This window comes from Oculina patagonica, chromosome 2, assembly GCF_052425735.1.
Source record: "Oculina patagonica isolate OP01 chromosome 2, crgOcupat, whole genome shotgun sequence".
In the NCBI taxonomy this organism is placed as follows: domain Eukaryota; kingdom Metazoa; phylum Cnidaria; class Anthozoa; order Scleractinia; family Oculinidae; genus Oculina; species Oculina patagonica.
In genome coordinates, this window is record NC_135759.1 from 18,532,847 (window position 1) to 18,663,945 (window position 131,099).

A 131,099-nucleotide genomic window follows, 5' to 3' on the forward strand; every position below is an offset into this window, starting at 1 on the left:
TTTCGGGAAAAAAAGTTGAGGTTGCCCATAAAACGTTTTAATCACAAAAAAATTCTTAACGGCAACCGTTAAAAAAATATTCCCGCCAAAAACTTTTGCACCGCCTCGCACAAATACAATTTTGATTTTTGGAAACTGAGTTTTGTTTTTTTTGCCGCGAAATAACTTTTTGCCAAATTACCGTCCATTTTTAATTTTAACCGATCTTACCGATAGTTTTTGTGCAGGTTGATGCAAAAGTTTCTTAAAACTAACAGATAAAATGACAAGCCAGCCACAACACCGTGACTCGGATTTTTAGATCAGATAGGTCGCGAAATTAATTTGATTCCGCATGTTTTAGTTTTTGAAGGTCACGAAGTGATAGCTGTTTTGTTTTCATTTTTTGCATCCAAATTAAATTTGATCAACAACGGTTTGCAGCTTGCCATCTCATCTCTTAGTCTCTGTTAGCCAACAATATACACGATACTACAACTTTTGATCAGTTTAACCGGAACAAGAGAACCCATTTCAATCAAAATTTAATCATTGCCCCCGCTTTATTTTCCCAGTTTTAGTGGTTTACAAACCAGTGTGGAAACAAGTAGTTTTTTCCAACACAATCTTTGGCTGTGTTCTCTTGTCCCTGCATAAAGCGATCAGAAGTTAGGCAGACCACAAAATCAATATCTGGTTCCATAAAGATGTACAATCCCAAAACAACGCGAGATTCCCTAAATCGGTTCAGTATATTTTCGCACTTGTTAAGGATCAACGGACCACAAGTCGAGAGAAAAACTGGATAATCTACCGTGACATTTTCATCTCCATTGCGAAGATTCGAAACAATTTTGTTGACCGATTATTACAAACTACTTTTTATGACTGGAAAAAATAAAATTATCTGGCATTTTTGGACCTCGAGAGGTAAAAATTTAAACGTTGGAGATAATCGAGAGAAGATAATATGGGATGTATTGGCAATTGGAGCCTTTTGCAAAAGCGAATTTCGCGAGAAAATTATGAAAAAGAATGATTTAAAATACCATTTCCTATGGCAAAACGGCCATCTTGTTTACAAGTTTGTAACTGGACATTTATGATAATGACGTTCTCAGTCTTTTTAAATCTTGAAAAACAATCACTTGATATTAATTGTTTAGTGTAAAGATGTTGCAATCGTTTAAAGAAATTGACGCGAAAAGGATACTTTTGGAGACATAGCCAAACAAAATTTCTGAAAAAGAACGGAAGACGCCACTTTTTAAAAGAAAAATTTACATCGCTGGGTTATGACAATACTGGCGGAATCGAATTTTCAAAACTTTAAGCATTTAAGAATATGTAGCAGTTTGAGCGTCAAAAAGAAAAAAAAATAATGTAGTTTTGAGCATTTACAGAAACGTGTTCTATATTTTGTGGTCTGTGATCCTTAACTGTCAAATATCAATTCTCCTTACTTATTTCATACATTGCTTTCAATGTAAGTTGTGAGAATTTGGTGTGAAAACAAGAAAATCTCTCAATCGATGATTTGTTGGTCATTCTCTGCTAGCTCTACTTGACCCTATTGTTTTTTGTTTTCGTTTTGCAACACACCATATGAACCAGATATTGATTCTTGAAAGACGACCATTCAATACCATGAAAGCAAAACTGCTCAAAGGTTTCTTCATTCAACGAAGTATAATGATGCAAACTTTCTCGTATGGAATTGAAATTTGAACAAGCCAAACGATTAGAAAGGGAAAGAGGAAATCCCCAACAGAATGGGTCCTCAACCAATCATTGAAATTTTGAAGGTGCTTTTTAAAGCATATTGTGTTTCATGGAGAGCCCTTCAAGCAGTCATGGTGATGGTACAAAGATTAAAGTTGCGGCTGGTGGTTTAATAACCGAAAGACTATCGTTTAGGTGACACTTTCTTTTGGAATTAAAAAAACTTGTTTTGTGTAATATGCCCAGTAGCCTGATTCTTATTTTTAAGTGCCTGTAGTACAAAAACGTCTAAGTGTGACCTTGATTAAAAGCGAAGAATAAGTTACTAGGTGATTTTCGAGTATAAAAAAATTGTAACTGCCTATTGTGGCTTTTTTACATCTCTGAAATAACTTACTAAAACTCGCAAACTTTTCGAGGGCATTGGAAAGTCTTCGAAGTCTTTAGAAATCTTCGGCTCATCTTCGGACAACCTTCGGGTTTTCTCCGGAAATCTAATTATCTTCGGCCATCCTCGGAATTCCACGGATGACCGTCGTTAGTCATTAGCAATAGTCGTGTTTTCTCACACTTTAGGAATCTTCTTTGTAATTTGCACTTGTGTTGCACTTTTCCAGAAGCTTATTGCATGAAAACAGCACTACCTTTTAGCAAAAAAAAACTGAGTAATTTTTCAATACAATTGGTTTTTAAAGCATAATCTGTTTAACAAAAATATGTCTTACATTGTTCTTTTATGTATTGCGACCTTTAATCTTTCCCTTTTTATTGTCCTGGCATTTTTGTTTTGGTAAACAATTAATGTTTCAGTCGACCTGAAGGTAGTCAAATTCGTTACAAAATATTTTTGTTTCTTGCAACATAGTTTTATATTATAAAGACAATTTGAATCGTTGTCGAATAATTTTTCTCGTTATCGTACAACAGGCCTTGTTTTATTGTTTCAAAACCATCGACAAACAGACCAGATCAATTACTTCTTCTTTCTTCTATCCCGTGTTGCCAATTACAGTGCCACCTTAAAAGCCCTACTTTAATAAACCACCGACACATACTTTTAAAACAATATAAGAGCGGTTTACCAGAGGCCTTCGAGAATGATTTCCAGTAACTTTGGTACTGTCTTTTGACCCTATTTTTGACGGTTTAATAATGTCCAATCAGAGGAAATGTTTTGTACGGTTGGCCAATTAGTTGAAACGCACGATTTCTTTCTTCAATTTGTTGGACAATAACCTTGATTGATTTGCGTTCACGAAAGCCATTTTGGAAAACCGCTGTAAAATTGTATTTTGTTGAAATCTTATCGACAAAAATGGTGGTAAGAAGATCTCAATATCTCAGATTAAAACTCTAGTTTTTTTTTACAACCGTTAGCTAGTAAAAACTATCTCATCCAAAAGCAATTAATGCAACGACTTGAACGTAGAAAAAAAAACTTTCGAACAAATCGTTACGACTTTGACTTCACCGTAAATTTTACCACCATTTTTATCGGAAATTTTAAAATTAAAAATTCTTATCTCGTTGTCGTCTCCAATATTGAACAATCCACTGAATCTATAAATTCCATCCTCTTCTTTACATCTTCTTTGCTGTAAGACCATTTCATCTCCTTCAATTGAACAAAACAAAGAGAAACGTTAGGTAATTATCAAGATAAGTGTATTTCCAAGGTACGCTATTACTAAGGGCAAGCAACCAAACTAAACTTTAGCGACCAAACTTTAGACGAACCGGCTGCACGTGGTAACGGTTTGAAACTTTCTATCAGCCAGCAAAACAAGAAGACCAACAAATTTAACACAAATTGGGGAAAAATATCTTACAAACTTGCGCAAAACTATTTCTTAAAATTTAATCGACATGTTTCATCTCAGTGTTCGTAAAACCACGATTATCCGATAAAGCAACGGAGCGGTGCTCATCCCAAGCAAACTACGAACAAATAAACGTAGAAACTTTCTCCATGCGGTGAAGGAGCAAAGGGCTAAAAAAAAACTCACACTCACCATTAATTTCAAGGTTCCAACATTTCTTTTTCGTCCTGTTCGAACTGAAGAACTTGAGAAGAACCTTTATCACTGGGAGTAGATGAACCCGTATCTTCACACATTCACAAACAGTTTGGTATGGCGCACTTTCAACAAGTTGTCATGAATATGGATTACAAACTGGACCAATCACTAACAAAAACGCCGCCGCATATTTTAGTGCCTTGTAGTTATTATGCAGAACTGTTTTATCGCTTCCAAAATGTTATATGAACTCCTTAAAAACCTCTACAGTTTCTCAAACTTTGTTATCTTTCCTGTTCAGTTGATCCATGCGACCGTAATTTTCGGCCAGTGTTTTAACTATCTAGTGTTCTAATTGAATGACTTTTTTTTTAATTTCCCCAAACAAAGACCTCAGTGATGGTCTACCTACTCATCAAACCTTATGCCTAAAGTTTAAAGATACAGACACTTGTTTTCAAAAAATGGAAAGTGACTCTTTACCCTTACAGTTTGATGTTGGGATGATTTTATATGATTTTTAAACCATTGTAAAACAAACCCGCTGTTAAAGCGACCATCATCAATTTGAATTGAGTATTGTACTTAAGAAAGATTCTCAATAAAACGACTTGCCTGATGTCAGTGTGTTGTGTTTTCTTTTTCGCGTGTGTTTCAGAAGAGTTCCGCCATGGGTCCTCCCCCCCCCCCTCAACTCTGTCCGTGGATTCCCTGTCGGTTTCCCCATGCATTTGTTCGTTCGTTACACCAAGTGTTACCTTTGCGTACCCTCGTTCATTTCGTAGAAGGTCCCCCTTGCGCAGTTGCCCTCCCCAAAGCGTTTCGCTATACGCAACGTCGTGCTTTCCCCCGTGGGTTCCCAGTGTTTTTCCTTCTTACATTACCGTAAATTCCACTACGGGTTCCCCCATTGCTCGTTCCTTACACCTTGCGCTTCCTGTGCTTTCCGCCGTGCGTTTCGCAGCGCGTTCCGTTATACACAACGCCGTGCATTTTCCCATAGGTTCCTGGTCGGTACCCTTCTACCACCCCCCGTGCATTCGTTGTGGCTTTTCCTTGCGTTTCCTTGTCCGTGACAGCGTACGCTCCCAATGTCGCATTCTATGTGCGTTTCCTTGCGTTTTTGATGCATTTCGCCATGATTTTCACCGTGCGTTACCCCTTGGTTACTAGAAGGCTCCCTTCAACGTTGGTTCTCCCATCATTTGCATGTCCGTTACACCATGCTTTCCCTGTGCGTTCATTCGTGCATTCCTGGAGCTTTCTTCCATTACTTCCCTGTGCGTTCCGTTACGTTCAGTCCGTCGTTTTGCCATACCTTTTCCGTGCGTTTCACCATGGTTTCCCAATGTTTCCCCCTCCCCTTCTAAGCGTTTTCTCGTCCGTTGCACCCTTCGTTCCCTGTACTTTGCCTTATTCATTTCCTTGCTCGTTTTCCTATGCATTCCCCCCGCAGTTAAAAACCCCCCGTCATTCCCCTTACGTTTCCCGTGGGTTCCGCCTGATGCGTTTCCCCTTGCGTCAGGTTCCGCTGTACGCAATGCTTTATATTCTCACACGAGCCATCCTTCTCAACCCCACAGTTATCCGTGCATTCATGTGGGTTTCCCCGTGCCTTTGTTCGTCCGTTCCACTGTATGTTTACTGTGCGCCCCTTCGTATATTTTCTCGTCCGTTCCCGTGTATTCGCCTTGCATTGCCCGTGCGTTCGGCCATGGAGAACCCCGTACGTTTCGCCGTAAGTCTCTGATGGGTCAATTTCGTTCCCAGAGCCCTGACGCAGACCAGAAGGATCGCGGCCTCTGGGGACGAGATTGCTGATGGGTCCCTTCAACCTTCACCGTGCCGTGCCGTCGCGCATTTCCATTCACGTTACCCCATGTGTTCGCAGTAAAAAAGGCCGTTTTTCCTCACGGCGTTTAATATCTCATTTTGTCATGGATAAACTTTAAATTTTAAGCGGGCGTTGACCTTAAAGGGACATGGTCAGCATTCTTACCGCGCGACCTGGACAACACGTTGAAAAAAGTCCATGATGGACTTTTTCAAAACGAACCCAGAAATCTGCTGCAATCCTCTCAGTGTTTCACTAAATAAGAAAATTTAGAGAAAAAAATACACCGAGAAGGTGAAGCAGATTTCTAAGGCTCACGCGTATTTTGATTTCGGGTTGAGGTGGACTTTTTTCAAAACATGAACGCTGACCATGTCCCTTTAATCCTTCAAGTCCTTGACAAGAAGCATAGGGCAAGGTGGCTTGATCCAATCTTTCGGTGGCAATACTTCTAAGTTTGGATAGACAAAGTTTCAGTTGATGCATAGACTACTAGATATATGGTTGAAGTGGGTTCTATCGAGATCGGCATTACCATAACAACACAGCGACGCAAGTGTTATTTTTGCAAAAGCTAGAAGTTTTTTTTTTTAAACCGTTTACGGTAAAGCATGCGTTTCCGACAAACCACAAACTTGCCTCTACTGCTGCCTCGTACCCAGACGCCTCTCTCTTTTTTTGGGGGACATGGGCGCGCAAGGGAGGCGCCCGGGGGGGGGGGTGCTTCTACTGGCCGTAACTCTGCTTCGAATGTGGCGAGTCTTTCATTTTCTGCGCCTACTGCGTTTTAGCCAGTTTGTTTTCTTCAAAATTGGAGAGAAGAGGCTCGCCCCACTCCCAGCACGACTTAAAACATATTCGCGCCCAGTGTCCACAGAAAAGAGTAGAACTCAATTTATCTTTTGAATTGTCATTTTAATTATTAACCGTAGAAATTCTCTTTGTCTAATACGTATTTCGGTCCTTGTCATAGTTGCATTGTTGACTCTTTCTGAACTTGTTTTGCAAGTGCCAGTCATCAATAAGGAAACGCAATTTAACTTTAAGTAGCCCTTCAGCCTACAATCAGCTTGAAAAAAGTTGATACAGACATACTATCGCACCGCTTTGAAAAAAAAAAAAGATATTTCAGTATTTCGGGTAGTTACTTTTCCAAGTGTCTCATGCATCTTTTGCGGTGGATTGTAGATATTCGTCAGTAAAAATGGACCATATTATTCAAATACATTAAACTTCTACTGCAACTGTATCTGATTACTATTATCCAATAAAAACATAGTGGGAATACAATCGACTATGCCAAAGTCACACTGGTTTATCACGACCAGGATAAGTAATTTAACTTGACAATCATCCTGCTCAGGTTATAGCTTGTCCAGCTGAGAACCTTAAAGCACAAATGCGTTTCCAGGTGTAAACTTAAATGTTTGTCCTCTTGTTGATTGTGCAATAGTTTCGTCGGAAGCAGCTCAGGAAACTCTTCTTGTGAAACAAGACAACGCGCGGAAAGGACTAAGGAATTGTCACCAGGCCTCCCTTCACCATTCTTGCGAGTCACTGTTTTTTGTTCTTCGAGCTCTTAAGTCACCGGAGATAAATCACCATGAAATCTGAACCCACTTTTGATGTCACGATCTCAGCATAACCTAACCAAATATTGTTGTTTGTTTGGTAAGCAACGTGTAAAGACATTGGAATAGCTGGGCAGCAGTGGAGAGGACGACTATCATTAAATTCATCCTATTCGACACAAATCAGCTGGTGTTATCTTGCGGAACTGCCCAGAAGGTACCTGTTAAAGAAAAGAAAAAGAAAATTCACTACAATGTTAGCACAGCAGGGTTCAACCGTTATTGCAAGAGATAAATATAACGCGCGAGTTTTTGGCGTTTGGCGTGCACGTGGAAGAAGTACGCGAGAGAGAGGGAATTTACGCCGACCGGTTAGCTCAGTTGGTAGAGCGCTGTACTGTTTTGCGGGAGATCTCGGGTTCGACTCCCAGACCAGACCAACACTCACGGTCTTAAAATAACTGAGGAGAACGTGCTGCCTTTGTAATGACATCTGCAAACGTTTCTGGTCTTCTCGGATATTAAAGGACGATAAACCGTATGCCCCGTATCCTGCATCTTCAGTGTTATGACCAGCAGGGACATGTTTTCTATTCACATGTATCTCTGGGTTGGTTGGTGGGTTGAGATCATACACATGGACGGATAGCGGTTGCCCAAGGCGCCTGATATGCTGATATCCGGTCTCATCCCATAATTCTAACTGTGAAGCGCATTGAGCTTTGTTAATGCGCTACTATATAAGAACCTACATCATTCATTCATTCATTTCCTCGCGTGCCCCCCCCCCCCCCCCCTTGCAACTACACGACCATGTGAAAGGATGACTTCATTACCTAAAAGGCATGTTATATTATCTTGAAGTTATGAATAAGTTATTTTAAAGCACCGAGGGGAACATTCAAGCGCAAGTAAACCGGTGTCTTACCATTCGTTTCTGCATTTGACGGCTTCTTTTCGGACTAATCTTTTCTTATCATCAACTGAGTCAGCTAACGCTCTACATACTTTGGTTTTGTACGGGTACACCTATCAGAAAAGATAAGAAAATAGTCAGAGACAGTTGAGAAGGGGGCATGTCAAGTAAACGAGCGACAAATGTTTTAGTAAATTGGAAATAAAAATCAAGATAAGTTTACCGCGTGGTGAGGTAAAGTTGTCATAACTCCTAGACACTTCAGAGCTTCTGTTCTAATTTTCTGAAAACAAAAGTAAAAAACATATATATTTATACAGCGCAGACATCCACACCAATCATCAAATACAGTATCACGCCAGAGAAATTCTCTTGCACATTTCATACGGTCCAGCGACTTCTTTTAAGAGTTTGAAGGGCCACAAAATTCTATTTACACACTGAACCAACACGATTTTCCTGCGACGTTTTACATAGTCCAGCCCTTGAACTCTCTTCCGTGCGCCCTTTATAGCGGTTGAACCCAGGCGCGAGAAGAGAGAGTCCAGGGACTAGACTATGTTAAACTTAGTAGGAAAATTGTGTTCCGCCTGGGTTCAACCCCTATAAAGGACGCGCGGAAGAGATAGTTCAGGGAATGGACTAAGTTAGACAACGTAGTTAGTAGTGCAGCTTCCGGGGGTTTAAACTCACGAGATCCCGCTTAAAGTACCAATGGTTTCCTGTAATTGGTAGACCTAATATTCTAGAGTTCTATTCTAGAAAATCGAAACATTGTGATTGGGTATCTTGCAATCTACGCATGTTTTGGAACCTTGACGAATCCTGCTAAAAGTGGCTGACAACACTGTATCTGGTGGTGTTAAACAGCCTCTTAAACTTCCTTTCACAGTACTGCTTGCTTTCATGAAGGAAAATAGAAGAGACGAATGACTTTTTTAACGTTACCGTAAATGATCTAATAAACGCCCGGGGCGTCTATTAAATTTTAGGGGTTTTACAGGGGGCGTTGAATAGATATGAGGCGTTTATTTCACTCAAGCTGAAACAACGTCAACAAAAAAATAAGACACGAAGTATGCTCGCGGAGTAAGACAGAAAACAGAGTTTGTGACTAGGAGTCTAATCTGTTCTGCGCTAATGCAAAGCCTGTAGATGCCGTTCATAGTTCGATATCGATGTTTTCATCGACTTCGGGGCAAACCATGTTGGTATCGTTGGCCTCTTAGATGTTCGAATCAAGCAAGAAACTAAATAAATTGCTTGATCTTACTCTATGGAGCGTTGCCTTGGTTTTTGAGGCGATCCATAATTTGGAGGGGGCGTCTATTAGACACGGGGCGTTTATAAGAGGGGGCGTCTAATACAAACGTTACACTTGCGGGGGAGCGTTTATTAGATACGAGGCGTTTATTTGAGAGTGGGCGTTCATTAGATCATTTACGGTACACTAAAGGCATTCGTGAATTACCATTGACAGCTGAAACTTTGACAATCCCAGGAGCATGGGAACTAATGAGGTCACGTGACGTGTAATTATCTCTGGAGCATCCAGCACAAGTGAGTACAGGGTCTGTAGTGTGGACAGCTTTAAACTCTGTTCCTCACATGATAACGACTGAACCAATAGCGGCATCAACTAAGGTAGAAAACAATAACGGAAAACTGAGTTATTATGTAAGTGGTGCAATCTTTGTGAATAACAGTAAACGAAATGTGACTTGGAAAACCAATTATTCTTAACTAAGCTAGTGTTACGGCCGGGGCACTGTGCCGTTGTGTTCTTGGACAAGACACTTTACTCTCACAGTGCCTCTCTTTACCCAGGTGTATAAATGGTACCTGCAAATTTACTGCTGGGGGGTAACCCTGCGATGGACTAGCATCCCATCCAGGGAGGAGTAGAAATACTCCTAGAAATACTTCTAGTCGCTTAATGCTACGGAAACCGGGATAAGCACCAGCCTGATGGGCTACTAGGCTCGAACGCAGACTTTACCTTTACTTTAAGCAAGTGTTATTACTTACATTAGGCACTTCAGAGAGCAGAACTTGTTTAGGTATCCACTGTAGTAGATGAGACAGTGCACACAAGTAATGGTGTTTAAACTCTACAAAAAGAAGCCAACACAGGAAAAAGGTTGAATGAATGATGCTGAGTGATCGGAACTACAATATTTAGAGCTGGCCGCTATTTCTTTCTCCTCTTTAAGTCATCCCTTCTCCCAACCCAAACCTCCTGCCCAGCTCCACTCGACCTAACCTGATCCATCCCACTCTACTGCACCGTTTTTGTTTTTAAAATACACATGTTTTCTTTATCAACGAGTGAAAAACTAGCAATACCTGTTAGGTAGATAAAGGAATCAGAGACAAAAATGGGGGATTCTTTTATCAGCCCAATCACATGACATCTTCAAAAGTCAAATGAAGACGTTTACTTTGAAAATCTCAAAAGCTCACCTGGTTCTGCTGAATGAAATCCTTGTATCAGCTTAGGAGCAGTTTCCATGAAAAGACGCTGACGGTACATCATCTGCCAAGAACAAAAACAGGTATTACAAATATAACAATCTATTGTAACCTTACTCTTTAAGGGGTTACGTCACGGGGATTTCGCGAATTTTTGGTCTAACCTGTTCTGAAATTAGTGGTAGGCAACTTATAAACCCATGAAAAACATTATCTTTGAACATCTAAAGGAAGTTAAAATATTGATTTGCAGATAGAAATCAAACCACGGCTATAAATATCGAGTTTTGGAAGACGCACGGAAAGTTGTAACAGAACTTGTAACAGATGTTGTAATCCATTTCCATCCTAGCCACCCGCAGTCAAAGAAGCTTGTCGCCAGTTTCAGTATTCTAATATAGCAAAAGTCAATAAAAATGGACCATCATTTTTGGATTTCCTACGACACAAATATATATTTCGGCGGTTCAAAAATCTGTTAAAATCCGCGACAAAGCTCGTTTAAAGTGTTAGTTTTTTTTTTCTGGGGGGGGGGGGGGGGGGGGGGGGAGGGGGGGGGGGGGGGGGGGACCGTCACTAAATCACTTGTAGAATCGAAATAAAACAATCCTCCAGCGTCAGAAAAGAGATATTTATCAAATACACTGCAAACTCTAAATTAAAACAAGGTAAACTCATGTACTTGTGACCTCGAAATCATCCAAACATCGTTTTAACACAGAGAGAACTTAAATAGAATAGATTTTGAGAATCAATGCCTACCCTGTAATTAACATGCATTTTGACACTCATTACTTCTTCGTAGTCCGCCATGATGATGTAAAAACCATCTGCTGCTACACGGCCAACATTTCTATCAACCAACAAACTTAAAACCTACAGGAAACAATACAAATATGGCAGTTTTCAACTAAGTGTCGTAAAACCAAAAGCGAAGTAATCACTCTAGCCAATTACAAAGAACACAGAAAATCCAATGAACCAATCAAAATTTAAAGCAATACATGCAGCCGGCACGAAGAACGGGAAAACGTGCGCGAGCGAGACACGATTGGTTTTGGTTAATTCTTATTGGCTGAGAAAGTGGCGCGAGATTTTTAATCCAATCACGAAGCGTAGCAATGCAAAACCAAGGCAAACGCAAATTAATCTCGACACTCAAGTGAAAACCACTCTATTAAGGCTACGTTTACACGGGACCGGACCGGAACCGTTCCAAACCGGACTGGACCGGATCAGCTTCTGTTTACATGGAACCGTTTGGATCCGATCTAGGTGTTTACATAGGACCGTTCTGGAACTGGTCCGGAACGGATCCAATACTAGACCTGCAAAACAACAGGTCAAGTTTTGGATCCGTTCCGGACCGGTTCCAGAACGGTCCTGTATAAACAGAAGGCCTATCTGATCCGATTTTCGGAGTGGATCTGTTTGGAACCGGTCCCGTGTAAACATAGCCTAAGGCACGTTTTCATGAATACTTGTTGACACTGTTACCATAAATGCTTGCATAATGTAACAGGGGAGAGAGTCAAGTGCTTACTGGATGGCTGCTTCAGTTATAAATATCTCAGAGCCCATCCCGTCCTAGCCATTTTAGCCACACCTGACCCTGAAATATTTGAAACTGAAATAATTGAACTACTCAGTCATATCATTGGTAAACAGCGACCCAAATTTCCATTGCATAAGGAACTATTTTTATTAGCAGTTTATGTTTTTTTGCTGTATTCTCCAACAAGTAAAGGTGTTATTCTTGGGTTCAACAAGATGCTAACATCGAAGTGACTATGTGAAACTTTAGATTGCAGGGAAACAAGCAACGCAGAGTAAAACCCAGTACTTCTTGTTGCCGGATCTCTTTTTGTCGAAATGCTCGTACCAGACGTCAATGTAACGTGTAGGAAAACTTAATTAAATAGGCCAATATTTCAACTAGTAGAACTAGTCTTCTTCAGGGCCAGCGCTATTATGGAAGAAATAACAGTACGTCGGCCAAGAACAAGAACAGGAACCCGTGTCAGGAACCGTTATTTCTTCCAGAATAGCAATGGCCCTGAAGAAGGCTACAATCCTAGACAAAAATCTTGGACACTTAACCAACTCGACAAATAATTGACATTGTACTGACCTCCCCCGTCCCACCCCCAATTCAATGTTGGTTCTATCCATCATACCGTGAGACAATATCTCAACATTGTTTTTGGGGGAAGGGGGCTCAGAAAATTAAACAATAACTTCTTAACGAAAAAAAATTTGTCACTGAGCACTATTCCTGTAAGCGTTCTAAGGACTTTTGTTTAGGATTGTAGTAACTAGTCAAAATATTGGCCTATTAAAAGTGTCCTTGGCCGCAATCGAAGTGACACTATAATGCAAAAAGTCCGTCTTTCAGACAGTAAAACAGTGCAAACGTGATGGAATCGCTTCTTCTTGCTACACATTTGCACTAAGACGACTACCTCTACTCGTTTGTACTAAGCGATCAAGTGACGCAGCACTTCCAAGTAACTATGGAATTTGCTATAAGGGCATTTACAATGGAAAGTATAACCTACCTTCTCGATAAATTGAGGTGCTAGTGCATGAGACCGAACCACTACAGCTTTAGTCAACTGCAAGGCAACAAGTGAACGTATCATTGTAAGGCATAATCTCATAAGTTATTGCTTTCTAGTGTCAGGTTATTACGAAAACAACTTACAACAACAACAACAACAACAACAACAACAACAACAACAACAACAGCAATGACCATAACAACAACCAGTAGGAAACTAGTAGTTTATTAGCCAAACAATTACACAGTTATTTTTTCCTGGGTTTAAACCACACACACGGTAGTACTAAGTCCTGCATCTATACTGACTTGCAAAATAAATCATATCATACCCAAAGCCAAGTTATAGCAGCCCTTTTCAGCGAGCCCTCTTTGTCACTGACTTGCCATATTCTGTTCATCAACTCATTCAACAGTGATGTTAGCTGATCACCTGCAGGACAAATAAAGAATCATATCATCGTATTGTGTCTAACCTGTCATAAAAAACTGGACAAAATGTTTTCACACACAATCTTAGTACTCTTACTAATTTTGATGTTGTAATGTGGTGCAACTTAGTCTCCTTTACAGCATGTTTGATGACCCAAACAACGGCAACAAATACGATTATAAGACTCACCTTCAGGCAGCTTATTTATTATCCCAGCCAGACACTGGGCCCCACTCTCTGCACTTCTGTCATGGTCACAGTGGCACGCTAAACACTGGAGCCTGGGGATTAGATCTGCATGCCGTGGGATGACAACCTTATAACATACACAAAGTCGTTAAGTCTTAGAATCAGTACAGAAGGAAAGGTGTGTGCAGGTCGAGTAAGGGCTTCATATGGGGTTTTATAGCACAAAGCAGCATCACAAAATTACAGAGTAATCTAAAGCACAGTTAAAAGAAGAAAATGGTTAACTAAAGATGCCTGGCAAACATCAAAGTAGTAAACAAAGATGCCAAGATTTAGGTTGGAAAGTCCATGACTGTGCACATCTTTTGTTTTCCGTTCATACACTATGCTTGAGTTAAGTAAATGTAAATGCTTTAATTGGTTAGTTGCATGAACACATGTAACCACCTATTGTATTTTGTCGGGCTTTGTGCACTGTCAACCCCCAAAATAGCAAACAAAAACCTATAACAAAGAACTTTGCCGGGCTTCATAACCATTTCCCTCTATAAACTATGTTTAATGGTACCGGTAATTTTACCTCTCGTCTTGCAGAGCATAAGGTGGATGTTAAAAGTGATACAAGCTGAGTTTGTTGCCATGGTGATGTGCACTGCAAAAAAAGGTAAAAAGGAATGTTGCATGTCACAGTTCAGCTGATTGCAAGACTACACAAGTAAGCACTTACATCAAGTGGTGAAAATGTTTTATCAACAGTTGTTTCCAGGTAAGGAGATTTTTCATCTAAGTACAATCCAGCAAAATCTTGCAGAAGATTATGTGCTGATCTGTAATTAAAAAAAGAAGAATACAAGACAGTATTTACATTAATGACAATATCAAATGTAACTGGGGCGAACAGAACTCAGTGTACTGGACAGCCTGGTCTTTAGGTTCTTAAGCAGGCTCAAAACACTTTTCAGTACTTTCCAGCTTTTAAACTTTGATGGGTCAGTGCTAAAAACATTTATCAGTTACTGCTACAAAAATGGTATCAAAGAAATGCCCAATCATTGATAAATAAATTGTGGTTATTTTTTTGATGCAACTTACGGTATAACCTGTTAAAAACACCTTTTATTTTAGCTTTAAGTGCTTGTAACTCAAAAGGTGTCCTTCATTTTTTATTATTGAATCATGACCAGCATGTTAAGATACCACTTTCTGCAAAGTTAAAAAAACTTCTCCAAAGCAGTTTCAGAGCCACCTTAAATTTTCGAAAATTTATGAGGGCAAGATTTCCTTCAATCTGAACATAATTTACACCATTGCAAACTAACATATTATTGAGCAACAGGTCATTTGAAAGGAAGTCACTTAGAACAGATTCTTGTGTTAGCTGTGTTCCACTAGACACAACATTGTCACCTTAAGGTTAACACTTTAATATTTACAAACTTACTCGATATCTAAATTACTTGTTACTGTCCTGAGGATGGCAGCAATTTTGTCCAAAATATCCTTGGACTTGAATCCAGCAATTCTTTCACTTGAGCCTACAAGCAAGACAGCAGAATGCGAAAACAGAAAACATTATTGTAAAAGGTAAACTGTAAATTATGTGATGTTTCAGAAAATATCTATACCCCTTTTATAGAAGGTGTCTTGGCTTGAACCCCTCCACACACCTGCCCGTCCTTTTTCTCAACCAGTGCCGTGCCGTGCCGTGCCGTGCCGTGCCGTGCCGTGCCGTGCCGTGCCGTGCCGTGCCGTGCCGTGCCGTGCCGTGCCATGCTGTGCCATGCCGTGCTGTGCTTAAAAAGCATTGGCTTTTGAACCTCCCTACCCTCTCACCCTCTCCCCAACTTCTCCTCCAAAATTCCATTGACCTTCCTTGGGTTGGGTATGGGTATTACCCTGAACAACTTGGATTTTCCATCAAGAACACATACCTTTCAGGGCAACTTTCAGTGCAATCCTCATAACACCTGGAATAAGAGATTGTTTAAAGTATGCAGATGATGTAATTCCTTTTTTAATTGATCCTGTTAAGAAAAACAACCACAAAAAGATTGTAAGAACAAAGGAACTACTAACAGTAATCACAAATGAAAAAAAATCCTGATAAGTATTGCATGTGCATGTTTTCAGCACCTTACCAAACCAAATTAAGACAATGTAGGATTGATACAAACCATTTATAAAACTTAGATCATTCTCTACCTAAATCAAAATAGTTGATATGGTTCAGAAATATGTCAATATGTCAGAAATACATGCAGTTGATATGGCTCTTTAAACTTGGCCTGCCCCATTTTAAATGAGAATCCAAAGGAGGGCTATCATTAAGCAAGAGAGCAGCAAGACTTTGGAACACTCTTCCTAATATCTTAAAGAATTTAAGCCAAATTTTACATTGTTTAAAAATGGGCCTAATTGATTTTAAGGCATAGATCTTGTCTTGAGGACATTCATCATTTTAATTACAGTTTTTCAATTTTTAATTCCTATTTTTCCTTTCTTTAGAATTTTTTAATTGTACATTATGAAAATTTAAATTTAATTTTTAAATATTTGTATACCGGTATTAATTGGTTGTAATTTGTAATTCAAGGGCCGCTAGTTTATCAGTTTTTACTGTTTGCTGTTACCCTCTTTTATTAAAGTTGACTGATTGATTGATTGAATAATTGCATAAAATTAATAATTTATGAAACATGATTGGTTGTTAAACAATCATGTAATGAGCTTGTAGAGAAACCTTACATAACACAACCTATCCAGTACTATATTCATTAAGGTTCTATTGGCTATAGCAAGTTGATGAAAAGACTCATGTCGTACTGGTGTAATCTTGTCCAACATACCTTCTACAATATTCAGAATACATTGAAACACTCTGCTAATTTGGGACTGTGAATCGTCACAAGAAGTCTCTGCTAAAAGAGAAAATCATTGTCAACAAAGATATAACTTACAACAAAATCCAACAGAAAAGTCCAACATTACTGTTCCACTAAAAACACAAAACTGTAGTGTACTTTTGAGAAATGTTAAATAATCACTTGTATGAACAGTTCCCATTTTCTATCACCAAACCATAAAAATACTTTACAAGAACTGAGCTGTAAAGTAAGTCTTGGATAAAGTTTTTCAATTAAGACAAGGCCTTGTTCCCAAATTTCATTGTTTTACCCTTTCACTCTATTAAAGGAACATGCACTATACTGTGCCATAGCATGCAAAAGGACCAAGTGCCTCCCCCCCCCCTCCCAAAAAAAAAAAAAAAATATTGGATAACACAAAATAAAATGCTTTCAGAAGGCTGGAAATGCTATTCTAGAGACCCCAGATTTGAAAATCTCCTGGTGGAAGCATGCCGCCGGACCCCTAAAAGCTTGCGCCTCTGGCACTGTACTTGTTATACATGTGCACTGCTATAGAAAAAGAAGTTCTGCATTTTGACTGGCTGTAAACTCTCTTTAATCTCACAGTGCTTCTCTCCAACAGTGTATAAATGAATACTGGGGAATTGTTCAGGCAACCTGACAAATTTGCTGGGTTGTAACCTCTGCTGTACTAGCATCCCATCCCGGGGTGGTTTGCATTACAGTCAACTCTCTCTTAATGGACACCACTACAACACAGACACCTATCCAACACCTGATGTTTGTCCCGTCCCTGCTTTTTCAGTCATTTTACTGTAACTAAACTCCCTATAAGACCCGTGGACACTCTCTAAGACGGACAGTTGGAGCTGGTCTCAACAGTGTCCGTCTTAGAAAGAGTTGGCTGTACTACACTTCTCTTACCCTCACTCAAGTGCTGCACATGTTCAACAAGTTGTGGGATTACTTCATGGATGACTGACTCCTGAGTGCACACAGCAATAAGAGCATTAAGGACACACTGATGACTGGTGGGGGTGGTCTGGGGTGGATTGCTTTCTGTGTCCATTGCTGATCCATCTTCTGTCAAAGGAATAATGTAACTTTCATTCAGTTTAGTGCATTATTCTACTTTTAAAAATTAAATATTTGCTTCCCTCTTAAAGAAAAGTTGTTTTGGTTGCAAATAAATTGTAGGTAAACATAAAATTCCATGAATTCATTACTCTATTATCTAATGACAAAAAATCGAAAGTCTTACGTATTTTTTGTTGTGTCTCTAACGAGGGCAGCACAGTTGATATAATGACATCAGGGTATTTCCTGGACAGCTGGGATAAAGCAGAAGAGCTGATCTGGCTAAAAACCATATAGTTTAATCAGTAAAGTATTTATTATTTAATGTGTCAAAAACATACACATAAGCATGGAAAAGCTGAAGAGGCACTCTTTTTCTAACTAGGATTCTTAACACCCAGACATACATAGGAACTAAGGATAAAGGTTTCTCATCTACTCATTCGCATTTTTGCTTTGGTTACTTTACACAGCATGTTTTTAAACATTAAAAGCAACAAAAAGAAGTGATAAGGAAAAAGCTAACAATACCTTAGAGAAGCTTCTCTACTGCCAAGTACAATAGAAGTGACATGCTCAACTAGTAACTTCACCTAATAAGACAAAAACATAAACCCTTATTTTGAAGCTAGAGTAATAAAATTAGTGGTTGTTATACATATCTTTTAATGTAAGCCCACAGAAGTTTATTTTACGTATTTTATTCTCAACACAATACTCAATACCGGTAAGTTATAAAAAACCCAATAAAGTTTTAAAGTTACCACACTGCACTGCACTTCACTGCACTGCACTGTACTCTAAAAAGCCTTAAGCCTATAGCCTTTTATCTTTCTTAATTAGGCCTGAAATCTGGTTGTCTTGGGTTTTTACCATAAGTAACACAAATTAAAATAGTTGGATGCCAATTGTAGACATTCTTCAATAGTTAAAATTTATTGAAAGCATAGACTTGCCTCCTTTTCAGTCAACATTCCTGATAAGTCAACAAGGACCATTAAACATTCCACTGTTGCACCACACAAAGAAGAGTTGGAATCCGACAAGAAAGAAAATAATGTCGTACAAAGCGTCTCCTTGTACTTCAGTACTGGGCTGTCTAGAGAAAAATAAGCAATAAACCTTCATGAATACATTCCTTTGCATTAAGGGTTTGTTAACTGATGAATAAGAATTAAAATTGCCCAGTTATTGATAATCAAGTTTAAATTATTAAGTTCTATTTACTGACTATCTTATATTAATTTTTCGGTTAATCAGTTATTATGGCACATCCATACAATATTTCCTCTTTTCCATTGGTTTCAATTATTCTTATCACCCCTTTGCTTGTAAATGTACTTATACTCAGTCTATGTTGTGGTTTAAATTTATCTTTTGTTTATTATTTTTTTCAAACCAGTTTGTTATGTATTTCCTTTTGTTTCATTTATGCTAATGCATACAAAACAATGAAAAAAAAATAATTAAACTGGTTTAAAAACATTTAATAATGAAATCTAAGTTTAAACAACAAGATATACAGAGAAACTAAATTACAGATTTTAATCTTTTACAAGTACAATAGGCCAGCTTTGGAGAAAGGTGTTTTCATTCCATCACAACATGATATTATAATAATTGGTATCTCATACTTACCAGCACTCTGTCTGTGAAAGGTTTTGGCAGCCTTAAGAAGGTTCACAATTGTGCCAATAAAGATCTTTTTATTGGAAATCTGAAATAACAACAGAATATTTTAAAAAATTATCATTGCATGCTTCATGTATCAGCAATAAAGTTGAACTTTTGGTGATGACACCTCTTCTTTGTAAATGCACATTCAACCTTTTTAAGCTGGCACTTACAGTCTTACCCACATGCAAACATCACATTTTTAAGAAAGTTTCACTGCAGAAGAAAACACAGTTAATTGAGCATGACATACAGTGCTCTAAAACTGAAGTTACTGTTATTTAACTATGTTGCAAAATTTAATGTTGTCAAGTGGTTTCTGGCACTCAATGTCTGGCTGTCTGGCTTTTGTCTCAAGTCTTGCATAAAATTGTTTAGGCTGGTCACAGCATGGCATCCCTTATCAATAGCCATGTCTAGCCAGAAACAAAACATAATATTTCAAAGTAAAAGCTCTTCCTGGGCATCTCTGGTATGCTTTACTTAGTTAGCCATTGCTCTAAAAGCATTATGGACCAATTACTTGATTGGCCCCTTCTCCAAGGGAAATAAACTTGCATTCATGAAGCTTTTGACATTGTTTTGGCCCGTATCCAGCACTGGCTGTTTATGTGGTGTCAGTGTGCCATGCTGGGGAGGCAAGTGAGGCCTAAAAGGTTCAGATAATCTAGTTGACCTGCCAATACTCTTGTTTTTTGCAAGCATGACAGTGCTGAGTCTTACAATTGTGCAAGGCAGCGAGGCATGAGAGGCATGCAAGACAAGGCAGCAAATCATGCAAGGCAAGGCAGCAAGGCATGTGAGGCAGAAATCCCTACTCCAAATAAAAAGGCTAACCGCAAGCTACCAAAGCCAACATGAGGCTAACCATAGTGCTTTTTAGGCTATTAACCAGAATGGATCACATGCCTCAGTGCCTCACACTTTGTGATGACCCACAGTGCAGGGGAGACAAACAGGGCTTCAAAAGGTCACACAGTCTTAATGACCTGCCAATACTCTTGTTCTGCCTGTTAGTGACTGTGTAGTGGGGGCAACAAGTGAGGCATGCATTGAAGGTCATGCAAATTAAAGTTGTTTGCCATATACCAACCCCTGATATGTCAGTATAATATGTCCCCATAACTACAACAAACTACCTCTGTCTTTTTTTGTCTGTCCATGTGTGTGCCACAATAACTACTGTGCAGTTCCAGAAAATATCCATACCCACCAGTTGGAAGGTCATTCAAAAATCCGAGAGGATGGGGGGGTCTCAAAGGCAAATTTTTTAAAGGAAAGTATGGGGCTTGACTGGAATTTCCAGGGGAGTGGGGGTATGGATATTTTCTTGAACAACACGTTAAATAAGGGGACACGGCAACAAATCGAGGTGACACAGAACAGGGACCTAAAAACTCCCATCAGCAGACACCTCTCTTTAAAAGCACTAGCCTAAGCCTTGAGGCTTGGTATCACTTGGTACATGATTAAAAATGAAATACCTGGGGTTCATCTGATTATACCGTTTTGATAGCAGGATTTTCAAGGTCTCAAATTACACACTCAGTTATTTTAGATTAGGCCCAAAAATGTTTTATGCTTCAGCAGGCCTTGGGTTCAATTCACTTTACGAGAGGAACACAACAATCCTATTATTTATGCTTACCTCAATGTCTTGTGTGAATTGTTTCAGCAGCAGTGGAAAGATGGAGTCGATAACTCTCTGGCAAGAAGGTTCTGAGGAAGTGTGCACAACATAAAATAAATATCATATTTTATTGAAAATAAGAACATGCTTACCAACATGACCAGAAAAAAAAAAACAATTAAGTTATAAAAGCAAAAGTTTATTTGATGCTAGCCTAATTAGTAATAAGGTCTCATTAGTAAATAAACCTCTTCAGGCAGCTGGTTTATTAGAGGAAAATGTCAGAGGCTGAAAGATTGTCCAAAAAATGAAACTTTGAGAACAATCTTTCAGCCTATTATCTTCTAATATACCAGTTGTTTTTGTTAATATTTTAAAATTTATTTTAAACTTGTATCTTTATTCTGAAAAGCCCTTTTTTATGGGGTATATTTTCTGATACCCATCATCCGATTTTGACACATGTGATGTGTTTTGTCCAATGAGAGTGTACGGAATTTAAATAGTGGCTTGTAATGCAAAGTATACCTGCTGCTAAAGCTGCTGCCTGTAGAATTCTACCACAAGGCTTCATGAGCTTAACATCAGTACCAGTCACATGACAACAATCTACAAGGGTCAAAATAAATTATGACACAAATAAATTTAGTTTTCTTCAAGGGTCTCTGCTACATTGATACCATAGATTTCCACAGAGTTCAAGTAATAAGGATCTCTTATTTTGAATTTCATTAGTACAGTCGACTCCTGATAACTTGAACCCTCGTTAACTCGAACCTCGCGCTAACTCGAACCAAAATCGATTTCCCCTGGATTTCCGTTATACATTTACTGTAATTTTACCCTCGGTAACTCGAACCCTCGATAACTCGAAAATCTCCTGCTAACTCGAACCAACTTTCGTTTCCCTTCAGGTCATTTTCTATATAATTTTACCCTCGATAACTCGAACCATGTCTGTCAATACATATGACAAGTCAAGTAGTCCAAAACGTTGAAATTATTTTGAAAAGAAAGATGTACACAAGTTAGAACGCCCCTCAAAACGCGAACTGTGCCATGCCATTGTCGTGCTACAGACGTTCAGTTCGTTTGTGGAGGCCCGCGTGTGGAGGTTGATACCGATTCTTCCAAATCCCACCTTAGAAAACTTTATAAGATTATCGCCAGGGCGAATTAACTGACTATTTCTCGAAAAGTAAATTGCATGAACTCTGTAGCAGTAGCCTATAGCGCATTAGCGTTGTTCTCTTTGAAACCTGCAAAGTTCGCAGCTATTAAAATTTACTTTGTTTTATGTTACAGTTCTGTTGTGACGTATACCTGAGAGTGATTTAGAAATATGTTGTTCCTTTCTCTTTCGGCTTATCTATACTCTAATTAAATTTGTTTATTTAAAATGTACAATGGTCCACACTGTTCTATGAATAGAAAATCAGTAAACACCCTTTTTTCCTTATTTCCGGTAATTTGTTTTCAACTCCCGATAATTCGAACTCCCGATAACTCGAACCATTTTCAATTTCCCTTGAAGGTTCGAGTTATCGGGAGTCAACTGTACTTATACATGCACTGTTACTCGTAGCTGCACGAGACTTTCAGGGAGATTATCTATGTAAGTTCAAGCCGTGCTAATAAATGTAACTGTAAAAGACATGACATCACATGTTTAACAGCAAGTAAAAACTTGCAGAATTTTATCGTGTCTCATGTGGCAGAAGTCGTAACACATCAATGTTCTACCATGCTGTCTATTTACATGCAAGCATGGTTTACTTTATCAAAATATTAATAAAATGCTCAAGGAATTGTGCACTATGATCGGTAAGTTTAAGTTCACTATAGCATGATGAAGATATTGTCTACATGATCAGGTGCATGCATTATCAAGTGATAATAATTATTGAGGCATATGTGAGAATCACTCTCGTGTTTGTAAATTCCTGCACGCTTCAATTACTCAACAATACACTTGGGTGAGTTTAAACTCTTCCCTTAGTATATCTCCACTAACCTACCTCTTTGAATGATTTCTAGAAACTCTTCATATTTCTCCTTGGTAGTTTCCTTCAAAGGGAACATTAGAAGAGAACATTAGAATTTCTTTAGTCAGATTATTAGGCATCCATCAGACAAAGTCTGTGAATTAACACACTGTAGGCTGGACGCTGTGTTTGCTGTTACTAAACAATCTGATTTGAAACTTGCAGTTGCGGCTGCAGTTCTGACAGATGAACTGTTTAGAACTCATGTAGGGTTTTTGAGAGCTCACAAATGGCCTTCCTCTTCACTGTTTTCACCTCTGCTGTCAGAGCGATGTGCTGTCCTCCAACTAGGAGTGCTTAAGCAACCCTCCAAGTTAAGACCATTTTAGTTGCCATGGTGATTCTGGAGCTGCCGATTAAATTGGAACCAAAGTCGCCAGCCTGGCAACTAAAATTGAAAGGAAGGATTGAAAGCGTGAGCTTAATTTAACGACAAATTTTTTTCACTAGTGAGCAGTCGGTGGCCAAATGGCCACTAAGGAAAAAAATAAACTTGGAGGGTTGTTAAGTAACACATCTATGCTCTCCAGATCTTTTGATCTCTCTCTGTTTACCACTAGCTTTTTTTATTTATTTATTATTAACTACCACTCTCAAAAGCCCACGATGGGAAAGAAATTGCTGCAGCTACATGATCAGGCTCAATAATTCAACTCATTAGTCTTTTTGGAAGATGTTTTACAATCAACAAGGCTGACGTACCTCCACAGACCCACAAAGGTTTCTTACAATGCTTGTCACTGCTGTAAGACTAGCTTCCTGCAATGTCATTTAATAGATAATTATCAGTTAAACATAAAACTTAGTTTGTGAACTTTTCTAAGCTCTTGTAACTTGCAAGTCTGCATGTTGTAAAAAAAATTGAATGAATAAATGAATGAACAAATGGACGGACAGATGGACGGGTGAATGAATGAAGAAAAGTCTGCACATTGTTTGTGCTGTATACCAAGACCTTGATCCACTCATAAGGAAAAATTTGATCTTGGGTCCAAATAAGAGTCATTTTATTTTAATGAGGTTTTATGCATTACATGGTGCATCAATACATTATCTTAACTCACCTCTAACACAGAATTTACTGAATGGAAAATCTGAAAGGGAAAATAAATCAAAATTGAAAAAAGTGCAATCAAATGTTTAAACAAAACAAAAAGGTCGAGACATACTAGCTTAAATATGGTGAAATATGGCAGGGTCAACTTTTACATGCAAAGCAGTTAAAGTACCATTTTGTATGGTTTTCTGTATGCCCGACTTTGTTTTTATTATAATAGAATAAAAGAACTAAAATTATAATATTAATTAGTAGATTTCAAATGGGAATTCTTAAACTTACCGCAGTTTTAATAGCTGTCCAAAGTTGCTCCAAATGTTCAAGTAAATATTTGCTATCATACACTTCCAAGCAGGTTGACTGTTAAAACAACAGATTGTATTAATAAATAATACATGATTGTTCCTTATAAAAATCAATTATACTACAATTGTCATGTAACGGATGACTCACTAGGGTCAAAAGAGAATCAATTTTGGCATCAATTATATCAGATGTCAGCTTTTCCATCAAAAGAGGAAGACAGAACTGTGGAATAAAAACAAATGATTAATTAAAAATGTTTACTTAACAATTATGTGATGAAGTATTACCATACTGGGATATACAAACAAATAAGTGCAATATCCCAAGACCTAACGGCATGTCTTAATTTGTGAAAATGCAATAAATTAATGGAAAGTGCACTGGTGTAACAGCTCTTGCAAACTTGTAATTCTACTGGTTCTCTAGTGTAGCCAGTTGCAACTGTTTTTGCTATAGACCCAATGCAAATAAGGTTGCCATTAAGTTTCGGCTTCCAGAAGAATTATTTGACTTCAAAATTAAATTCTTTGACTTAAAGATCAAGTCAAAGTAAATCAGTGTATAAGTTTTAAGGCTATAGTTTTATCTGATGGGAAGTTACGGGGACATCAATGTGGCAAAAAAAAAAAAAACATGAAAACAAGGCTATAGGCAGGCCAGCGTGGCTTTTTCCATACAAGCTTCTCAAATTTGAATGACTAACAAATCTGCAGACTTTAAATCAAAAACACTGAAATTTCTCAGTTAGTGTTACCATCAGCGTTTTAAGAAACTTGACCGAACAAAACAAATGAATGACAACCATCTTTGCATAAGTTCTATAGTAATTGATTTTTGGTATAAAAGATGGTATCTCCTAGTTGATGTTTTTCTTTCTTTTCATCACCTCCCTGCTTCACAATGTATCAATCATGCAAGGAGAAAATGAATTTGAATCACTCTTGGGACTTAAAGGTTGATGAAATCATTCTGGAACTAAATGTTTTTAATAAATGTCTTCAAAAGCTCTGTTTTGCATTTTTCAAAACAATCTTAAATAACATTGGCAGCAATGAGCTAGCCTGCGAGCAGGCTCTCATTGGGGCACGCGCGAATATACCTTGGGGCACACGCGAGTGGCGAGCGTAGCGATAAGGCGGGGAGTGGCGCCAATAAAGTGAGCCTGCTTTGATCTCTGTATATTTTTCATTTCTGCTTTGCCTGAGCAAAGTGAAATACCATTGGCCGAAAGGCGAGAAAGGTGAGAAAACTGTCAATCTGTTTTGTTTGATGAGGTGCGATCAGATCCCCATGGAGTCGTTCAGTTTGCCGCTTTTTACTTGTAAACCAACATATTAGCACAGTTAAGCGAGGATAACACCGGCGAAAACTTTCTGCTTTGACGCTTGAAAGGAATTTTCTGTTGCGATCACACGAGCCGACTCTCCATATTGGACTTTTAACGAACACGCACACAGTCGGCAGAAATCTCTAACCGAAGGAAGAAGAGGTTTTTTTTTCAACGCTTGCTTTATTTCTTCGGTGTAGCATTCACAACCGACATTGTGGAAAGTTTGCATTGGAAATTTTCCCGATAAATCTAAAACTATCAGGCTTATTCGCTGTCAACGTTCCTGTCAAACTTCTATTCCCGTGAAACTTAATTGACTTATCAGTGTTCCTGCGGTTTCCGGGGTGGAAGTGAAAAATTAGCTTGCTTTGCTTGCTGTCGCGGCTTCGCCGCTCTCGTGTAGCTCTCGTGCGTGCCCCAAGGTGAGCCTGACGCCGCTCGCTGTCGCGGCTTCGCCGCTCTCGTGTAGCTCTCGTGCGTGCCCCAAGGTGAGCCTGCTCGCAGGCTAGCAATGAGCTGATTATCAGTCTGAGAATGTTCCACTTCAACTCACAGGAGCAAACTGGCTTGTGGCAGCAAGACACTTCCGCAAACTTGACACCAAATCATCTTTCTTGATTCCATACGGGTCATCTGGAGGCTGAAGGAAAAGCATATTTGCTAAATTGAACCTTATTTTCTGATGACTTGTGCCTTGGAATAAAATCGTTAGCAAATACAAAATAATGTAATCATGATAGTGGGGGGGGGGAGGGGTCAGGGGGTTCAGCCTCTTGCCTCTGTATCTTTTACTCCCACTTCCCGCCCCTTTCTTTAGTGGTTCCCATGTCTTTGTCCCATATCTATTTCAAAAAATAACGAATTGCTGCAACACTTTACTTGTTTTCTCCCGGTTCCTGCCACCTTAGGAATCCCACTTCTTACCCTCTCTTTTCCCACCACCCGTCCCTTTTCTCCCAGGCTCCCGTCCCCCTGTCCCCCTCCACATGATAAGTAACAACATGCTAACTGTTAGTCACAAAACACTCAAATCACTAGTAAACTTTTTACACAATCCCTTTTGAATCAAAGAAAGTAATATTAACCCTTTGACTCCTGGACATTTTCCAAAAAACGCATTTTTTAATAGATGTTTTTGACCTTTTAAGGTCTATTAAAAGCTAAAATAGCTCCAAATCACTCAAAACGGCCCTTGAAACACAAAATTCATCCTTGTTTCTCACCAGAATCACGTTTAACAACTTTTTAGCTTGTGCATGCGCACAAATCAAAATTTTTACATAGTTTTTGGACGATAAACCATCCTACCACTTTAGGCTTTTCGTTTTTTGTTTGTTTGTTTTTTTTTTTTCGCTTTTTTTCTTCCTTTCTTTTTGCTGCAGTGTTTGGCCTTCTAGCAGGCTTCTTTTCAATAGAAGAATTTCCGCGAAAGCGCAAACGAGGCAAGAACTACTTACCATGGACAAGCAAAGGGTGGAAAGAGGCAATTTTCCTCTGAGTTTTTCACTAAAATTTTGAAGCGTTATGGTGCATAATTATTTCAAGTTCCATTAATCTTATCGCGCTGGTTTAGGTATCGTTGGAAAGGTCTTCTTCTGTTCAACAATTTGAGCATAGATCGATGTCGCCTTTCTGGGTGAAAGGTGATGACGTCACAAGCGGAACAAATGCTTGGATCCTTTGCGGCCGGTTTAGGCCGGTTCAGGAGTCAATGGGTTAATATTCTCATAATTTACAGTGGCATGGCCGTTAACAATCAACAAAAGATCAAGATCTTATAGCCAGCTCAAAAAACACTTACTGGAGTGAAGTCGATGGGAAAGTAGCAAGATGTCACATCAAACAGATCTTCAACAAACAAATCTGAAAATGATAAAAAAATGCTATACTTAATATAACAGACAGGCCAAGGAATGTTAAACAGTTAACTAAACAGCCAGACACCTTTTAAGTATGGTAAACCTTGCCTGTCGTCAAAATATCTGGGATCTGTCTGGGATGTGGGGATCAGAGTGTAAGAATGTAAGAATTAAAGTTTCATTGATAAGTTACTGGGTACTTTCACTATTTCTAATATCCATTCCTAATGTACTCGTACACTTAAGTCTGAAGTCTTACCTATTGAAAAGTTTCCAATGATGACTCTGACCAGCTCAAAGATCAACAGCAAATTCTGTGGGTCCTACAAAAATTAACATATTAATTAATCAAACATCATATTTTGCAAGAACATTTTGGAGTTTAATCTGTTAAATGCAGCTCATATTTTAGTCTGTCAGTAGTGCATTGACAAACTATCAGGTGACAGATTTCTGATAGTCCACTGACAGTTAGAAACAGTTAGTGGTAACCAACAAACTATTTTATATAAGCCAGGAACACATGACAAGTTATCTGTGAGACCTATAGTTGTCTAATGAACGCAGTTAACAGCCCAGGGAGGGGGGGGGGGTACTCGGGATGTTAAGTGACGGGGATGATCGAAGGATTTTTTTGGGTTTGAAATTTTCGATTCTGGGTTTTTTGGGGGGTAGGAAAATTTGGCAAGTATTTTTTTGATTTAAGTAGGGATGTTTTTGGGTATTTAAAACAATCTGAACATTCGTGGTAGTGCTTTGGCTGCGTTTTTCTGTGAATAAAGTACAAACAAACGTGTTTTTTGAGGGGTTAATTTTTGATCTAGGGATTTTTTTTGGGTTATGTTGGACGCCCTCGGGATTTCTTTGGGTCTTGAATTTTTTTTCCCCTTTCGATCATCCCCGTCATTTGAAATCCCGAGTACCCCCCTGGGGTTAACTGCTAGTATCATGGTGTTCTGGGGTAAAGTACATGCTTAAGGCAACTGCTTTGTTGTGTTTACATGCAAGAACAGAGAAAATTTTCTGACCTTTTCTCCATCCACAGCTTGAATGAAACCAAAAACAAAATCATTTCTGATCGTCTTCATAGCTGCAAAAAGTAACAACTATAGAAATCAGTCAAACATGCCAATATAACAACCAGATTTGTCCACTGTCCAGATCTATAAAGCCGTTCAAGTTGCAACAATTTTTTCAACACAGTACTGCAGCTTTGAAAACTCTGTTGAAGTTCTATCTGCATGTACATGCTTTAATGGCTGTGAACTGTTAATGGTTGGACTTCATAATGATACTGTTTACTTAGCATAATATCAAAGAGGGAGGTTATTTTGTTCAATAGAGGGGAGTGGGAGTGTTCAATAAAGTTTACCAGTATATTCTTTTTTTTTTCTAATTTCATCGCTGAATCAACCAGTGAATGTAAAATTACCCACTCACCTTTTAGATATTTATTTAGAAGAACAGCAAACAAATTGTATGTGGTCAGTCGCCCTTCCTTCAGCAATGACTGGTGATTAAAACATGTAAAAAAAAAAAAAAATAGTTAGAACTTTATAGCATAACAACCCCAGCCAGGTAACAAACCAGGATAGCTGGATCCAGAGTCCATGGCTACTAAACCTTTATGATGTAACACAGCTATTACTCCATGACAACGGCTGGGTGCAATCGTGTACTTGACCTAAAATACTTATTCTAAACATCTCTAGTTTAATCTCTTTATTATTAACAGTGGAATCCCAATAACTTGAACCTCCAAAGGAAACAAAAATTGTTTTGAGAAATTGGGGAGTCCCAGGAATCAGGGGGTAAATTTTCAGTATTTGACTGAAGGAAAGGAAACAACTTGATTCGAGTTATCAGAGGACCCGAGAAATCAAGGGTTACAGGGGGCCCTGCCAGGGTAAATTTCGACAAGCAACATGGCCCAAAAAGTAGTGACAGCACATTAAATAAAACTGCGACAAACGACCACCCTTATGGAAAAATTTCGACAAGGACAAGCAATTTTCCTTCAACTTACAGCGACATGAAGAGCGATAAAACAGCGACACGGAACATTTTTAAATTAAGACAAGCGACACGAGACCCCCCTGGCAGGGCCTCTTACAGAAATCAAGATTCCATATGTTTTTTTGACTATCACCACAACATGACAATCAGTAAGAAACACAAGGTTAAAAATGTATCAATTATTTATGACTGGGTCTTTGTAAACATCACCTGGACATGAACTTCTTTAAATACAGTCTGAATAAGCTTCACACAGTCTGCGTCTGAGACATTTTGATTGCTCACCTGCAAAATGCACAAACATAATTATATGTAAGAACCTCACACAAAACATCATTCCGAAAATGAAATATATCAGGCCCGGTGCAACCATCCTAATCTAGTATAGTGCTCAGATAAAAAAAAAATACATACCAGAGCAAGAATACCAAACAGTGCATGAGGAATAATGGTATAATGATCCTTGAGCCTATCACACAGAAATTCACAAAACAAAGTCACTGAAAAAAAGAAAAAAAAAGAATATTGACTAAAGAATCATTAGCATCTATAACCAGTATAGGAGGGTGGGGTATGAAAGTTTGATCAAGATCATGATATATATATACATGTGTCAAAGCAAAAGCCGTATACAGAGTAACAGTAGTCAAACTTGATCAACTAACTTTAACAGTCAAGAACCTTTTGGGTGTTAATTGTAAAAAATGCCTTGTCCAATATGAAAAGATTCCCGAATTTGTTGTACATGCACTGAGCAACTACTCAGGACTCTCTGGAAAACGCTGTCCCATCCTGTTTATCGTATTCATCATGTATAGGTTGGCTTCATTTCCAGCTGTTTTGGGAGTCTAGTTCTTATCCTCCTGGGCAAGGAATATGGCTCACAAAATGTCAAAACTCTGGTTGATGGATCTATGGGAGTGGCTTGGGAAGACTGGTCCTTTGTCATTTTGAATGCAGATTGTAGTTGTTTTATGGTTTGGGGTGGTTGTCCTTGATAAACCACTAGTGTAATGAGGCATTATTTTATTATAATTTTAATCTTATGGAGGGGGTGGGAGCACATCCCTGCATGCACAGTATAAAACATGTAGTATGTACGCTACTTTTTCGTATAGATCAGAAAGGTATGTATTATATTTGTTCCAACAGTCCCATATTCTCCTTGTAGTACTATTCTTTCTAAAACACAGTGCTTAGTTACACAATATTGATGTATGTCTGAATTTCAGTATCTCCAGCCTTAAATACAATATATCACATTCAAGGAAAACAGTTGGCCCTGTTACATTCAGACATTCTTAATGCTTAATGGAATACGAAGCTCCCTTTCTTTCCTTCAACCCCCCCCCCCCCCCCTGCTCCCCATCTCCCCCACCCTTCTCTTTGGGAGCTTCTATCGTCTTTCTATTCGCCCGTGTATTAATATTGTAAGGAAATACCGAATTAAGATGTGGATCAATACTGGGACTAAACAGATTTAAGCTGAAAATAAATATGAAAAACTACTTTACAGAACAACCTTCCTTTTCCTGAAATGGAAAACCAGCAAGACGATGCAAGACATCGGACAACAAGTGGACCCCGTGGCATCTCTTATCTACATCAGTGCTTGTTAGCTGTGGACTATAAAAAAATAATAATAATTCTATTGCATTGGTGGGTTGTCTGCCTATGATTTGTGCAAAATGACGGCATTGTGATCAAATGTTTACGAAAACATACCAAATTCCTTCGTCTTATTAAAACAGGCAAGATAAATCTATCTATCTTATGGAAAAAATCGCTACAACTTTGCTTGAGAAATTAAACTGAGATTACATAACCGCAATTAAATCAACAGTCACATAAACAATGATCAAATATTCTCACCCAAGGTCTCCCACAAAGGTAACAAGATCAAGGCTTCCTGAGCGTACATCTGCAAGAAATATTGTTACACCCATTAAACAATTGCATTGCAGGAATAGAAGCTCGAAAATTTCAAACCTTTGACGATCCGAGAAAGATGCTGTTCAATGTTTTCTTCCAACATTTCATTCACCGTGCCGTCCGCCATTTTGGAAATATCGCCATGTGACAAAAATGCGAGGCGACTGGGCCGATACTGTATTGCAGGCACGCAATGCATACAAAAACAAGAACGAGAAAGACTTTTTCAGAGACAAAAGAACTCGATATTCCCCCCCCCCCCCCCCCCGTTAATCGATTTTTTTTTTGAAAATTCTGACGAAAAAAAGAGTCCAGAATAAGTCCTATAGCAGGGGCTTCTAGTAAAATCAGTTATATTTTTCTTTACAAAGAAATCTTCGGAGAAATACCGTAAACAAGTGTGTTTGATAATTGGAAAGATTCTTGCGTTTGAGACAAGGGGGATTGTTTCGAGGAGGGCACATTTTTGAAATTCTACGATACGTTTAATGGCGAAAAAATGGGTTAAAATGATTTTGAGGTTACTTTATACACCAGGTTGTAACGCACCACGATAACGAAAAATCTCAATTTTCTTGAACAGGGTTTGTATGCAACAACAATAACTCCCAGAAATCAACTCCTAGAAGCTCCTAGAAATTCCCAATTACAAATGGTATTTCATATAGAAAAAAAAAACAATAAAGCAAGTAGCAAAATAAATTGATTTACAGTTGCTGTAACTGTCGATTTGTTTCAGAGTGTAAAAGCTTCATGAATAAAGTAACCTTATTCTTTACAAATGAAAGCATCTACATTACTTAAAAGAAATACAAATTAAAGAATCGAAATCAGAATAATTTTCTAATATCATCCATTGGAGAATTTCTAATCATATTCAATTTAGTTGAAAGTGTTCTGCGGTTTCAAATTAATTTGAGCTGCAGTATTAACAGATTCTCAAACTACGTTTACACATGGGGATATTTTTTCCGGACTCGTGACAAATTCGGTAGGTTTTGTTACCGGATTCGTTTTGTCGTTTACACACAGGTGGGCGAATCCAAAATAAAAACGTCCCGCTTTGGTCGCGCCTCCGGAATGCACATTGTATTCGAATACTTTTGAATCCGCAATGTTTTTGTTGCGTAAACAGGTCGTGTATCCAGATATTTATCCGCACGTGATACCGACTTTTCTCCATCTTTTTGTCAATACAAATCTACGAAATCTTTCCTAATACCCTCGTACTTGTTTTGAACGCTTTCCAACTCCATTCCTTAGTCCTTTTTTCAACTAAACGAACGCACCACGTCATCCTTGTCTTTCTGTGACATTTTGATCCGTTCTGGACCTCGTTTTGTGCGACATTTTCCCCCGATTTTTGATGTGTGTAAACGGCTGAGAGTCCGAATACCCTTTTAATGTAAACGTCTACGAATCCGAATACCCTAAATTCGATGAGTCCGGAAACATTTATGAATCCCAAAAATTTATACCCTAGTGTAAGCGTAGTCTCCGATGCTCAGGGAGTTTAGGTGTAGAATGCCTTCCAGTTTCAATTCTTCCGTAAGTTATGGTTACCTTCCCTAAGTTTGTTACTGCCCGAATAGGGAAGCCTGCGTTGCAGACAAACTTTAAAACCCCGGAGGGTTTAGTTCGTCTGCAACGCAGGCTAGAATAGGGTAAGGTTTCAACGCCCTCGGGACGGGTGGGGCCCGACAAAGGGGGAGGGGGAATAAATAAAACGAAATTACTATATTAGAAAGCAAGCCAAATCAGCTCTTACTGTTTTCCATGCAGTCCTCTATCCAGGTCGAATTGGAACTTGGAAATGTTGGTTTTACAGGAGGGAGGAAAACCGGAAAAAACCCTCGGAACAAGGACGAGAACCAACAACAACATATGACGGCCGGGTCCGGTAATCGGACCCAGGCCTCATTGATGGGAGGCGAGCGCTTTCACCACTGCGCCATCCATGAGGGAGGGGAGAGGGGGTGGTTCCATTGAATAAAACGACTCGTATTGTAAAAGGTCTTCTTTTTATTTCGTTTTTTCCTGGTCGTCCGACATTGAGACGCATATATCCCTACATTTACACTTGACGATTTCCCACAGATGTTCACATTACTACATTAACTAAACTGTTACACTACAGATAAGCACGGCCAGCCAGAGAGCTTCACATGGAACAAATGTACAAAGCTTTGTAACAAGGTACACGGGTTACGGACACGATACAGTTCAGCTTAGCAATGAACAACCTTTGTATGTTGAAAAAGTTCAATTTCATTTGCGGCGTTGAATTCTACAAAAAGCTATAAATCAAGCGATGTTGCTTGTTCGTGACATGAAAAAAAATATAGTTTTTTTTAAGAGAGGATGAAGGTGGAATACCAACCCAAAAAATCGGAAAACAATAAATACAAAATATACTTTCTTAAACTGTACAAAGTATACATGTATGCTTATTAGCTTCACTATGCTCTAAGCACTACTCGGCTACTTTTTCAACACAAAAGGGTTCAATGCCAAACAAGAGATCGCTTTTTATAGCTCAGATACTTTTTTTTCGTTTTCACCTGAAGCGACGCGAGAGAGTTTTTATTTTAAAACACTTCTGCATTTTTTCTCCCATTAAATTTTTCCTCTGCAGTAGAGAGGGCACGTCTATCGTCAACTCTGTTGACGGTTTAAGTTTTTTTTTTGTTTCTCTTTTATACAGTCCTGTGGTGTCACTACTGTGTTGGGTATCCTGCAGCCTGCTGCATGACGTAAGAAGTTGCATTGGCAGGGGCGGGCGCCCCTTGGTGATGTCCTATCATGCCCATCATCTGTTGTGTCTGCGCGGGAGGCTGCTGACCAGCTGAGGATGCTGGCGCCATTTGAGCTGAAGGAGAACAAAGGACTAAAGTGACTGGAGGGAAAACGATTGAACGTTATTAAAAGACCCTTAACGGTCGTGTTGGTTCTACATGTAAGACGAGCTTGAAAATGATGTCTGCTGGCTTCGAGCCCATTTACGTTAAGCCCCTAAGCCCCAGTTAGGGGAGGTACGGTAGATGCGTTTGTTGAGCTGTCATTGGTTCAAAACGCTCGCGTAACCTGGTCTGACCAATAAAAACAAGCACGTTGTTTTCTCAGCCAATCAGGTGCAAAACCAAAACCAACCGTAAAATGGTTTCCTGTCTTTTCCCACGCTTGCCAACGGCTGCAAGGTTAAATGCGACCTCTGATTGGTTCATTGTGTATGATTGACGCGATTTGATTACTTTAATTAGGTTTCACTAGTCTGAGGAGTCGTCTTGGTAGGCTAACTTTTAGACTGAGCGGGAACACACCATTCAGCGGTTAACATATCAAGGAACAAGAATTACAGCAAACCTTTCCTTCGCTCATATACCAAAGAAAAATTCAGACACTTCAGGCTAATGCTTGGGCCAAACGTCGATCATCTCATCAGTCAAACTAAATTCTCCTTTAGGTCAATCCCAAGTAGCTCGACTGATGAAAAGGTCTACGCTTGTCCCGAACACCACCTTCTGTTATTCCCGTCTGCTTTAGACAGAAATAACGTGTCGAGACTCGGCGTGTAGGTGCCTAAAGGGTTTTCAAATAACATAATCTAACCAAATAGTAGCAGGAGTCCTGTCCGAAAGTTCAGACAACAGTGTCGTCATTAACTTGCCGCGTTGCAACCAGTCTGCAGGTCTATATGCTTAAATTGACTACAGGGAAAGGCTTGTTACCCTTTCTCCCGTCAAAACACGATAGCAGCTGCAGACACCATTTTCTGAATGCTCATCTTTTCACAAATGACAATATCTCACCAGGGTATCCCATATGTGCAGGAACAACTTGCATCGGCTGGTTTCTGTCAAAGAAGGCGAGAAGTCATTAAGTTTTCGTCACTAAATAAGAACTGCAAAACATTGAAAAGCTAGAGTTAAGGATGATTTCAAACGACATTAGTGTTTTTTGCTTGACATAACTTACCCCGAATCTTTCAAATAGGTATTTTGAAGTGAAATATTTTTTGTATCTTATATTTTGAAATATTGCAAATATTTTTTCAATATTATGTGTTACCAGTTAGCTCAGATCTAACACAACAATAAAGCTATTATGATTCACTGGATCGCAAAGTATTCACTGGTCAGGTGTTTCTTTTGCCATTGGAGGCTGACAGGTTACACTCGGGGTGGAGGTGATGGGGGAATTGGGGGGAAGGGGTGAAATTTTGTCCGATACTGGAGACTTTACCGACAATTGAAAGGTTTATACATAGTTTCCTAAAAAGCCTATAAATAAAAACAGTTTCTTGTAAACTCGATGGTTTATTTCCCATAAATTGTATTGCTCGTTATGTATAAAACGCCACAACCCCCTCCTGTTTTCCTCCCATGACCCCGTTCTGCCACACCCACCAACCCACGTATGTCACAAAAGGCTGCCCCAACCAGCTTTACACTTACCCAAAGGCCTGCTGTGGATAGTAGACATACTGCGCTGCCGCTGCTGTTGGGTACTGAACATACCCTGCCTGAGCTTGGGCCTGCTGCTGCATAGGCTGCTGACCATAGAACTGTTGGTAATACTGCTGATAGTACTGAAATGCAAAAACAACAACCCAGGATCAATAAATAGGACAAAAAGTGAGGAAGGATCTTGCAACTTGGCAAAATGAAGGTAGGGTAAATGCTCATATCAGAAGAGTTCAAAGGCTAATCAGTGCAGGCACTGCCCAAATCTCTTTTCTATACCAAGAAGCAACTAAGGATATTGCTTCTCCCTTAATGTAGCAGCTCTCGTAACTTTGTAATTCTACTGGTCCTCTAGTGTAGCAGTTGCTATTGTTATTTGGGGCTAGGGCACTGTTCATGTTGTTTGTTCTATTGTTCTCTCAAAGGGTAGCGAGGCATTCGTGTGAGACCTTGTGAGAGCTGGTACCCAACCATCACGTGTTACCCCATCATTGTCAGGTTGCCACAAAAATCTTCAACCCCTGAGAGTTACAACAAGAACCCCTGTCTGTACCCTCATGAAGGCCTCTTGTCAGTCACAGAAAACTCCGTCAGGGATTCCCATATAAAAGGGACAGGAATGCTTGTCGTCTTGCTTAGGGGGTAAATTAAGGATTCTGGTCTCACTTAGGTGTTCAGGACAGAACGCCAGAAATTTTTAGCTGTAAAGGTCTCGTTTAGGGTAAGTGAAGAAATAAAAAGTACATTGTTATACTGTGTTGGTGGTCAAGACTGGCCAGGCATGGAATCAAAAAAAGATTGAGCCATGCCCAGATTGGTCTCCTAAAGAGGATTAAATTCAAATTTTCCAACGACTAACTCGGTCCTTTTTATTTGGGAGTTTCCCCTCCCCAAACCCCAGGCAGACAACACAAATGGTGGTGGAGACTAAATATGATTCAAATACCTGCTGCCACTGCTGCTGATGTGCATTGTTTATTTCTGCATTTTCCTTCCCCCAAGAACACTGAAAATAAAAAACGATTTAAAGTAGAAGTCAGTAATAGATCCCATTAAAAGCATTAAGTAAGCAATTATAAAATTGACTAACACTAAGTAATCATTCCCCTTGATTTTTGGTTATTTTCTCCTTTGGATATTCATCAAATACTTCACCAGCTACTTCTGTATTTATATTTTTTTATATTTTCTGCAACTTTATGTTTATGCAGTCTGTGGCGGGAATAGGCCATTTCTGAGTTGCCCTTTGCCTCTGTTTTAAAACAAGTCTACATGCGAAACCATTCAAATGAAAATGAGTTTGATTTGCATAAAAATGGACTTGTTGGTGAAACTCATTTTCATATGAATAGTTTTGCACGTAGACTCGTTTTGAAACAGAGGCAAAGGGTAACTCGGAAATGGCCTATTGGAACACTTGACACGCCATACGCCTGCACTCTACAGATGATATGCAGGGCTCGAAAAAATCTTGAATTTTAATTTAGACAAGCAGCTATCAAATTTTACTTGCCTAGGTTTACATTTTTATGATTTAGTCGCCAGATCACTTGCCTGGACCCTTGCCAATTGAGCAAGCAAGCATGAAAAGTTACTTGTCAGGAAGGAAAATCTACTTGACCCAGACAACTGGAAGGGACTTTTCTCTGGATATGTATTCATAATTATATGTCAACTGTCAGAATAGAGGGTAGGCAGTACATATAATGTTTAATTATATAAATTATTCCTGAAGATCACATACTTACTTTCAATACATTATCTCCTAATACTGTTCTCTGTGATTGGTAAATTGCTTCTAAAGCTTGATCGTGTGTATAAAATCTATGAAAAGAATTCAGAATGAAGGAGGATTAATATTTGCTAATCTGAACCATAAGCTGATGTTGGTGTTGCAGAATCAACATCAACATAAATGGCACACTGATCATTTGCAAATTCAACTTACTTGATAAATCCATAAAACTTCTCTGGGAAAATTTTGATGTCATAGATCTGTCCAAACTGTGAAAAGTTCTGACGAAGTGTGTCATCTGGCAAAGAAGGAAAAATATAAAGGGTCAATAAATGATTAGAAATAGCAAAAAATACACTTTTACCTTACTGCTTTTTACTCTGTAGTTAATTGTTAATGTCTGCCAATTTGCTCCACTTTCAGAGCTGGAGCTGAATCTGCCCTTCTACTGGGGTGTGTATGTGTGGGGGGAGGGGGGGGGGAGGGGTACTCCGATATGAAAGGATGAGGATGCTTGTCATCCTGCTTAGGGCTGTAAATTATGGATTTTAACCCACTTAGGGTGTTCCAGACAGAATTACAATATTAACAGTTGAGGTCTTTGCATGTGAAGAAACAAAGTTACACAGTCATACTGTGTTTCCAGTCTGAACCGATCTGGCATGAAAAATGGTGTCTTCTAGGGGCCAAAAAAACCCTTGAGGCTTGCCCTATTTGATCTCCTTTTGGGTTTTAATTCAAGTTTACTGACAAGCAAACCCATCCCTTTCATGTGGGAGTCCCCTTCCCTCCCCCGGGAGCCCAGCCCACTAGACTACTAGTCTGAGGCTGGACAGTTAAACAGAATTTGAATGCAGATGTAATAGGGTTAAGTAGAATGGTGACTAGGTTACAGTACTGCCCAGTTGAAAGAAAACAGGGAGAGAAGAAACCAAAACAAGAAAGACCCATCTAAAAGAAAATAAAGCTAAGGACCAAAACTGCTGTTTGCAATAGCAAGGTGTCCATGAAATGGGATTTGAGATACTCTACTGTCTGAGACTATCTGAGCTACAGATGAACTGGTCTACAATTAATGAATAATTATAAACATTTTATGTATGTTTTATGTGTGTTTGGTACTCCTAACTTTATGAGGCTCAAAATTAATAATGATTATACTTACCAGTGCAGCCAGGTGGAAGATTCCCAACATAAACAGTAGAGTTATATGGAGATGCTTGTCTTTGTATTTCATCCATTGACAGTTGCTTCGTATCTTCAAATGAACAAATTACGGTAGAATTTCACATTAGAGTTTAAAAGTTTGAGTTAGAATTTCACATTAGAATTAAACTTTCAGAGACAGACTTATTTGTAATTACATCATAAAGAATCCTTACTTTGAGAATTACAGTCAAAACACCTCAAGCGTTCCTGTCAAGGGTGGATTAATGATTTAATTATTGCAAATTTGATTTCATTCTTTGCTTCAATATTCCATTCTTGAATGGAATGTTTCAATGTTCAAACGGCGACTCAATTTAAAACTCAAATGTTGATTGGATTGTTGTCTGGCTTCACGCCACAGGCACGTGGGAATTCGGCTTGAACTTGCATAAAACTAGTCAACCGTCAAATGTCACACACATTGTTTTCTCATCATTTTGTTTTTCACATTCTTTTATTTCAACCCTATGATAATACCAAAGGAGAGGCGAGACATTTTGGTGCACTGAAAAGGCACAAAAATACTACTGGCAGAAGAAAAAGTGGGGAAAATGACAAAAATGTTGTTGACCCATTTTATGCAAATTGGGGAACTTTTTCAAATTCTCACGTGTCTGTCGCATGAATGAAATCAACATTCGAGTTTTGAATCGAGTCGCCGTTTGAAAATTGAAATATTCAATTCAAGAATGGAATATTGAAGCAAAGAATGAAATCAAATTTTCAATAATGGATCATTAATCCACCCTTGACAGGAACGCTTGAGGTGTTTTGACTAAAAGAACACAATTTCATATAGTGTAAACATAAAATTAATATATAGTGTTACCCTTAGCTACAAAATAAAGCTTAACCACTATCAATTCAACTTCAACCTATAGCTCATAATAGTAACTTAAGCTTGAGATCTGGTGACTAATGCAAGGCTAGTGACCCACATTTTGTTACTGAGGGGTAGTTACCTTCAGAGTCAATTTTGGATTGGCCATTTTCAAAAACCAACCAGCCAGCGACAAGCTACAGATGTAGTATCAACTGACAATTACTTCTTTTCATGGGGCTGAAAACAGCTACCACTCAATGTGTCAAGCACACTCATACTAAACACACCTCTGATACTTCTAGGTTTCAACCATCTACTTAATACTGAAAGAACTTTAACAAAAAATTCCGTGGTGAGACCATGTTTCCTACTTGTTATTTAAATGAAAGTAAAGCAACAACAATTTGTCTTCCTTATCTCAAAATTTTTCTTGCAACTTCTGCAGTAACAAAATTGTGAGACAAGTTGCACAAGGCACTAAAAAGGGTACTATGCTGCCTTGCTGGGGAAACAATGTTCAAAACTTACTCTGTGAGGGAGCTGCTTTCCGAGCAGCCCAATTAGTTCGTATGTTCCTTCCTTTCAACTGTTGTCCTAGATAAAATTCACACAGATAAGATATAGGCAGATCCAAACGCTCCACAATATTATTATGGGATAGGTATCCTTTTAGAAGAAAATCTCCATTAATCAGTACGAATTCCATCAATAAGACATGCAAGCTTCAAATGGGGACATGTAATATGAACAGATGCAAAGTAGACAAATTATATATGAAAAAAGCCAGCACTTGGGGGACATAAGCTGACTGCCCAGTGCTACAATACTCCTGCATTCCTCTCAAAGAGCAGGGCTGAACAAAATAATTACCTTTCATCTCTCTCATGGCTCTTTCTGCATCCTACAAATTAGAAAAATTTGCATATAACAACAGATTAATTTTATTATTTATTGCTAATAAATGTGTTACCAGTGTTTGGACTGCATGGCTGCGTGATGCAGCTCGTACGTCCAACCCACAAGATTGACCCTTGCTCTCCAGTAGCTCAGTGGTTAGAGCATCCGTTCTAGAACACGGAGGGTCGTGGGTTCAAATCCCATCTGGTGCTCAGAATTTTTTCTGAGTTTCCTTATGGTTGATTTGTTGTACAATTATTTCTTATTTGCTATTTGTAAAGAAAGACAGGAAAAAATGAGCATAACATGAATGAAGAACCCAATCATCTTAGAAGAGATTTCAGATCAAAATTGTCCTACGAAGGGTTCACTTAGGCATATGCGTAAAAACAAGTACTGGTAAAAGTGGAACTAATTAGGTCCCAATATATTACATACCTCCTTTTTGAGAAATGACACAAAACCATATCCTTTAGACTTTCCAGAAGTATTATCTTTCACCACGCGACAATCCCTACAGAAAAGGTAATGAAGCAGTCTTGAAATTAACTTAACAATTAATAAAAAATTTCTATGAAAATGAATAAAGGAAAATGAGAAAATATAAACTTTAAGATCGAAAACATTTATGTTTTAATACTAAATCAGTACCGCTGATCAAGTCATGACTTATATGAGCAAAAATGACCTTATCTTTGACCTTAATCTCTCTCTTGTAACATCCTTACAACCTCAATAAACACACCCCTTACGTTCAGAGTATACATGAAAAATCATGAATAAAAAAAATTAACTTTTAAAGGTTTTTATAGCAGTTGTCTTAAAATCTATACTTCTAGTGTAACTATATGTATGAAGTAATAAACACTCTTTTCATTATTCTGAACTCTACTAATTTAGAAGATAAAAAGAAGAAAAACAAGCAAGGAAATGGCATACATCGCCTGGGCGGGATGCAATTAGTGCACAATCATCTGTATTCAAGCAAATAAGGAAGGAAGTGTTACAACACATACTGTATTAAGCATGGATAAAAATATCAAACATATCAACTCTGCACTAGCTTGCATAACAGCATAGAAATGACAAATACTTAACAGTGATTAAAAGTTTAATGCATTGCATAAAGGTGATGCATGAGAACAGTAAATCAAGAAAAGCTTGCTAAAAATGTTACCGTGAATAATAAAATAATTTCACAGTTTCAAAAAAAGAGCTATGTGGTGTAATGTGTATGTAATGCCTTGGTCCTGTGTATTTGAGCATAAAAAATAGCTCCTTTTAATACAAAATACTCTTCAATTTCTTTAAAAATAATCCAAGTTAACTGTCAATGGAAATGATAAATTTGTAATAAAAGCAAGTAACTTACCATGCAATCTTCTTTGGTAATTAACACAAACATTGACATTAATTGTATTCTAATAATCTAAATTGCGAAAACCATTAAAAGCGAAGGGAAAGATGTGACAACTTTCCAAATGTTTGTTTGTTTCTGCACTGAACAAGCAATTATTTTAAATCAGTTTTGCTTTACCGTTCTCTTTACTTTCTAGAAACACCCAAGAACTAGTACTTTTGGCAACAAAGTTGTGCCTAGATATTTAGATTTTTGTTACTAATGTCATAAAAGAAATTTAATTGTTAAGTTTGGAAAAATTATCTTAAACCAAAAAACACACAAAACTAGTTTATGGTCACAAACAGATTAACAAAGTTGAAAAGACAAGAAAGTAACCTAACTGTAACCACTCCCATTCTCAGCTTTGCATTGGCAATCACTGCAAACCAAAGACTTTGTCATTTCTGGGCAAGCTAGTATGTAACATAATTGAAGAGTTCAGTGTCTATAGAAGTTTGGTAGCCTGGTGGGCAAGTGAAATCAATGTCAGAAGTCTTGTGAGATATTTAGTGAAAGCAGGGGCAAAATGATAGGGGACTATTTAAACAGTCTTGTAGATGGAATATACAATGTAAAAACCAAGTATGGTAATAAAAAATCAAGCGTACTACATACTACATGAAGTGCTTTAGTTTTTGGCTTAAAACTCAGGAACTGATTTTCACATGACTGGGACTTTGAATGAACATGCAAATAGATTTGGAGTAAAATATTTTCTCATCCAGCCCTCCAACCAAGTAAATCAGCCACTCCTATATATTTACACTGAACTCTTCAATTAATTACATGCAGTAAGCTTAGTTTACTTAGTAAAAAAGTAAAAACCACTCTCTGTGGCAAACAGGGGCAAAAATGCACCCAATATGTTACAGTACATATAAAAAACTTTGCCCTGACTCTACACAACTAGTTAATTCACTTTAATTATGGACAGAATTTAAATGCTTCCTTTTGAAGATGTCAAAAAGTCAAATAACTACACAGTGTTTTGGTACTGTTAAAGGTGAGTAACAATAAGAATGCTCCCTTTTGGTTTCTATCAACTTGGATAATATGGCTTGGGATGGTTGGATAATAAAATTATTGACTCATTGTTCTGTCCTTTATCAACTGTCAGCTAGTAGAAACCTTGAGCTTGCAGTCTTACAGTTAATTACTCAGCCATCATTAATTTTAAAGAATTCTCAGAAGAACAAAGGGTAAAAATGTATATGGTCACATTAAATAAAGGTGAATGCTTCAATGGGATGCCAAGGATGTTGAAGATTAAAATTGATTTGGTAGCATGTAGGTTACGAAACAACAGTAATTGAAAGGTTACAGTAAAATAAACAGTAAAAAAGGAATAAAAAATGGTAATACTTACGTTACTTGTCCAAAAGCAGCAAAAGCTTTATAAAGACCATCATTGTTAATTTCTGAATCAAGGTCACCCACAAATATGTGGTAATGATCTGTAATAATAACATAAAACCAAAATACATTGATTAGTAATTCTAATTCCCAAACTGAAACAAGTAAATTTAACATATGGGCAATCTTTATATCAGACACACAGGTTAACAACTTGTAGCATTGCCTGTTTGCCCAATAACTTGTTTAAGTATCCATTTTCAGAAATCCCAACCCAAAAACCTCACAATCCGGTAGATTGTCAATTCTGCATTAAGGTACCTAATGGTGTAATAAAATAGAGCTCCACCAATTCATCCACAAAACACACAAAAATCTAAAAATTTCCCCGAAAATCAGCCAAAAGAAGCATGAAAACACATACTTCAGGCACTGTCCTTCATATCCAAGAGATTTGATGACCCCCCTATGGGAGACTGGTAGAGTTTAATTTGCATAGTAAATACATTTTATACACCTGGGTGGAGAGGGTACCAGGTCAGTGACTTGTGTCGTACAGTATTTTTGCTTCACATAAGCACAAGTAATCAGGACAAATGCCAAACTCTAGATCTATAAAAAGTCCACGAACAGCCGGTAGTTTAAAACCAGTTGGCTAACATGCTTCCCAGAGCTGATACTAGACGGTAATTCACTGTTTCACAACAAGGCCTCACTTGCCACTGTTGTGAGACTAGCTGATGGAATCGTGTTTGCGTCTTGAGTTAAACAAAAAAAGAATACTGTTAACGGGCTGCCAAATTGGTTTTTACTTTATTACTTTAACAAGACAACTCTCTCCCACACCCCCTCCCCTGAAAAACAAAATTGACTGACACAAAAGCTGAGATTTCACTTCAAACAAAACTGTGTAATGAATATGACAAAATAAACAAATAAATAGTCATTTATGACTGGTTATATAGTTCACCAGTCAGACAGAATGAATATTAGAGGCAATAGGACAGAGGGTCACTTTAAATAATACATGTTAAGCTTTCTTTCAATCACTGAGGTTTTAATCAACTAGCCAAAGGTGGTAAGACGCCAATTAATTTTTACACTGTCTTGCTTATTTGATAATTTACTGTCTTGAGTGCAGACTTGCCCAAAGACAGTTGAGTGTGTTTGACAATTACAATGAACTTGCTTTTCAAATGACAAATTCTAATAAGTTTAAGTAGCCAGAATACCATCTAAAGCGCTGAGTAGATTTTTAAATTTAATCTTTTTGTTTTTCTTTAACAATTATTCTGTCAAAAAATCTAAGTTAAGAAAACCAAAACAATTCTTAAGGTTCACCACAAATTTCCTGTTCAAACAAAGGCTATGATAAAACACAATGGTTAGCTGTTAAATCAAAATAACTATGATAATTGCTAATGGAGGTGAGAGTGAAAAGCCTGAAATTTATAATACACTTAACAAAATGATGTTTTATCAAAGAGCTTACAAGCAGTCACACAACTTTGCACTATCTGTCAAAGTTGATAGGTTTTGAAACTGAAAATTGCTTAAATTAGACTAAAGATTGAATTCATATTGTTGCCTGAAATCATCTGTCAAACAGAATGACAATAACATGAAACATTTGGCTGGAGAATAAGAAGCAAACATTTGAGACAGTGGCATGAAAAATCTACAAAGAAAAGCACTAATTATCAACAGTGCAAACTATTATACAGATTTGCAAAACCATAGATATTTCTCACAGAAAATATCCAAGGGAACTTTGAGTGAATGCAATTAATATTAATGAGGTCACCAATAAATTACTTCAAACCAATAATTCTGGCTTGCAATCCTTCAATCAACCATGAATTCAAGCCTCTTAATATTATAGTAAGCAAGACCAGTTCTATTGAGAAATCTGCCAAATCACTTTTGCACATTTTAAACCAACAATTGGGCTTTGAGTAGCAGAGGAATGGAAGCCAAACAATACTTTAAAATACAGTGAATTCATGTGTGTGTGTGTGCGTGAGATAATAATAGCAAAGGAAGGGAGTTCTCTGTTGTGAATCAATAAAAATAAACTGCTTAGTTCTAACTGAGAGTCTGAGCAGACAAATCTGCAGTTAAAGAATTGAATAAAAAGAAAATTGTGTAGACTTACTACTTGTATCCTTCCTCATGCCTCCTGTGTTATTCGTCGCCCAGTTCACCTTGATATTCTGGGCAGGACATGCAAGAGAAGAAGAAAGAAACAATGAACATCATCCATTATTAATCACTAATTGATCTTCTTATTATAGCAAGTTACTGCCAGCTGCTGGTGTTCACTCCATTAGGCAGGTGGCCTGGAGTGAAGTTAGCACAAGAGTTCTAAAAGAATCTCTGACCACAACACAGTTACGACGGCTTTAATCGTGCCAGCGTGTTTGACTTTGAGGCAATTTGTGATAGACACAATTCTCACACTTAAAATCAATTTCTGTAAAATTGAAAACCAATTTCAAGGACCAAAACACTGGTGATTCCTCTACTTCTGTGACTGTTTTTATTTGAAGGAAATGAAGTATTTATCAATTCTGCTCCTTAGACATGACAGATCTGCCATTTGGAGAAAACCCATTGGACAAGAATGAAAATAATTTTATTCAGACCTGTCAAGTTTTAAACCACTGAATATAAACATGTCTACGAAATTACAGCCCCATGTGTCTTCTCAATTACATCCTCTGCGACCCACAAAACAATCACACTGTTCAACCTTCACCTGTCTACTACAAGTATGCAAACAATATACTGTAAACTGTGCTCCCAAAAAATCCTCACACTGTCAGTAAAAGACATAGATGAATCAATAACTCAATGGATCTTAACATGTTTGAATAAAAACAAACTGATCTTTAAATGCACTTGGGTGTAGATATGTTCATTATTTTAAAATACTTCATTACTTTCAACTGGGAAACAACAATGCCTGGCTAAATTTTGATATACATTTGGGTGGAGTTTCTCCAATATAATTATTCACCAAAGTTCACAAAAGATAAAAAAATAATTTAAAACCGTATAATTATCTTTGGTCTAAAATTAATGGTCATCATATCAATTTACTGGGAGCTGAACAGATATTTTTTTGCCATACTGACTTTAATATATACATGGTTTCCCTCTTAGTTAAGAAAGCTTCCAAACAATACCAGCAGGTGAAGTGAAACCTCTCTAGGTGACCAAATCCCTAAGCAAACAACATGTGAAGCCCTGGATATTTCTCACCCCACAGAAACATCACTATCAGTGGTAGAAAAAATACTGATTCAACAAATTATGCATCAATTGTCAACCCACTACTGATGCATCTACCAATATACCCCTAACAAGCAACCCTGGCAGCCTGATGACCTCCCTTGGCTTAAGATTTTGGGTGGTCACTTCTTAGTGGGTTTCAACAACATGTGGCTATTCCAGAAGGGAAAAAATTATTTCACAGGAACATGGTATAGGCATTGTCAGTGCATTGCTATGGCAAAAGTAATAGAAGTATCACAAATAATTTGGAGATCTTGTTTAGAAATCTAGTACCATTGGTTAAAAGGCTTGTAAACTTGATAACTCCCAAGTAATACATGTACCAGCGCATGAAGCAAAACCCCCCTGAGAGACCAAATCTGGTAAGCAAACTACACATACCCCTGGTAGATCCCTAGAATTTTTCCATTACAGTTAAGTGTGTACATCACACTATCTTTAGTTAACAGATATAAAGAATCAAAATTGACCAGTTTGACCATCATTGATACATATTCCAACAAATCCCTGCTTAACAAGCACAAAGGGTCTGATAACCCCCTTGATTTAAGAGTTCGGGTGGTCTTAAACTGCATGTGGCTACATGCATCTCTTAAAGTGAGAAAAATACCTTTTTGTGGTAAAATACAGATTATGTAATACTGTTAAAGAATGATCAACTAATAAAAATAAAAGACACCTATCTATAGGTGAACATCTTGTTTGCAAAGCTTGTGTACTTAAGTAAGTCAAATGATGTTTTATTGTCACACCCATATTACCACAACTAGACTATTTAATGGGAGTTACTTTGTACATTTTCAGCATCATTCACAAGACAGGGTCTAATTTTCTACTAACACACAAAAATGAATATTTATCAACACGCTGATTTTTGACAGTTAGCTGTCATTGAATTATCTCAATGCCATTTATTACTGTCAGTGTTCAAAATTTCACTCTCTTTCTTCATCCATAATGAATGTCAGTGCCTTGTTTTGACTTGAAAGTTAATAAGCCAACCAAATATGACAGCATGTAGGCTATCACACAATAATCTGCAGATTATTCTAGAAAAAAAGAAGGTCAAGGCCATTGTAAACCAGTCAATGTTATGGAAAAACAAAGAATTCGAAACCAACAATGAATAAACTAAAGGAATGAAAGAAAGAGCAGTTTTACATTTTTTTTGTTCCTTTTGTATGGTGACAAAGATAATCATTAATTTTATTAAATAGCTTGAACTGCAAACCTTAAAATCTTTTTCAACGAGCACAAGTATACAACTTAGTACTTTTGTCAAAGTGCACAGTGTGAAATAATTAACCTGTCAATGAAACCCTAACTTGTCAAAAGCAATAATTAAAGTGTTTCAAGGCACATTAGTTTTGTTAGCTGCAGCATTTCACTTTTAAATTGAGTTTATAAATAACTGTATATAATTGGTGGTGAGGAACATGTAAGTCTATAGAACTAAGGGAAATTTTAAATCCACAGTCAGTCTTTAAGTTGCTGAGGATACAATTCATATGCACTACATACTATTTTTAAGAAAGGATAAACCAGGATTCTTTTTTTGGGTGACCTAACCCCTGAATCCCAAGTTCAAACACCTTATAAACTCCTCAATGACTGCCATACATTTCTTTAAATGGTTGTTCTGAGATGTTGATGGGCTAAAGTAGACTGAATATATTGTGGTTCAATTTTACCCTTGGACTTGGTGCAATCTGGTATTTTCCTTTATTTTATAATTATTCATAATCATAAGTATTACCATTTCACCAGGACAAAGGAAAATACCAAATTGTACCAGGGGAAAAATTGAACTACAATCTGTACATACATTCTCTCGACACATCTGCTTTAAAATACAAATTATGTGATCGTACTCTGGACAAATCGAATTATTATCTCTTAGGCTATTCAGTTCTACACAAAGCACTAATAAAATTATGTTATTAAGGAGAATATCCTTTTTATTACCAATCACTGATTGGATAGAAAAAATGTTATTGAGAGTTCTCTTTGCTCCAATGAAAGGCTAACACTAGAAATGGTAGCTTTTCAAATCTGCTATTTGCAGCTTATTTATTGAATAATAATTATCACACATTTTATCCAAAAATGGTTAAAAAAAGTGTTTGGTTGGAAAACCTTGACCAAATCAAGTTTCAATCGAGTTTGATGTTCATCAAAAAAGTTTCATGATCAACCAAATCAATCGAAATTTTGTTCCCAGTAAATTAAGAGAAACAAACCAACCAATTCAACCTGAAATTGTGATCCCAGACATCGACGTTATTATGAAAATTTAACGAGTGGACATCCTTAGCTTGGTCAGGCATTTAGACATTGCCCAACTGTTCAAGTGACAAATAAATGTAGTTGGAATAGCATCTGCTTGGACACTTAGTCTAGGTCAGCTGTTCCATATGAAGACTATTAGAAAAAGTTTAGTCAGAGGGACAATGCTTTTTTGTGAGGGAAAAAACTCTTTCATCACTGACACATTTACACTTAGGAAATAATTACATAAAGTGAATGATCTAACGTGCAATAAAGTGCCAACAGACTCACGTGTGTGGGCATATTTTTGGGGCAGGGAATGTACCGCCAAGACCCACTTGATGAGGGACCTCAGTATATGGGGCCATGCCAAGGGGAGCCACATGCACGTCCTGCAAGGTGGGCATAGTCCTGGGTCAAGTGACTCTGTCCAGCGGAGTACTCTGCTTGACAGGGTCACTTGACCCAGGACATTACAGGCCTCAATTTCCTGTCCTTAGTTTATCATGTCTAAAGTATTTTACACTAAATTGATTGAACAAACAGTTACCTGTCAATTAACACAAAATGGGAAGGATGGAGGGCTTGTACTAAAACCCGAAACAAAAAAGAGGCAAAACACCAGACCAAAACGAACACAATGGAGTCAGGAGACCAAAGAAAGCACTCTGGTTAGCCTGAATGATGCTCAGGTTAGCCTGTTTACGGTTACCTCTCAATAATGGCAATGGGTTTTGCTTGTTTTGATGGTTTTGTTTGTTTCATTTCCCCGTTTCAGGTTTAAGTACAACAACAACTTGCAGCAGGGCCTTCTAAAAGTAAGGTCCCAACCAACCCAAACAATTGAAAATGGTCAATTATAACAGAAAACAGCTATCGGCATGTAAAGAAAGTCCTTTCTGATAGCCTGGGGCCAGAGGTTTTTCCTGTCGGGAAAATGTGTTCTATCCTTCTCTTGTGCGACAGGCATGTAAAGTTTTCAGACTTTTTGTTGGAAGATGAAGAAGGCTATCAAGAAAGGTCATTTCAACCATTTCAGCTGACAAATGATGGAAAAAGCAGTGGTTGCTGAACCTTAGAGTTTTGCAATGAGTTACCATAGTCTCTCGGTTATAAGACGCACTCCAAACTTGGCAACTTTGACCTGTTAAGTTTCTAAACTGAAAATTTCCAAAACACACGGTTATAAGACGCTCCATGTGTTGGGAAGTTAAAAAAAACACAGGCATCAATTTAAGGACAGTTCTCCTTACAGAATTTGAATGTTGTTCATACTTCTTGACACAATTTTTGAATAAAGAGGTAACATTTTTTGCCAACATACATGTAAGATGAAAATCCACTTTAGCTAAACATCTTTCCATCATTCGTGCTTTGAACTTGACTGCTTAGTAACCTGGCAGATGCGTAGTTACCAGTGACCACTGAGTTTGTAGCTTGGTTACTAAGTTTTTAGCATCCTTCATACTTTGTTTATGAAGTAGTTTTCAAAGATTCACAGGCTCTTCTGGTGTTTTACTTCGAATTTACAAAACTGAAGAAAGGTTTGTTTAAAATGAGTATGCTTGATTTTCTTTCTCTGTTTTGACATAATGCTGACAGCAGGTGTTACTGTTTATCAGAATACAGGCACTTATTGGCAGACACATTCATAATTAAAAAGGGGGCACTTATTGGAAGGCTGGTGCTAAACTGAATCGGCAACCGGTCGTTTCGCCTACGAGTGGATTCACTAACAACCAGTTCTCTTACGTCTTTGGTCGATTCGCCTTTGTCTGAAGTTAGCGAAATGAATTTAGACGTAAGTAAATCGACCTAAGATGTAAGCAAACTGGTCGTTAGCGAATCCACTCGTAGGTGAAATGACCGCAATTCAATTGAATCATTAGATGTAGCTGATGGAAACTATTTAATTTGCACGATAAACATTATCGCAAAGAAATTCCTTTAAGGGACTACAGACTTAAGGAAAGCTTACCTTGTCATATACATTCCTATTATTCATCGCAAAAAGTGCATATTCTGCCGCTTCTTTGGTTTCAAATTCTACGAAGCAGTAAGGATCAGTTGAGGAACTCTATTAAAGAGAGGGGAAACAAAAATTGGTTAGAAGTACGTACATGGATGGAAGTCGAGCCAAAATTCCAAATCATTCAGGACATTATCTGTTGCTAAGACAACCAGGGGGCAAGGAACTAAGAGAAGACAAAAACCAGCATGCAAAGGAAGTTCTGTCTGATAGCCTGGAGCTAGTGGATTTTATCCATCATCTACCTGATAGAGGGAGGCATTGGGGGGTGCTGAACACCTCACTACTGCAAAAATTTTTGGCAAATATTGCAATACCGCAAAAAATTTCGGAAAATACCCCAATTTTATAGAAAGCTTGCATTACTGGCAGAATTGTTGACGTGAGGGCAAAAAGCGAGGCAAAAACGAGTGGTGGTTTGTGGAAACAATAACACGACTTAAACCTGGTTGTTAAAACAGTCAAATTGTAGTTAAAAAATGTTTGACAAAATTAGGTTGTTTCAGCTTGCTTCCGAAAAACCAGAAATAGCTGAAAATGGTCGGAAAAATGCGAAGGATAAGTTTTCATACCGACTATCGTCGACCAAAATGCTAAGAAAACACATCCCGCAGGTTTGGAGAATACTGCAATACCGCAATTCAAGATTAAAATTACCGAAGTACAGCATGAAAAATTGGCCAACACCGCAATACCGCAAACCCCAATGTCCCCCTCCTGATGAACAAGTAACATTTTTGGACTTTTTTGTTGGCAGATGAAGCGAGACCATTGGGAAAGACCAATGGTTCCAACTTGCCCGGAGGACAACCTGGACCATTCTGCCCCTACCCCCAGCACCGCACATTTCTTTTCCACCCTCTCTGCTGAGCGCTAACAGTGGGAATCAGTGGAGATGGAAGATGAAAATAATACCTCTTTTTTGTTGCTCCCTTACTTTCCCAGCTCATTTGATAACAAATGAGGATTTTTAAAAACTTTTTCCAGCAGATAATTAATTAAATAGTAGAATTTCAGAAAATGAAACAGAATTGCTTGGTCAGTTATTAAAAATAAAAATAATCGAGCTTTCGTGTATGAAATTTTCCCGCTGAAAGAATAAATTATCACCGGAAGTCTACAGGATGGAGAGTAACAAAGCCAAGAATCCATGGCATAAAAAATACGTTGTTCTATCAAGATAATCTTCATTTCAATTTACAAAGTTCTTATTATCTAATTATGATAAGAGCCGGTTAATCAAGTTTTTCTGGACACCAAGTGAGTCTACACGTATCAATGAACTGAAGCTTGTGACTTCGACGAGTCACAACGGTTCACGTTCAAATATAAAAGAGCTACAAACGACCCAGTTATAAGCTTACAGTAAAGCAATACGCATCTACAAACAAGGAGAATAAGATGTAGGATAACATAAAAGACTTCAGGCACCGTTATACACAAAGAAGACACAAGCTTCATTTACAAATAAAATAAACTTTCATCGTATCATGTGTAGTATAATTTTCGGAGTACGTGCGCCGGCCGGCACCAAATCAAACAACGCTGAATTCACAAGCAATAAATAAATACCTACCGCATTAATCATCTTGCATCGCACAACCTTTCCACATTTTGAGAAAATATCCTCGATAAACTGCTCTGTACAACGTCGATCTAAGTTTCCGACATAGCTGAAGTGAAATGACAAAAAAATGTTAGCGACAGCGTGCAACTTCCTGAATAACAAAACCGAAGATCTCTGACAGTTTCGCAGTTCTTTTACTTACAGGCTTGTTTTCTTGTCGTCAAGGTCGTCCTTGAAAGAGAAATTTTATTCGTTAGCGATAAGAATGAAGGAAAATCGTATTAAGTTTTCTTTTTACTCACCATTGTGGCTTTATCAAAAGATGGAATATTACGGAGAAAATTTAGGAGAAGCCTGTCGTGCGCACGCAACAAAAAATTGTGACGTCATAAACGCTGACTTTGGAACTCTGGGAAATTATTCTGGGTCGGGCGCGTGCGCGGGTCGACCGGGATTGACCGGGATTTGATAATGAAGGGTGGATTCTGGAGAAGGGCGGCAAAGATCGATGAAGGAGAGCAAGCGGAAAGATGGGGGTATCATCATCATGTTCGTGTTTGTCGTACAAGTAGGAAGAAGCAAATACACAAATTCGATTGAAGACAGTCACAGTTTAATCTCGGCGAGGACGGTCAGGAACCCGTCTCTTTTTTTCGCACTGATTAAGGCGGGCCCCAAGATGATGTTACAGTACACGGGACAACTTGCAATAACGATTTTTCGCGCAACACCGCGTCAACTTTTCGTGGAATGTTACGCAACATCGTAAAAGATGTATTTGGCAACATGCATGTTACACGAGACGATTTTCAGCGCAACGCCAACTCGCAACATTTCGCGCGCGCGTCCAGGCCATGTTAAACAGAATTCTGGGAAGGCGTTGCGCGAAAAATCGACGGCGACCCTGTTACACAAGTCAACTTTCTAAATATTCGTCATCTTACGTTGTGAGTTTTTTACTTGGGTTTAAAAGTTCAAAAAAGGTCAAAAGTTGCGCAAAAATCGCGTCCGGTACTATGTTACACGGTGAACGATTTTTCGCGCAACGAGAACGGGAACGTCAGTTGACGACGGCGCGCGCATTAAAGCGGCCTTCACACGACAAGCTAAAGGCCAACTCGTGTTAGAACACTCAAGTTGGTGTGTGTGAACGATGCATCAACGGGAAACAAGTTGGCCAACTGTTGGCGACAAAATAGAACTTGTCTCTATTCTCACCAATAGTTTGCCAACTTGTTTGCCAACTGTTGTTGTGTCGTTCACACACACCAACTTGAGTTTGCCAACATGAGTTTGCCAACTTAAGTTTGTCGTGTGAAGGCCGCTTAAAAAATGCCCATGTATGGCTGTTTATATGCGCGCGCTACCCATATATGGGTAGTTTTAATGGAGTCCCTAACTAACCCGGGCCGAACGCGAGGACTGCCATTTTGAAAAATCACGCACGGCGTGACGTGAATTCGAGAAGTTTGACATCAGGCACCCCTGAAATTGTTGCGTGCGGTGTAGACTGTAGAATCACTTTCATTTCTGCGACCTTGCGCGTTTCAAACATGTTTTGCTATATCAGTGGCTTCCGCTTGGGGTCAAAAACTGCCATTCAGTGCGTCCGTAGCGTTGGCCAAGCCTTCCCAATCCCCAAGGGGGGGAGCTTATACTCCCTTTGGTGAACTCCGCCGAAGGGAGTGGCTTTTTCAGGCTGGAGGTTTATACTAGGGTAGGGATTTCGCCACAGGGATTTTTCTGCTTTTCAGTTTAAATAAAAGCACTAAAATTGGCGATATACTCTTGCTCGTACACGAAATGCGCCTACAACATCAAGATGAAGATATAAAGTAAATTGTCGTGGAAGGAATAGAGGAGCCTTGATTAGTTTTTGGTTGTTTCAGTTTCCAGGCCACAAGGGCAGAACTTGAAAACGCCAGCCTCACTTTTTCAAGTTGAGTTCCAATCTTCCAGATGGCATGACAATTATATCACTTGTTTATAGCTTGAGTACACTCACTGGCATCGTAATTTATAACAAAACTAGACCACTATTTGTAGGTTTCTACACGTCTTTAGGCTCTTGTATTTGGGAAGTGAAGCTCGTGAAAGTGTCCCTTTGAAGTATGGGAAAGAGTAAAGGAAATTGCCATAAAGGTATATGCCGAACAGAATCACCTAGCCGCGGATTATTCCAAGTATTTTGAGGGGTTACTCAAGGGGTGCAGAATTTTTACTGTAGGTGTGTAAAAAAGCGTAACATTTTCCATGGAAGGTACATGAAAGGGTTACCTTTTATGTTATATAAAATGGACAACACCATCAAATATAGTTGCGTCATTTACTTTATTGTTTCCTCACCTCCACACTTCTGTTACTATTCGCTACTTAACAGGCTCTTCAGTCTTAAAATTTTTATACACCTCTAAAAATAGAATATAGACCGTAATAAATAAAACACGAACACTGAATTCGTCTCCCTGGGATTTGTTTATGAACAGTTAAACGATTTTTAAATATTTCGTTGCCCGACATGCAAATGTTGATTACTGTAGCCTTCTTGCCCAAATCAATATTGCTAAGCAACGTGTTTTATTGTTTTATACCACTACGCTGACGTAACAAACTTCGGAGTGCACGTGCTTGTTTTTGATTGGATAATAAAAATGGGAAACTCTTCGAGCGTTTTACAAAGTCTTGCTTATCACGGCAATTGTTTTTCGTTTGTTTTAGTTTTAACCGGCGAACAATTTCTTATTTATCTTTTAATTAGCACGACCCACGAGATTTGTTCTATTTACTTTTTGTCTCCAATGCATTCTTGTTATTAGAGTCGAAGCTTGGAATAAAGAAGACTTTCTTCCCTGGAGCCACTGCAACTGTTCACCCATGCGTACCTTTGAGTACCAAAGTTCTTTGTCAAAGAGCTGGAGTGTAAGTTTGTCTACAGATAAATTATTACACTTCAAAGGTTGTTTTGTTATTAGGAGCATCGCAAGTCCGTACTGATAACATCCATTCCACAGATTTACTGGTCAGTTAACGAAGATTATATTCACTTATGGCTCAAATTCTTTCATATTTTTGGCGATTGTCGACAGCTGAATATTTGTGGTTCCCTCGTAAATGGCACCTGTAGGGAAAACAAACATTGTTAGAAGTTCCTTGGATTTCTCTGATCATTGCTAATAAAAAACGAAAATAAACTGCTGAATGAACAAACACCAGGGAATGTAATTGTTGGAGTGTTCATGAAACTCCTGCACGTACGATCGCTTTAAACCAATCGGCATGTCGCTTTCTCAGCCAGTTAGCCTGTGAACAGGCTCTCCGGTCGAGGATTGGGCGAAAAGAAAACGGGAAGTAACAGCCAGTCAGATGCCATCTTTTCCCGCGCTTTCTACAGGGTTCATATTTTTGCTTCTAATTCTGATTGGTTAGTTACGCCTGGGGCGATTGGCTATGCAGAGTGATACGATTCGCATAGCCTGCGTAGCTGGCGGTATTTTGGGTTAAAAGCGCGCTCAAGCAAGCGCACGCAAGCGGCGAAGCCCCGACAACGAGCGGCCACTCGCGGCTTCGCCGCTTGCATGTGCGCTTGCTTGAGCGCGCTTTTAACTCAAAAAATACCGCCAGCTACACAGGCTACAATTCGAATAGAACGAGCCTCCTTCAAAACGTTAAATACTGACCTATTTTACAATCTCGGTAGAATTTTTCCACTGGATACTGTTTGGAAAAACCGATTCCTCCCATCAGCTCTACACACTTGGAAGTCGTCAGGGCAGCTACCTGATAACACACAAAGAAAACAATAGCAAAGGTCACTATTTGTTAATAAAGGAATATCTGAAAAATCAAAGTCAGTGGTTTTCCTCTGGCAGCGCGATCAAGACATGACTCAAAAAATGCACGAGTGTCGCGCGATTGTTTGATTGGAAAATCGAAAAAAAAATCTTCGAGCGTACCAACAGGTTTTCTAAATGCGGTTTACTGGTTCCACATCATTGCTTCCCCGCCCCAATTACCGTCTGTGTGCGCTTAACGGGTAATCACAAACACGGCAAACAATCAAAGGCCTAGAAAGTAACCTTGGTTTTACGCGGTTTCCCTCTCAATTTAATTCCTTTCCACGCACTATGTACGTCTAGTTTCCAACAGTGATCCTCACTGCACAAAATTCGCGACGTTCGTTTAGGTTCAGACTGCTTACAAGGAACTCTTTCTCTTCATTTCTTTCCTCCTCTTTTATAACCGTTAAAGTTTCCTGATAAACAAGGATAAGTTACAAAAGAGAGCTGTACCTCGCCTGCGAAGTACTTTGCCATGGCAGCTTCCCGCAGGAAGGTGAGTCCAGCCTCTTTTCTCCGCGCTGCATTGTACACCAACAGTCTAGCAGCTTCAATCTGCGTAAACACGTGCGCGACCTGATGGTTGACGGCCTGCAGAAACAAGAGCAACAACAATCAATCAAGCACATGAACACACCAATGACAAGCTTTTAAACGTGGGGGGGGGGGGGGGGGGGGGAGTTCTCCAGTAACCATTGGTTAGGAGGATTCTACTGGTCAACGAGGCCAGTCAATTGTCAATGATTATACTCAAGTGGTTATTCTTACTAGTCTGAAATTCAGCCGTCCTCTCGACCCAACCCCCCAACGGAAATCTGACAAACCAATTTAGGGGGCGGAGAGGAAAAGGAAGGGGGGGGGGGCGCGGACAGCTGAATTTCAGACTATTATTCTTACCTGAAAATCCCAGATCTTCTGACCAAACTGCTTTCTTTCATGCATGTAAGGAACTGTGCAGTTTAAACAGCCCTCAGCAAGACCAAGCATCTAAAAACATAAGGGTAGGACAGCAGACACGTCAAAACTATCACATCACAGTTTCCTTTGATGCTACTCAACAGAAAAACAGGCAACAACATGCAAGTGGTAGACCATGAAAAAATGCTCTAACGCAACAGAGTTGCCCCTATTTTTTCAGATTTTTCAGAGTATCTCTGATTTACTGTTCCTTGTTCTCTGATTCTCATATCTATCTGATCAGTTCTGATTTTGACAATCTCACAACATATGAGTGGCATCTGTCAATCACTCACCTGAGCTCCAATACCAATGCGTCCTTCATTCAGACAGTCAATAGCATACTTGTAGCCATGACCAACTTGTCCCAAAACTGCACTCGCGGGTACCTATTGAATAAAAAATATGCAAAACAGAACATTGACAGTCACAAAGTACTTTCTTGCAGTTTAGCAAGAATATCACACTCATCACTTGATTATGTCAAAAAAAATAACCTAACATCTCTTGTGGGAAATTCTTGGGAACTCAGCTTTAAAGGTGGCTCCCCTCCACCCTGATATACAACATGTGATGGACAGCATCTCTTCTAGAGGCTTAAGGTTATTGGAGATGAGTGCAAGCATTCTGGACCACTTGGTCCACTCAATTGAACATCGTATTTGAACAATCCATTTACATAACATTAGAGCAGTTTTCAACTGAGTGCCGTAAAACAAAAACCAAAGTAATTACTCTGGCCAATCCCAAAGGACACAGACAATCCAGTGAACCAATTAAAACTCAAAGCAAATACAGTAGAACCCTGGTAACTCGAATTCTGATAACTCGAACAACCCCGCTAACTCGAACTAACTTCTATTTCCCTTGGACCCACTTTTCAGTCATTTTTACTCGGTTAACTCGAAAACCCTGCTAACTCGAACTGGTTTTCGTTTCCCTTTAGAGTTCGAGTTATCAGGGTTCAACTGTACATATATTGCTGTGAGAGGCAAGAGTATCCATTGCTTGGGTATGTAGTGTGGGACAAGGGCATGTCCATGTGCATGTGCATCACAGCATTTTTTTTTTTTTTGGGGGGGGGGGGGGTGGAGTGAAGAAAAGTGCTCAGGGTTATAACGTAAAAGCAACTACAAATAAAAGCAACTAGTATTACACCAAACAAATTCTGCTAGTGTCGACACCTTATTGACCCATTCTCTCAGATCTACAGGTATGTAAGTTTTAACTTGATCTAAAACTTGATCAAAACTTGATCTAGTTTTGGTATACTGAAACGATATTGATCTCCTTCAAACAGAAAACCTTGTCACACTGGCTTCTACTAATTATAATGCGGTATCAGGGCTACTGATAACTGGAAGCAAGTCACTGGAGACCACAAAAAACTTCTCACCTTCACGTTGTCAAAGTGTACAGGACAAGTTGATGATGCTCTTATTCCGAGCTACAACAAAACAGACAAGTCTGAGAAAACACCACATGGTGACAAAAAGTGCATTTTTCTTCAAATTAGCATGATCATAAAAATTGCCATCAACAAGCCAAAGTTTTGGCATTAAGATGAAGTTGCACTATTGACACTCAATTCCCATTCTTCTTCTTCAGCTGAAGCACAAGAATAAGATCTATTTTTCCCCAAGTGTTATCCATGTTGTAGCCTTTCAAGTTCCAAGGGATTTCATCAAGCCTTACACCTTACATATACCCGGTAACTACAAATTGTCCAGTTTTTGTTTCATTTTATTTTTACATGTGTAACCAATAATAAATTTATCCAGCTGAGCATTGCAGGCACTTCATGCCTGCAGAGGGCTGAACATGTAGTTGTGTGTTGCTTTATAGCTGGATTTGATCCTATGTTCCAGGAAAGGTCTTTGGTATAACTAACTTGTATCTGGAAGAAAATTCACTGCTGGATTCTTCAACTTCACTCCTAACCTCTAAGTACGGTAACCAGAAAAACAAACCTTGTCTTCCTTTTTGCCAAGTGAAAGCCCTTCAGTTTCTTTTGGGACTACAAATGTTGTAATCCCTTTATATCCCTGCAAAAGTATAATAACCCAAAAATAACATTTACCCTCAACTTTCTTAACTAATGAACAAGCTGGCATGTCAGAGATATTGTTTGTTACAGTAAATGGTAATAGTGCACAATTATACAAAGCCCCTCCCTTAGATATCAGTCCATCAATTTGGGAACAGAAAATTCCATCAAGGGTATAGTCCCTCATCTCCCTGCCCTCGTCTCTTCATAGAAAGTTGGAGAATTAAATATTAAGCATTTTGGAATAGTTTACGAAGCAACAGGGAGTATGCCGGTATCAGCCCTCATAAAAGTGAGAAGATGGCGATGGATAGGGAATGTATTGCGGGGAGCTGCTGTCGCATCGGCGGCAGACCAGGATGGATGGCGCGATCTTCTGGTCGGCCTCAAGAGTTCTCATGGGCTGGATGAGGATAAGTAAGTAAGTTATACTAAGTATTTTGGAAAGGTTACTAACAGAAAAATGTATAGTTACTCGGAAGCCGGGTAAAATGAGCCCCTGTCATGATAAACATACTTTCCCAGTCCCTGTGCATTTTGTTATAAAGTTTTCCACTCTATTAATAAGCTAGGATAGATATTATTGATAGTATACTGAATAATGATATAAATAACTATACAGTAGACATGAAAGGTGGATTAATTTTCTACCTCTTCTGGAGCAACATTAGCAAAAACAAGAAAAACTCCTGCATGTTCGGCATTAGTGATCCACATTTTGGAGCCATTTATGACGTAGAAGTCGCCCTTCTTTTCAGCCTTGGTCTCAAGAGCAAAGGCATCGCTTCCAGAACCAACTTCAGAAAGACAAAAACTTCCAACCTTGAAAAAAGGAATAAATAATTAAAATTATACTTCCTTCATTAGGTTATATGCAATGTTTTTATGTCATGCATCAATAACTGAATCCACATACAGCAAGAAAATGACCTACAAGCAATGGCATAATCCTTGTCATGAGCACATCAATAATTAAGCAGTTGGAGAAAAGAAGCCTGAAAAAAAATTTCAGTGCTTCAACAGGATTTAAGGATCATGTCATTGCTTTTTTCTTTCCACCGTGCAAGATAATTTCATTTATATTTCTGTCAAATGAACCACATACATGTAATAGAAAATATGTTTAAAAGTGGCTCACAGCTCTCTGTGCTTACTTCAAACTCTGTAGCATAAAGTGGCTAGGAGTGTTGCCACTTTCCCTGGATGGGATACTAGTTTACTGCACGACTACTTCCAAACATTCCGTCCAATTTCCCCCAACAATTCGCCGGTACCCATTTATACTCCTGGGTGGAGAACTGCACTGTGAGAGTAAAGTGTCTTGCCCAAGAACACAACACAGTGAACCCAGCCAGGGCTTGAACCCAGACTGCTTGATCCCCGGGGGGGGGGGGGGTACTCCCATATGTGGCCTATATAGGTATGTGCCGCCCGATAGGGTATGGTTTTTGAGGTTCTCGGTCCTTAAATAGGGTATCATTTTTGCTCCTTTTGGCAATGTGTTCCTGGTGTGATCCTTAGATAGGGTACCTAAATTCTATTAGCTAAAATAAACGCCCAGCTAAACGAAAAAAAAGGTATCTTAAAACTGAATTTTCTGTTCAGGTATTAGTAAAGCGATTTTATAAAGATCTGTGGCTAGCCGTGCACGGTTAGCTGTTATTTGGGTCGTCACAGAATGCTTCTGCTCCCCTTGCATATGGTGTCATTTTTCGGTTTTGGGCCTTAAAAAGGGTATCAATTTTCGCTTTCTTTATCCTTAAATAGGGTCAGGGTTTAAGAACCTTGGTGGCACACCCCTATCCGAAATTTAGGGGAGTACCCCCCCCCCCCCCAGGCTTGATCCGGGGTCCAGCACACTAACCATTAGGTTATCACCATGCTTCCCAGGATACATAAATAAGGAGAAAATTTGATATTTATTTAATATAATATTTTCACAGCACACATCTCTGATTAGGTGGCTGGTAGTCTTCAATGAAGCTTTTTGAAAAACATGAATCTGTCACAGCAATCTACTGTTATATGTTATATACCCTAACCCAGTACCCAACGTTAACAACTTACCATATTCTCTGCCAGTCTAGGTAAGTACTGCTCTTTTTGTTCAGGCGTGCCATATTTTCTAAACAGTGTGACAATCAAAGTATTTTGTACATCGCACATCACGCTGACAGCTGGATCAATTTTGGCAAGTTCTTCAATAACAAGACAGGACACAAAGAATGACGAGTGTGTTCCTCCATACTCAGCATCCACTTCAATTCCCATTAACTGGAAAAAGACGAAAAGTCACAGCCTGAATCAATTCTGATATGTGACATTTATTTAGTATTTCTAAATCTGATTGGTTCTTAGCATGCCCTAGGTATTTTTCACCAAATTGGAGCACACACAGCTTAAGTGTCCAATAACAAAGTCTCCAATAACAAAGTTCGCGTGCTGTGCATGTGTGCGCTCTTTATTTGGTTCCTTATTGTGACTAAATACTCCTTGATATTTCTAAAACCTTCAGTTGCAAAAATGGCTTTTTTGTCATAGTGATGATAAATCCTCAACAGACTTCACTTTGTCTTAATTTTTCCTCGAATTTTGTTATACTTATGATTAATTGATAATAGGACTTTGTGTCATTATACATGGCACGAAATTGGATAAAAAATTTTGGTGGAGTTTTTTCTGTATCTCGACTAGCTCGACTGCCTTTACATTAAGTTATTCTGCACGTTATTAGTCCTCTTTCAGTAACATTCCGGTTGATCTGTAAGTACTCAACTATACTCGATTCACTCTCAACCACAATAAAGTCTATTAGACCAGCAAAACTCTTCTCATTATCTTGATTGAACCCTACCACATGATAATAGGTTTTCTCAACTCTACACAACTACTAACATCACATCTTTACTCTTATCATCTCGAGTAAACTTTCTACTCTTATCTCTCAAGTCAAATAAACCACATAATAACAACTTTTCTCAACTCAACTCAACTCTACTACACCATCACAACATTTTTCAACTCAATGCAATACGTGAATACCCAACTGTTATACCCTACTCTGCTGGACACCACTTGAATCTGCTTTACTATCATGTACTCTACTCCCGCAACTACGTTACTTGACAAAACTCGTCTCTACTAGATTACACTCTGTTCTACTCTACTCTACTAACAATATTCTAGTCTGTAGTAAATAATAAAGATGGTAAATTTTAAGCTCGGTAATAAATAATGAAGATGAAGTATTCAACATGACACGAGCATGGGACAAAGAAAAAAATTCTGAGTCCCCGACGGGAATCGAACCCATGGCCTCCCAGATACCGGTTGGGCACTCTAACCAACTGAGCTACGAGAGACTCGTTGTGAGCTGGGCCATTTTACTAGGTTGATAAGTGACACGCATCCTGCATACTGCTAGGATCAGCAATGTCGAAGTCGACATCTCTATTCCACTCAACTCAACTGTACTCTACTGTACTGTACTCTACTTTGCTCTAGTCTACTATACTTGATTCGAGTCTACTATACTACTACGCTACTCTACTCTACTCTAGTATAATATCCTTTAGTCGAGTCTACTCTAACTTCTGAACGCTGCTCTACTCGACTCGACTCTACTCTGCTATATTTGATTCAAGTTTACCCTACTGTAGGCTACTCGACTCAACTAGACTCGACTCGACTCTAATGGACTCGACTGACTTGAATCACCTGTACTTGACTCAACTTGACTCTACTTCACTTGACTCAACTCTACTCTTCCCCACTCTACTCTTCTCAACTGTACTCCACTCGACTCAACTCGACTCAATTCTATACTCTACTGGACTCGACTGACTTGAATCACCTCTACTCGACTCAACTCTACTCTATACTCTACTTGACTCGACTCAACTCTACTTCACTTGACTCAACTCTACTCTTCCCCACTCTACTCTTCTCGACTGTACTCCACTCAACTAAACTGTACACTTCTACGGCCCTACGTTTTCATTCTAAACTTTACACTTCTACGGCTTTACATTTTCATTCTTAACTGTACATTTCTACGGCTCTACGTTTTTATTCTAAACTTTACGCTTTTACGGCTCTACCTTTCCATTCTAAACTTTACGCTTTTACGGCCCTACGTTTTCATTCTTAACTGTACATTTCTACGGCTCCACGTTTTTATTCTAAACTTGACATTTCTACGGCTCTACGTTTTCATTCTAAACTTTACACTTCTACGGCTCTAGGTTTTCATTCTAATCTTGACACTTCTACAGCTCTACATTTTCATTCTAAACTTGACACTTCTACGGCTCTAGTTTTCATTCTAAACTTGACACTTCTACGGCTCTACGTTTTCATTCTAAACTTGACACTTCTACGGCTCTACATTTTCATTCTTAACTTTACACTTTCATTCTTAACTCTACGCTTCTACGGCCCTACGTTTGAATTCTTAACTGTACACGTCTACGGCCCTACGGCGGTTTTCCTCCTAAACTTTACGCTTTTACGGCCCTACGAGTCAAGTCGAGTCAATTCGAGGTGGAGTAGAGTAGAGTAGTATAACGTAGAGTGGAGTAGAGTCAAGAAGAGTAGCGTATAGTAGAGTGGAGTAGGGTAGAGACTCAGTAGAGTGGTGTAGAGTACAGTAGTATAACGTATAGTGGAGTAGAGTCGAGTTGAGTCGAGTCCAGCCCAGTCCAGTGGAGGTGGAGTCGAGTCGAGTAGAGTAGAGTATAGTAGAGGTGGAGTAGAGTAGTAGTTGAGTCGAGTCAAGTCGAGGTGGAGTAGAGTAGAGTGGTGTAGAGTACAGTTGTATAGAGTAGAGTCGAGTCGAGTAGAGTCGAGTCGAGTAGAGTAGAGATGAAGTAGAGTAGAGTGGTGTAGATTACAGCAGTATAAAGTAGAGAAGAGTATAGTAGAGTAGTGAAGTAAAGATTGTAGCGGAGAAGATTGTAACAGAGTTGAGTGGTGGTAATAGATCCTTATAATTTTCTCTCTGTAGACTAGTATTCCTTTGTCCCTTTTATATAGGCTTTGATTGGCTGGTCAAGTTAGTCGAGGCAGAAAAAACTCCACCAAAATATTGTATCAAATTTTGGGACACATTTGTGTGTCATCCAATTCTGAGTGTAATCATACTCTTGAATAAGCAAATCAGACTCCTGCTACGCGGTCGTCCCATTTTGTTAATTACTCACATGAGGTGATTACAGACCGAATTGGACTCCACTTAGTCCTATTACTATGATTTATCAAGCATAAGGAACCTAATTAATGTGCAAAAAGATGTTTTACATTTTTTTTTTTTGCCAAGAGGGCTCATCATGTAAAGCATATAATTTTAACATTATATCTTCAAAATACCAGTACTAACAATGTTTTTATATCAAGCAGAGGTGATTTCTGATAAATTGATTGACTGACTGATTGATAGATTGATGAATTTCAGATTGATTGATTGATTACTGGTAATTGATTGAATGATTGAGTTTTGATTGACTGACCGACCGACCGACTGATCAAGACTGTCTGTTACAATACTTACTCCTTGTTCAAACATGCCCCTGACAACAGATGGATCCATTTCGGAGTTCTTATCCATTTCTGATACCAAAGGCTGGATTTTGTCTGTAGCAAACCTTGCAACTAAAAGGTAAAGTAAAGAAAAGGTACTCAGTGACAGAGTATAAGTAACAACTGTAAATTTAAAAGATTCTTTTAAACTTTTTCAGCGTGGATTTTAATGGAAATGTTTGTCTTGGTCCTGCTTTCTTCAAGAAATGACTGATTGCAATAAAGAGCAATGCACACAACAAAAGGAATCATTATACAGGAAGTGTAACCTACAAAGCATCAATTTCTAGCACAATTACCACAAGACTTTACTGGACAAACAGCTTTAGGAAAAGACTGTTATTTGATGGACAATATTATTATCATTGGAAGATGGGAGGGTGAAAACTTCCATCAGGAAAAGTCTTAAGATCTAGTTTTCTTCATTTCCCCTTTTCACATTCATAAAGAGCTCATAGTCTCATATTAATCTAATGTACTCCAGGTCTTTTAAGGTCTGTACCTGTTTCTTTCATCATTGCCTCTTCTTCAGAAAGCATTGTCAAAGGTCCAGGTACAAATGACTGTGGCAAATCTTCTGACAAATGAGGCACTTCTGTGGTGAAACATCGGCTTAGCCAACAAGGCACATGTTGTCTGCTGACGCATTTCGTGACGCCACTTTGTAATGATCTCAAAGGCCTCACAACTGATGGTAACATCTAATATTATTATCAAGACAACAACAATTTTTTTATTAGTGTTAGGAAACAGATGATAGACCGATATCACTCTATCCCTCGTGGGAGAGGAGGCATCTGGTTGTTGTTGTTTTTTTTTTGTTTTTGTAAAAACACGCAGAACCACTGACAGGACTGCTACATTGAAGTTATTACCCATAGCATTTTGCCCTGTATGCAAGTGTAACGAAACACCAATTGATATCTTCAACTGTAACATTGAGTAAACTCAAATGTAACATGTATGGAGGATGCTCCAAAATAATCACTACAAAAGATTTCTGCATTCTTGTTATATCAGCACTATTTGGAACTGTATGTCTTAAATAGATTTATGCTGCATTTGAAATTTGCAAAGCCGGAAAACATATTTTTCTTCACCTAAGCTTATTTTTTAAAATAAATGCAGTGGCTATTTGTACAGCACCTGTATGCGGACTTCAGTTTGCTATTCGTACGGAGTCCACAACTTTCGTAGAATTTCTATGTAAAAACTTATTTTGCTGATTCAAAATATTATATGTTGGTTGAGATACAGTAAGCAATTCTATATATTGAGCATGGTTGATTTGATTCAAAATAATTTGCCTAGCCTCTGCATCCTACAAGAACGATTCATTTCACAACACTTAGAATTTTCCAAGTTGAACTCACGGAACTGTCTTTCGTTTGACAGACTCTTACAAAACTGAAAGGTAGGAGAATATTTGCAAACATTCTGACTAGTAACTCTAAACAATGATATAAAATATACTGACTTGACTAAAATAAGTATTAAGTATTTAAGGAGAGTTTCAACTCCCATCTGAATTGCTAGCAGTAGCTATTCGTGCACGACGCAACTAATACATGAACCTGTACCACTAGAAATCATAAATTAGGGGAATACATTTGAAATACAGTTCAGAAAACAAGAGGAAAAATTAAAACAATTTATCTTTGATTTAAAATTTTTCATTCCAGTTTGATTTTCATTTCCCCTTGTTTCCGATTATGATAATGAATATGAGGTAATGAAAAATCAAAATCAAACTGGTTTGAAAACTTTTAAACCAAAGATTAATTTAAGCCCAAGCCCACGATAGGTTTAATCTTCTTTGATTGCCGATTGCATAAGTCCTAACTTTCATTCCCCACAAATCTTGCCCTTCATGTTCAACTAATGTATTGATTACATTACTTGACTGACGGTTTTCCCATGAAATCTACCCTCTTACTTCTGAATTATCATTTTTAACTTTACACAAGAACACATTTCACAGAGAAAAAGAAGAAAGAAACAAACCTTGCAAAGCGCCATTTTGTCACGACGTCACGTCACTTATGATGAACGATTGATGCGTTATGTAAGCCACACTAAATTGTCTTCCTTGTTTGGGGTGATCGTTTGCGCGCCGTTTCAAGATCTTGAATGGATGCGTCGAGCTGGATGTGGAATGTAATGGACTTGAAATGGCTTTGAAATCAAAATGGAGATTGCAAATTCGATCCTGAAGCCTAACTCAATTTGCAAAGCATTCTTTTCTCGGAGAGGGTATCAAAGTTAGCTGCAATAACACGAGAAAAAAAGGTTGGTATTATAATTTATTGCAAACCAACAATTAAACGGCGCATCTTTTTGACGATTTTTGTAATCTTAAGACTTAAGCTTATAGTGATTCGTTTAGAAGGGTATTAAAGCTTAAATGCCAAACAAGCTTGTAGTGACACATCTGACACACAGCTACTGTAGTGAATCTTTTAAATGCAAAACATTTCCATACATGCGCACGCATGGGACTTTAAAAAGATTCACTACAGTAGCTGTAGGTGTGTCACTACAAGCTTGTTTGTCATATATGCATGAATTTCCACTGTTATCATTTTTCACATCAACTGTGTGACGACAATCAATGATCCTTGAAAAGAAGGAAACAAACAAAATGGACCAAAATCTGTCAATCCCAACGAACAGACGCATTACCTTTTGAACCCATCAAAGTGAACCTCTGTTTCTTGAGAGGTCGATTAAGACTATCGGAACGGTCCAGAACTGTTCTGAACCAGACCAGATTGGGTTCTGTTTACACAGGACCATTCTGGAACCTGTCTGGTATGGATCCAAAACTGGACCTGCAAAACAGCAGGTCCCCCTTGGATCAGTTCCAGAATGGTCACATGTAAACAAAAGGCCTATCTGGTTCGATTTTCAGACCGGATCTGTTTGAAATCGGTCCTGTGTCAGTAAATATGGCCAAAGATGATTGACAGAAGCGACAAATTCAATCGTTGATTGAGCTGAGTTCACATGCTATTGAAAGCACAGTAAGAAAACTATGACTACAAAAATGTGGTACAAAGGCGGCCAATGAAGTGCAGGGATTTCCGAAGGCTTTGGAGACACAAATCTGTTAACCTCTCTTCCATGCTGCTACACTGCCTATCCGCACAAGAACTCATTAGTTGGTTTGTTTGTGATAACAGAGGCGGTGCAGGGGGTGTGCACCCCCTCCCCCCCAGATGACCTGCAGCTTTCTAATACAAAAAAAAACCCTACTAGAAATGAAAACTCTGATGGCCATGTATCTTTATGTGCAATTATAAATTACCCCAAGACAAAAGACAACAGACAACATTAATAATTCTGCCAACACCCTACTTTTATTTTTTATCATTATAATTTCTTACAACAGAAAAAGTCCATTGAACGTCCAGAAGTGTTAGAACTTTAATCAAGTTTATACCCCATTCACACAATGCAGCTTAATAAAATTATGATAAGTAACAAAGATAATTTAAAAAAATTAAAAATCAGAACCACTTTAATGTATGGTTACATGCAATTGCTTGTAGAGATTTCTTTAGTATATGTTGTAAAAATGCTTTTGTTATGCCTAAAACAGCTTTTTTAAGCATTGGTTGAAATGGGGTACAAGCTCTGTCTAAACTGTGAATGCAATGAAAGTATATCTCATTTGTTTGCTTTCTGAAAATGATATTTATCAGTAATAATTATTAATTGTAAGTTTAACAGGGTTTTTTTAGTGAAAGGACATACTATCAAACGAATGAGAGATTTATTTTAACATTCTAAGAACTGGTATGTATATCTTGTTCCTTTTTGGTAAAAACTGAAAAAAGAAATCATTCCTGGATTTTTTTTATCACTTCAAATTCAGAGATCAATCTCACAATCCTGTATCCAATAAAGAAAATAAAATTACTTGGAGCTTCTAGAACTCTACATGCGTTAGTAGGTTAGTAAGCTTTGTCATTATAATGTTAAAATTAGTGAGGCTTAAAAAGCAAGTCAAGAAGAATCTAGATGCTCCAAGTTGTGTCTTTTCATTTTTTGACCTTTCCATTTTATTATTATTTTTGAACAGTCACTTGTTGAAATAAATGCAAAATTTTTATGCAACATCAGATTTTAAAAATATTGTGGTGGTACTCTGCGAAATAAAATCTTACAAACTGTGCATGTTTTGTTTAACTCATTGTGTGAATTGTTTGGTTTTTGATTAAATTATAAATTTCGCAGATGCTCTGTTTTTTCTTTTTCTTTTTCTATTCGTCTTTTTTGTGGGGCCAGGGGGGTGTATGTAGAGATATTGTACCAAAATTTGCAAAAAGCTGTTACAAAATAATATTGCTGAATGTCTGACAAAATTATTTAAACAAATTATTTTTACACTGATAGACTCATCAGAAGAAACAGTAACTGTATTCAGCCTACTACACAGTGGTATCCCAACTACTTGGACCCTCAATTTCTCAAACTTCCCAATAACTCGAACCAAAAGTCATTTCTCTTGGATTTGAGTCAAATACTGCAATTTTACCCCTGAATCCTTGAACTCCTAATTTCTCGACCCAATTGTCATTTCCCCTGGAGGCTCAGGTAATCAGAATTCCAGTGTACAGGGCTGATCATGTTCAAAAATAATGCCGTCTTAAGTGAGACACTGTTTTCAACCCAGTCATTTTCAAGCTCCATATAATATAGATTTTCATCTCCGTACTTTTGTTTATGCATCAGAAAATAGAAGCCTTGAGAATTTAGTTTTACATCAAGACAATAACCCTAATAGTTGATAGAAACAAGTTGGAACCTGATCTATGATAACCTCAAAATATGTAGCATTTATAGATGTCTGTGTGACTACATTGCAATAAAAAGCCTTCTTATATACAAATTACTGTACATTTGTCATTTTTTGAAGAAAATAACTTGCTCCAAACAGCTTCATAACACCAGTAGTAGACTGTTGGCACCTGTTGCCTCATAACTGCAAACTAAGATCACTTGTCTAGTCTCAAAGTTACAAATTAATCAATGTAGTATCTGTGAACCTTTGTTAGTTACAATTCTTAGACAGCCATTTAAAAATATTATAGCTGATGATAATTATAATGGTTACTGTAGTCCTGGACATTGCATTTGAGAAGCCACATGGAATATAAAATTGATAATCAATTTGTCACCCGATTGTGCAATGTTGTGCATGAATAATCAGCCTAAATAATTGTCTAGAAAATTGCCCAATTATTTGTTGAATACATTCACTTAACTCCATAAAATGTATTTGTTAGAACCACCTCAAGGAAATGCCAGGATCAATAGGAATGTTTAATTTGAATGATTTATGAGAACTTCATGTATGGGGATAAAAACATTTTTCTCAAATGTCACGAAAGGTCAAAGGGATTATGCTAGCTCATAAGACATTGAAATCAGCAGTCTGAGGTCTTGATTGATTTTGTTAAATTTTAACAGGAGACTTTGTAGTCAGTCAAAGTCAGTGCATAAATGAAGGGCTTGTATGTTGCAAAAAGGTCCTTAATGTAGTAAAACTTAGCTGTTACATGATGTAAATTATGGACCATTTGGCAACAAGATTATTAATCATTTCTGGGACACCAAATAGAAACTAAATCAAGACTTCAGTATGCCAATTTGCATGTAAAATTCTCATTGTTCAAAATTGGCCCAAACAAGACATAAATCCCCAAAAATGTTATTTTTGCCACCTGTTCATGTATAATTTTAATGCAGGGATGTAGCTAAGAAAACACTAAGCCGGCTTGTGAACAAGCCCAGCTGGCTTTTCTGGCCTTGGTAGCTCTAAAAGTTTACCTAAGTGTTTGTTTTCACATGAAATTTCAGCCGGATTTAAGTTCTATTTCAGCCGGTTAAATTAGCCGCCAGCCGGCCCTTAGCGACATCCCTGATTATTAATGCCTTAATTTGTTTGAAGTTGAGCTACATCCTCCCTTTGCCTAAGTTTGGGTAACTCAACATGTTAATTTAGGTATTCATGACCTCATAGATATCAAAATCAAAAGCAGCTGGGATGGCATCCTTATGTAATAAAATACAATGTGTAATATACATGTACTCATGACAAAAACAAAACACTTCCTTGAGGTGGAACAGGCAAATACTTTTTTATGGTGAATTAATTTGCAAAGGAAAATTCTAATAAAGTGAATAGTTGTCAGTAATTTTTTTCAGGCCAATTATTCATGCAGAACTGTACTGGGTATTTTTGGTAGATTCTGTATATTTTTCTAATGCAATGGTTCATGAGAACTGTCAAGGTTAATTTAATTGCAAAAAAAAAAAAACCAAAACAGGAAAATTTAATTTAAGAGAGTCCAAGTGGTTTGTAACTAACAGAGGTTCTGTTTTATTAAAATTGTATTTATTGTGGTTACTGATTTAAACCAGTCAGAGCAAATGTATATATGATGCTGAAATTACGCTTTGCCACAGCTTTAGTTAACAAATTATTATTTAAATGCCGAGAGAGTTCAATAATGAACAAGACTCAAAAGTTCATCGGAGGTCGAAAGTTTTTTTTCTTGTGACTTATGTAGGCCAAACAGCTTAATAATTATTTCAACTTTGTGAAAAAGTTCTTGTCTGTAGTTGTCCTCCTTTGTTGTGATGTCTGAATAAGCCAGGATACCAAGGCCTTTATGTCCTTGTCGACTCAACCAAACTGGCAGAAAGCACAGTTCTGTTAAATATATGGCAATCAATAAGCACTGTTGATCCATGCCACCTTTATCACCATCTTGAAGGCTTTAATTTTAAAATTATAGCAGTCTAACCTTTTATCTGGCACATGGCTAATTAACTTTCAGTGGTGTTGCTTGCTTGCCAAATCATCGCTCATCATATGGCTTTGTAAACTTCAAGGCTTGAAGTGAAAACCAACAGAATTTGTAGTTAACCTTAGGATCCTGATACCTAAAGTGCAAACAAATAACTTTAAAAGTGGATAGTTTAAAATTTATTTATTTTATAATTTGATTTGGAAAATTATTCATACAGCTGTTTATGGATAACATAACATTGTCTGCTTTGGTCAAACTTAACTAAACCTGTTGCTTCTAAAGGAGGCGGTAGTTATAATTTATGCCATCTTTTGTAGGTTGAACTGTATAATTTACCTGTAGAGTGGTGACCAAATGAAAGGATCAAGGCCTCTGAGAGCATATCCACTCATGATTGTTCTACTACTCTTGTCCAGTCTCCTGTTGAGTTTAAGCTTTCAGTTTCTCTTTCCCAGTCTCCTGTTGAGTTTAAGCTTTCAGTTTCTCTTTCCCAGCCTCCTGTTGAGTTTCAGCCTTCAGTTTCTCTTTCCCAGTCTCCTGTTGAGTTTTAGCTTTCAGTTTCTCTTTCCCAGTCTCCTGTTGAGTTTCAGCCTTCAGTTTCTCTTTCCCAGTCTCCTGTTGAGTTTTAGCTTTCAGTTTCTCCTTCCCAATCTCCTGTTGAGTTTTAGAAAGGTTGAAAATTGTCAGTTAAGTCACATGACAGTTGTGCACTATACCCTGACCTCTTCTGTCATTTTATCATCCTAAAACTTAACATTGTTCGATCACTTATCACTGCATCCTTTAGCAACTCTCCACCTCTACCACTCAACTCTCGACAAGTTGTGCACATAAGAGGCTAATTTTGTTCGTAATACTAACTAAGTTTTTAATAAGTTGTAATACAAAGTTGGTACGTATAGCAATTTCAATCAGCCTAAAATTATTTTGATACATGTACCTTGTAAATGCTTGTACTTCTAACTGTTGTTATTTTCACTCAGCTGGAGTCTTGTTATTCAAGTCTCTTCACTGCAAGCATATACACAAAAGAGTCTGACACCAACACAGTGACAAAATGGTCCGGGGGCATTTTCATCATGCAAAGATGTCATCAAGCACCAAAAAACAAGAACAGAAAAAGGTAAAAAAAAAGTCAGCATTCAAGGGCCTTAAGGCCCATCAGATTGGAACTTATTTCAGTTTCTGTAGAATTTAGCACCTAGGAGTATTTCTACTCCCCCTGGATGACATGCTAGTCCATCACAGGGCTGCAACCTCCAACATTAAATTTTTTGGTACCCATTTATACACCTGGGTGGAGAGAGGCACTGTACGACTAAAGGGACTTGCCCAAGAACACAACACAGTGCATATTTAAATTATAGAACAAAGTAACTCAAGGGCTGTAAACCTAGTCTCCTTCACAGAAATTCTTTTGGCTTGCCCACACTCCTTCCCAGCAAAGCAATTGCAGGATAATCCCCAAAGAACAGCTTCATTGTAGGCTACTGTAATCCATGCACGTGAAGTTTATTCACACTTTCTTACCTGTTTGTGGGCATTCCTTGTTCATTGATAAGAAATGTCTTTGGTATAATCAGTTCATCTGTCTGATCCTGAAACCAAACATTTGTATCTGTTTTCAAAATTAATGCATCCTGTAACATCACAACGACCAAGCAATGAACATTCAATTTGTATTTGTTGATGACTTGAGTCCTGTATTCAGTTTGCATCTTGTCCAAGAACACAACACAATATTGTGAAGTGATCTTGGAAGGGAAGCTTCGAGCCATGTGGCCCATACAAACGGAGCTTATCCTGGTTTCTGCAGCATTAAGCTGCTAGGAATATTTCTACTCCACCCTGAATGGGATGCTAGTCCATCATTTCCAACCCTGCATTGTGTTCTTGGACAAGGACCAAAATGTGTAGGACTCAAGTCGACAACAAAATAACCCTGACGAACAGCACTGATAAGAAACTCAAATGACTTGTTTCAGACTTGTGCGCTAACTATTAGGCCACTACATTACCCATCCCTACATATGGGTGGCTACACAGTCCTACTATTGAAAACAACTTTCCTTGATCACAGTTGTGTAATTCGAGAACAATGGGTTTTTGTTAATACTGTTGTATTGTTTACCATTTGGGGTAGACTTCTGTGGTACAAGTTTCGGATGTAGGCTGCTTCTCTCCGCATCTTTAAGTTACAAGCTCGCTGTCATGTGCAAACCAAGGTGGAAATCTTGTTAAGAATTTTACAAAAATCCTCATTAAGAATCTTAATAGGATTTTACAAGTTCTTGACTTTTATTCTTACAAGATTCTTGCAAAATAACACAAGTTCTTGAAAGATTCTTGCAAGGTACCTTCTTGTAGGTTTTTAGATTAGAAGATTCTTAACACTTACTAGATGTTTTACACTGTTATATCTTTTTGATTTTAATATTAGGTCAATTTTTATTTATATGAATTTATATTTTATAATTATTTTAAACTTTTAGTTTGATTATAATTTTACTGTTGTCTTTTTTAAAATCCTTAAATATGAGTTGTCATGTTCCTTTTAGATTTTGTAAGATTCAAGTTCACGATGATTCTTACAAGACTTTTTCAAGTTCTTCTAAGATTCTTTTACAATATTATTGGTTTTCATACAAGATCTTATAAAAACCAAGATTGTTAGAAGATCTTGTACATTATTTTAAGATAACTTGAATAATCATACACAAAATTAAATTTGGTGTAGGATATTATTCAAGTTTTTGAAAGGTTCTTGTAAGATCTTATAAGATGTCTTAAGAGTTGTAAAATCTTAACAAAATTTCCACACATGATTGACAGTCCAAATTGACACCATCAGCTACAGTCCTGAAATTAATTGTTATGAAAATCATTAATTCAATAACAACTAACATGATAACATATCACATGATTCTGAACATGAACAAAGATTCCTGAAGCTTAAGATTGCCCTGTAGATGTTATCTGACCTGAGCTAAGTAAAACAATGCCATGTAATTTGCCTGAGTTCAGATAAAATTTCAAATGTTTAGCGTAACTGTAAAAATTCAGAACCTGAGACAGCAACAATACAATGTTATTCTACGGATTATGCAGTATTTTACAACAGTGCCAGACACACAAAAACCAGCACATTAAGATTGTTTACCTCTTGAAGATCAAAGACACCTCTTGTGAAGAAGTTATCCATATGAGCACTGGAAACGAGCACTTCTCAGTGTTACTCATGTGTTTTTCCTCTCAGGTGGATAACTACTGGTAATTCCTATCTCCAAGTACACATCTGATATCTGTCCCCAACAACACTTGACATTCCTGGACATCTATGGATTCAAAAAGAATTGCTGAAGATAGAGAAATTTCTAGGTTAGTAACTTTTAAAAAATTAAAACAATACAGCTTGGGGTAAATTTTCCTCTCGGTAGTACTTGCTTTCCTTATGTAAGTTTTGAGTATTTGTTAGTAGATCAAGACTTGAAATCAAGTTTGTCCTTTGTTTGCAATACTGATGTAGGTTTTGCAAATTTGGTGGTATGAGGCCTTCGAAGGGGTAAAAGCGACAAGCGACATGACCCTGAATACTCGCGACAAAGGAACATTTTAACAGCAACAAACAACATCATTACAGCACTGAAATGCAACATTGACACAATATGACAGCAACACAATAGGGTAAAAAACAACAAGGACATTTACAGCTGTTAGCTAGGCAACATGGGTTCTCAGAAGCAAGCGACATTGCGACACGGCTACCCCCCTTGATAGGCCTCTGGTATGTCAACACAATATCCTTTGAAATGACTCATCATTCCCCATATTTATTGCTGTACTACAGTGTCTGTAAGTTTTGAGTTTTTTTTTTTTTTGTTGTTGTTGTTGGTTTGTCAAGACAACTGCCCCTAAAATCATACTCCTCTTATTAATCAGATTGCTGTTCCAATGTATGTGGTACTGAAATAATGTCAGAAGTGAAAATCAACATTGAATTACATACCTGTAAAAATGGGTTGATGCACCCATCAGATGAAGCACTTCATTCTCAAGTGACTTGTACTGTACCCAACAATGACCGTTGCACAGAACACACCAAAGAATGTTGACATCATGAAGTCTTCAAGCTGTCAATAAAATTGAAATGCACCAGGAACATATGCCAGATTAACACACATCATTTGCACTGTTTATTGTCACACTAATATATAATTATACATTTCGTGGGAACTTGGTGGTTCATTAAGACAATGTTACCTGTTATACTAATATATGCTTTATTTTTATTATTTTATTTTATCAACTAAATTGCCTTATAAATAACACGCACAACTAACAGTTAACTGTTCTGACAATTTGGTGGCACATGAAGACATTCTCCTTCAGAACCTGGCTACATACATCTCATAAGGATTTAGAGGTACAATGCAGAATGCTCGAGACTAAGAACCGTCACCCTTTTTCTTAGTGAATTTGCCAATTGATACTTATCTTTTTTTTTCAGGTGGATGCCATCCATGAGAAGTTCCTTCCTGGTTTCCAAGTGCACTGAGAGCAATGGTTGGACTTCAATGGCAAATGTTTACATCATAAAGTCTTCTCGCGATCTCGGCTGAGGCTGAACTTCTACTGGAACCTCTGTCAATTCACTTTAACTCAGCTGCCTTCAATTCTACAGGGATAATTGTCACACTTATGTACATTTGGTAAGAGTTGGGCAGTTCATCAAGACAATGCTCTGTATTTTACAAGTTTACTAATGTATGTTTAGAACTCGGTGGCTCATCAAAACATTATTCTGCAAAATGATGCCTGTCCCTCCTAATGTGGATTATCTTCATTGTGCAAGGTCTATTTGTTTATGCAGTATTAAATGAAAGTAATTCCTACCTCTTGTAGAAAGGTGTCTGTTATTAAGGGTTGGTGTAGCTATAGAGCACCACAAAGGACTTAATGATCTTGCTTTCTTCAGCCTTTAGGTGGACGATGACCAAGCGTCAAATGCATGTTCACAAGGACTAAGGAGTGGTGACAGTTGGACACCGGCAAGGAATGTTGACATTGCATTGTGGAGCTTTTTGGCAGTGAGGTTCTAAAAGCTGTTCAAAATAGAAAGTTATAAGTAAGTTGTATAAAATATAAAAGTTATCTTCCTCTCTGCAATGTTTGCTAGACTAATATAAATACTAATATATATAATATAATTTTGGTGGTGCATCGACAAATAATATCCTGTAAACCATATGCTTATCCTTTTCTGTATAGTTTGCTAGACCAACGTGAGAATATGAGGTTAGTTAAAGATAATTTCCCTGACCATCCTTAGCTTCAAAACATCCTACCAGCATGTTTTGTGAAAGACAGTAAATCGCAAGGTTTTTCTCAGGTGGATGTCAACCCTTGTTTCCAGGTAGACTGGTAGCAGTGACAGTTGGACACTAGCACAGACAGTAGACATCATAAAGCCTTCTCAAGTTGTTGCTGGAATATCCTGCTACATGTAGTTCCCTTAAAGACAAAGCTGCTCAATATAGAGGTTAGTGATTTTCAAAAACTGAAAAGAGTAAGTAAAAACCCAGTATAAGAACTAATTAAACTTGAAATTTTTTTTTCCCTTCAAAATTTGAAATTTTAAATTTTTTTAAAAAAAAAAAAAAAAAAAAATTTAAAAAAAAAAAAAAATTTAAATTTTTTTTAAAAAAAAATTAAAATAAAAAATGGGGTGTATTAGTGTAAGCTTAAATCTGTAATGACTGCTTTACAATGTAATGTAATAAGAATTTGTCCGTACATCATACACAACTCTCTCTTTCCATTCTGCTTGCTGCACTAAATGTATTTTGATAGAATTTGTTCATATTATATCAAGACAATATAATATTAATTAAAAGCTTTCTTCACCCTCTCAAAACTGATTGCTTTGCTAAATGTTTCTTCTGTGAATTTGTAGACTCAAGACAATGTCCCAAACCATCCCAACCCTCTTCATACCTTTGCTGTAACTTCTCGAGACTACCTTGGTGTTGTGGTAAGTAAACTTGTAAGGTGAAGGCTGAGGTGTCTGTAAGGTTGTCGATGATTGTCCATCACTGCTCTGTCTGCACTGGTGCGTTTGTGGTCTGTAGTTGGTTTCACAAGATGATTTTGCTTCCTACTAAGGAACTAAAGCACATTTTACAAGTTAATATCAGAAACTGAGAAATGCTAAACACGTATGGCTTACCTTTATGATAAGAAACGAGTGATCCAAAAATGCCTTCATAGGTGAAGACACCTGATAAAATGACGTGATCTGAAAATGAAACTTGATTTGGTTAACATGTTCCTGAAAGAAAATGTTTCCATGTTAATGTTTAAGAAAACACACTGACAGCCATCCAGTTTTATTTTTTATTAATAATGTCATATTTACATAAGTTTTGCTTTAGTAACAATCGTCACGTCCCCGAAAATGGACACCTTTTGATTTGATCGAAATTTAAGTGAAATTATACGCATAAATGTGCGAAGGACCGATTCAAAACAAAAATTTGCCCCCGAAAGTGGGCTACCTGAAATAAAATTATTTCATTAGTAATGTTGCTGGAGCAATATCTTATCATTAGAAAAAGCACACTGACAACATTTTTTGTGGTTTTATTGTAAGCAATAAGTAAAACTATATATTAAGTTAGTTACAATAATATTTACTGATCTCTTTGTGACATCTTGCAGTCTTCTCCATTCTTTTGCTCCCGAAAATGAGCAGCGTCTATGAACTATGCTTTTTACAATAATTCAATACTTTAACAATGATGCAAAAAATCCACAGGACCTAAATTAATCCATGAGGGGGGTGCGCTCCTTAATCTGAATAATTTAGCGTCCAGAGTAAGCCAAGGGTGTTCCAGTGTCTGTCAACACCTTCATTTAGAACACCCAGGGCTCCCCAGACAATTCTCGTTGCTCTGTCTGCCTTGGCTTGCTAAAGAATCAATGTCGATACCAAGCCTTTATATATTGCAGCCAGAATGTGTAGCGAAACAGAAGCTTGAAAAATCGAAAGCCGTACTGTAAGCCGGAACTGAATTATTAATAATAAATATGATTACAACTAAAGTAAGTATACGTTATACACATACCTCATGCCAGGTTGTAGAAATCGACTCACCTTGTATATCATTGCTTGGTCCTTCTACCCAAAGAATATTACTGCTGTTTCAACATAAGTGTTGCCAGAGAAATGCTTCAATGACACGACAAGCATAGAACAGCCAAGAGGTACAACTGACATTAAAATCATGCCCAGTGATTTCTCCCATGCAGCCATGCATATTTCAGACAATGTCCATAACCTTGTTAAGACTGGTATCTCGACAATGTAGCTATAGGGTGATTTGCAAGGCCTGATGATCCATTGAGAATTCCACTCATGGCATGTACAACCTTGCTGAATGGTCCATTAATTCGGTTCTGACCACAATCAGTGTCTCACAAGCCTTTCATTTTGAGGGTCGGGTACAATGCGGTTGATGACAGATCACCCCATAAATCATAGACACAGCAATAAGAAATGAGCACAAAGTCAAAGACTAAAAATTAAATTTTGGCATTTGTAGACTTTCACAGGGCACCAGGGTAGATGGATGATTGATTGATTACAGTCCTGTACGCCATTGGTGCTAAGGGCAGCAACAAAGTTTCTCCACTCACATCTGTCGCGAGCTTGACTCTCGATGTCTCCCCAGAAGTAGTTTAGGGTCTTCAGTTAAATATCTACCATACTCCTCCAAGTTGTTTTTGGTCAAGTCTATGTGGTCTTTTTCCTTCAGGTGTCCAATGGACTGCTGTTTTTGGAATAGCTTTCCCTTCCGTTCTAAGCACATAGCCTATCCTGCTCCAATGCCTCCTTCTTATGATAGTTCTCATGTTTATTTTTTGACATCGGGCAAGCAGATCTTTGTTCGAGATGACCCTTGGCCAACAGATATGTAGAATTTTCAGAGGGATTTGGTGTGAAATGAGGACAACCTCTTCATGTCATGCTCTGTCATCTGCCAGCATTCAGACCCATACAGGAGTACTGGCAAAACACAGCTTTGGTATATCGCTGGGTTTGTTACCTTGCTATACTGTGCAGAGCTCCAGATAACATTCAGGTTGTTAAAAGTATATCGAGCTTTGTTTAGCCTACTTTAGATGCCGTTGCTGGTTCCTCCATTCTGACCAATTACACTGCAGGTAGCTGAATGAAAAGAAGTAATTCTCATTCTTGGCAACTTCCAATGCATTTGGAATGGAGAATTATGCTACACATCTTGAAAACAGATTGCAAAACAGTTTTGCAGTCACCTCAAAGAGCATTGCAGTCACCTTGAGGAAGGGTGTTGAGAAAAAGGTCCTTCAGTGGAACCTATCAATGATCTTTTCATCAGATCATGGTAATATATGGAAAGCAGATGATGATGACCATAACCCAGTGTGCAAATGCTCCAATAATGCTGATCCTGAGCGGAATGACACATTTTCTACATGCCAAAGAGAAGTATGTCCTTCAGATTACATTCTGTGATGAACTGCTTCTACAACAAGACCAGTTTCAGAAATATGTCTGCCTTCTATTATCATTGGTGACAGAAGCTTTGCTCAAGTAGTTTAGAAAGCAGAGTTACATGTTTGTTGTGTTTAAAGGTCAGTTGATAACAAATCACCCTACAAAAGTGAGTGACTCATAGACACAGCAAGAAGAAATGAGCACCAAGTCAAAGACTAGGATTAAATTGTGGCAATTGTAGACTTTCACAGGGCACAAGGGTAGACGAATGATTGATTGATTACTTCCCTGTACGCCATCAGTGCTAAGGGCAGTGACAAAGTTTCTCCACTCATGTCTGTTGAGAAATTGATTCTTCAATGGAACCTATCAATGATTTGTTCATCAGTGGCAATTTCTATGGAAAGCAGATGAGGGTTACTGTAACCAAGCATTTGCTCAAATGGTGCCTACCCTGAGTAGAATGGCACAGCAGAAGACTGTATTTTGAGTTACATTCTGAATGAAGTGCTTCTACAATGTTCAAGACCAGTTTCAGAAATGTGTTTACCTTCCATGATCATTGATGTTTGAATCTTTGCTCTAATGGTTTAGAAAGCAGAGTCACATGTTTGTTGAAATCAGCCAGTGAGAAGTTGGCGGTACTTGTGTTGTTACAAAGTGTTCCAGCCCTATGTTTCAGTGCTCCACTGTTTCTAACTACCTCAAGAAGGTGAAAGCAACATTTCATGTTATAACAGTTGCTACATAGAGCAGTGGAGATTACTTCATACAGTATGGTTCTATGAAAGCATTATTTTGAAGCAGACAAGGACTCCAACAACATGATGACGCTGACCAGACAATGACCCATTTTCTACACACTCAAGAGAAGTCACCCTTCAGATATATTTACAGTTGGAGGGTTTTATTTCTTTTACAGATTTTTGAGAGGGCTTCCAGGCTTTGTTTTATAAAATTAAAGATGTGTTTGCAAGACCAGTTTCTCAGAGATATATCTAGATCTGCTTTCCATCATCATTGACATTGGAAGTCACATGGGGATATTTCAAGTTACAATTCAGCCAGTGAGAAGTTAGTGGTATTTTTAACAATCCGCAAAGTTCTTGTGTTCAAGTGCTCCATTGATTCCAAGTAGCTCAAGTGTAATATAACAATTTCGTAGTACCACTGTTTCTATGTATAGTGGTGAACTCTATACAGTACGCAGCAGTGCAGTTTCGTAAGTCAAATTCTTGGTAGGCCAGGACCAGACAAGATCAAACAAGAGAAAATTTGTTGAGAACCTTGTTTCAGAGGAAGAAGCTTCTCAAACAAGCATTTAGAACAAGTCGACAACCTTCAAGTGCTATACAGTATCCTGCTGAAACTTTGAAGATGTCTACAGAAAGTGTACTGGACACTTACAGTGATTAGCAAGATGTATTACTAACAACTGAGAACGAACAGGAAGAGTATTGGACAGAATCCTTTAGATGGGTCCTTAATGAACAGGCTGCCACCTGATATCTGTGATGCTGAAGAAGGCAATGACATTGGCACTGACCTAGGAAAGAAGAGGGGAAGATCTTTAAAATGGCAAAGCACCTGAATCAGATCAGTTGACCCACTGATCTGGTGCAGATGTTACTCTCTACTAAATGAAAGAACTGAGAAGAAGGGATATAACATTTAGTGACATGAGCAAGTGTGCTGCCTTATTGATTTTCAAGAAAGCCATATGTACAAGCTGACTGCAATAACAGCAGGGTATCACTGTTATCCTTATAGTCAGGAAAATCTTCTTTTGTTAAGCCCTCGTGAAGCATGTATCCTTTTTGTGTTGATGAAGTGTTGGTTAAGGCAAGCTACAAGTAATGTCAGTCACAAAGGCCAACTCAGACAACCTGTAGGGTATCACCTTGTTATCCTTATGAGTCAAACTCTTCCATAAAGCCATTGTGAAGTGTGAATCCTTAGGTGATAGTGGAGTGATGTAGATGAATTTGAAGCCATGCCACTGGTAAATTGTCAGGCTCTCTTTAATGTCAGCCACACCAGGGACGGGGAGCATTTTTCCAGGTGGGGGGGGTTTTTTTTTTGGGGGGGGTAAGCTTTTTTTTTTTTTTTTTTTTTGAAAGAGGGGGGGCCCCAACCCCCCCCCCCCCCCCCCCCCCCCCCACACAGGGTGACTTAAACAACTGGCAGGATACCACTTAGTTATCCGTATAAATTAGTATCTTCTGTCAAGTCATTGTGAAGCACCTGTCTTGAAAGAGGTGTTGGTGAAGTGCTGTAGAAAAAGCAAACCATTGATAAAGAAGGTAAGGTTGATGTAATGTCAGTTATAGTGCCTTTCTTCACCCAGGTGTATAAATGGGTACCAACTCATTTAATGCTGGGGTAATCCTGCGTGATGGACTAGCATCTCATCCAGGGAGGAGAAGGAATACTCCTAGTCACTTCTTGCTATGGAAACTGGGATAAGTTCCGGCCTGATGGGCCGCTAGGCTTGTATGCAGACTTTACCGTACCATTGTGAAGCACCTGTCTTGAAATAGATGTTGGTGAAGTGCTTCAGATAAAGCAGGCTATTGGTAATAAAGGCAGGATTGATGTAATATCGATCATAATGGCATGCAAAAGAGCTTCATTTTAAAGGCCTTCATCAGTTCTCTAGTATCGATCTTTTGTTGAATGACCCCAACTCTGCACATCAGGAGCAAGGAAACATCCAGAGGTTTACAGTGCAAATTTGTGGTTGTCAGCTGACACATATAAAGAACAAGCAGGGTGTGCTACTGTCAACTGAGAAGGGACAGGAGGAGTGTCAGACAGAATATTTTAGGTGGCTCTGCAACAAGGAGGTTCAGAGGAGCCAGCTAATGTACTGTCTGAGATGCTGAAGAATGAGCCTTGGTTTATAAATGGTCTTAAAGCTTAAAGCTTAGCTGGACCAGTTCAGCTTAGTGATGAACATTTTAATAGTGAGCCACCAAGTTGGCTGCAGAGAAATATTACAGTACTGTCATTCTCAACTTATTAGTGTCCAGAGGACGCAGCTAATGTGGTATCTGAGATGTTGAATATTAGTAAAATGAAATTAAAAATGAAATGAGTAACATGAGCATTGGGTCACAAATAGTCTTAAGAATAGTAAAGCACTTGGCTGAACCATATCAGCTTGGTGGTGAACACTTTAAGAGTAGGCCACAGAGCTGGCTGTAGGGATATTGATATTACTGTCACTCTCAACTTAGTGTGGTGTGAGTAGGGATATCAAGTGACTGGTGCAAGTGTGTTGTCATACTAATTTTCAGCTTTCCACCTGACAGCAACAAATGGTAGGGTACATCACTTTGTTTTCTGTAAAAGGCAAATCTTCTGTAAAATCATTGTGAGGCGTCTATCCATAGCTGGTGATAAAATTCTGCAGAAAATTCTGCCTTAGAAAGATGTTGCATAGCTTTTGGCCAAGAAAAAATATACAATAATGAGTTCTTCAAACAGACAAAGCAGGATTAGAAATCACTATATTATCTGTGTCAACAAGGTGGTGTTGGAGTGGATTGAAGATGCTCAACAGGGAAGCTAATAACAACTCCAAAGTTGCTCTCAAGTGGATTACCAGAGAGTAAAATGAAGTGAGCCATCCCAGGTCAACCTGGGAAGAATTAGAGGCAGATTGAACTTTAAGCTAAAGTAAAGGACCAAAAGGAATTGAGTCAGACCTTGCTTTTTTCCAGTGTAATTGACTTAGTATCTAAAGCGTTGATAATATTATTAATGACAGCAAGAATAATCGTGACACAGCTTTAAGGGCTTTCATATGGTCGCAGTTGCACAATGCCAGAGTGATCCTTTACTATTTATTCTGTTGTTTGCCACTTTGTGCAGGTGATCCAGTATCTCAGTCCAGAGTCAGGCTCTTCATTCGCTGCTGAGTTCTTCCACAGTTTACACTCTATCTACCTGGCTGGTTCACTTGTATCTTCCTAATCCTTGCTCCTATCTATAGGAGTGACAGGAATGGAGAGACCTTGTTGTTTTCCTGTGAGCCAATTAGGGCCAAAGGAATCATGATGTTGATGATGTGACGGATGATGATGATGATGATGATGACGATGATGATGATGATGATGATGACGACGAAATGGTGATGATGATGATGACGATGCCAGGCTTGGATGTGTAAACTTAGTATTCCTTTGTCTGAAGCATGGTGTTGAGTATGTCTTGATTGCTTGTTTTGTATGAATTGTCTGCAGCAGCTGCCTATGCTCCACCATGGAGCAAACAGGCATCAGTCAAGCATGTCATAAAGCTTCAATAGCAGTACTTGTTGAAACATTCATATCCCAGGCATTAAAGGCCAGCATGATATTTTGCCATCCATTGGTGTCCTGTGTCCTTCTTGTGCAGGAATCCCACCATCTCCATCCAAAGCCAGGTCCTGTTTGGCTGTGCTGAAATTTTCTAAAATTTACACTGCCTACCTACATTAGCCTACTAGGAAAATTTCTTAACTTAATTCCTAACTGTAGCAATAGGTAATTTTCATTATGATGTCATCGACAACTGAAGGCAAAGTCTGTTCTTGCCCCCATAGTAATTGCGGCTCTACAAATGTTTGTATTTGCAGTCAAAATAAACTTGATCTCTTAACTAGAATTTGTTGTCAAATGACATCATAATTTAATGTAAACAACCTTTTGCTTTGGTGATCATCTTCTGCTCCAGGTCCAGGATTCTGCTTCTCCTTTCATCGCCGCATTGGCAGCTTCCTAGCTTCTTACACTAACCACTAACTACACTAACTGCCTAATCAAGTGCAGTTCTTCTTCTGTGAGTTGTTGGTTTGCTCCAGTGCAGTACCAGAGGTATTCCAGTCTTCTGCCACCACCAGTCTTCTGTATTTCACTTTGCCAGTTCCATAGGTTGCTGATGTGAAGTCTACCTATGCCTACGATTTGTAGACAGTCTAAACTATGAAGGCCTTCAATGTACATTGTAGGTCTCCTTTGAGGAGAATCCTCCGACAAGGCAACATTGACAAGGAGACACACATACATGTCTAAATGTCAGCACTGCCATAGTGAGAAAACCCTCCCCACTGCCTATCACTTCTGGACTATCTTTGCTAACTGCCTGGCTACCTATCCTCCTCGGGTTTGTTGGATGATCCTCGTCAGTTGGTGTTGAAGGCTACCTAAATAACCGATCTAAACTAAGGTGTGTGCATTGTCCCATAATCCCATGCCCTAATGCCTTTAAATTTTGGTAACTGAAGGTTTTATTTTAGTTAACTCCAGAGTTGTCAAATGAAAGTTTAAAACTATAATTGAAAAAAGGTAAATGTTGCCTGCATGACTCAACTGCCATGTAAAAAAATAATATTCCCATAAAATTTGAGGCAACCATTAAGCCTTTTCAATGATTCTACACCTTGCAAAACTAAAAGGCATTTAGGGAAAGTACTTAGAGTCGTGACAACTGATCTACACTTTTCCTAAACTGTAACTAGCTATCTGTAACTAGAAAAAAACCATGAAAACTGGAAGGAGTTGCCAAAACTGGTCTCCTTTCAACAGTTGAATGGCCTTGAAAAGTTGTAATGCAATGTCTGGTTGAACCTTACTGAAAGAATTTCACTTATCAGTATGTAGACTGTCAAGTGAAATGTAATACATATGAATTGACCTAGGCGCAACTAAGCAGTGACTCGAAATGCAAGAAGAACAACGAAATGTCTCCAACATGATGTCGAGTTGCAGCCGAAGTGAAGTCAAAAGTAAGCTGGAGTGAAGTCAAAAACAAGCTGGAGTGAAGTCAAAATAGAATCGGACTGAAATAAAAAATAAAAGAATAAAAGCCGAACTCAAATCTCTGGCCGAATAACCTGCAAAGAAACCCAAATTAAAAAAAGGCAAGAGGAAGGAACCACACCAACCCTAGGGACCCATTAGTAGACCTAATTAGATTAACTAAATTAAGTTAAGCCGAATCAGAAGTACGTGGACTTCTGGCCGAAAGTGTGTGCTTGTATGCTTTGCAAGGTTCATCCAGAGCTCTATCTACCCTCCCCTCCCAGCCCACAATTTATTTAACTAACCACCATAATGATCTTTCATCAGGGTCTTGTCTTGCTTGGGCAAAGCTGAACATACTGATAGAAGTCAGGCTGCTCTGTGGTGAAGCAGGTTGAACATGGTCTGATTGGATCCTTGGTGGAGGAGGACTGAACCATGGCATGCTGTGCAAATGGACTTTGGAATGGCTGACTGGAGAATAACTGGTGCTCAGGAGGGCAACTGAAAAAAATATAAATGAATGTTATTCAAAAACAAACAAAAAATGTCTGATTTCACTACAATTACGACAGTGGAACTATAGATCATATGAATGCCTAATCATTGATAAACAAAGACTATTAATAATCAGGATGTATTAAACGGTTGCCATAGGAACAACTGCTACTAAATCACTTTTTTATAGCATTGACTACATTTTACTTAAAAACGAGTTTCTTGGTCAATTTTGTCATTTGATTATTGTTTTTTGCTTTTTAGTTAAAATAAACGTTTTGATAAGTCAAACCTATCTGCCTATTGTAATTAATGTACGTTAATGCGTGGTTACAGAAAATGTCCATACCCCCCCCCCTACAAAATTCTAGGGGGTGGGAGGTGTCTCGAAGACCAAAAACTTTGAGAAAATGTATGAAGCTTATTTGGAATTTACAAAGGGGTGGGTGGGGGGGTCTCGAAAAAAAATCCCTTCCGTGGTAAAGTTATTGGACTAATTTATGGAACTCCACAATACATATAGTGTCAGATGAAACGTTTGAAAATTTAGGTTTTGTTAAGTATAAAACACACCAATTTTTTAATGGAACAAAACAACTGACACGTTCCACTATTTATGTAGCTTTTTCACTTGGATTTATAAATTTAATGTACTTTGACGGTAATATTTTTACTTATGTATTGCGCGGCAAATTAACGATAGAAAATTCGCGGAAACAAACAAAGCGCGAATTATTGTGTTTGCCTCAATATGGCAAATAATTTCCGCAACCGTTTGAATTATTCACAGTGAATATACTCATATCTTTCAGTATGTTTTGCTGATTAAATTTAACGACTATAAAATTAATTTGCTCTTTTTGAGTTGTCAAAATCCACAGGGAAAATTTACGGATAAACGTTTAGAAAAGTCGAAAACGGATTGCCTTTATTGTAGCGCATGTATTTGCATCCCTTGTAAACTTTGCGTTACAAATTTTTGGCAGTTATCTTTATTTCTACGAATATTTCATAAAGAAAATTTGACAGAATTTATTTGGCACCGAATTTGAACTAACAGCGTAAACTTTTAGCCGCCGATTGCAAATGTAAGAACAAAAAATTTAAGGAATTTCACAAGGCAAAAAACAATCAGTTTAATTTGGTATGTTTAAAGCGATTTCCAGTGGAAAATTTCGCCCAGAATGAGAGTTTTTGCTTGCAAAAAGGAATACCCCGATAACTTTTTCCCGCCAAATTTTTGACTGCAGAGTTTCGCTAACGTTGCGTAAAATGTAATCCTTTAAAATGCGATTAGTGCTAAAAAGAATTTCAATTTGAAGAAAGCTGGACTGAAATTCACGAGTGTTTCGCGTTGGAAAATTCATTTATTTTCTTAAATTCTTAGAAAAGATTTTGGTGAAGTAGCTGTGGAAGTTCCTGTTTGAATCTATGAAAAGACCGACAAAGTCTTGATACAGTTTTTAATAACGAATTACAGTGAAAATTAAAAAAAGCTGCTCCTGTTTTTATCTTTAACTTTTAGTGATGAATAAAACAGATAAAACAATGCTTACCGCGAGAATATCTTCATTGCTTGAAGAAGTAACGCCGCGAGTGTTGCCAACATGGCCGGTGTTTCAATTCAATTCCACGTGGTTCGCTCGGAAGCGAGCTTTCTTCGGGCTGAATTCCTTCATTTTCCACTGAAAAGATTCCTGCTAACAAGAAAGAAACTTAAGTTAATAGAAAATCGATTGTTGCTTGAATGGTTGAAAATAAAAAAAACACTTAAAACAACGGCGAACCTTAGTTTTATATAGTTAGCAACACCGCAAACAGAAAATTGAAAATGAAAAGAAACAAGATATATCTTACCTCCTTTCCCTTCGCTGTTACATTTACTCCATGATAGCAAATCTGTAAATGCTGCTAAATTATTTTTTTACGGCAAATGAGCTGGAAAAGAACGCAAACTAGGAAGATACTTTTAAAGAATCCGCGTTCAAAACTAAGATGGTTCACTTGTTTGTCAAAAGCTGAATGAATGACTTTGAAAAGTGCGCCAGGCTTTTAGCTGAAACCCGTCGAGTTAATGCTCTTCTCTGATTGGCTCGTTGCATTGCAAGGGCTTCCCATCGCTGTACCCCACTTGTTTGCATTTCGCACTAACTACAATAAAAACTGATTGCAACTTAGAAAGTTTTCAATTTTTCTTTTTATTTAACAGACCAGAATTAAGCTCGCTCTTTTTCTTTACTCGTGGCTTAAGTCATTGTTGTATTCTATTTTTCACTTTTATTCCGTACAAAACAAAGTGACATTGATCTATCCCACGTGGGAAAACTCTCATTTCTGATTGGCTCTTTATTCGCGCGGATTTCCACTCACAACTCAAGTGACATTGATCTTTCCCACGTGGGATAGCTGAGATTTCTGATTGGCTCTTTTATTCAGGCAGATTTTTCAGGCTTACTGGGCTTCTTTGGGGTTACCCCGACTGAGGAGAGTACCCTTGGCTTTCCTTAATTTTATGCTTTGATCACAGAAATTTGCATACGAACTACTTGAAACGGTTGGTTTCACATGCATATTGTACATATATCCCGTTTACGCCGACTAATTTCATGTTGAGTTAGCAAAAACCAAGATATACTGGAAAATCAATGGCGAATCCAGATTTGTTCAAAACAGGGGGAGGGGGAGGGGGATGGATGAGGTTGAGATGTAGCATCCTCTCCATGCTCTTGCTTAGAGAGGGGTGGGGCGAAAATTCGTTCAACAAAAACGGGAGCCTGCTCGACCGAATTCCCTAGATCACGGTACTTATACATCAAATCAATTCTGAACAATTACAAACCATTTTTATTTGATCACAGTTAATGTGGTATTCTTAATTTTTTCTATTTTTCTTGATTATATTATCGGTGCACTATCATTTCATTTCGTTATGTCATCTTCAGCTGTTTTCCCCGCACAGTGTGAAGTTGAGTCAGTGTTTGTATGGGAATCCATTATGGAAAGTAATTTTCTTATTTTGCAAACGTGATTATGACTGCACACTTCCGAGGACATCCTACATGCCTCAAACTTCTTAAAGTGTTACTCAGTACACTATGAACATTTTAATCTTTTTAGCCTCATTCAAAAAGACGGGAAAATGTCGATGGCTTGTTTGTTTTCTTTTCTTGCAATGATCAGCTGATTTTGGTTAATTGAAAACATCAAATAACTCGGAGAAAGCTGTTTTATAGCTACCCGGATCCTAAATTACCAATACTAATTAAGCTGGCTAGTTTTCATCCGTCTTCTCTGGTCACTTAATACACTTATCCCCCGGCGGAAATTCAGGCTACCTTAGTTACGCTTCCCTTTCCGAATACTCGACTTCACAAGCGCAATCTGCCAACAGAGAAAACTCTAAAATTTACATTGCTTGACAAATTTTCTATTTAGACGCGAAAAGATACTTGATATGAAACTATAAACAGCTGCTCAGCTGAATGGATTTTTAATGAGAAAAAAGGTTTTGATTTACTTTATTTTATTTTTTACTCCAGTATATAGTTGTAACGAAAAAAGTCAGAAGTTGATCAATGATCCAATTTTTGAACAAAAAATTATAATAAAATCCTTTCACGCCGTTCCGTGAATAATGTGTTAACGACTTAACGGGTTTTTCGTTTTAACAAAACAAAACAAAATACAAGTCCTGACTATTGCAAAACCTGCTAAATCAGACTCTTCTGTCGAATATTTTGTGTACGTAGATTTGATGGTAACCATCTTGGGATAAGATGGCTGTTCGCTGTTAGCTTTTCCTCAGGCTCCGTTGCAAAATATCGCGAAGATTTAATACCAGAGGGAAGGCCGGAAACAGTTCTCCTCACAGACCGGCCTGACCGCGAACTTAAAGCAAAAGCGCAGTCCATAGAGCTCGCGTTTGGCACGCTTTGAGTGCGAGGAAGTTTTTCGCGTTTTTGAAATCTCAAATGGTCGCGTACCGACTCTTCCTTTGTAAGACCGGTAACAAAAAGCCCAGAACCAGTTGGTTGCGATCTTGATCTATGATTTTTAAAATGCTCTCTTCCACCAAACGTGCCTAACTTTTCTAAACTTGCAACTTGAGAGCAAGTTCCGACTGTTGTAGCTCTTTGTCGAAATTTTCGGGCGCCGGGGCCTAGCGAGCTTTTACCAACATCACTGTCCTTGAGTTCAGACAGACTATCGGAGTGGTAACTATTTTTTGCTCGCTTCTCAAGAGCTTCCCATCTCCTTAGCATTGTTTCCTGTTCCTTCTCTTTCCTTGACAACCAGACTCTTCTTTGTTTCTCAAGATCTTTAACTTGTTTAACATAGCTCTGTCCCAAATGTAAATTCGCTGCGTATAAATTTCCGACGGTCCAACTTGATCGAAGGATGAAAGCCTCGTGGTGAGCGTCCAAACAAGGGGAGCGAAATTTCTGAGAATCGTTTTCAGTTCTGGCTTCGCTTGAGCCCACATCATTGTCTTCCTGTGACATCTTCCAACTCAAATCTTTGCCTTGGTTTCAGTGTAAAGTTTGTCCTTCTGAGAGCACTTCGCGAGAGGTTTCCCAGACTTTGTTTGTTTCCGCAAATTTTTGAAAGGTAAATATTTTGTGGGGGATCCACACACGCAACCTTAATAGTGCCGCAATAATTCAATTTTCCATAACTTCCCCAATCCACAAAATCTTACATTCACGCAAGCTAGAAAATAAATCCCATATTTTTCCAACTGCTCATTCTATTCCACTTCTTATGCACCTGTCTCCTTTTACTCCGGTGAAGCACGTTCGCTTGTTTGTTTGAAACCAGAAAATATATTACAGCCGACAGAGTCCTTTGTAAGAGGCCCACTTATACGAGACATTTATTAGCAAAAGATTATTTTCGCGGCTAGCTTCCTATTGGTGACTATTCTAAAATGAGTTTACTCTCGCTTGACAACGAAACGAGATTGACATTATATTTAACTGCAAGTGAGTTTTCACTTCCCGCGACGCAAATAAAAAACCCTCAATTTTATTTTCGCAATTAGAAAATCCGTCGCCCGAAAGCTTTTTAATTCACTTTTGCGTTCTAATGTTAATGCTTTTCCTTATAACTTGAAATTAACGCTTTTTTCAGTTTTTACAGTTCTAAAACATCAATTTGTTATCGTTGTAATCTCTGTATCAATGAACATTTGTAATGAGTATGTGCGTCACATAGTTATTTGTGTGGCACAAGGACCCGCCAATTTAGTTTTCATAATGAATAGATCAACTTCAAGCTAGCTCATAAGCTAAATTAACCACCGTTTTTAAATTTAAACAGCTGACATCTCTTCGTGCGATCAAGCGTTAACAATTTGGAATTTGTTAGAGTAAATCAACAGATTTTAGGTCTTATATTGTGCCGAAGACGGTTACGCTATTAGCGAAAAATTTCGCTAATAAATAAAATGAAATTGGAGACTTTCTTTTATCCTTCAAGCACTGAACAAAAATATGTTCCTTTCAGTACTATCTTGGTGAAATGACCGAAGCTAAAAATGTTTTGCAACAAGTAATAGACGCCTTTTCTCATTACTTATTGTACTGTCTCGCCAAGTTAGGACTTGTTTCAAGGAGCGCATTTTCAATGACAAAAGTAGCCAGCCAGTGTTGTCATCACACTAACTAATAACCAAGAAAGAGTTAAGAATACAGACAGCCCTGCAGACTTCTCAACTTGACACATTGGTAACCTTGGTAACCGGTGCCAAGCACGGGAAAATGCGCGCAAGCCACCAAAGCACTTTATATCTTGATTGTTCGGGAAAAAGTTGTCTGCTTCGATTTTGGTTGGAGCACATAACACTGCTTCAGCCGTAGGAACAAGTTTAACTGGCAGGGGGTTGGCATCGAAAAACATGAAGGGTTTCTTTACTATGGAGAGTTCGTATCAGATTGCACTGTATTATTCATGTTAGACCCATAAAAAGGAAGATTCAATCTTTGGCAAGAGGACATTTTTATTGAGTTGGAATAACATTCATCTGAATGACAAAAAATTGGCGTACATATTTTTTGGAGAAAAAAAGAGAGACTGGGTTGATTTCCTCTTGACCACCCCTTGAACAGAGCGAACTGTAAATGAAAATGTGAGTAAACTGCAGAATACACTGCAATGTGCTGACAGAAATGCAGCATACTGCAGCTTATCTCGTTACACGAAATGAGGTGGCAAAACTTGTGGGTATTCCGCAATAGCTCCCAAATGAAATTGCTCACAACTTACAACTCTGATATTCAAATCAAGTTTCATCCCGCGGCATAATCAATTGCCCTAGCACCCTTGACGAAATCACAGTTTTTCATATTCTCTTCCGAAGGGTCAGCGCCGACGAACCGTCGAAAAAATAAGTATCATACTTGTAAAAGCATTCGCACAATGCCTTAATTTTACCCTCTGGTAAAGGCGTTGGTTAACACTGTAAGTGTCAATATGTCCTGAATAGGTGATGAGGATGTTTCCTTATAATAATAATTTTCTTAAAATAAATAAACTCTAATCCAAGTTCATCATTATCTGTTTACTGTTGAATTATCTGTAGTTTCGAGGTCCGACGCTTTATCTTTGCCATTTTCCTCTTGATGTTCGTCGTCGTGTCCAACACTTCTTGAAATCGATGTTGAAGTAAATTTCGACAAGCACTTGTCGAGTCTCTTCAAAAACGTGTCCACATCCGCTTTTGTCATTCCTACCCCCGCAGCTGCAGTCAGATATGCACAGCGGTAGTTTTTGGCATGCGCACCCCAGCCAGTGAACACGTGACCGTTGATCTCTTTGGTGCTTCCGGGTGAAACCACTCTGAATGGAAAGGAAACAATTGAGTTATTTTGGTACCAATGTCACAAAAACAGCGTCAGGGAACAGTCAATCACCTACTGCAATTAGTCAGGACAGGCGGAGTACCTTCAAGGACTTACCTTGCCCCGGAAACGCATCTTGTGAAAAGCATGGAACCGAGTTGGGTCACACCGGCCGAGTTAAGTTCCAGGCCCTTCGTGACTTTCTCCAGTGAGATCGCTTGAATGGGAAAAACAAATAAATGAGAAGTTTTTGAAATGGCCAAGGTTGGTTTCAAACCCAATGGAAATTGATAAAAAAATACATGCAGAAGAAAAGAATCAGAGGAACACGAACAAGAGCAATCTACGGGTAGTTAAAGCTCTAAGTTTCCAGTATTTGTTGTGTGCGCTGTTGCAGTTCTGCATCCAGTGTAATTAGGAAGCTTTAGCAAACCACGACGGCAACGTGAACAAGAACGTCACCAAACAAAAGGTTTGACGAGCAAAATAATAACTCTGCACGTGCGTTTTAAATCCTGGTACATTTCTTGGCCGTTCTCTGTGAAACAACAACGTGTAATGACCAAGTTCTGCGTATTTTGGAGAACGTGAACAAAGGCAGCTAAATTTCCGTATTTATTTTTGGGGATGAACGCTTTCTTTGCATATTCAGCTTCGGTTAGTTCCTAAATGAATAAATGCACTGAATACCTCTGGATAATTGCGGAATCCTCGAGTAAAATATAAATTCATTTTGCACCAGGCGTTGTCCTCGGCGTCGCCGTCGTCATTGCTAAAGCTCCCTATTGTTATAATTATGTACCACATTACCCTCCACATTAAAATGCGTGTAGGAAGATGAACACTAGCAACAAACCCCGTGCAACACTTGACTACACAGAATAATATAATCACACAGATAAAAACATAAGTTATGCTTGCTGGTCGGTAAAACTCTTCTGCCGGGATAAGTTTTGGTTATTGCTGGCCAGAAAAAAGGAGCCCTAAATAAGGATCATCCCAGCCTTTCATCCTGACAATAATCGACCTCTGATTTCTCCTTGCATTATTCATACAATATCTAGCAGACAGCAACCTCGTTCCCAGGGTCTCTCTCTCGCCGCCGAGGTAGCCTGCGAGCAGGCTCTCTATTCGGGGGAAACGTGAATATATTATTATTGAACTCCTCGAGCGCCGAAGGCGCGATCCCGCGAGTGCCGAAGGCGCGAGTGCGTGGGCGAAGTCAGCTCAATTTTGGTCGCGGGCTCACTTCGCTCGCCCAGCGGCTCGCTTCGCTCGCCAACTCGCTTCGCTCGCCGACTCGCGCCTTCGGCACTCGCGGGATCGCGCCTTCGGCGCTCGAAGACTGGTTCAATATTCACGTTGCCCCCGATAGAGAGCCTGCTCGCAGGCTACCGCCGAGGTTGAGCAGACAGGGAATGATAACAAAAAAGATCATCAACAAAGGTTATCGTTTGGGCGTATCACCAAATTCTCGCAATTCTCATTAACAGTTTCAACGACCATCTGTACTAGGGACTGCAAGGGTTAGGGCCGTTGTGAGGGGAGCCGTAATAAGGCACCTTACCTAGTGATATAGGGTTGCCTTTGGTACTCAGAAGTCGCTCCCCATGTGCTGAAGCTACCTTTGAGAGGCCTTCAGATAAGTAACTATACACTTCCTGCAATGTAACAAGATGTAGAAAATTAAATTATGGTGGGCCAACATTTCCTCGTGTGCTTTGTTTTTCATTTTCTTTTTTTTGTCATGTAGCTTTAATATCACCCTGAAAGGTAGTTTTCAATGTAGTTTTAATTTGAACGGCTATTGACAACAGGCACAACGCGGTGTTCAGGTTTTGCTTCACAAAATACGAAAACGATACGTACTGAATGGTCGAGAATGACTTATTACGTTCTGGCTAACAGGCCGTGGAAGCAAAATTCTGTGTGTGTGTGTGTGTTAGAGTGATGTGTTACTGACATGTATAAAGTTTAACGGAATTGCGGTCGTTTCGCCCGATGGCCCATTCGCCTGGAGACATTTCACCCGATCTCAGAGTCGATTCGCCCGAAGAAAAAGTCGATTGACCCGGTGTCACAGCCGATATGGACCCCCCGCCGATTTGGACCCCCCGGTGCAAATCCGCTAGCCGATATAGACCCCCCGGTCCAAATCTACTAGCCGATATGGACCCCCCTTCGCCGATTTGGACCCCCCTAAACAATTGTTATTTAAGCTTTGTCTCCTTCTTACTCAGTAAATTTTTCTATTTGCAAGCATATTTTTCAACGTTCCCTCGAATGACAATGCATATCTCGTTATAATTCTGCCATTTTTATTATAGTAAATAAAATAACTTTATATAATAGCGATGCAATTTTGCGTTCTATGCAGGGCTGTAAATTATTACCGAAAATTACTATAGTCGAGAAAACTGCTCTTTGTTTTGTCGGCAAAGCGAAAAACTGTTTTAAAAGTCGGAAGCTATTTAGAAGAAATCTATTGTGTAAAGTAAAAACACAAAGAAAACAATGTAATTAGAGTCCAGTAGTAATCTTACTGTCCTGTATCTTTTCAGGTTTTTGTAAATTCACTCAACCGAACATTTATTCTAATAAACTAACTTGACAGTAAGGGACTTATTAGCCGAACATGTCTTATTATAATTTCAGACGTAGACAACAAACTAGCAAACGCAATTGTAAATTTGGTTCTGCACTTTAGGCTCGGGTCAACAAAAATGACACTTGATTTTCATTTGGAAAACGTTGCTTCGGGACGTTGAGAATAACATAAATTTTACAATGCGCGTGCATGCTGTATTTGGTAAACACCGGGGCGTACGTTGTCTATTTCCTCTTTTCAATGTCCATGAAATATTCGTATGGACATTTAATCATCTTTTCTCCTTTATTCGTTTACGACTGCGGGAGTACGAAAGTAAAGTATGATCACTTCTGATGGGGGGTCCAAATTCTCGAAGGGGGGTCCAAATTCACTAGCCAATATGGACTCCCGGGGGTCCATATCGGCTAGTGGATTTGGACCGGGGGGTCCATATCGGCTAGCAGATTTGGACCGGGGGGTCCAAATCCAGGGGGGTCAAAATCGGCTAGGACACCGGACCGAGAGTCGTTAATCAAGTATGTTTTGTTGGCTTAACTTATTAAACATAAAGTACGTGCTGAGAACGTGCTGAGATGGGACTAAAATCGTGGGCTGCAGCAGCAGCTGTGGCCAAGAATAGAGACAGATGGCGAGCATTGATGTCCGGTCCTATCCCCCACCCGGGGCAAGGAACTAAGCATGGACAGTGTTTGTTTACAATAAACACGTGATAAAATGAACTCAACGATTTACTGGCATCACCAAAGATTAGAAAAGGTTAAGCCAACAAAACATACTTGATTAACCAGGATTTTATTAGTCCGGGCGAATTGACTTTTTCTTCGGGCGAGTCGACTCTGAGATCGGGCGAAACGTCTCCGGGCGAATGGGCCATCAGGCGAAACGACCTGATACCACTTAACACATGTCTTAACGCACCTTTCTCTGTTGCAGTAGCTGTTGATATCCAGCAGAGCCAAGAGACAGCAAAGTAATGAACAGGTCTATTGATGGAGTGGCTGAGGCTCGACCTGACGATAAAACAAACAAGTTAGAAACTAAGTTAGAAAACTTGAGCCGGATACTGTGGCAAAAGAGCACTTCTGTCAAAACCTTCCCCGCCCTACCCTTATTACCTATTAAGTAGATTAGATGAATGGGGGCTTTGTAAGCTATGTATACTTTCTCAAAGTTGTTTGCTCCTAGATCGTGTAAGCTCGACAAGTAGGCAAGTCTATGAGTTTCATTGTGTTGTTCTTTTTCGTCATTAATGAAAGATACTTTATGCGTTGAAAATCTAAGCTAAGCTACACTAAATTACTATCATTTTATGCAAATAACCTGTGTTGTAGTAAACCACCTATTGAACTTACCAGGATACGTTTTACTGACAGCATCAATAAAGTTCTCATCAAATCCTGCTACAATAGCTCCACCAACAGGAACCATAAAATTCTTATCAGTACTTTGAATAAAAGCATCCACACGACCTATCCGTGCTGCCTAAAAACAGCAAACAAAAAAAACTTTGAAAACCTGCCTAAGAACATCAGAGCAGATTTTAAATATCTGAAAGGCAGTCTGGGGATCAGATAGTTTATTAGTTTAGTGGGAATGGAGAAAAAAAGAAAAATGAACATTAACTGCCAAGGTCATAAATAATCCCTTACCCCAGATTGTCCCATATTATGCAGTCTGGAATGCCTAGCACTTTAGGGGTATGATCCTCCAAGAACAATCCGTTTTTAATAGGTTACTTGTCATAAGCAATGAATCTAAAAGTTATGATATCTCCACCCATTAAAAATAGCCCCCAATGTCGCCCCCAATCCTTTGTAAATTGTTTAACTTAGTTTAATCATTAACAGGGCTATTTTAAAAGCTATGTCTTTCCTCCTTGTCATTGATAGTAAACTCTATCCCTGTCTAAAGACCCTATGCAACTCTCCAAGTTAAGACCATGTGAGTCGCCATGGTGACTAAAATTTTGGAGCTGGCGACTAAATTGGAACTGAAGTCGCCAGCCTGGCAACTAAATTTGAGAAGAAGGATATTAACCATGAGCTTAATTTAGCGACTAAAATTTTCCACTGGCAACTAAACTTGGTAGTCGGTGGCCAAATGGTCACTATGAAAAAAAACCCTGGAGGGTTGCTGTGGGGCAACCTCTAGATAGTCCCTTTTGGTATTAACTAATTGCATCACTTACATGTTAGTCTATACCGTTCCCATCCACAGAGTCGCCTGTTCCTCTTAGCCAATAGGGCCTTTGTATGAGGAAAAGGTGGTGCTGGGGACACATGATTTGGTTGGCTAGATTTAAATTCCCTTTGTTAAAATCTAACCAATCAAATCATGTGTCCCCAGAGCCACTGTTTTCTCATGCAAAGGCCCTGCCTGCTTAGAATGTCAGGTGTCTCTGGGGATAAGAATGAGACTGTACCTGTTGAATGAGATGCATGCACTTTGACAACTGTACACCATAAGCATTGTTCACAATGTGCGGCACACCTTGTTCCTTACACAGCTTGGCAACTTCTTCTAACCTTCAATACACATAAAAAGCTACCTTGATTAATTGGTTGACCAAAACTTGCTTATTAACAAGTTAGTTGCATAACACCACATTATTTTCAGTTTTACATGGCAAAAACATTAAATGTGTTCGATTTTGAAACAGCTAGTCACGCAAATGCTTGACACAGTTTGTTTCCAGAAGCTTAAAGCTTTAGATTACTGTTTGTGTTTGCACTGGAATCACAAATCAAGTGGAAATGTCAATGCAAATTCCCAATTTATTTTTTATCATTTTATTACCTCATGGCCTGTTGGAGCTTTTGTTCGCTAATATCCTTACAATCATATTTTTTCTTAATGGCTAGCCTATATAACAGTCATTTCCATTGTGTGACCATAAGAGGTCTGGTGTGTGAAGGCTTGGGGTGTAAACAGGGAAGGGAGGGAAAACATTCTCCTCACCCCAGCTCCTGCACATTGTTGTTTTTGCTCAACTCACCTCCCAACTTTTCCCACAACTCTTGTGTTCTTAGAAAGAAGGACTACTACACAGGATATCCCACAGTTCTTGTTCTTTACATCTGTCTATCAAAATAATGCTAGATAATAAATATACAACAAATAATCTAACACACCTGTCTGGAATCCTTGGAGCAAAGCAGCTAGTTGTGGTCAGGATACAGACCACATTTTCTGGACCTAAGTCTTTGATTTGCTTCTCCACAGCTGCAAGATCTGTTCGTAGTTCATCACCCTCCACAACATTCTCTACAATAACTGGTTCAAATCCTGGTGAAAAAGGCAAATGAGCGTTTTTATTTTTTGCCTGACTGGTAATTTGGACTTAGCCTTCAGTGTTATTTGGCAGCCCAAGGAACTCTTAACATCCAACATTTCTCAAATTAGACAGCTCGAATTCCAAATAGTGCACAATACAGGAGAAAGTTTGCTCATACCCATGTATACACTTGGGTGTCTAGAGTGAAGCACAATGAGAGTAAAGTGTCTTGTCCAAGAAAACCACACAATGACCCCGGCCAAGGATTGAACCTGGACCACTCGATCAGGAGTCCAGCTGGCACTAACCATTTGGTCACAGCACCTCCCATAAATGATACATCACAGGGTTGGAAACTAAAATTTCGTAGCACTTGCCATCTGGGCGAGTGACTGGCAAATTGCACTCCCCCAGATCAGTTTTCACTTGCCCAGTCTCCTCCATTAAAACAAAGTAAATAATATTATTTACCCCCCAGTAAAAAGTTGCACCTATTTTGAATAACAAATTCTGAAAAAATCGTACTCGCCAAACTGGGTAAGTAATCCGTGAATTGTACTCGCCCGACCGTTTTCACACTCGCCTGGGTGAGTGGGCGAGTGCTAATTTCCAACCCTGCATCATATGATAACCAGGTTTTTTCATAACAATAACTTGATTATAACTGTAATGACTTACTAACTTACCAGCAGTAATGATGCACTTAAAACAAGACTTCTGATCAATTCGAGGCCATATCACATATTTGGCATTTGGCCTCTGTTGTTTCAATGTCAGCAGTGTCATTACTATACTCATTCCCGTTGCCACAGGTAACACCAGGCATGCTTTTGCAGACCTTACACCTGTTAATAAAAAAACAATTTTAAATTATGCAAGGCAGCATACTTACACTAAAGGGCCTCTTCACATGACCTCGGGTTAGGTTCTTAAGCCCAAGTTGGCCTGCTGCTAAAAGAATGCAAAACTGTAATGACCTGGGAAGGAGAAGCGATATTTATACCACTGAGTTTTTTTTCTCAGAACATAGAGTTAAGCCCTAAGCCACTAGGCTGAGAGACTGTGATGCCTTACCACTTTCACTATTAATTTCACTCAGTTTAATGGGGGTTATGAATTGGTGAAATTGAAATTGGACATAAACATGTGTTAACTATCATTTTAACGATTAAGCACTTACCTGCCATTTTGATTACGTCTAGAGCCATACAGTTGGTGAGTTTCATCAACAAAGATGAGCCAGCAGCCTTAGGCTGAACAGCTGCTATATCACCAGACCTGCCAATACCATGGCTTAACCTGACAAAACAACATCAATCAGTAACAATATCGAAAGTGTGCTCTGGTTGGTTAATTTAGCATTTACTGTTTGCCTACAGTTGGACGCTGATGATTGGCGTCATCTTGAGCATGTGTGCTGATGTGATGAGACAAGGCAAAAGTGATCAGTGCAGTAAGAAAGAAAGTGCAAAGTTCTACTACATGTACTTCACAATTTGTTCAATCTCTAGGGTTCTCTTCAAGTGAATTTGAAAAGAATAGAATCCTTCACATTTACTGAAAGATTGTTAACTGTATGCCACATCTAATACGTATCCAGAAGTTTGATCTCCTTTGATTTTTACAAAACAAAGGAAGATCAAGCTTGACTGGGGTGAGTCGCTTTTTTCTGAATGTCCCACCTGGTGTTTTGCGGCCCAGCATGGCTGATTTTGTACTATGTGAACAGGTTGTGCAAAGGGCCTATAGGCCAATAATTTCACTTTAATATAAATCAATCATTAAATAATCATTTCAAAAGGGCATAGCACCCCACTTCTGTTGTTGGTTCACCTGAAATGTCTTCTTGACACCAGGGATGAAACTACTCTTCCTTCTCTTTCCCCTGCACCAACATTTCCTGAAATCAACAAATTATCCTGTTACTAGAAATGTAACCCCGATATCACCACAGCAACATAGGCACTGATTGCCATTTTCTTATCAAATTTAAAATATAACAACATCCTTTTAAACTGTTGTACTAACCATTTACATGTGTTACACGACAAACATTGAGAGTAAATGTACCTGGAAAGTTGTTACTGTCCATAATAGAAAATTCTTGCAACAGAAGTTCAATACTGGTGTCATCCCAACCCTCTGATGGCCATTTTCTCTAAAAAAGAAGCAGCTTAAAATTAATGATTAAAGATATTGAGAGGGATAAATAAAAGTTGCGGAGTTTACACCAGTCTCAGACAATAAATTGGAGTGTTCACAATAAGCTCTGCCAATTGACATGACTGTACATTGATCCATACACGTTATTTGATTTATAGAAACCTTGCTCAACACCTCTCTGAGGGCTGGTTGAGATATTTTCATCTTTTGTGTAGCCTGCGAGCAGGCTCACCTTGGGGCACCGAGCGAATATAACGGGGCATGCACGACTCGTGAGCGAAATTCACAGGTCCCGTGTTGCGGCTTCACCCCTCTCATGTCGCTTTTGTGCGTGCTGAAAGGCGAGCCTGCTTGCAGGCTATATTTTGTGCTGTTCACGTCTCCCACAAGAGGAGAAGAGAACAAAACAACAACAGGAAGAGACACAGACACACAGTTCGGAGAGAACTACAAGAGCTGGAAGTAGGGTAAAAGGTAAAAGGTAAAGCAACTTTATTTATACACGGTTTGTGTTTAAAGCTAGAAGCTTGTGGGGCCGTGTATATGAAACAAATATAATATATTAAATAAACATAACAAACATAACATGGTTAAAAATTCCAACTGGCAGGAGGCAGACCAGTTGGCTATTTACAAGCATGACCGAGGATAATTTGAGCTCTGGGCAACCGAGAGCAAATCCAGATAGTGGTCAGAACGGGACTTGAACATGGGACCTCCAAATTTCAAGTCCGGCGCTCTAACCACTCGGCCATGCTGCCTCCTTCAAAAGTCTCCACTATTGTGTATGATAAAGATCATTGAAGAGGGTTCACTTCTTGCCCTATTCCCCACACAGGGGAAAAGGGACTGATGACAATGCTAGCAAGAACAGCCAGACCAGTATGCCAAATTATTATCCAACCCTGCTTTGTGGAGTACAAATAAGGCACAAAGTGAGTACAAATGTCTCATGGAATTTTTACTCCAAAAGACTGGTTTAACAGATTTCATTAAAATTGTCCTCTTATTCCTTTCAACAGCGTGAAATATTTAAAAACATTAGAAAGTCAGGTTTTCAGAAAAGAAAAAGATTGGATAGTAAACCATTTATAATTTAGACATTTTAGTGTCTAGTATCACTGCTCATTTTACTTGCTGTTTGTATAATTTTGACTCACGCTACAGTTTTACCAAAATACTGCAAGACTTGTACAAATATACAGCAAATTATATAATAAACTGAATTCTACGCGCATTTTGATCGGTTCTTACTTATGATCTATTAGGGTACAGACACATAGATGACATCACATGGTGGTGTGACTGGCGCATGTGATCAGAGTTCATAGTCCAAATCAGAGTTGTTGGCAAAGTTTTTCAAACTCATGGGGCCACAACAAAGCAAAAAAGTTCAGCTTAATTGCAAATCTACAGCGAGAAATAATACGCCAAGCATCATTCAGTCCTTTTGAAGCATTTAACTGGGCTAAACAAGCTTGAAGAAGACAGTGAATTATTCGAGAAATTATCGAAATCTGTATGAAAGTGTTTGACCGAGGTTGTGCAGTTGGACGACGCCACGGGAAACAAATGAATGGCGGTTGAAGGCTCAGGTTAATGATTACAGATTTGAACAATTACTTTTCAAATCGGAATAAAGGTTAGTTTTTTCATTGACTTTCAATTTACCATTTTTCTGTTTATTTAATCGGTTAACAGTGCTTCGTGGTTACGGAAACTTTATCGTGAAATGAAAACAACTTAGCAGTCACCGGTAGCAGCATTGCTCAGCAACCCTCCAAGTTTATTTTTTTCCTTAGTGGCCATTTGGCCACCAACTGCTCAAGTTTGGTCGCCAGTGAAAAAATTTTAGATTCTAAATTAAGCTTACGCTTTAAATCCTTCTTCTCAATTAAGGTCGCCAATCTGGCGACTTCAGTTCCAATTTAGTCGCCAGCTCCAAAATTTTAGTCGCCATGGCGACTAAAATGGTCTTAACTTGGAGGGTTGCTCAGTGTACTGAAGTCTTGTGTTATTATATAAAAACAAATAGATTCCATTTTGCCGTGGGTCTGTTCAGTTATAGATCACAGAGGACGTCAAAATGTGATAAGATCAGTGACCCACTCACCTAGCGGCTCCTGGGCCACTTCTTTGTTCATACCACATTTTGACGTCATCTGTGAATCTATAACTGAACAGACACACAGCAAAATGGAATCTATTTGTTAATTATACTACACACTAAAATGTATATGGACATAAATCTCTTAACAAATGCATCATAAAATCACATTCCCCTTTGTATCTGTCTGTTCCTGGCCTGCCAGGAACAGTGACTTCTGGCTCACAAAGGGCATGTGGCCGGGAGGGGGGGGGGGGGAGTCATGGTTCACTGGAAAAGGATTCAAGGTGAGAGTAAAATAACACACAATTCCTTTGTAAGGCACTTTCCATATAATGAACAAAATTCCTTGGTGCCAGAGCCTCAGACAATGTCTCAAATGTGTCAACGGGGGGACACGGACCAGTGCTCCCCTAGTTGTATCAGTGGCAAAAGTAGTTTATACCACTACTAATTCCACTAAGTACCACCTCCCCCCTTTCGAAAGCTCAGTCAGCTTTCTTAAAAAAAACAAGCTGCTTCAAAACAACAAAAAAACTTTCCTTCTACTCCCACTGATACCTCGAGCTACAAAATAAACTAAGCCAAAGAATAGAGACGTATGCGACCTATTCCAAATAGATGAACAATGAATGAAATACGTGTACAGCAGGTCGGAGTCGCCATATCATCTTGTCCAGCACAAGAGATTTCAACGTTACTTACGTGTTCCAGGAAAGTTCTAATTTGATTTTCCCGACTCTTTCTTGCATTCTGAGCTTGTTGTACGTACGAAACTGGGATAATATTGCCACACGCTTCGTAGCTACCAGAAAACATCCTTCTTTCGCTTGGAACCGTCTTTAAGTGAGAAGTAGGTATTGAGAATTACCGAATCGATCACCAAAGTCACACCTGTACATCCGTATTATTCTAGGTTGTAGTTTTTATACGAGATAAAAACTCAAAATTTAATGCAAACCTATGTTTAAATTAAAATTGGCGATTTTTTTAACGATATTTTTGGTACAGAATGGCAAAATATATTTTTCGTATTTAACTATCGAGTGATTGATGACCATTTTCTCCCTACCAGCTAGGAGAAGAAATGGAAATGAGTGCGAAGGCAAAGGATAGCCAGAAATATCAATAAAAATTTCTGCAAAAATGGCTTGTTTACAAGCGGGGACAGTTCTTTCCGCGACAGTAGAACAAGTACTACAAAATTGCCTTCTTGTTTATGTTAAACACAGGTCAAGAATATTCAGGGGAGTGCTTTTCGACGAAAAGAACGCGGTCGTTTGGAGGTAGGTTAACCTGTTTTCACAGTCAATGTAAAATGATAAATTGTTAAAAATTATTTCCTTGAGATTTTTTATTCCATGATGGGGTCGGTTTATAAGCAAAATACATAAGTTATTCCTTTACTTGAATTTTGTTTTCTGATTTATTTGATGTCTCGTTGAATTTAATAAAGAACATCGCTTCATGAGGAAACAAGTCCTGAATCAATGAAGGAGAAAAATTCTGGAGGAGGTGGTGTTGGTAATAACGCTGTGAGATGGTCCTCAAGGCAGGCCAGCCTGTTTTACAGACGACAAAACAACAAATCTTATCCTTGTAGAAGGATCCCTAGCTCATTTGGCGGGGTAAAAGTCCTCACTGATGCGGATTCAATCAAGGAAGGTCAGGAGAGTTGTGAAAACATGGTGGAGAAATTGAACACTTCAACCAAAAGACCATCTGCCTCATGTGATCAAAAACGAAAGCAAGGACTGCTAATTAAAGCCAAGGAAACGTCAAGACGCAACATTAGTTTGTCGAGTCAGGTGAATGTCAAGCAATCTAAATTTGAAACAAACTTAAAAAGGAAGTCTTCAAATCAAGACAGTGGCAGCAGTCCCTCTAAAAGAAAAACAGACATTGTGAGTGTTGTAAGCAAGGGTGTCCAGAAAAACGCTAATAAGAAGCGAACCAAGGTGGATTGTAAAAGTCCACAAAAAACTGAAGTAGGCAACGGTAGTGCACGGTCTGTTGGATCAAAGGATTCAACGGCACAGAGTGTTTCGTCAACAGTACACTATAAAGTTCTCATGACCAGACCATGTTCCGTTCCTGTAGTCCCAGTTGCTACAGCGTCAAGTGCTGGACAGCGACAACATGGTACTGTCTTGGTACTCAAGAAGGTTCCGCCATCTACAGATGAAGAGATGGACAGACTGCCTTCTAGTAAAAGCTTAGAATCCTTAAGCTTAGTGGAGCCTTCAACTGATCATGATGGAAATGCAGGCGATACTGACAACAAAGATGATCAGAATCAAGAGAAGCATTCAGATGTAGAGATGAATCCCGAAAATTCATGTGAAAGCTTGGTTTCGTTAGTGCCTTTGATTGTTGGAAATGTCAACAAGAATACTGACAATAAAGACAATCAGAATCAAGATCGAGAGAAACAGTCAGATGTTGAGGTGAATCAAGCAAATTCAATTGAATCAACTAATGAAAATGTCAAAAACGATGAGAAGCAGCCAGATGTTGAAGTGAATCAAAAGATCATAATGGACGAAATCGAGGATGGAACATTCACCTCAGAGATGACTGATCCAATCAAGGAACTAGTAAGTGTTTCTAATACTTTGACTGGGGATTCTCAAAATGCCTCAGATAAACATGACATTGCAAGTGGAGATTCGTGTAATATGAGTCCTCAGGGTGAACTTCAGGAAGGATCAGAGAGGGAAGGGGAAAATGAGAACACTACTAGTGTCTCTAGTGACAATTGGGAAGTAATAGAAGTAAAGGAGTCAAAACCTGAGAATGTAATTATCAAAAGGTCAGCAAGAATCAGTGAGAGGAAGACAAATACTTTTACTGTGCAATCACAGCTGTTGAAGAGTGAAAAGCTGGGACATAAAAAATCTAATACAAAATCTAATGAGGTGAAAGATGGTTGGGATCAGATTATAGTCAAGCAGATACTGTTTCCAAAATGTTGAGTGACGACGCTTCAAACCAACTGGAAAAAAGGGAAATGTCAGGTATAGTTCTAACACAACAAAATCCTTTTAAACACAAGAGTACTGGTACATCTACCAAGTATACCCAAAGAATGACCTGGAAACTTCAGCCTCAAGTGGCTCCTGTTGATAAAGTCAACATTGTGTCTGTCGGCAACATTGTGTGGGGCAAAGTTCATGGGCATCCTTGGTGGCCAGGAAGGGTGCTGGCTATCGGTGGAATCAGGAATGAAGAAAGCAACAATCCTTGGGACAGGGATGCACACGTATCTTGGTTTGGCTCCAACACCAGCTCAATTATGCCTGTGCATGGTCTTCAGTTATTTCTGCCTAACTTTGCGAAACGGCACAAGAGGAATAAGAAAGGATGTTACAGAATTGCTGTTCGACAGGCACAAGAAGCCTTGCAGGCCATGCCTGCCCAGGAATAAAATGTATCTTACAACTTTGCAGAGCAGCAAAATTCTGGTCTTTTTATCCTTTGTTGTTGACTGTGACCTGGACAAGTAACTTTTCTTGACTTGTTTACTACACTGGGTACATTAATTGTTTTTGTAAACCAGTGGTACTGCTTTTTTATTGGAAAAAGCCTCAGTGCTGCTTAGACAGCTAACAGGCTATTAAGATGGTTTCCGCACAATTTTCGAGCAATACAGGCAAAAATAAAGTTACCAAAAAAACCTCTTAGCATGGCAACAGTTTAAGTACAGCTAACAAAAACCTGCCAAAAATTTAGCACTCAAGCTGCACCCACGAGAGAAAAATGGATTTAAAGTTGTCCTTATTTCAGTTAAAGCGGACGTTTTGCGCCAGTTCAAAACAAAATGGCGCGCGTTTTATACATTTTTTCGAGGTTTGACTTTAATTTTCTTGAGAATGCTTTAGAATTTGATTGCGGGGTCACTAAGACAAATGAATTTCGATGAGATCTTTTAAATAATATACAAAACGTTGCCGTGCAATGAGTGGATTTTTGGTACTTAATTTTCGCACTCATTGCTCGAACTTTCAGCGGAATCCGTCTTAAACCTTACTTTGCGCTTCAGAAGTGCATTCTCGTCCCCAGAGTCCATGATCCTTCTGGTCTGTGCCAGGGATCAAGACCTCTGGCCGGCTCCAACACCAGAAGTCTGCGATTTACGGACTCATTGTCAAAGTTGACGGCTCTAATTGGCTGAAAATATAGAACGAGTACTCTGCGCCAGAGGTCTTGATCCTTGGTGTAGACCAGAAGGATAGTGGACTCTGGGGATGAGAATGTTCAGAAGGGCTGATGGCATAAAACACCTTATTTTGACTTCAGATTTTTAAGTCTGTTAAGCACAGATTTGAATCATGTTTTCAGGGATGTTGCTAAGGGCCAGCTGCCAGCTAATTTCACTGGCTGCAAGAGAACTTAAATCCAGCTGAAATTTCACATAAAAACAAAGACTCTGGAAAACTTTTAGAGCTGCCAAGGCCAGAAAAGCCAGCTGGGCTTGTTGATGAGCCGGCTTAGTGTCTTCTTAGCTACATCCCTGCATTTTTAAATGTGGCCTTTGATTATTTTGACATTTTGTTGTTCCAGAAAATATCCATACCCCTCCCATAGAAGATGTTTTGGTTTGAATCCCCCAACCTTACTGGAAATTTTCAGTTAAGCCCCATACTTTCTTTTAAAAGTTTGGCTTTTAAGACCAAATTTTTCTCTACAAAGTGTCAATATGTTATTAAAAACAGGTGACATGAGAATTAAGAAAGTGATTGCAAAAAGAAACTGCCTTGATATCACCAAATTCTCCTAAGTAGAACTACAGGAAATGTATGGGAGAGTGAAGAGAATTTATATGTTGACAAGGGGGTAAATGGTTAATTCCTCAGTGGGTGACTTCTGAAAACCTTGACTTTGCAAGAGGAATTAAGAGTAAACAAGATCTGACATTGTGTAAAATATGTAAATAATAAGGATGAAAAAAGTAAAAATATTTGCAGCAATCTTGCCAGAGGAATTAAGTTAATTTATGCTTATTATTCAACGAAAAGTTTTCCTAAAGGATTACAAATAAGTATGGTCGGGCCAAATTAATGTATTCTTGTTAGATGGCCATGTTAAATCAACAAGTGAGCCACAGGCTTAAATTAAGTTATTTCAACTTGTTATATAAAGTTCTGGGCTGGTTGTTTCAACTACCATTAATCTAATCCAGGATAAGCCTGAATTCTGATTATTTTTCAGCTTTTCAACTTTTTATTGAAGGCTTCTATTTATATTTTGTGTCCTCCAGTTTTGATGTCAACTTTCTAAGCATTGGCAACGAAAAACACTTTTAAAGAAGAGAAGTAATATTAAACCCTTGATCAACTTTTAATCCTGGATTAGTGTTCATTGGTTTTGAACAACTCAGACTAGAAAGTAAACTATCCTCAGGATGTAAATTTTGTAATATAATGACGAACCATTGATGGAGAAATAAACTAAGTTACTTGGAAGTTATGTTATGAGTGAGCAAAGTCACACTCCACACTCATCTCATCCTTGCCATTTTACTGCGACTATGCCAAATGACATAAAGAACTTAGTCTTCTGAGGGCTGTGTTTGGGCTATTTTAACTTGATTATCAGAAAACCAAACAAAGAAATCACTTTGGCCAATCACAAACACACACAAGCCAGTCAATCAAAAAAAACTTGAAGCAACTACATGCTGTTGGCCTGAAGTGCTGGAAAAAATAAATGTGTGAGTGAGTCCTGATTGGTTTTGCTTTTACTTCTGGTTGGTTGAGAAATTCAGCTTCAGCCCCCACCCTTCATCCCCTTAATAGCATACAATGGCATTTTTTGGTAGATGGGAGGGGGTAGGACACCATACAGTTCATCCTCTTAGAAGACTAAGGGTGCATTCCTTTGTGATGATCTAGATCGGGATCAATGATTGATCACTCAGATCATGAAGGAGCTGGCAAATCCTTGCCCAGGAAGATTAAAATTGGCTTCTTTGATGCATCATGATCCGAACGATCTTGGATCATTGATCCCAATCCAGTTTATCCCAAAGGAGCGCACCCTAAACTAATGTCTGTGGCTGATGTGTCAAGGCTCTTACCAGTTGTAGCAATTGTATTCCATTTAAATCAACACTGAATTAAAACAAATCTGTCCGATTTCAAATACCGGTATGTTTTTACTAAATCACAAGGAAGAATAGTTTCTTATGACTTGTTCAGTAGCAGCAAAACTGTCCACAAAGTGATCTTCAGTCATTCCATATTTTAAATACTGGTGAACATAAGCTCGTGAGGTGAACATGTTCCAAGCTTTCTGGACCACAGAGTTTAAGGGTGCCACAGGAGTTTGGCTGTTGCTAAGCAGTGTGGCAGACTTTTCATAATGGTTGAATGGTCTTTGGTGGCACCATACTGCAGTGGCACAACTGGGTGGGACCCAGCTTGCATTAAGTCTTGGGTCATTAAAAGAAGATAGGTCTGACTTATGAACATCTACTCCACGTAATATTAAGAGATTAGCTACGGATTTGTTAAATCGACTTCTTAATCGAGGAAGTTCTCCTTGTCTTTGATGAAAATCTGCACCGTCTGGGTTTGATTGGACAGGCATCTTCACTTCCCAGTCAATTCCTGTCAATCAATAAAAGAATTGAAAAGATGTATCAATGATTATGATACAAGCAAAGGACAAAGAAAAAATTGGTCCCCACGGGAATCAAACCTTACCTCCCTAACCCGCGGGTGTTTAGACTCTTGGTGAGCAAGGCCATTTACTATGTGCTTTTGTGATGCACATCTTTCATACTGCTAGGATCAGCAATGTCAAGAGTTACTGTGTGGTGGTAAAACAAGAAAGGTGCATTGTAGCTCGTAGTATCGAGAAAACAATCATCTGATCCTTGGCAGTGCTGCATCTAATGCGTCACCTATGAACCTACATGTAGTAAGTAGCCTAGGTCACCACATACCGGTAGTTAGTAAGTGGCTCAGTGGAGCCAGAGCTCTTGCAAGCTGTGTGCGTAGGTCATGGGTTTAATTCCCATCTAGGACTCAGATTTTTTCTTTGTCCCACGCTCATGACATCTATGATTGGAATACATCCCCCTCATTTCACTACTGGGGCTGAAAATTATCTTTATTTATCACAATAAAAGAATTTTTATCCATCAAATAGTCTACAGTGCAAGCATTGCCCTGGATAGTGTGCAATAACTTTGCGGGGGAAGATTTAGGGAAAGCAGCAAATTGAAAAGGAGAGGAAGGAGGACAGAGGGAAGATGAGCTATCTCTTGTATGAGAAAGGGCCCGTAATACCCAGGGGGGCACCCCAATAGAGTATAGGTATGTGTCGTGAAGGGTAGGTTTCAAGCAGTTTAGTCTGGGAAGGGTTAGAAGAAAGTTTGTCTAGAAAAGGTAGCAGCGGGATTGTATGACATTTAGTCCAGAAAAGAATAGAAACTCAGAAGAGAAAGACTTTCCTAAACGTATAATCATCGTAGCACTGACGATCCTTAAAACACTGATAGTGATACAGTTCTAAAAAATGCAAGTCTGGGAAGGGTAGGGAACGATGCCTGATAGGGTTGCAAAAATCAGCGAACATGTCTGGTATAGGGCAAGGGCTCAAATTCCCAGCGGCACACCCCCACCCAAAAATATACAGGGTGCCCCCGCGGGAAGTAATAGAGGGGGTCCTTCTTGCTTCAGAAAGGGGGTGCAGGGGGAGGGGCAAAACTTTCTGGGCTCTTGGACTCTACATTTTTCAAGCAAGAGGGGTACCATATTTATTCGATTACACACCCAACCTCAAATAAGCGCCCACCTCAAATAAGCGCCCACCCTGAAGGTAGGGAAAGTAATAACCCCCCAGCCTACCCCAAGAAAAACTGAAGTGCACAAGAGGAGATGATTGACTAAGTACTACTAAGAGACTCCCGAGACCATTTTCTTAGCATTTAGAAACTTTCACCGAACAGTTTTCTCTTTGATTTCTTCTCCTGTTGTTTTTTTATTATTTTGTCGATAAGCTTACTGTGAAAATGGTGAAAACTTAATAAGCACCCAGCCTTGAATAAGCGCCCACCTCGAATAAGCAAGGTCCAAAAATTTAATAAGCACCCAGGGTGCTTAAACGAATAAATACAGTACCTCCTCTAGATCCACCTCCATCAACCCTGAAATATCACACCCATCCGCAATACCTACCTTCCTCCATACTGGCATCAGCTATTAGCATTTGCCGCAGGTGCTTCAATAGCCCTGCCCACGTGAAAGTACTGTAAGCTAAGGAATTTTCAGCCATTTGTGGAATGTTCTTTAACGTCATCAGCTTGTATTCAGGATGCGGACAAACTTGTTCAATCAGATCTCCAAGTAGATTACTGACAGACACTGCCCTTTTGAAGGAAGCAGCCTCCTGCCCAGCAGAAAACAACTTCACCGGCTGTAGGACGCTTGCAAGTTTATGCGAAATAACTCTGTTAATATCCTTGAAAGAAATGTGTTTTAAGTTCATTAACCTGGAGCATATACTCTGTAATTTGTCATTCTCTAGGATAATAATACCGTCTGAACACTTGTACAGGTGAGATAAAGTTAAAATAGCATTGTAATTTTGTACTATCACTTCCCCGGTTCCATAAGGCCAGACAACTTGATTCAATATAAACGAATGTGGGAACTCATCACGAAGGCAACCTGTAACGTATGCTCCAACACCTGAGCCAGTTCCACCAGCCAAGCTGAGCAAAACCAAAAATCCGCCAAATCTGTCGCACTTTTCCACCTCTCTCTGTATCATTTCAAGCACAGTGTCTGCGGATTTTGGCCCATGTTCCAAAAATCCGTGTGCCCAGTTATTTCCTGAACCGCGTTTCTGGCAAAATTGCTGGCCCGTTGGATAAGTCCACTTGCCGGACTTTTTAGCCTCCAGTAATGTTTGAGAGATCGCTTTAGATTCCATATCAATCATGACTGCCCGAGCATTTATAGTGTTCCCCATCTTGTCTCGAGTGAAGAATCTCTCCACGACTTCTTGTTCATATTCCTGGTTCACTTTGCGATCTACATTCTTCGAAATAAACTGAGGATTTAACTTTGTTGCGTCCTCTATTAGCAGATTAAACAGTTCTCCGCCTATCTGATTACCACATTGGCCGAGTTGAAGCGAAACAACGGACATATTGAACGTTGAAGGTCGTTGAACAAAGTTTGTTACTACTTGTCCGCCATCTTGGATCGGGGTTCGGGGAGACTGGGCCCTCTCAGTTCCAGGGTCCGTCGAACCAGTTTTTTTTCGCGCGAAAAAATTGCACGTCGTACTCTCCCGCCCTGGGCGTACTCCGTATTTGGAGGGGTCTATTTATGCTTTATACTTGAAAAGGGCGAATAGAAAGGACAGGTTTTGTGATCAGTGAAAGAAAACTGGTAGGGCCGTCAGAACAATCTTCCACAAAAAAAAATCTTGGTGAGCTATTTCCCGCCCCATAACAAAACCCAAACCCAACCCAGCCCTTACCGGTAGGTGATGTGAGGGAGTGTCTTTGGGGGGCAGGGGGCGGGTTTGATAGCGGTCCAATAAGCTAGAGGTGTACCCATAATGTTCTCCAATGTTTAGATAGAAGTTAAAAAATGCACCCCTGCAGATAAGCAAAGAGAAAAACAAAGAAAACTCTGAGGCGCGCCTTCGGTTTGCGGTTTGCGCGTGCACGTGCAGCACGTCAAAATGATAACTATTACGTCACAATCAAGTGTAGAAAAAAAGCCCTTACTTCGAGACAACATAAGCGCTGCCATGGGGAGTTGCAATTCTATAATAACAGCTAGTAAAATTTCGAAGAACGACGAAATCAAGGGAGTAGAAGAAATAGAGGAAACTCCTGTCGTTGAGATCTACATAAAGTGTCCATCAGATACAGGATCGTGGCAATCTCTAGAAATAAGAGAAGCTACAGAAACTACTGCTAAGATGTCTTCTACCATTGAAGTCAAAGACATCGAGTCCGTTGACGAGTTTTTACCAGATAAATCGTCGATTCTGTCGGTAAACGACTGCGATGTCGTCCTTTCACAAGCAGAAGTTTTGGAGGTGCGTGGGGAACATCATGGGCCGAGGCAGTGTTATGATGTCCAGGAGCAACCCACTACTAAAACGATATTGAATACCTTCACTACCATTTCAAAGAAAGAGATTAAACTTGAGATTGGGAACAATGGTGATGAGGAATGTAGCAGGGAACTTCCTGGAACATCAGGTATTCTTAGTTTTCCTAATTTGCCCCTGCCGCGCCCTTCGCTATGGAAGGAGTTGTATTTGAAGATACTCAAACCCAAAGAGAAACAGGCGGAGAAGTACATGGAGAAAACGTCACGGAGCTTTCCAAAAAGAAAGCCGTCAGCCAAGTAAAGAAGGGGCGCAAGTTAAGAATACTTTCCTTTAAGAGGATTCAAAAGTCGATTAGAAGAAAGAGGGTGACTTATTCCCGGCGACGCCACTTTATTACCGAGGTTCTGCCAGCGAACAAAGACTTGGCGAGAATTTATGACCCAGACGGTCACGGAGATGGCAATGATAGCAGCTCTAGCGTTAGTCCTGCGAGTACAAGGTCATCCTCTGCTGCGTCACCGCCGTCACGCAACAAGTCTTTTTCGATCGCCTCGGTTGAAAATCTCGAGGAACTGGGCAAGAGGGAAAGTGGAAAGGAAGTGGAGAAAGGGGGAGGGTGTGATTAAGTCTTGTGGACGGTTGGAGCGGAATTAATTTAATCCTGATCTAAAGTGAACAGCAAAATCTAGGAGCAACTGGTTTAGGAAAGAAAAATGAAAATAAATTCCCTTTATTACAAATCGCTTACTTCATTACGATGTTTATAAGGTAATCACGCCTAATAAATGTCAATGTTTGAATTTCGCTTAGTAAAACAATGGACTGCATGACAAGCAAGGACCACGCCCTGCTTTTAATACAGGGATCTTCAAAAGAATAGTCAAAAAGATAATCATGAATTGCTTTGTTGCACTTTTTCGCATGACTAAACGGACGTCTTTAGTCTATGAACAGGCGCCCCAAGCGAGCGTGTCACAAAGGGGGATCGCAGGTCAGTTTAGTTTGGACTGTCGGGGGCCAATGAACAAAGTTTTATACGGCAAGGCTCCGCCAAGTGGTCCAAACCAATGTTAAACGTATGGGGTATTCCTTTCATTTTCCATTGATACCTCTTTCCTAGATATACTGCATCCCTTTTCTAAACTTTTCACTTGTGTAACCAGAGGTGTTTCTGTTGGAGATACATTGCATGGCCCTTTTAAATACCTAAATGACATCCCCCTGCCCTCTTACATAGCTCCACTCAAGAAAGGTTCCCCTTTCCGGTGGCGTCTTCCCATATAGCCCACTAAAAGGAATGCACCTCCCCACCTCTGGATGCCAATTTTAACATCAATTACCATCATGGACATGGTTGCCACAGATATCAGTTTTCAAAATTCCCTGACTTTTCCTTGATAAAAATCAAATTTCCCTGACCAAAAATGCAAAATGTTAGATATGGTTGGAGCCTCCAGCCTCCATTTCCAAAAGAAAAACCATCGCTGAGATCACATTGACCTGAAATATTTCTTCCAGCCTTCATTGGTATTACATCAGCAGTGATATAATTTCAATTTTCCCTGACTTGTCTTCAATGTGCCAGTTTTCCTTGACTCAAAATAAAATTCCCTGACTTTTCCCTGACATTGAAGAATTTTTTCCCTGACCTGTGGCAGCCCTGATGGACTACTGTCAACACGAAGAGTACAATTTGTTAATAACAACAGTTTATTGTGTTTGGAAATTCACAAAGCAGTAAAATTACAAAAGAACAACAAGCATAACAATCCAGCAGTAGTACAATAATACATCAACATAGCCAAGCTGTCCAGCTCCAAGCCTATTCTCCTTACTGATCCCCATACATCTCTTTTAATGTTAGTTGTGAAAATTTAGTGGTACATCAACCCCGATTCCCCTAGTTGATCTGTTTCTTATTCTCACTGCCTATTGATTGAGCAATGTATTGGCAGGGTAAGGAGAAGCAAAACAATGATCACTCTTAGTAATTCAAGAGATAAAACAAAGACTAAAAGACAAGACATTGCAAACAGTGTGTTAACCTCATCACAAACTAACTATATACAATGAGCAATTGATAATACAACCTAGCTGAAAATACTTTTTTATACACTCCCTTGTTTAAATTCCTAGCGTATTAAATTGGTAAAATTCCAAAAATTCATTTAAAGCACAATTAGCATAAACCTTGATGAATAGACCATATTTGCAAATGACAACCTTTGACCTTAAACACTTAAAAAATTACTTATAATGGGGACTCAATCATAATATCACAAAAACAGATGTTTTCTTTTCAAAATTGCAGAAGGCATACACAGGCTTGAAAAAAGGAGCAAAAAAAGTTAGGACACTGAGGGGAGGGGAGGGGAAGGGTTAATAGGTCAAACAGAATAGGCCATTTCCAATATATTAAAATTCTAACTTGACTTCGAGGCTTGGGGGACTAAAATAAAATAAATCATTTCTTTTGTTTTACTCCCCCAGACCTCAGAGCCAAGTTAGAATATTAATATATTGGAATTGGCCTATTAACTAATCAACAATTAAAATCAAGTTTTAAATTGAGTCTTACAATTTCTTCTATAATTTTTTCGTAACTTTGTGACAGTTATTTATAAATATGGTCTATTCTTTAAAATATTATATTTCAACAATGCAGTTGTAATCATAATGTTATTGGGATTTCATAAAATAAACTATTTATAGTGATTTGATTATTAAACCATAATCATGTCAAAAATTCTGTGACTAATCAAAGAAAATTAATACTCTGTAACAAATGTATTTATAACATGACTGCAAAAGCAGGGCGATCTTAAGCATGTCAACAAAAAAAGAAGTACGACCTGAAACTCACTTGGTTATTCTCAAGTTTATTTTACCCCAGATTTAGAAAACTCAAACAGTAAATTCAAACAACCAGTAGAGACGGAGTTCTGTGTTGTAACTGTAACATTCCAAATGCACATGCCTGTTGGCCTCTTATTAATAATTGTTTACAGTCTTGTATAGGACACACGCCTATTCTCTAAAACTGTAACAAAATCATCAACTTTCACACAAAATCCATCTCAACTGCTATTGCACTGTTCGCGATCTCCTGCTACATTCAGTGGTGACTGAAGTTTAGAAGAACATGTAACTGTGGACAGGCTCTCCTAAAGAGGTGATTGATGAAGAAAACTGCATAGCAGGCTAGAGGCAGGCTAGTAGCAAAATGTTCACTTTGTTAACTTGACTGACTATTTCAGAAGGAAACAAAGTCAACATTTGAGGTCACTGGCCTATGTTCTGATCTTCATTACTTCTGGGTAGCCATCTTATTCCACACAAATTGAAATCTGTGCAAAAGGCTCTGGAGTTTTCTTTCAATCCCCTCAACACCCAAGTTTACTTGCCACATCCCTTGGAAAGCCTTTATACAAGATAAGGAGCTTACAGCAGAGCTTATGACCAAAGTATTGGTTTACGTCACCATGCAGTACAAACTTAGCATTTGCAAGCAATTTAACCCTAAATGTGTACAATATAACGCATAGCTGACGCACTTGTCGTATCTGATTATCTAACATGGACATCATTTGGTTTTGCTGAGCCTCCTGTAGCGGTCTAACCAGTCGTCGATCAGTTGATTGAGTAGTGCAGGTCTTGGTGTCACTTTCTGCTGTGCCACAAGGACTCCACCCTCCGTCACACAACAATCCAGCCACTCACGCAACAAACGCTCCTCACTACCCCTCTGAAAAGTGAAAAGCACAAAGGTTTAAGTCAATAAAACAGCTAAAACATGGTCAATAGGCTTCTTTGGATATATTAAAAATAAGCTTGGTGGTGAGGCCTAGAGAACACAAACAAAAGAAATTCTACAAGCATGTTTATTCATTTCTTTTGTTTGTGTTCTCTAGGCCTCGCTACCAAGCTGAAGTTTAATATATCAAAAGAAGGTTATTGCAATTGCTGTACCTAGGTCCTTACATTTAAATATTTCAAAAGCTGCATTTTGTCAAATATTTGATCCAATCAGTTTCTCTTTATCATAATATACTTAAATACACCAAATTTGATTTTGATTTTGTTTTAGGCATTAAAGTCATTACTTTATTTAGTTTTAGCCAAAGATAACACCTACGGTGAACAAAACATTCACATTCCAAAGGGAAAAACAATAATAATTATGGTGAGGATTTACATGGGTAGCAAATATCACCTATTACCTCCAGAACACAAAACCCCTGTACATGCAAGTCACTTTGTAAGTCAGCATCAAAAAAAATTAATTATCCATACAAATTTTTTAACAAACTCTTTACAAGATGCTATCTAATAAGTTTCATCAATTCCTCACCTCTTCTGCAGACAAAAAGTGAACAGGTAGCAGTTTTCCTTCACAGTCAACTAGTGGCAGGTAAGTCACGTGAACACTGTCTATACTATCTACATTAGCTCCTGCGCCAAGCTCATTGGAATTGTCAGTTTCCATAGCAACCAAGGCAGAGAAATGTCCTCTTGTGTACCCCAGAACTAATGGATTTTTCCAGCAGAAACTTTGTTCCCATAAAACAGGAAGATAAACACCTAAAAACACACAGGATAAGGGGTAAGAATTCAAAGTACCATTTGCAAGAAATACAACATGCACCAAATATCATTAAAGGAGGTATGTCACTGTATTTCAAGTCATTTTTCTGGTTATCTTCAAATTGAAGGAAATATCAAAATAATAGTTTTCTAAGGTAAAAAACACCAACGGATTACCGTAAAGTTCTGTGTATAAGCCGCACCCCCGATTTGGAAGCTCAAATTTTGGAAAAAAATATACAGACAATAAAGTTTGAAGTTAAAGTGAAGTTCTATTGGTAACAAACAAGGGCAAACAAGCACGGTTCAAAACACTGACATTGCGGTTGTTGCAATGTTTAATATAAATTAAATCTTACGAAAGCGAAATTTCACTTGTCATACCTTGTCTTAAACTTGGATGCTCTCTTGATATCATTTTTTCGAGTTTATCGATTCTAAACACTCCTGAAACACTTGTAATTCGTACCATGTTCGTACGAATCGTACGCGAATCGTGAATGCTAAAGTAGCCAAGCTTTGAAATCTAGAGAGGAGTCTGAGCATTAAAAACAAACATGGCGTCACTTTCTTCGGAAGAAACCACGTTTTCAAGTTTCTTGGAAACTGCAACCCGCAACAGGATAAAAACTTCATGCAGAATAAGAGTTTGATAATCCAGCAGATGCATTTGCTGTAAAAGTCAATAAAAAAGCGAAGTGGTGGGCCATTTGCCTTGTGAGTACTTGCGTTTATCTTGGTGCTTTCTCGCACGCGGCAAAAAGACATGCTTCAAAGTGACCGGCACGCTTCATTGCAAACAGCTTTTGCAGAATAAAAGTAAAAGGCCATGAACAACAACAAAGATTTCAGGTTGTTAAACGTTTATTCAGTGACGTCTTGAGAAGTTTTTTATGAATATTAATTAACCTTTGAGAACTCCAACCAGAGATGTTTCCGTAGATAAGCCGCACCCCCGATTTTGGACTGAATTTAGAGGAAAAAGGTGCGGCTTATACATGGATCTTTACGGTAATAAAACCCCGAAAATATACAAGGGTGGTTTCGACTGACGAAGATAAAGATGGATTGTGAGCAACAAACTTGAAAACATTTGCCAAGTTTTTCAAGTTAAGTTGTCCGTGACGTAGCTCTTTTAACATTAGGCCAAGTAAGAAAATCCAAAGTTCTGTTTTTTTCTTGTCCGGATTTTCTAAGAAAAAGAGAGGGAGGGGCGGGCACTTTTTTGCTATTTTTGTTATTTTGTTTCATTTCTTACCTGTGTTGTTCAAATGTCATGACCTATCCAGTACGAACCTAGCCTGAGTTTGTATTTTAACACAGACAAAAGCCATGTTTTACAGAACTTTTAACTAGGTACAAAGTAAAATTAATGCCTTTAGGTTTTTGTTCATTCCAACTTTTCCAATAAAAAATAATTAGAAAAAAGAGGCGGCCCCCAAAAATGAAGCAGGTGGGGATGAGAAACATCTGTATTTTTTTACTTGGCCTTACTGCTAAGTAAATGTATAGCCAGTATTAGGTCCATCATGCCATGCTCCTCCCACTAATGCTCAAGTGCTTACATGTAAATGAAAACTATACTCCTATTCAAAGGATAAGCCAGTGACAGTACATGTAGCTGATTCAATAAATCCAAGCCAAAATGCACTAATTGTTGGCTTCATCCATTGCAAGTCACACTTTATCAGTGGCTCATTAAACACACAAATGAAGCAATCTAGCAGCATTGTTACTTTCTTCCCACTAGGTGACAAAATTGTTGGTTTTAATGTACAAATAAAGAATGGCTATTTTATATTAGAAACATATTACCCACCCAGACAAGCTTTGGCAAACATCAGTTTTGTAGTTTGTCTGGTTATGTGTTTCTAGTATAAAGACAGGCACAAGACATGTACCCTGTCTAGACAAGCAATCTTTCATAATTCATTTTTCAAGATCATTTCGAAAAGGAGCTTGTCTAGACGGGTTAACTAAACAAGACAAATAACAAATTGTTTGTAGAAGCTCGTCCAAACAGGTTGGCACATCTCATGAATAAAAATCTCGATGATTTGGTAAGTGCAGAATGCAATATGGAATAATTGAAAGTATGATGTTTTATATATGTTCGTGTTTATTTGCTTTATTTTACTTTCGGAGAAACTGTTCACAGGCTACTTGTATTCTTTCCCAGGTGTTCCTTAGGGAGGCGCGATGGTCTAATGGTTAGCGCGCCGGACTCCGGAGCGAGCGTTCCGGGTTCGAGCCCTGGCCGGGGTCACTGTGTTGTGTTCTTGGGCAAGACACTTTACTCTCATAGTGCCTCTCTCCACCCAGGTGTATAAATGGGTACCGGCGAAATAATGCTGGGGGGTTCCCGGCGATGGACTAGCATCCCATCCAGGGGGGAGTAGAAATACTCCTAGCTGCTTAATGCTAAGGAAACCGGGATAAGCTCCGGCAGTATGTGCCACTTTGGCTCGAAGCTGACCTTTTTTTTTCAGGTGTTCCTTACGCTAATCTTTGCAAACGTAACACGACATTTTTGTTCGTTTGTAACAAAATACTTTTGTCTTCCTTGAAAATGCGATAACATGAAACTTTTGTTTTTTGTTTGTTTTACGGCGGCATCGATGACATTTTTTTAATTTAATTAAGTTACGGTTTAGACTGCACGAAAGACGATTCTCAAAAACTAAAGAAACAAATCTAATCAAAAAACATATTTTTCGACAGGCTTTTTAAAACGCAGTACGGCTAGGATATTTGTTTCCTGGTTATCAGGTGTTCAGGCCGAAAATCCCGGTGCAAGTGTTTGCATACCTAATTACAAAAGCGCTGTGAAAGTCTCAAAATCTAATTTAATCAATTTGCAGTTTTTACTTGGCGCCAAGAAGTCTGCAGGAAGCCTACCGCAAACACACACTACAAGCGATGTTTATGAAAGTTCCAGAAAACAACGTAGATTAATCTGCGCATGCGTTTGGTGTAAATTACGTTGAGTTGTACCACAAGGAGAGCAAAGGGTTTTCTGAAACAAATAAATACGTTTGAGATCTTCATATGAAAGTAACGTAGATGTGCTCCAGGTTTTACCTAGGGGTACGGTCAGGTGCTCCCCACCTCCCCTCACCCCCTCCACAATGAATAATTAATTAATTGATATTAATTAATTAATTGGTGATTAAAAGTTTACACTGTAGCGCTTTAGGGGTTTAGCGGACGACAGCCCCACCAAACCATCACAATAGTGCATTCTGCACTAAAAACGGCCAAAGTTGAGATTTTTAACTGCATCCATTAGTGGAGAGGAGCATAATAGCAACAAAAAGAGAAAAGTTTAACTTTTTCAAATCAGAAGTACCTTGAAACCTAGCAAGCCCAAGCACCTCTCCTCTAAAGCTCTTGACATATTTCACACCGTATATGATAACAGGTCTGCGGAGAATATGCGCCAAAGCAAATACGTGTGTCTGTTCCAAGGATGTACCAGGCTGACCAGCAAGACTAAGAATGGAAGCCCAGTCTTGTTCCCACTGGTCTTCATCCAATGTATATTGCAATGTTTCAGCCTGCATTGACTCCCACTCCTTGTACCTATTAAAAAACCTGTCGAAACAAAACACAAGCTCAATTGGCAGCATTAATATCATAGAAATTAAACAAAAGCCTTTGAAGGGAGACTAATTTTGGCCCGAATCAATAGGCCAATGTTTTGTTTACAATGGTAGTCTCTATTCCTTCTGTTAGCATGAACTTGTTACTCAGGCTTATAATAATAAGGAAATGCCCAAGTTGAAATTACAGCTTTGTTATTTTTTACGTTCTACTTCAAATCGCAGTTCAATGAAGAATTAATAATGTAATGGCTAAGTCACAAATGCACATAATTTACCAATTAGGAATGTTTGTAAATAAGTTGAGAAATATTGAAACAAATATTTAGTAACGCATCCGTGACATCATGAACTAACATCTCTCACAGAATCCTTCCACAGACACGTCACTTCCATAATAATTCATACTTTCTCATGATAAAGGAGCAGTAAAATGACATAAAAAGTGTCAAATTGTCATAAAAACAGCCCGAGTTCACACATCTTTGCGTCTTGTTGGAATAAAAAATAAATGTAGTCTGGCAATTTTAAAGATGTGATAAATGACCAGTGACTGTACGATTTAGTAGCTACGGGAACACACTGAATATTAAAAAGACATTTTCTTTTGAAAATTTTCAAAACTACGTCTTGTAACTGTGTCCTACCTGGACCCTCCTTCAGTTAAACTGTCATACAGAGCTCTTCTTAGGGTGTTATCCCTGTCAAACACACCATATGAAGCCTGAAGAACAGAGTCTAGAAGACAGTCACCAGCAGAACGATTCCACAGGGGATAGATCCTACTTGCTAACTGTTCTGTGATCTCTTCACTCCAGTTGATAACAGGAGACTCTATTTCTAGAACTGAAACAGGGAAGGAAAGAATTCAGGACTTGATGATTATGTTCTTTATTTTCGCATGATATTGAATGGAGAAGTTAGTTGCTCACCTAGAGTTATCCAGGGATGTCGCTAAGGGCTGGCTGCCGGCTAATTTAACCAGCTGAAATAGAACTTAAATCCGGCTGAAATTTCACATGAAAACAAAGACTTAGGTAAACTTTTAGAGCTACCAAAGCCGGAAAAGCCAACTGGGCTTGCTGATGAGCCCGGCTTAGTGTTTTCTTAGCTACATCCCTGGTTATCATAAAAGCTCTATATAGTCCCTGGGGGAGTACAGAGGGGCACTTATTAGAGAGGGGTTATTTCAAAAATCATAAATCAGCCAAGTGCATGTAAGAAAGATATAAGGGCTCATTCTCAGTGTAAAAAGTTGTGAAACTCTGTGATGTAAGACAAAGAATGACCAAGACAACAAAGAACTTTGAAACAATATAGAGCAGGGAAACAATAGCTCCAAAACAAAGAAAAATTTCACAAGTTTTTATATCAAGGTCAACCCAATTTAAGAGATGTAAAATGTCCATCTCCAGTGAAAAAAAAAAAGTTGCGATAAAACGTGTGATGAGCAGATAATTTCTTAGTTATTACCTCTTTGAACTTCCCTGTCAAGAATGTCATCAAATACTTGTCTCTGTACTCTTGCTGGAAAGTCTTGAACATCTAAAAACAGTCAGTAATAATTATTGTATTACATTTAGTTCATATTGTGGGATTCTAACCTTTTCTACAATGATTAGTAAATTACACAGTGCATTTTTCAATAGTTATTAATAAAAATTATGTTGATTCTTTTTCATTTGGCAGCTGTTTGGAATATTATACCAATGTAACAATCACAATGTTAAAATGATTGTTAGTACTAAAATTTTAAGTCTCTTGAAAAATTATTTACTTCAGTGGCACAATAATTTCTAATATGTGGTAATCATCCTGATGATAATAGAGGGTGATAGCTGATAGTCATTCTCTATTGCTAATATTTTTAAATATCCAAATGCCAGAAATTCTACCTTGAATCATTGCCTATCTTTATAAATTATTTATGTAATGACATTCTAAACACCTTATTAATCTTACAGAATGTAGTGAGCCCATTTTATTTATTTTATGAACAAGAATATTTTATGGGAACTAAAACCCCCACAAGTATAATTAATATTGAATAGTTTTTACAAGTTACTCTTGAAAGAAACATCTTCTTCAGTTTATTCGAAAGGTTTTTTAAAGCACAGTGTTGCCCAAGTTTTTGTTTCCTATTTGTTAATAATATTTAGCTCTGAAAATGCCAGGGCAGGTTTTTGGATATCCAATTGCATTAATTTAGTTCTGAAAATGCCAGGGCAGGTTTTTGGATATCCAATTGCACTGAATTTATGAAAGCAAATTATAAGAAGGCCTCGTAATTTCGTTATTCATCAGAGCTGGCGCATAAGGGATTAAAAGACGTTTCTCCGGCACTGTACTTGACCATCTTGCTCAAGAGAGGTTTCTTGGGAAGCATTTGCAAAGTACTGAACAGAAGTGCAAGCGGCAGCGCTTTAAAATTTAACTTTTTGCTCTTTAGCGAAAAGGACATCGCAAACAACAAACGCAGCTTCCACATTTTACAAGCCACTGATCATATTTACTGCATGTACTCAAAATCATCGCCAGTGAAAAAGTCGAAAATCGAGTGTGTCCCATATATAAAGCGCCCAGGCCCCACACGGACAGTCACAAATAGTGTGCTGCTACGCTGAGGCTTCGTAGCAATAAGGTTCGTCAACAAATTATAACAAAATAATCCTCACCTGCAGGTAAAACAAAAGTGACCTGATCAGTGAAAAAGTAACAACGCCAGTCCCCCTTACGTTGCCTCATGGTGTGGCCCATTTGTTTTCTAATGTCTGCTGCTAGTTCTGGGCATGCAATGCACGGAACACGTCTTAAATGATGGCTTGTCACTTCAGGCGTAAGCAGTATAGTCATGAGTTCATCTCTTTTAAATTTAAATGCCAAGTGAACTAGTGTGTGACCGACTTCGAACACTCCTGGTCGGTTCAACACCAAACAGTCTTCTCTCGTCAACTGTCTGGAAAGATCACTGACTGAGTTTAAATAGCTCTCTACAGAAGTAGTATCGCCCTCGACAACACCTATACAAGCACTTAACCACAACCAGTCTGAATCTTTTAGGCGATTGCGAATCTGCAACACTTCCTCGTTATCATTGACATCATCTGAGGCTGGGATGTCATAAATTATTTTTTCCCCAGTCTGACTGCTTGGTTGGATTTCTAAAGTGGCTTCACTGACTGATGAAGGGGGGACCTCCTCTTTGATGTGGATGGTCTTTTTGCGTTATTGTCTAGACCTATGTTCTTCGCCATTTCTTCTTGTTTCGTTTTGGCTGGTTTCAAGCATTTACAAAGCACACATTTGGCAGTTTTTGGCCAATTTTCATAAGTACATTGTGGACAAATCCATTTGTGATTTTTCGAAAGCGCTCGATTCTTGTCATTGTTGATTGTTTTGGAGTCTAGCCTTCCGTAGTTACCGACAGAACCGGCTAATTTTGGAGAAACGCTTCGACCAGAAGCATCTTTGTTTACATTGCCTGGGTCCGTGTGTCTTCCATTCTTAGTTGATTTGTGTTTCGACGCCCGGCACATCGCGCAGTGTTGTGAGCGAGGCCAATTTTCGTACGTACAACATGAACAAGTCCATTTGGAATTTTCCTCAGTCTGTTCAGCAAGCCGCGGAGATAGTGTTTTCCTGTCGCTTGATGAGCAAATAATAGGGTCTGTAGAGATAATTCTATCGCTAGTAGCTGCCTCATAAGTATCTTCTGTTACACTTGTGGGTCTAATAGCTTCTTGCGTGATGACCTGCGGCGGTCTTGGAGCATAGCACAAAGTACATTTTATAGAACATGGCCAATTAAAGTATGTGCAGTACTTGCACGCCCATTTTAAGCTTTCTTCTTTCTTTGGCATGATGAAAATAATCTAATAATGTCGTGATAGTTCTCACACAACGAAGTGAATGTCTTAAGCGTTCACAATTCGACAAATACCGTTTCCTCCTAACAACACCTTTTCTGAAAGATCCCTGAAGCTGTACCAAACTTGGTTGATGATTTCCTCGAGCTCTCGAGCCTTCAACACGGAAAGCTCCCGCCAATCCTCTTTTGACGAGTGCTTTAGGTGTCATGAAGCTGATTTTCGTGCTCGTCTGAGATTCGTGTATGACGTTCACAGTGAAAAATTGGCGAATACTTTCCTGGGTTCATCAATATCACAGCTGTCGCCATGATGTGTTTTGAAAGTGAAAAGCCTCGTGCCGTGACGTCAACAAACATCTGGCATCCTGATACCCAGGCCTCACTCGGATCGAACTAGAACCAACCGTGAAAATATTTCTTTCAATATAAACATTTCGGCTCCAGAATTTCAAAGCCGCTTAGCGTTAATCCACTTATCCGAGATCCCAGGCTGAATTCCTTAGTAAAAGTTCGAGATTAACCAACGCCCATAAAATAAAAAGCAAAAATTATCGATGAGTTACGAGAAGAAGTTTGCAGTATTTCTCCATGGGAAAAAATCAATCTACATTTACTACGGCCAGAAACCGCTACGGCTCGGAAGCCGTCAAGACATTTAAAAAATTCATATCGGATCCAGCTGATGCTATGTTTGAAAACTCTTTTTTAGCTGAGACTGTTTATTCAGGCTAAGAGATTTTATGACCTATGTGCCTTTTTGAGGGCTTGGCGGTTTTTCTCGCAAATTAACATTTGGAATGTGGGTGGATTCAATACATTGGGCGTATCTCGCATGAGGAAAGTCACGAAGGTCCGGAACTCTAATATTAACGCATATTAGTTTTAGTCCGAATGAAAAACTGATGAAATAGAACTAAGGTAATAGTTCCTGAATCTGATATAGCGTTTTTTAAGAAAGTCTGCGGGCAGTAGGCCACTTAAAAGTTTTTCCGGTATTTTAAAATGGCAGCAAAACCGCAAGGCGCAATATAGTTTTTGTATAGCCATGGGAATCTAAGGTGAAAAAAATAGAAAATTTTGAGTTTTTTTCTGGTAGGAAGTCTGAAACCGAAGTCTGAAACCGAATAAATTATATGCGGTTCTGGCGAAGAAAACATTATGTCCTTTATGTCCTCCCAAAATAGCATCTAGCGCCTTCTTGTGAGAAATTTCGGCAGGGACGGCGGAGCCGGGGGGCTAGGGGGGCTTTGACTCCCCCCCCCCGCCCCCAGAATTTCCGAAAAAATAAAGACTTACTTACTAAGAGAAGAGTCACTTATAAGGGTTGAACGCTTAACTTTACCTTTTCTTTTCCAAATAAATCGAAACATTAATTTGTTCGCTTCTATAATTACGTCTTTATGAACGCTTACGAAACCACCTAGATACATAAAGATGGGGATGAAAACGCCTAAACTAACTTAGTCCAGTCCCTGAACTCTCCCTACCCCCGCCCTACATAGGGGCTGAACCCAGGCGCGCGAAGAGAGAGTTATCGGGTTTTGTTTGTCTGCAACGCAGGCTATAACCAGTTGGCGGATAATAGATTTTTGATTGCGTTTTTGACACTAAGAAATTGCCTATGAAGTTACCTAGATTTTATGAAGAAGGTTTGAAAATTTTTTTGCAGAATTCTCAGCAGCCACTGAAGTAACTGATCGAGAAACGGACAGGAACACGTTGGCTAAAGTTGTAGGAATAATAAGTATATCTGTGTTGATGGAAAATCTGATTATCATTCTGCTTTATTTAATAAAACAATAAAGGTATAATTGTACTAGCGAATCTTATAACAAAGGAGAACTCATCGTTAAACAAGAAAATTACCTAAATGGTCCTAAATGGTTTCGATCTGTCTCCCTTTAAGAAGTTTTCTATTTAACGAGAATTGTTGATGCTTTACCAACCCTTTACCTGTACAATGGCGGAATTGTCTGATGTCTTTTAAATCTAAACATAAGAAGGATTTTATTTTGAATGATCTCATTAAATTGCGATTTAGAGAACAGAATGTCAATCGAATGTCAACCATTTACGTGAAAGTACGGCGCAAATCTGAAAAGGCAGCTACGGCACACGCAAGATTTGCTGATCAATTTCCAAATTCTCTTCTTGATTGGAAAGCAATTTATAAGTTACTTTTCAAGGTATAGCCATGGAAACTAAGACTAGCAAGTTTCAGTGTAAAATTCTAAATAGATACTTACTAGCAAACTGCTTTCTCCACAAAGTTGGTTTAATACCCTCCGCATTATATGTACCTTTTGTGAAGAAGAGAGCGAGACCCTCGAACATCTATTTATTATTGTCATGTTACGGAGAGATTGTGGCTGGATTTCATTGTTTGGTGCAATAAATTAAATATTAGCTTAGATGAACTAACCGATACACGCCTCTTTGGACTTTGGCAAAGAAACGAAGATTTTCTATTACTCAATCATCTTTTAATCATTGCTAAACAATATACTTATATATATGTATGAATGCTGCTAATAAACTAATTCTTCCTTCCTTGAAGTTAGTTAATAGTAAGCTTAATTACGCGTACGTTTAGAGCGGTTTTCACTTGAGTGTCGAAAGTTAGTAAGTTGCGTTTGCTTTGGTTTTGCATTACTACGCTTAGTGATTGGTTTAAAAGATCTCGCGCCATTTTCTCAGCCAATCAGAAGTAAAACTAAAACCAATCGTGACTCGCTCGCGCACGTTTTCCCGCGCTCCAATTCGTGCCTGCGACATAAATTTGCTTCGAGTTTTGATTGGTTTACTGGAATGTCTGTGTCCTTGTTTTGTGATTGGCTAGAGTAATTACTTTGGTTTTGGTTTTACGACACTCACTAAAAACTGCTCTATCAAACTGAATTTTAAGTTATGAAATCTAACAATGAGGAACACGGCCTCAATGCCAAACTAAGAATATCTGTAGGTAGCTTTACGGTTTAATTCTTTTTCTTTATGTTCACTTCCCCCTTACCAGTAACCGTTACATGTATTTTTTTCTTTTTTTCTTTCTATATATGTATTAAATTAATATTATTTAAAATGTAATTCTTTGTATTCATCTATGTTTTATCTGTTTTTTCCCAATAATCAATGAAAATTTATTACAAAAACCTTCTTGTGACTATCAGTCAAGACACTGGAGGCAAACAACATCGCGCTTGCTTGCAGTTCAAGAATTCCCGAGAAAGCATCATCCAAACAGGAAATTCTTGCTGATTGAGGAGCCGAGGGTGGTCGAGGCAAAATTTCCTATGATTTTTTTCACTCAAATGTCTACGCACTTTTGTGTGTATTTCAAGCTCAACTGACCCAATCACTCTCATCTGGGCATCATTGGAAAGATCTTTTTCCTCCTGCAGAGATAGAATATAAGTGATGCCCTTTTTGGTCAAAGTTAATGACGTCAGAAGTGGAACAAAGGGCAACGTTCGTCACGGCCGGTGGTTTCTTCTCGTCCCCAGAGCCGCTTGTCCCTCTTAGCCGGCGAAGGTTGTGCGCTAGAATCAAGTGGCTCTGGGGACTCATGACATTCTCGTCCCCATAGCCCTTTCGTTTCTCTTAGCCGGCTTGGCACCAGAAAACAGAGGGCTCTGGGGACATAGGATTTTTGAATTAATTCGAATTTTTTTGATTGGCTGTTTGGAACAAAGAATTCCTAAACGGAAGTCAAAAACATAACGACTCTCTCATACATTCTTTTGAAACGTCATGACTGCATACATGAAGACCGGAAGTCCTAGAATCTAGGACTGGAAATTCTCTGTCCCCAGAGCCCTTCGTTTTCTCGTGCCAAGGCTCAGCCGGCTAAGAGAAACGAAAGGGCTATGGGGACGAGAATGACTCATGAATTGATTGGCTGGATTTTAACAAAGAGAACAGCCAATCTAATGAACCCTTTCAAAATCCCTCTCTTACACCTGAGTTTAAAACGGTTGATTTCATTGGCTTGATTTGAAACGCTCTTTGTTAAAATCTAGCCAATCAAATCATGTGTCCTCACAGCCAATTGTTTCTAGTGCACAGGCTTCGCCGGTTAAGGGGGCCAAGTGGCTCTGGGGACAAGCGTTCTCGGTTCTAGACCTCGCAGCAACAGAACGCATATAATTTATTCGGCCAGACCGCCCACCAACATAAATCAAACCTTACTATTTTTTTAACTTTAGATCCATGGCGATACAGAAACTATATTCTACTTTGTACCTTTAATAAGTGGAATATTATCAAGGTCTCTACAATCTTAACTTTAGCTGCATTTTCATTTTTTAATCCTACAATGTAACTTCAATAAATGGAATATAATCATGCATTTCCCTACAATATTACCTTTCCAGGGTTCTATCTAGGATTTATCGTTTGGGGGAGAAGTCCCGAGTGGCCGAAGACCACGAGCTTCCTAGGGGGGTCCGGGGGCAAATGAATATGCGCTGAGATGCAATCTGGTGCATTTTGAGACACAATTTTGAGAAATGTTACAATTGTATTTTTGGGGTATTTTATAGCTACTTACATACTGTAATGATAACAATATTTTTTGGAGGGAAGCTGGGCATTTTTTTTTTTTTTTTTTTGGGGGGGGGGAAACTTCTATCCCTCAAATACCCTAGATAGAACCCTGCTTTGTCATCATTTTAATTATCATTCTAATTTCTACAATGCACGTTCTATCAGGTAAGGTAATCCAGGTCCCTGCAATCTTAACTGTATTGTATTTTGAAATTCTACTGTCGTTTGTAATTTTAATTAAAATTCAGTTAATTTCTACATTATACCTTCAATCACTGGAGGTATTAAAGGTCCCTACAATCTTAACTTAAATGTATTGTTACTATAAATTATTTACATTTTTTCTCAATTTTCAAAGTACCTTTAAAGGGCCTGTGTCACGGCTCGGTTAAGATTATTTTATAAAGTTTTACCAAATACTCGCTATGAAACGTAATGTTTACGAAGAAATTATTTCTATAGATCTGAATGACGAAACCATAGCTTCAGTACGACCCAATACGTCTCCCGGACGTTATAATTTTATAATTTTAACAAGCAAACGTAGCTTGTTCAGCAAACTGCGTAACCAATCGCTCGCTCAGGAGTCTTAAATTTGTTTGTTGTTCATGATTTTCACGCAGTGGTTTTGTTTGCTTGCACATTCTTTTCTTCAATTTTACAATGTTAAACATATTAAATAACTATTAAGTCGTTTTAAACAAGCACACTTCCGTAAGTTAAGAAATCAAGTGTCCTTTTTCTCTCAAGCCGATGCTAATTATTTAATGTTTAAGGACTCTTGCACGTGAGCCCTTGTTTAACATTTTATTGGATGTTAGAGCGGTTTTCACTT

At 38.7% G+C, this 131,099-nt stretch overlaps 7 protein-coding genes, 4 long non-coding RNA genes, 1 other non-coding gene and 1 pseudogene across 16 annotated transcripts in view; 3 read left to right on the forward strand and 10 right to left on the reverse strand.

Moving 5' to 3' along the window:
• Positions 1-6,447: 6,447 nt before the first annotated feature.
• On the reverse strand, positions 6,448-31,620 carry LOC144643297 (MMS19 nucleotide excision repair protein homolog). The gene is made up of 37 exons (XM_078502500.1): positions 31,545-31,620; positions 31,428-31,476; positions 31,078-31,181; positions 29,970-30,055; positions 29,766-29,840; positions 28,980-29,049; positions 28,568-28,629; positions 27,799-27,862; positions 27,482-27,543; positions 26,234-26,320; positions 24,498-24,572; positions 24,327-24,404; positions 24,052-24,081; positions 23,690-23,746; positions 22,961-23,009; positions 21,471-21,551; positions 20,961-21,031; positions 19,277-19,355; positions 18,595-18,737; positions 18,170-18,231; positions 17,823-17,920; positions 17,486-17,644; positions 16,541-16,612; positions 15,626-15,718; positions 15,136-15,229; positions 14,422-14,521; positions 14,275-14,346; positions 13,695-13,821; positions 13,405-13,505; positions 13,071-13,127; positions 11,275-11,388; positions 10,504-10,576; positions 10,069-10,151; positions 9,512-9,679; positions 8,264-8,323; positions 8,053-8,153; positions 6,448-7,345 (listed from the first exon to the last, which is right to left on the reverse strand). The coding sequence occupies exons 1-37, from the start codon at positions 31,612-31,614 to the stop codon at positions 7,318-7,320; spliced, it is 3,054 nt and encodes a 1,017-aa protein (XP_078358626.1). The 5' UTR covers positions 31,615-31,620; the 3' UTR covers positions 6,448-7,317.
• A 1,871-nt stretch (positions 31,621-33,491) lies between these two features.
• On the reverse strand, positions 33,492-52,903 carry LOC144643329 (nucleolysin TIAR-like). The gene is made up of 16 exons (XM_078502540.1): positions 52,833-52,903; positions 52,733-52,761; positions 52,540-52,636; positions 50,913-51,011; positions 45,525-45,582; positions 43,383-43,470; positions 41,053-41,128; positions 40,588-40,618; positions 40,246-40,311; positions 38,851-38,943; positions 37,899-37,983; positions 37,699-37,774; positions 36,897-36,956; positions 35,942-36,075; positions 35,297-35,340; positions 33,492-34,356 (listed from the first exon to the last, which is right to left on the reverse strand). Exons 1-16 carry the CDS (start codon positions 52,833-52,835, stop codon positions 34,205-34,207), a joined length of 1,191 nt encoding a protein of 396 aa, XP_078358666.1. The 5' UTR covers positions 52,836-52,903; the 3' UTR covers positions 33,492-34,204.
• Positions 40,751-40,826, forward strand: Trnas-aga (transfer RNA serine (anticodon AGA)). Its single transcript has one exon. It is a non-coding gene; the product is annotated as a tRNA-Ser (tRNA).
• A 1,939-nt stretch (positions 52,904-54,842) lies between the features above and the next one.
• Positions 54,843-66,993, reverse strand: LOC144643326 (short/branched chain specific acyl-CoA dehydrogenase, mitochondrial-like). The gene is made up of 12 exons (XM_078502537.1): positions 66,952-66,993; positions 65,450-65,648; positions 64,919-65,019; positions 61,438-61,644; positions 60,022-60,192; positions 59,294-59,368; positions 58,720-58,770; positions 57,620-57,712; positions 57,264-57,353; positions 56,820-56,957; positions 56,208-56,307; positions 54,843-55,648 (listed from the first exon to the last, which is right to left on the reverse strand). Exons 1-12 carry the CDS (start codon positions 66,964-66,966, stop codon positions 55,575-55,577), a joined length of 1,314 nt encoding a protein of 437 aa, XP_078358663.1. The 5' UTR covers positions 66,967-66,993; the 3' UTR covers positions 54,843-55,574.
• A 100-nt stretch (positions 66,994-67,093) lies between these two features.
• On the forward strand, positions 67,094-86,937 carry LOC144643284 (uncharacterized). Of its 2 annotated transcripts, XR_013568885.1 has the most exons (8): positions 67,094-67,236; positions 72,752-72,891; positions 75,025-75,146; positions 75,295-75,552; positions 76,276-76,477; positions 76,744-76,893; positions 77,182-77,307; positions 86,418-86,937. It is a non-coding gene; the product is annotated as an uncharacterized LOC144643284 (long non-coding RNA). The 2 variants fall into 2 exon arrangements; XR_013568884.1 differs by lacking the exon at positions 75,295-75,552.
• On the reverse strand, positions 71,372-74,189 carry LOC144643285 (uncharacterized). Its single transcript, XR_013568886.1, has 6 exons — positions 73,900-74,189; positions 73,299-73,366; positions 72,709-72,779; positions 72,105-72,422; positions 71,763-71,901; positions 71,372-71,668 (listed from the first exon to the last, which is right to left on the reverse strand). It is a non-coding gene; the product is annotated as an uncharacterized LOC144643285 (long non-coding RNA).
• Positions 74,394-76,205, reverse strand: LOC144643286 (uncharacterized). Its single transcript, XR_013568887.1, has 3 exons — positions 75,775-76,205; positions 74,929-75,103; positions 74,394-74,627 (listed from the first exon to the last, which is right to left on the reverse strand). It is a non-coding gene; the product is annotated as an uncharacterized LOC144643286 (long non-coding RNA).
• Positions 76,247-77,238, reverse strand: LOC144643287 (uncharacterized). Its single transcript, XR_013568888.1, has 3 exons — positions 77,114-77,238; positions 76,662-76,870; positions 76,247-76,443 (listed from the first exon to the last, which is right to left on the reverse strand). It is a non-coding gene; the product is annotated as an uncharacterized LOC144643287 (long non-coding RNA).
• Positions 86,938-92,547: 5,610 nt separating the features above from the next.
• On the reverse strand, positions 92,548-104,439 carry LOC144643316 (O-phosphoseryl-tRNA(Sec) selenium transferase-like). Its single transcript, XM_078502521.1, has 12 exons — positions 104,288-104,439; positions 101,383-101,470; positions 101,146-101,212; positions 100,493-100,611; positions 99,999-100,157; positions 99,170-99,323; positions 98,461-98,563; positions 97,391-97,520; positions 96,957-97,048; positions 94,995-95,088; positions 93,545-93,644; positions 92,548-93,425 (listed from the first exon to the last, which is right to left on the reverse strand). Exons 1-12 carry the CDS (start codon positions 104,399-104,401, stop codon positions 93,140-93,142), a joined length of 1,506 nt encoding a protein of 501 aa, XP_078358647.1. The 5' UTR covers positions 104,402-104,439; the 3' UTR covers positions 92,548-93,139.
• Positions 104,440-104,660: 221 nt separating this feature from the next.
• LOC144643305 (uncharacterized) lies at positions 104,661-109,047 on the forward strand (annotated as a pseudogene). The gene is made up of 2 exons (XR_013568891.1): positions 104,661-104,868; positions 105,039-109,047. The product of XR_013568891.1 is annotated as an uncharacterized LOC144643305 (transcript).
• An 11-nt stretch (positions 109,048-109,058) lies between these two features.
• On the reverse strand, positions 109,059-112,790 carry LOC144643320 (tubulin delta chain-like). The gene is made up of 2 exons (XM_078502528.1): positions 111,769-112,790; positions 109,059-110,193 (listed from the first exon to the last, which is right to left on the reverse strand). The coding sequence occupies exons 1-2, from the start codon at positions 112,742-112,744 to the stop codon at positions 109,748-109,750; spliced, it is 1,422 nt and encodes a 473-aa protein (XP_078358654.1). The 5' UTR covers positions 112,745-112,790; the 3' UTR covers positions 109,059-109,747.
• Positions 112,791-115,360: 2,570 nt separating this feature from the next.
• LOC144643306 (ubiquitin thioesterase Zranb1-like) lies at positions 115,361-126,057 on the reverse strand. Its single transcript, XM_078502509.1, is given in 7 exon segments — positions 115,361-117,413; positions 118,020-118,249; positions 121,602-121,846; positions 122,502-122,700; positions 123,328-123,399; positions 124,530-125,042; positions 125,045-126,057. Coding segments are annotated over 7 exon segments (2,091 nt in total). The 5' UTR covers positions 125,715-126,057; the 3' UTR covers positions 115,361-117,251.
• Positions 126,058-130,492: 4,435 nt separating this feature from the next.
• The window catches only part of LOC144643290 (uncharacterized), a 54,541-nt gene continuing 53,934 nt past the window's right edge, over positions 130,493-131,099 (reverse strand). For 2 of the 3 annotated variants that reach the window (XM_078502489.1, XM_078502491.1), the window contains one exon: positions 130,494-131,099. This exon is cut by the window's right edge and continues 402 nt beyond it. The gene's annotated coding sequence lies outside the window, so the exon portion shown is untranslated. The other variant, XM_078502490.1, reaches the window with a different exon arrangement.

Excerpts from the sequence above, each read along its gene's own strand:
- LOC144643297 (XM_078502500.1), bottom strand. The coding sequence starts at position 31,614 with ATGGCGGACGGCACGGTGAATGAAATGTTGGAAGAAAACATTGAACAG. Across the intron at positions 15,230-15,625 it reads ACTGAAAGTTGCCCTGAAAG|GCTCAAGTGAAAGAATTGCT; the intron begins GTATGTGTTCTT and ends TCTTGCTTGTAG. Across the intron at positions 9,680-10,068 it reads TGCTCTCTGAAGTGCCTAAT|TTGATGCCGCTATTGGTTCA; the intron begins GTAAGTAATAAC and ends TTTCTACCTTAG.
- LOC144643329 (XM_078502540.1), bottom strand. Across the intron at positions 52,637-52,732 it reads GACGACAAGAAAACAAGCCT|CTATGTCGGAAACTTAGATC; the intron begins GTAAGTAAAAGA and ends ATTTCACTTCAG. Across the intron at positions 43,471-45,524 it reads CATGAGGAAGGATACAAGTA|ATCATTACCACATATTTGTG; the intron begins GTAAGTCTACAC and ends TTATTATTACAG.
- LOC144643326 (XM_078502537.1), bottom strand. Across the intron at positions 56,308-56,819 it reads CAAAGTACTTCGCAGGCGAG|GTAGCTGCCCTGACGACTTC; the intron begins GTACAGCTCTCT and ends GTGTGTTATCAG. Across the intron at positions 55,649-56,207 it reads CTACCGAGATTGTAAAATAG|GTGCCATTTACGAGGGAACC; the intron begins GTCAGTATTTAA and ends TTTTCCCTACAG.
- LOC144643316 (XM_078502521.1), bottom strand. The coding sequence starts at position 104,401 with ATGTTTTCTGGTAGCTACGAAGCGTGTGGCAATATTATCCCAGTTTCG. Across the intron at positions 101,471-104,287 it reads TTAGAACTTTCCTGGAACAC|AGAAAATGGCCATCAGAGGG; the intron begins GTAAGTAACGTT and ends CTTCTTTTTTAG. Across the intron at positions 100,612-101,145 it reads GTGTCAAGAAGACATTTCAG|GTTAAGCCATGGTATTGGCA; the intron begins GTGAACCAACAA and ends TTGTTTTGTCAG.
- LOC144643320 (XM_078502528.1), bottom strand. The coding sequence starts at position 112,744 with ATGTCCGTTGTTTCGCTTCAACTCGGCCAATGTGGTAATCAGATAGGC. Across the intron at positions 110,194-111,768 it reads TGATGCCAGTATGGAGGAAG|GAATTGACTGGGAAGTGAAG; the intron begins GTAGGTATTGCG and ends ATTGATTGACAG.